Below are 144,179 nucleotides of genomic sequence, written 5' to 3'. Positions count from 1 at the left end.
ATGGGATAGCTTGTTAGTTTTCTGTGTCAGAGAAGTCAGTCATGATTCTGCTTTTCTCAGTATCTGCTCTGTCAGTCCAGTCTTCTGAGTTTTAAGACGTATTTATCTCCTTCAAACCTCATAAAAATAATATATTCTTTTATTTACTGATAATATTTTTGTCTGGATACTAGGTAGCTCCATACCTGACAAATGGTTTGTGCTTTCCAGTAGCAGGACTCATCATCTCTGAAGCTCATTCTTTTTACTGTATCTTATCTGGAGTCTGACTAAAAATGTGTTTGCTCCTGCTACATATTTGTGAATCCTATTCATAGAAATGGAAGTTTGGGGATTTTTTTTCTCTGAGATACTTTGTGCTTATATTTCACATCACTGACCAAGTGACCCCTAGCCTTGCTTCTGTGTTATTATTTTGGCTCGGGTTTAATGAGTTACTACAGTGAGATTGCTATAATTTCCCGTATCAGCACCAGAAAGTTACTGAAGCTAGTATGTCCCAAAGCCATGATGACAGCTTTTCCACACCAACATGCCTCCATTTACAGAGTCAAGTTCATACAAATAATTTATATGTCTAGGGGGATATTGCCGCTTACTTTAAAGTACGAACTTCAACCTCTGCTATCTTACAGGGAAAAAATTAATAGGAAGAGCAATTCAGGAGTGCTAGGCAGGTATATCATGCTACCAAAAGGCTGATTCAGGGAGTGAAGATATTCCACCAGAGAAATGGTGTTTACGCTGGCACTTCATGACAGTAACCACACAGGCATGTACATCAAGAGAAAAATATCAAGCTGCCCAGTCTGGTTTCTCACTATGCACAATGAATCATATTCATTGCAGTCTCATACAGTATTGATCTGCCACCCTGCACCTGTCTCCTCACCCTCATCTTCTTTCCCAGTGTGGGGCAAATATCCATGGGCGATTCCTTTATTGCACTTTTGTCTTCCCCTAAACTGGTTCCTTCACTCTACACTGTGTTTTGCCTTTTTTTTACTGTATTGCCACCTCTCTTCCTCCAAGTGCCAAAGCTCTTGGAGCTGCCATTTTCTCCTCCTTTCACATAACAGAAGGCTTGATTTAAACTTTGTAGAAAACCCAGTCATCAGGTTGCTTGTTTGAAGGCTCATCTCCACAAACACAAAGGAACACAGAAGTGCAATGCCAAGCAGGGAAACACCAAAAACTTGATAAGAGAAGGGGAGCTTCCTGCCCTGGCTCCTCCCAGGAGGACCAATCAACCCCAGTGTCCAGGTGAGAAGCCCATCAATATGAGTCGACAGGAGCAGCTCCTCAGATTATTTTACAGATTGAGGGAGGGGCAGTTACTGCATAAAGGGGTACAGGATTCATTATGGGATACAGGGGAAGAGCATCTTGGGATTGCACAACATTTGTTATAGGAAGTTTAGAGAAGAAACCAAAGATGGGGAAAAGGATAGATCAAGGTAGTCTGACCCAGGAAAGTTGCCTGAAGCAAGGCTGATCCACGTAGAAAGCCTACAGATGAAATGTAATTCTGATACCAAGCATAAAGAAAGTTTTATGTTCTCCCTGATATTTGTTGTTTCTTGTATTTACTGAAGAACATTGGAGGACAAAAAATGAAATGTGTAATATCTGGTATGTGCCTTCTGGTCATCTTTGTCAGCAGGCTTAATAAGGTAATTTGAAGACTCAACATGCAAACTGAAATTGTTTCATAGTTTCTAGTGAATATGGTTTAGCCACATCTCCATTTCATTTCCTGCCTTCCAGCTTCAGTAAAATTCCTTCAGTCCAATCTATGTATTTAAAATTCAGAAGCCTTGCTGGCCATGATTCTTCACGGTTCCAAATGCCCACATTGTGAGCCGAACCAGAAAATAAAATAAAAACTTTTTTCAAAGGGAAGGTCACTGTTCGAGAGCTCGGAGTTATGGTGTGATATCGTTTGAAGTTGCCTACTGAACTCACTCGTTCCCGGCGCTTCAGACACAGGGCTTATGTAGGATCTTAAACAAAAAAAAACAAACCCCAAAAAACCTCCACTGTTCAGAAGCTTTTTCTGGCTTTGATGACAGCTCCTCTGAAATTGCTTATTTTTCAGATCAGTGGAGAGTGATACAGAAGGTCTTGGATCATTACAGAACATGAAGATACTTACACATCTGAGCATATTGCAAGTGACAGCAGAGAACAGAGTGAGCCCCCAACAACACTGTCTGCAGCCAGAGTTAAGAAAATAACATTCACTGGAATTTTCCTTACTTAAAGATATTTTCTGACTTTTTTATTGACCTAACACCATTGTAAGTTTAAAGCAGTCAGCAATGCGTTACATCAGCCCTGATGCTTGATGCAGAAACCCAGGGAAAAGGAACCACATTGGTGATCAGGTCAACAATTCAGCCTGCATACAGATTTACATGGCACCTATCTTAACAGCAGCACTTTCCCAATCCCTCCATCCAGGAGTCTTCTGTAGGCTCAGGAGTTTGCAGTCAAGAAAAGGATAGGAAAGAGAAAGAAGAGACATTGCAGCTCCAGCACAGCAGACATTAAAGAGCAAAATGGCCATTCTGGAGCCAGTTCAGAGGTAGAGCCCCCATAGGCATGCCACTGGTGTACTCTGTAGGTCAGCGGATCAGCAGCAAATTTATGTGCTAAGGGTACACAGCAGCAAGCACAAAACAAACCTCAGTGTTTGTTTCTTTAAAACTCCTGGCTCCCACGTTCACAGGCTCACATGTGAATAATTTTGTCTTCTTTAGAGAGAGTCTCTGCAAGTTATCACCTAGAATTTGAAATTCTAGCCCCCAAAGGGATAAGAAAACTTTCCTCTTTCTCTTAAATGCAATGCTTTAAATGTATTCTCTTCATTTTTACGACATTTGGGACGTGATTTCTGACTGCAGGATTCACATGTCACTGAAGTTTCCATGCTAAGCAGTTGTGCACAGTGCCTGCCCAAAATACTTTTCTTGCAGGATAAGGTGAACTGCCTCACTGGAAGCCAGTGACCCTGAGATATCAATTACCAGATGAGCTGTATCTATTGTCAACTGTCACTGACACACTTCACACCCAAGCAAGTGAGCGCAAGTTGCTACATCTGCTACTACAGGCTGCAAGCCCATGTATAATACCTTCCCAGATCCTTAAGCAAAAGTTTGCTCTTCCATTCTTGAAATGTCAAGCTGAAAAACTCACCACAGGGCACATCTAAAATAAGGCCATTCATAGCACAGATGCATTGTTTCTCATCCAGTGTTTCCCTCAGAGCAGAACACAGAGCACACAATCTGCAAAAGGGCATGTAGATATAGATGTGTGGTACCCTTATTTGTGCAAGCATCTCCAGCCTTCAGCAGACAGCTGTGAGCTGGGGGGAGAAAGGGACCACCTATGAGAATGATATGAAATGGCAATAACTATTTAATAGAAGTGATCAGATAATTAAAAACTCAGAGGGTTACACATAACTAAGGTACAAATCCTGAGAGCCAATGGAGATATCCCTAAAAAAGTATGAATACATTTTGTTGCTATGAAAGACTTCCATTGACTGTTATGATCATCTGGTCTGACCTCAAGATGCCATCTTAAATTCCAGTTCCTTTTCACAGTATCCTCCCATTTTGTTACTTTCCTAATGATTTTGTTTCCACTTTAGAAGTTCAACTAGCAGCTGCAGAACGGGTCATTTTCACACCATCATTTTTTCTACTTCTTCAAGTTTCAAAAAGAAATTTCTGTTAAAGTCTAGAGCACCCTGCAGCTTCTGGGTTTTCTTTTCCAGAAAAAGAGGGCTGTTGACCCACTCCAATCCACCTTCACAAAGGGAGAGAGATTTGTTTTTATTTTCTTTACACCTGTAATCTTCCCATCCTCAAATTACTTTCTGGGAAGATGATCAACAGAGAAGAAAGAACTGTGGCACCTTGTGATTGATTATAGCTTTTCTCCCAGGTTGCTCTCCTCATCTATTTCATATGACATTTGCAAAAGCTAACATGATGTTAAATTCATCAGTTTCTAGAGGAAGAAAATGTCTAGCGATGAGAGATCAATTTGTTTCATCAAAAATAATAGTATTCCTTCTCAGGCTATCTTGGGAAATGTAATGAATACTTTAAAACACATTTCAAAATATTTCTCAGACATATTTCTTATGTTATATCACATAAGGATTACTTCATTCTGCTTAGTTATCAGTTGGTACTCTTTCTCCGCTTTTATAAGTCTGGGTTATTTTCCAAAACCTTCCTTTAACTGACTCCACAGAAACCTCTATAGCACACCCGCATTCTCATTTACTGCACAAAGCCATGGAAAAGGTGACCAAAACAATTTGTATTTACCTGGTTTAGGTCTGTGTTGCATCCTTAACAAAAGAGTACAGTTCTGAGCTGCTCCCGAGGCATCACAGGAGGGAACCGCACTGCAAGCTGGTGGTTGTTTACTGTAAACATAAGTGTAAGCTAGCAGCAAATAACTACTCTGATGCTAAAGTCAATAAGGATCAACTGTGCTGGCCCAAACACTTTTCCCAGAGAGTGCCTTGCACCCCCACAGGAAAAGAGAGAGCAAGGACACACTGGTTTTACTTCAGTGTCCTGGATAAGTGTGGAAGAAAGCATGTACCAGGAAGCCCCAGCCTTGCCAAACAGCATTTCTCCATGCACAGCTCCTGAAGAACACTTGGGGATTCAGTGAGTCAGCCACAGGCAGTGTCACCACTGAGGCCAGGCAGACCTGCTTAAGAGTCCCATCTTCCTCCAAGTACAGAATCTCAGGACCACGGCAGAGAGAGGCGTGTTGGTGTTGGCAGTGAGATATCCTCTAGTCTTGCAGTGACCTGTGAGCCAGGCAGAACAACAAAGCACTAAGGCGAGCAGCAAGTGTGTGAGTGCCCTTCAATGCATAGACAGACATCAGCTTTTCGTCTGTAACATCCTACCCCAGTTGCCGTAAAACCGGTCTGTACATTCTCTAAAAGGTCAACAGTTGAGCTAGTCAGGGAATATGGCCTTGTGTCTCAGTGAAAGCCACATTAAAGTACAGTGTAGGAATGGCCACTGAGCCTACTGCATTTAATTCAACAGGAAAGGTCCTTATTAATTTCATCTCTTTATTGCTAGTACTAAGAATTAGAAGCTGCTCATTAACACAGGAATCTGCTAATATTTAGTTTCTATTTAGCAGTTTACAAGACGGGCTCTGTCATGTGGAAGCACACTATTTCAGCCCAGTATATGAAAGGAATATTCACTCTTAAGGATGTGAGTTGGCAAATAGCAGTCAGGGCCATATTCGGCAGCAGGATGTACGAGTAAAAAGCAAGCTGGCTAATATCAAGGGCTTGGGAGGCAGACACATTTTACTTGCTTTCCATTCCAAAGTGCTGTCTAATTAACATTTCAGTCCACCCTGAAAGAATGAACAGAGGGTTGTACACAGCCCCCTCATTAGCCAGAGCCTCCCATGTGGGCAGGAAAAATGTCTGCAGATTCAAGATAGATCAGTCCAGACAGGAAGGTATGTTAGCTGGCAGATCAAAAACTCCTTTCTTCGGCTAAAACCATGGAAAACTTACAGCCATGAGACACAGGAATTCTGAAGAACAGATGAAGTCCAAAGACAAGACTTTCAAAACCGGTGCCTACTCCCAGCCTCTAAAATCCACCTTGCAAGTAACTTCATCTGGTTTTCCTGCCAAGCCTCATTACTTTCCTTCTTCCTGCTATAATTGTTTTACTTGTCATTTTACTCACTTTTTTGGGGTCTGCTCACTTGTGCCCTCTATTTCTGTACTGGTGACGTGGAATGCTCTCCTAAGTTTTTCTCCTTTTCATTGGCAAGCATCTTTTTTTCCACTAGGTAGCTTCCTTGTGGTTTTCCTGCAGTCAGCGAGCCTGCCGCTCTGCTCAAGACCAGGAATACAGATGCAGATTTGTTACCAGTGGCTGCCAGCACCCACTTTTGAATGAATGAAGGATACACAGGCAAGCCCTCAGTGACTGGATTTCACAGAGCCAGCCACAGCTTTCCAGGATGACAAACTATCTGGCTGATAACAGAAGATACAGTAATAAACACAGCTCTGAGCCTCTCATGGCAGCTGGGCTTCAGTGGCCTCTTGTAGAAAGTACAGACAAAGGCCACGATCAAGCAGACCACCTGTAGCCGTTCTGCTGGGTATCAGAGCACCAGTATTCAAGGGACAATAAAAGCAGGACAGATAAGTATATTAAAATAAAACTTTAAAAAAAAAAGCAACCTGCCCAACTAAAAGACAGAAAACCATGTGTGTTTGTGCTGCCAGGCAGCTCACAAAAAAACACTCTGTATCACTCACACTGCAGTCCTAGCCCAACACCGTAAGCTTAAAGCACCTCAGCACTAAAACCATGAGGTTGGCAGGTCCTTGCCATCCACAAAGACAGGGCAGTCAGCCATCACTGATGCTGAGCATCTGAACAGCCACAATCACCCGTGATGCAGCTGCTGCTGGACAAGCATGGGCCAGCACAAAATAGAGTGAACACTTTAAAGACAGTGATTACAGTCTTTAGCCACATTAATGCAGTTGCTCACACCCATGCAGCAGCAGCCTGACCTCAACAAGTCATGAAGTGCAGTTACCAGATGTTACCCAAGATGATCAGTGATGCTAAAGCACAGGACATTGCCCTGACGTCCTCCTTCAGGATGCCATTTTGTCCAAGATTTTAGGAACAGGACACAAAACTGTCACACTCTCAGTCTGTGACATCACACTGCAGAATCAGCTCCAGGCTGAACATCCCCCATATACTTTTGTGTCTCACTCACTTCTAATAGAAAGTGGTTAGAAAGAACATGCTGCTATTTCATTTCCAGTAGGTACAAGCTCAATATTTGTTTTTCTTTGCACAAGGAAAAAAAATAAAATAAAAATGAACATACCCTTTACTCTGTTCTTTTCCTGGATCTATGCCCAGAAATCAGAAATGGAAATACACACCAGTTCCAATGATTTACAGGAAAAATATAAACCCACATTTTCCCTTTGCACTGCTTCCTGTGTCTCCACCACATTCAGCTATCAAAACTTTCAGGTGCAGGCTGCGGTACATTGGTTCTCCAGGACTGCTTCCCTATGTTAACAGAAAGCAGAGTACAGCACAGCAAGAAGCATGCTCCTGGACTGACTCCAAAGCTGGAGACATCAAGAGAAAGATTCTCCCTGACTTCAGAGAGATTAGGCAAGGGTCTAGAAGATGTATATAGAAATAAATGTCAATAGAAAATAAATAAATAAATCTAGTATCAGTAATACTGAAAGAAAACAAAGCCTCACAAAAGCACTATGCAGCCCACTGAATACTGTCAGCCTAATCGAAGACTGGAGAGCAAGGTGCAGGGCAACCCACAGGTCACAATATACACAGTATAGAGCGAAAGTCACAAAACACACCACCCAAATCCACATAAGTTGCTTTTTCAGTAGTTGTGCTACATGTCAACCTGAACATCTGTGAGAAGCACATGTAAAACACTGAAAAACTAACTGCTAACCACTGGTATCCATACTGTGCTCAGATGAAAGGGCAGCAAAGCGATTGGGCACTACAGAACCCAGCCATTTTCTGCACTTTGTACAGTGGCTACCAGAGCTGCTGCAGTTCCTTGGTCTGGGGGAGCCAGGCTATGGTCCTCCTCAAAGGTGAGGACCTGGTCTGCTCCATCACAGAAGAGTGGCTGTACTTGATCATACTAGGCCATAACCTGCATTCAGCAGGTGCTATAATTAGAGAAGATCAACTAGCATATAACCAGAGCATCCTTAATACTGTCCCAGCTTCCAGTTGTTTTAGCTCAGGGATTTGACTGCTGTGGTTTCTGTATAGGTAGGAACCCCCGACTTTCTCTTTCCTGAACTTATCCAGTTTCCCTCAAACTAACATAAATGTGTTCATAACACACTTTAACAAAAAATTCCAAGTGTCCACTACCCTTTAGATAAGGAATCAATTTTTTTTTGTCTTTAAGGCTTTCTCCTACTAGTTTCCATTGAATGTCAACCAGTTACTGAATTGGAACACACAGCCAATATTCAACAAAGTGAATATTCAACCCTCTACGTGCCACTTCTTACAGATTTGCATCACAGTCTCCTCACCTGTCTCCTTCCAAACTGGAGTCCCAGCTCACTTTGTCATAGCCTCCTACAAAAGATTTTTGTGCCTTTGATCATTCTTGCTGTCCTCCAACCCTTTCTAGCTCTACTGCATATTTTTTTAAATACAGAGATCAGATCTTCACACATTATTCAAGATGCAGACAACATATCTATATTTAACATCATGTTTTGTTCTGTATACCTCTCCTTTTAAGTCCCAACATTTGATTTGCCTTTTTGACCACTACTGATTAAATTGGCCTTTTCACAGAATTATCTACTAATAATAGCTAGATAATTCTCACTTCACTTCCTGGTAGGAGCTCAAATCACTACTCATCTTTTATGAGAACAGGACTGTTTATTCCCCACATAGTTCACTTTATCACTATGTACACTGAAGTTCATCAGACATTTTATTAACCAGTCATTCAGTATTATGAGGTCCTTCTGCAGTTCTCCAGCCAGCCTTCCCCCTTGCCAAACCTACTATGATAGCTTAGCATCATCAGCAGCTTCTCTCCAATCCATTTGTGAAACTGTAAGAACTAAACATTGACCTTTTTGTACAACTTTTAGCCAAATTATCTACCTGTACCAGAACTGTCCTAGTGTCATAGCTGCTTAGCTTCCCAAAAATCCTCTAATGAGGAAACTACTTTTTATGAAGGCTTCTGACAAAGTAGGCTATACCACACAGATCATCTTTATCTACAAACCTATTGAGTCCTACAGAGAACAGTAATACATCTGCAAGGCAGACATGCATTCTAACTCATCTCAAGTACAAGATACCTATCCAGACATCCTCTAATTCTACTTTTTATTATAGTTTCTGCACTGTACCAAGTACTTATACCAGACTTACAGGCTTAGGACTTCCTAAACCACCTTGGATACCTCTTGAAGCTGGTCATCATATTTGTCACTTCCCACTTCTAAAGTACAAAGGCAGCTCTACGCCAGAGGTCACACATCACTGTGCTCCAGCTTGGGTTCCTCTGGAGCTTTTGAACGAGCACAGTCTAGTCTTGGTGATTTGTTGCTGTTCATTTTGACATCTTTTTATATAACAATCTATAATTACTTCAGTTTCAGAAAGACTTTCTCAAGAGTACTCCACAGGAAAGATTCTGGCATGGGAAATCTCCCCAGGTTATCCCACAGAGAACAACAATTCAAAGAATTAATGAATTTTTATTTCATTGGCCATAACAAGTTTAAGTACTCCTATCTCCATCATCTATTACTCCTACACATATTCTAGCAGTCTTCATGCTCAGGATGCATTTGAAGAAACACATGTTCATTATTATAAAAGTTTGGATCCCTACTGGTAGTTGACAAAACCAAAAATGTAAGTACCTTACTGAGCTTTATATATAACCTGCCAGGTAGGATGGTTTGGTTTATTTTTCTTTCTTCAAACATAACTTCAGCTTCTTGACAGATTCTTCTTACTTCTGATAATCTCTATTTAGGGCAAAAGAAATCATGACTTCTAAAAGGTGGAGTGTCCCTAAATAGTCTTCATGCCAGCTTGGTGGTAACATGCTCCCTGATTTTGACACAGGTACCCTTCTCCACATTGAGGACTGCTGTGATGGATATTTTGGCTTCCTTTGCTCTAATAAGGATGCTAAACCAAAGTACATTGTAGTCCTCATCACAGAGTTTCTCTTTCCTCACCACGTACCACACATAATTTGGCACAATGCCAAACATACCCACACCTCTTGCATGTTTCCTAATCAATTGCTTCATGAACCAGCTATAGATGGTTTCAACACCTGGTTTCTACATTATATGTTACCTTCACTGTGTCAACATGAGGGAAACCAAACTCTCCCATTACACTTGTTTTTCTTGTCCCTCATAGGCTTTCTGTTTTTCCAAACACGCTGTGTTGACTGCCACGTCCTCCACTAGAGTTCTCACACACACAAAATTCCTCTTCCTTGGAGGTATTAGCAGCCACAGCACATTTCTTCTAAGAAGCTGACCAGTACCCCAGAGCATTTACTGTGTTACTAACACATGTCATGCTTGACAATGTAATGATGGATATCTATTCACATTGTAAACAAAAACAAAGGTAATGGGACTTTATGTTAACAGTGGAGAGGCTGTTAACTAAAATGAAGGCTTTCGAGTAGAAGACGTGTATAATACCAGACAAAATAGATAAAATAAGTAAAGAGGGTGGGGAAGAAGAGTAAAACTGGGTGAAACTAATCCAGGACTATATTTGTCCTATTACTCTAGTTTCTTCATATGGGCTCAGTGTGCTCACTCTTCCAGTCAGTGGACGGACAATAATATTAGGTAGAAAAATCCAGGAATTCACATGAATATTTCCCAATAAAGGTCAGAGAAAAACCATTCCCTACAGTCTGTTTTGTTGTAAAGAACAACATCAAGAAAAAACATAGAAGCTTGTTGATAGGAAAAAGCTCACAATCTCACACACCAAGCTCTGATGCCATGGGACACCAGCAAGCTTGAGTTATAGCTCCCCTTCTCTGTTAAGACATTCTCAGGGCTTTTTTGCTGGACCAGGGCTTTAGTGTGGACTCTGTTAGGACTATTACCATTTCATGAAAAATACACTTGCCAGGGATACATAAAGATGATACTGCAAGGCTGCTTCATGCACTGTGTAATCTGCATCTCATGTCTGTGTGGTGCCATGCTGTTTGAACCTGCTGCCTGTTTTGCCATGCCAGTGGTAGTGCAGCTTCACCATTCAACTAGAACAAAATCGAGCTTCAAGTCAGCGGGAGTAGGATTACCTCTCAGATTGGTACTTTTAGCAACACCACTAAAAAGTATCAAGTTATTATATTGAATTATACAATTAAACAAACTTTTTCCTGGTGCACTGAGAGGTGCTGCATAACTACTTCCCTTTGTACTTTGAAAGCAAGGGTTACCTTCAAGCAGGTAGTCTACATTTAGGAATGAACATATCAGAGAGACCTCTAGTTCAACCATGCTGCATCCCATCATCATCAAAGTCTGCAGGGTAAGGTTGTAGAAGCCTCACAGCAGGCAAATATGGGATAATGAGCACCTCATGCTTCTGATGTCTTAAAAGTAAATTACGTCTACCAGCTCTTTATGATGTGCTTCAAAATTCTGTTTGAATAGATAGGTACACTTTTCATCAACAGAAACCAATTCAGTGAGGTTGTAACATGCATTCAGTAAGGTGTACATGTGTCCTGGGTTTAGCAGTGGCAGTCATTTATCTCCTTCTTGGTAGCTGGTGCAGTGCTGTGTTTTGACTTTCAGCTGGGAACAGAGCTGAAAAACAATGATGTTTTGGTTTGGCCAAGGACTTTGTGGGCCTCATGCTCTGCCAGGGAGGAGGGAAGCTGGGAGGAAGCAGAGACAGGACACCTGACCCAAACTGACCAAAGAGGTATTCCATACCACAGCACGTCATGCCCAGGTTGTAACGGGGAGTTAGCCGGAAGGACAGAGGGGACTGCAGGGTTTGGAAGAGGTATCGGTCGGTGCTTGATCGGACTGGGGGGCAAGTTATCGGTCGGCTGGTGATGGGGTGTTGTATTCTCTTCCCTTGTTATTTCATTTATCATTACTATTATTGGTGGCAGCAGTAGTGATTTGTGTTATACCTTAGTTACTAAAACTGTTCTTATCTCAACCCGTGGGAGTTGCATTCTTTCTGATTCTCCTCTCCGTCCCTCCAGGAGTAAGGGGAGGGCAAGAAAGGGGGGGAGTGGGTAAAAAGGCTGTCTGGCATTGGTTAAACCACGACAACATGCATTCCCTTACTCCATAAAGATTTTTTAAAAGTAGATCTTCTAAAACTATTTCTTAGAGTGTCACTCGCTGAACAACAGTTGCTCAATAGTCTCTTGCACAAGAATTGCAGAAAAAAAAAAGAATGTGCTTTTATGTAAGTTCCTACTGATGACAAGTTTGGGTGTATTTGCTTTGTTTTACTGCTTTTTGAGCCCTGCTGAACAATTCACTCTCCATGTATCCATAAAGTATAACATCCCTAACAGCCATGCTACATTAATTTCAGATTGCCTTATGCTGAGGGAAAAACTGAAGGAAGGAAAACTATCTCAGCAGGTAATCTTTAAATAATATTATTTGGATGCCCCATGGTTTCAATAATGTAAAACTTCCTCTGAAAGAGGAGCTAACTTGTAGACAAAAAATACCTGACTCCCAAGTGACCAAGACTAAGGCATGCTGAGTTTCCCTACAATCTTCACCAGAATCCATGGTGTTTTTTCCAGCTCAGACTGAAGCAGGCTTCATTTTATTCCATCAACAGCCTTACTAGAATGGCCATGAATAAAAGGCTGTGATATTACCATATAAAATGCCTGTCCCCAGGTCATAGCACGTGCACTCTTTCAGAATATGTTTCTTTTATTACCTGAAAGAATTGCTAGTACCCAACAGATCTTGAGTTATGTCAGCTTGGCTGACAGGGTTTAAGTTACTTTACTGCAGAAAATGCAGTATAAACAAAAACATATCCTCCAACAATTACAATGCCAAATTCAAGGCCATTCTACAACATTTTCATTTGTCTCTTTCAGACTGTGATCTCCAACTTTACTTACAAATAAAATTAGATTGGACTTACAACATAAAAGAGGACCTTGTTGATGGACAGATGCAGGTTAATTGTCAATGCCTTGACCTCCACAGGGGTCTGCAGTCAGTGTGGTACCTAGAGAGCTATTACAGTTAATGGGTTAGTTCTAATTGCACCTTCTTTCCCCAAACCCCACACTAAAAAAATACCCTGTGAAGACATAATGTGCTGCTTGGTCATTCACAGAAGACTCAGGCACTCAGGGAAACTTACAAAGTGCTTATAGTAGCAACTAAAGCACAAAACTGTAACACGATCTGTTAAAACTAACAGATAGAAAATACACTGAAGGAAGCACATTACAGACAAGCTGACTTAGCTTCTTCCTCTAAACTTTTGCCTTCACAGGTTTTTTGATGGAATTCACCTCCAAACAGATGATCAGTTTCCTGTCATTTCTTTGCTCCTGTAGAATGTTAATTTCCAGAAACACTGCATCAAGAAAGTAACCTATTCATAAGAATATTTGAAACGTCAACATGCCTACTTACGTCTCTTCCTACTGAAGTCAATCACAAAACAGAGCATGAATTAAGCAGTAACCACACAGGAAATGAAAAACACTGTCCTTCCCATCACACTAGTTGTCACTCTAAGTTGCGCTAATCTTTCCCTGGATCATAAGGTACCAATCAGTGTCAGAAAGAGGATTTCACAGGATGAATCACTAGGTTCATCTTGAGAAGGACTCGTTTACTCTGCTAGGAGTAAAGGAGGTGGAGATGAAGGCTCACAGGAGTAGAATCAAGACTGCAGATGTATCCCTAATGTAATAGGGCCACATCTCATAAAATTTGCAGCCTGACCAGAGTACCAGCCTCTTTGCAGGCTGCAAAGCAAAGTTATTTCTGTTGTGACTTTTTCTTATGCAACTTTACTTTAAAAGAACAAGAACACAGACCACATTTCTAACAGCTGTATCAATCCTACAATAACTATCAGAAACCAGAGAGCAGAATGATGTCAAACACTAGGTATTCATTAACTTGGAGGTAGGAACAAGATTTAGCCTCCAAAATTAAAATTTTCAGGTTATTGGTGATATACTAAAGCACTTTGAACAGATTTTCGGTGCTGTAGGAATATCCTATGGCAACAAAGCAAGATAAGCAGCTAGCAATCCAGTAACTATCAAAAATGAAAATATCTAGAAACAAAGAATTTTTGTTACACCAAGTACACCTTTTCACCTTTAGAAGGTGCATACAAGCTAGCCGAATTAGTTAGTAGGGCTGAGAGGGAGGTTATGAGATTAAAATAGACTAGCTTCCTCAATTTGAACAAAAAATACTCAGGGTGGGGTAGCAAGATTTGGAGCTTGCCTCTAATCTTTTGCTGAAGCTAAAATACCAGAGAACACAACTTTCCCTGAAATTATTTTAGCATTCAGACTGTGCTATAAGTCCTGTTGTTTCTATACACAGTAACCAGATCTTTCTGCAGACTTGTTTAGGCAAAGAGACGAGCACATCTATCTCAAACACCTCTTTATATATTTCTTTTCAGCAGGAAAAAAGCCATATTTCCCTACAACCACAATTTTGCATTTTAAGCTAAAACCTGTTGTAAACAGCTCAAACCCAGAGGCAGCAACTAATACCAAATTAGGAATTTGGTAGCTAAACTCTTGCCATAAGCCCATCCATCTTTCATGTTAAAGAGACACTTCTTACCAATTTCTCAGTGGCTGGCTGCGAGACAGTATAGAATAGTGACAAAAATGCTACTGGTTTTCCTCAGGCTTATTTCTCCCATGGTTTCAAAGGCAGAAAGAAATCATTCTGTAGGACTCTTCATTAGAAGAAAGCTGACATCTATGTCACATTGAAAATGTTACAGGGCTTTCCCCTCTGTCTACAACAAAAATAAGGATTCCATGAAATTCTGTAAAATTAAGATAGAACCTTTTTTCTCCCCATGGCAATTTTAAATCAGTAAATTGCCTTTAATGAAAATAACAGGCGAGCTATAGACATATTCCTTTGCGGTTTAACCATCAAAGGCTCCCTGTATTTCATGGGAAGTCCAGGTTTAAAACTCAGGGCTGAAGAGCCTATTAAGTGTCTGAGCACCTAAAAGTGACAAAGAGCCATTCAGTGAAGTCCCTGTGAGTTTCAGCAGTTTGTTCCATAAGAAACATCAATTCCTACAGTGATACTGCACCAGGGAAATACCAGGACTCTGACAAAACCCTGTTACTACCCTAAAATGGCAAAGCTCATGGTCCTTTGCCAGCATCTCGAAGGGAGCAGGGACTAATTCCAAAACCAAGCACCACACTTGGACATAGCACAGGCAAATGTTTCATCACTACCAGCCAGGTTCAGTTTGGAGGGAAAGGTCCTAAAGAGACAATCTTCCCCAGCAACACCATAACACATAACTTAGCTGACATTCAAAATACCCAAGTTCAACCCCTATCTAAACCAGATCCTACCACAGCAGGGTCTGGACTTTGCTTGCAGCCTTCCCACAGCTCTGTGTCCCCCTTTGTCCCACCACAGCACCAGGCTTGTGCTGCTCTAGACACCCACTCAGCTTTTGCTCACGTCTGTGATGCTCCCTACACAGACATGGAAAGTCAGGTTACTCTATTCAACAGCTTTATGATGAGGCTAAGAGTCTTACTTGGCCAAACCATTTTATACAGTATCTTCAGAAGCCAAAATAACCTCTTGTTAACTTTGCAGGATTTGCTGATTCCAGGCTTAGGCTCAGCATTTAAAGAACTTAAAGCTTAAAAAATTAGCAGTGCTCTGTCACTTTATAACTCCAGAGCCAGCTTAACAGATCAGAATCATTTTATATTAAAAAGGATCACACATTTAGCCTGAAAACCTAGATATTAAGTTTCATTGTGGCAGGATTTCAAATGACTGAACGTAAATCTGCCAAATCAGGCAATGCAGAAGTTGATGGGCCCCATCACAGCCAAGCATTTAACAGCTCCAATTCCTTGCTGAAGTATCAGAAGGACAATGAAAGATGGCATGGTCATTGAACAGTGCACTTACTTGCACAGCATGCATGGTTAACTCTTAACAGGTAAAAAATTATGCAGAATGAAAATCAGCATAGCATCTTGCTTTTTAAAATATATAAATGTATAATAGCACTGGAAGACCGGTGGCAAATCCTCATACAAAGTCTTTAATTGAACTTCAGTACTAGGCAGCCACCTTGCCTAATGATCTGTTTCATACAAACTATAGTTCTTGTCAAGAATGTTCTATTTTGTTTATTTGTTTAAAACATAAATCAGACAAAGAGTGACTGAGATGATGGTAGATCTGCAGAAAATATTTTGGCCTCTTACTCCAGCTTCTCTCCTATCGCCACCTTGGAATAAAAAAGACCAGTACAATAACTTGAGGTTTAAATATCAACTGCTATTAGTCAAGATGATGTTCTGGGAGCTTGACACAATACAAGTGAAAAAGTTGCCTCTTTTTCATTTATTTCCTGCCTGTAGTTCCTGGGTAAGAGCCATGCATATCAAACAGATGGGCTCCTGAATAGATTTCACTAACATGAAAGATCCAGGGTTTTAAATTATCGTGCAGTCCAAAAGCTTCCTTACAGGTGAGCTGGTGTTAACACAGTTAGTGAGTAGGTATCTCTTGTTTAGAAAAGATTGCATGCAAACAGAACATATTCAGATATGCAGATACACACAAGATCATCCTATATATTTAGGAACAAATTCCTAGCATAGTTTAGCCATATCAAGGCTAAATTTGTTCCAGATTCTCTGCATTCAGTGCTGAATCTTTCTTCCACTAGTAGTTCCTTCAAAACTTCCAAGGCTTTATTTTACTGCTGGTATTCAGCATTTTAAATCAGTCCAGAATAAATCTTGTAGGTGGGGAGAAGTAATCAATACAAGCAAAACACTGATCTTGTCTTCAGAGCTACCTGGAGAAGGAATGGGTTATTGCTGGCCATGAAGGTGTTTCATTGAGCAGAAGAAACCCTCTGTGAGCCTCTGTCTTAACCACCTTTCTCACCTTGCAGTTTCAAAGGAACTAGTTTGGCACACCATAAAATGTTAATTTTCCAGGTGTTTCCTTGGAGGGAAAACATGACTCTTCTCTTAATTAAAAAAAAAATAATAAAATGTCAGACTCCAAATCTTAATCTTTCTTTTTCATTTTTAAAGCAGGCCAGAGGGAAAGAGGGTGTCACTTACAATTAGGCAGCAAAGGCAAAGTCAAAGACAGGTGACCTCCAATGTACTAAAACCCTAATATTCACACCAAGCAATAAATGATAGGAGCCTTATGAACTCAGGACACAGTAATGAAACTGAAGCACAACACTCTTTTTCTCATAGCCTCAAGGGTTACAGTGGATTCCTCACAAATCTGGTATTTCAGACTCCTTGTTCTCTCACAAAGGCATGACAGACTCAAGAAAGGCACAATGCATGGTAGAGCCTCCTCTGTACAGCCCTGCTCAGAAGCAAAGGCCAGTGTATGCCCCTGCTTCGTCCTGAGCAGGAAAAGCTGCAGGCTAGCAGGGGTTAGCCAGCTGTGGGACAGCCTGAGCTTCAGCCTCCATCCCATCTCCCTGCCCAGCTTGAAAAAGCACACACTTCAAAAGGTCCTTCAAAATAAATACAGGCTTCAAACAAACCTCTTCCAAGTGTACTTTAGTTGCCACAATCTCCTACCCCACTAGCATGCGTCATGTCAAATTCCTCCCAAGGGAGAAGTGTCTGCAGAAGTAGCCTGGGTACGCTTTAAAGCTGGAGATAGGAATTCAGCAGTATGTCCTTGGCATGTGTAAGTCAGTATTGCTCCTTTGGGTCTGTGACATTTGCCTCAGAAAACAGTAAGCTATGTCCAGTCTTTACTGTCTGTTACTTCCTCTCTTTAAAGAAAATCTCCCCTCAAAAGACTGGTCTTTAGCTTTCAAGACTGATGCACAGAAGGAAACACACATAAAAATGAGATTGGAAGGACAGAAAAATATGCAAAAGGGAAGGAAAGATGAGTGAAAGAGCATGAGAATTTGTTACTTGATTACACTTCTGGAGAAACTGCCCTAGTAAGCACAACTCAATGCTGCCTATTTGTACCTTATCACATCCATGTCAGCATTGCCTAACTTATTATATACTTAAATAGCCATATTTGCGTTAGTCTCCACTACACACTATCAACATTGCTTGCAAAACACAGGCTACAGCATTTCCCCCATACATCAGCAGCACCAATAGCCAGAAAAAGAGAAACAAATTCTGGTTCTGGAGCATATGGGAGGGCTTAAAATTTGTATACAGCAGAACAAAGGAGGATAGAGTTCATTTCTATTACCTTTCAAGACACAATTGCAGACTCGGATCTGTTATTCATCTGCACAAGGTGGCAGGGATGTCACTGAGGAAACATGCTGAGAACACTAAGAGATGCTGTCTTATCCTGTTGAGATTTTCCAAGAGGAAACAAAATTAATGGTACTTGCAAAGAGCACAATCACTTCAATCTGTGCAAAAAGCTTTGTAGCCAGAGGACTCAGTCCCATGGCTTCTGTGCAGCATGGTCAACAGGCACTACAGACACCACAGCAAAGCAGAATCAGGCCCTGAAAGAAATACCAGCACTGTTGAAAGTGAGAGACCAGTGAAGAGGGAGGAAAGAAGGAAGTTAAACTCGTTACCACAACAGGCTTCTTGGTATTAAAGCATGGCTCAAATACCATGCTTAACATCACTGCTCAGCTGGTTGCTGAGCAGTGGAGGCTGCGGGGAATCAAACCCACATGAGTTGACAGTCCTCCATCAAAAACGGACACCAACAAATAAGACCACAACTGAAGTCCTCTATTTGTCCTTAAAAGAGCTGGAGTAGTCTTCAAGTCATTCCTTTTCTGTTCTGCTTAATTACTAGACAGGGATCCTTGAATCACTAATCCAACATTTAAACTCCATTTTAAATGGTTCACTTATGGATGTAAGCCATTCCCTTAGCCTCTACACAGAAACAGTCTCTGGTTTGATACAGCACTGCTAGATCGAGGATCCAAGAGGCACTTAACAAATACTAACACTGGTTGTCTGTGACAGGAAAAGTTGCAAGTGGTCCAGGTTTGGAGACCTGTTCCAGCAGGGCAAGAATTTCAGAGAGAAGTAGATTTTTTTAAGTGAGCAAAGCTAAGCTAAGAAGAAACAGGAATGTAAATTACTTCCCCTACATTCAATAGAAATGAACAGCAGACTAGTATCTTACTCAAAGAAATCCCAGGCCAGCCATTACTGTACTGTAAAATCTTGATCCAATAATCAGTCATCTTCTTCCTCTCAAGGCCTTACAGAAGTGCCTGGGCCCTCTCTACCTCCTGGGCTTCCAAGCACTCTTCACTTTTAGATGTGCAAAGAGGGAGAGCCTTCAAATCCAGCCCTGTATTTCTTAGGCACTCAATAGTCTCCATAAAACTCAGGCACCAGTTCCACACCACCTACCTGTCTTGAAGAACATTAAAGGGATGATTTTTTTTCCTACTGAGCTTAAAAAACTGTTTGGTATAATCCCTCTCCAGAGGCTCACTTGCTGCTGGTCATTATCAGCTTTTAACATTCAGCTTTGTGATGTCCCCAGGCAACTGCAGTCACATTACCTTCGTTTTCTAGATGGAGAGCAGAGGCCAAGATGCTTACCTCAACGGGAGCAGGGAGTCTGGCTAAAACAGCAAAAGCACAACACAAATCTCTTGACACCTACCAATATGCTGCTCCTTTCCCATGATCACAACTTACTGCCTTTTTATTACAGAGCCACAGAGAAAACAAAATGCCACAACACATTTAAGCCTCTATAGAGGTAAAGGACAAAGACCCCTATGGCTTACTGTGCAACAGTAATCAGTACTACTTTCCATGGTCCACTTGCAAAAAAACACTTCAGCAACTAATTTAATGCCTCAAATTTGCCTTTGCATTTAATCAATCACAGAAATCCAGTTCATGCTGGGACAATCAGATGATATCAATTTCACTGCTAATGAGCACTGAGGAACAGAACAATGTTTTCAGTAGGTACAAATGAAAGTGTTAGGCACTTAACAGTGAAGAACAATTGTGTATCCTTCTCTCAGATGTAGACATCTGTGTCCAGGAATGACAACACAGGTATCAGCAGGTCCTCTGAACATCACGATTTCCTGGAGCCACTTCAGCCATCCCTCCTAATCAGGAGAATCACCACTGTTGCCAGGGCAGGTTCACTGTTGTAAAAACGACATAGCAAGATCCAAATGTGAGTACTAGGTCTACCCCAGAATAAAAGCTCTGTGAGGTGAGAATTATGTTTCTAAGTGAAGTCAACTACCTTGGGGCGTTTGACTGAGCAATGTGCAAGAGCAAGATAAAAGTAAGACTTTAAGAACATGTTGGTTTCCTGCTTTTGAAGTGTATTTGTGCATTCAGCTGGCAAAGGCAATCATAGGTGATTTTAGAAGGTTGCATTTGAATTCCTACTCATGTTTCAAATGCAATTTGTTAAAAAAAAAAGAATTTTTAACAGACTCAAAATACTGGATCCTAGTCCCAGTGATGTCTAGGCAAATTTTGCCAATCTTGTCACAGGAACAGATCAACTGGAGAGGGGAAGACAGAAGTTAGATCTGTAATCTGCCACCTTCAAATTCAACACTGTCAAAGGGGCACATGCTCTGCAACAATTAAGAGGATAGCATGACACAGAATCCCCTTCACTAGGAACACGTCTGCAACCATTGGAGTAGCCCGAAAGCCATCACCGATCTGCCTTCACTTGTCAGTTAGTGGCTATAATTTAAATGGAGTCACTCCCCAACTAGAAAACCCAAAAAAGCTGAATGCATCCTGGGATAACCATGTCCCCCCATGGGAGCCAGTCTGTAAGAGGCCTTCCAACAGAAAGGGGTCATCTTCACAACAGAAAGCAGGAGCTGTGGTCCTTCATCTACCCAAAAGGAAACCAAGACATTGAGGTAAAGCAATCCATCTCGTCACACACCAAGCCTAAGGGAGATGACAAACCTGAAAAGATGTTTCTTCTGTCCCTTCTAATACCTTAATTTAAAAGCAGCTGAGCAGCAGTTTTTAAGGAGGGAAAAAAGAAAAAAAAAAAAAAAGACCTAACATTTGTGTCAATTAATGCCCATTACTTTTCTTTCTGAAGGAAAAACATGCTTATAAGGATCTTCACTATCTACATTCTTCCCAGTGTAAAAGGCTATGCTCTTTCTTACTCAAAACAGGAAAATGTTCTCTATCCTCATATGAAGATATGCTCAGACTGAGAGGAAATGCACCATTTGATGTAAATCTTCAGAAGGAAAAGCAAAGAGTCCCTGTGGAGAGATAACCCCTTCTTCTATCTGCATCTGTCAAGTTTGACTCATGACAGAATTATGACCCCAAAATAACATTTTAATAAGTGTTTACATGCTACCACTCCCCAAAGACTAGGCTGATAAAATTCTCCTTCAGAACTAATTATGCTTCAAGACAAGGCTACCCTCGGCGGATGCAGCAGTGAAAAACAGGACAGCGCTAGACCCTTCTCTGGCAGGCGCGGAGCTCCTCCTTGTGGATTGTCGTTGCAGAATTGCGTCTGTTGCACGAGTTCCCACGAAAAGACAAAAGAAACTGATGTGTCAACATGCCTGGAATATTGACTTCCTACATTAGTTACATTAAAAATATGTGGACATATCAACATGTCTCCCTTTCTTCTTCCATTCTTCTCCCTAATGGGACAAGGAAGGATAGATCAGTGAGACAATCACTGTGATTTTTCCTTACTGCGGGTTCAGGATCAGAGCATTGCAAAGATAATGCTGCTTGGTATTATCATCTTGTATTATACAGGCTGCAAAGTGGACAAGACCAGACATTACCTTTTCAGGTGTACAGATGGGAAGAGAAAACACGTGGAGACACGTACCTCAAGATCTGAGGAAGATAAAATGTCTTGGCATTCTACATTCCAACCTATGCATTTCAAACCAATTTCTACCTGTCCCAGACCATGGGAGCAGCAATGAAGTAGCATGAAAGTGAATGGAGATTTCAAATATTGTCCTTTTCATCTTAGTGTCCAAAACCAAAACAAAAAAAAAGTTTCTACCACTGGCAGAAGCTCTACAACTTGGCAGAGACAATTCCAGTACCAGTAGAGGTGCAGTTCAGGTTTTGAAATCCCCATATCAAGCCTCAGACTACCGCTACTAGTAAATATTCCCACAGTAATCCTGAAAATGGTGGGCATCTCAAGCACACCTTTCTGAGCTATCTAGCACACAACCCTTCCCAAAGCAGTGGTTTACAGACACAGAATAGTCTATTGTTGCATGATTATTCACTGAAGCATCAAACACTTCAGGGGCGTGTGTGTGTTTTCAAGGAATGAAAATTGCTGAAGAGATCAGTCCTCCCACAGTCAATCAAACCATATAATACGTTCAAGAAAAGCACCAGTTAGGTTTCTCTGGCCTGCACTGTGCCTATCAAAAGTTCTTTTAGACCTTCCTGTTCTGATGGCAAAACATTCTTTCCAGCTAAAATGTATGCATAATGTACTTGCTCTTTCACTGGCATGGTTCTTCAGCTTTTCCCTCTGCTTCTTCCCTTGTCATTGTCACCCCTAAGCACTCAGTCTCCCAGCCTTCATTCTGCTGGTTAAACAAGAATAGTTTTTGTAGTCTTCTCTTGTGCCTTACATCTCCAGAGACCTGTGGCTGTGCTAACACCTGTCCTGGCCTGAGGTTATCTTCCTTGAACATGGAGTGATCAGAACTATCAGAGAAATATATATCAGGATCAGAAATTAATTTCAAGAGGGTTAATTCCTCACTGTCTTCAGTGGGAATACCTTATCAGAAACTTCCTATACTGGCTTTTGATACCAGGATGTAATGACTATATATAAACTGATAAGCCTGCAATTTCCAATTTGCAAGATAAATTCTTGTGCAATATGGTGAACCTGAACAAACAGCTTCATGTCTCTGAAGCCTCTGTCCTTATGAAAGTTTCTGAATTACTATTTTACAATGTTCATCTGCTACTAGATCAACAGAATCATAGAATAGTTAGGGTTGGAAAATTGTTTTTCTTCATGCATAGGTGAGTTTTTCTATTCTGGTTAGCTTTCAACATTCATACTGTATTTAAAGGAATATATTTCTTTAACCCACAAATGATTGATCTCATTTTGATCTGTTATAATTAAAAAATAATATTCCCTGATTTCACTGGCAGTTTCTGAAATCTACACCTCTAAGAGTATATTTATGCACTCCAAAGAGATTCTAAGTCTTCATTTATAGATTAACTGCCTTAGCAAGAGCTGAATAAACCCCAGGGACAGACTTTTGGCCCCAGCATGTTCCCTTTTGGTATAACCTGTGATGTTCACCAGAACCTCTGACCAAAAGCACCCAGAACTTCATGACAAAGAAAGCTCAATGCACACCTGGTCTCTCATTCCTCCAGCTCACACCTTTCAGGGAATCCATACTGCCTGCTTTCAGCACAAGGCCTGTGCTATAAGGTAAACATTCACTGGCACATACAATATGAGATCACATTATCAGAGTTCGAGGATCAGTCAAAAGTGTATGCTGTTCATGTTTGCTTACTTGTACAGAACATAGACAGCACTTCTCTCTAAAAAACAAAGTCATGTGAAAAATCATACATCAACCACAGAGCAGACAAACCTGCATCTGTGCACGAGGTCACTATCTCAAACTAAGCTTAGGGTTGTCAGAGATCATTACAACTTTAAAAGCATATCTTCATCAATAAAAAAGAAAAAAAAGCAGTAATAGTGCTTCTTTCGTTTTCTCTTTGGTAAGGGATCTTTATCCAAAATTTGAGCCATTACTCTAAGGAGCATTAAATATAGCAGTTCTTCACTGGGGCAGAATGGCCTATCTTTAGACTACCCGAGAATGACTAACAAGAGCTCTCTAAATAGTTATTTAATTTCTCAGATGGCTGCGTAATTTACAGTGTTATCTTCTTTATCCTGCAGGCTCATGGAAATCTTTCACCCTGGCTAAATAACCTGAGTGGAAAAGACCATTTCACCTGCTGATTGTAACAAACAAATACAAAGCTTGCAATAGGAAGACGAGATCAGCCTTTCAGCTGTGTAACGTTGCCATCTAGTGATCGTCTCTCGATGTTACGCACGAGAGGACCCACCCGGCTGTATTTACATCTCCAGCCGTTACCCTCAATCACTGGAAACCTCACATCTGCAGCTCGTCCTGGTTGACAGAAGTCGGTCAAACCAATTTGTAAGTGCTGGAGAGGCATCTTTTCAGCTTCTGCAGCATATATATATATCTTCAGGGCAAACTGATATAGACCAAATGTCGGTTGCTACTCCATTGACCAAAACAGAATTTGTTTACCCTACTTCTGGCTGTAAATTGATGCTGATCTGTAAAGTGAGAGATAATAGAAGAAATTGCCTGTAAGTCAACACTACCAGAAAAGAGGAAAATTTTCAACAAACACTTATTTCATGTGCAGATTTTAAAACTCAGCAGATAATCATTCACTCTGATTAACCTTGACTGAAGGGCAGTTTTCTGCAACAGGAATACAGACGGCCAAGGGGAGGGGGAAACTGTGAACAACAATAAAAACAATCAAGTGGGAAAAAAACAACCAGGGGAAAGTCTTTAAGAATGATAACATCAAAATACCTCAAGTGGAGACCTTTGAAGTATCTGGAAATGCCAGCACTGAGTAGCCTAATAGGTAATATTTGTGTGGTAGTGGCTGTACCCGCATCACAGGATATTTGGGGAGGTAGATAATAATGATGATTTTTACCCTCCAGTCTGCCTATGCCTAATTCAGATGGTGGCCAACAGAAAAGATCACTGGAGTTTGGGAGAGTCCAGACAGGCCACTTTAAAAATTTACAGCTTATCTAAACCTCTGCCGTGCCTGTGCAAGCAGCAGGTCTAAATAGCTTCACAGGGAGAAAACAGAAGTAATCACTGACTTACGTACTTGCCCACTGCCAAACCCTGGGATGCTGGCACGTAGTGCTTTCCTTCACTTAAAAATAAATAAATAAAGTAATTTAAAAACTGGAGCGAGAGAAAGTTGGGCAGTAAGGTTTTATTTTTGAGCATTAGGCATAGTTAATATAGGCTAAATTCAGAACTAGAAAGGCCAAACTAGAAAAGCCAAATCATCAAAAGAACCAAATTAGTGGCAAGCCCAAGTCATCAATATGAAAATTCTCAGAAAGAAAAGCAGCAAGTGAGCACAATAGTGCAATGATAAAAAAAAAACCAAAAAGTTGTTTACCTGATGTCTTGTTATTCTTCACTATTTGACAAGTACTGTCAACATTTAGCACTTTCCTGCATCTTCCAAAAGACAAGGTCTAATTTTCAATCCTTTTGAGGATACTCATCACACCAAAACGCCAGGAATAACTAATGAGTTTTTTGTTAACACTTGGCAGAAAATTCATTTGTAGGGTTGGTTGCATGTGCATACAGCTCCTTCTATGCAGGCTTTGCTATCCTCCCCCATAATTCGAGCACTTAACAGTGAGAGCATAAGTGTTCTTCAGAATTAAATAAATACAAACCAGAAGCAAAAGAACCTGTAGAAGAAAAATTATCATCTGTCTGCCTTTTTAACAGATGTACTGAAGAGATCTATCATCATCACCTAAGAAGATGGACACTGCCTGCAAAAGCCGAGCACTGAAGAAGACAGCACAGCAGCAGATATTTATGTTTCTCTCTCCCTTCATTCTAAGTATAAATTTCTCATGAAAAATTTTACCCAAACACAGATCATAAGCTGATCAAAGTGCATTGTCTATTTCCCCGACCTGGGGAAAGAAGTTAATTTAGAACTGACTTCATGAGTTACCTTCCCTTCATTCTCTTGTGTACTCCTCTGAATCCTCTTCTGTTGCTGGTATTTTGAGTTCAACTTGTTGATGCATTTTGATGCTGTAAGAGAAAGATTCAAAAAACTATCAAGGATTATTTGCTGAGGGCCTTATCCAAAATATACAACAAAGACTGACTATGCTGTTTCTTACAGCTTGCTGTTTCTTACAGCTTACTCTTTCTGAGCACAGAGCAAAGTAAAACTGTTTTTCAATTGCATGTTAATCATTATCAACTTCCTTTTTAATTCTTCTAGCTGAGTGGGCTCTTTCATTTAAGCTGACATTTTTCAGACAAACCAAGTTGATATTTTGGATTCAGTGCTGAATATAATGAAACCAGAAAATAAAGACCAGAACCTAAGTCTGCCTCCTCCCAGCTATATATCCTAGCCACAAACACACACTCTTGGGACAGAACTTTAAAGCTAGCATACCATGCTAGACAGCAACATTACCCCTTCCCTAAGTGGGATTAAAAAGAAATCGGTTACAGGAAGCTGTATTTTGTAGAGGGTCTCTGACCACAGACCAACTCCATAAGCACTTGCAGAATCAAGCAGCCCATGAGCCAGGGGCAGAACACCACTTTCATTTCTGTGGCTTCAGAGGTTTCAGGCATCACTTAATACCTGAGCTGCTTCACTAGTCAAGACAAGGATAATCCTTAACATGTACAGAGGGACAGTGCAAACACTTGGAGAACCTCAGTCAAGCCTAAATCCAATCTCAAGCATATAAATTCCAGCTTGCACTTGGCCTTGTCCCTACCATCTCTCCATACAATAAGCCTTGAGCTGTAAAGGGAGGTTCCTAAACCCTGTGGTACCACTAACATAGTAACCACAGTAAAAAAATTGTTGTAGGAACACTCCGAGTGAGATGAAACTGGCATAACCCTGCAGTAACAAGAAAACAAAACCATTCACATGCAAATGATATCAATCTACAGCTAAGTCTGTAAAACTGCATGCTTCAAAATTGCTTCTCTTGCTCTAACATGCCTGCTATGGAGACAGGTTGATAGAGAACCTCTGAGCCATCTTATTCTGTATCTGTGGTAGTGCTTTACAGACTTTATGGCCATCCAACAGTACCCTTTTCTTTTTGTAATTGGCTCTTCTCAGTACTTCACAACCATTTTTATTCTCTGTCTCTCCAGAGAGTTAAAGGGATTTAAACTTTAACTCAGAAGAGAAATTAAACCTCTAATTAGACCAGGTGTGTCTAAGATTACATTCCCCAGGAAACCTACATAATTCCACTTTCATTTTACAAATTTATAAATCATTAGAATGCAAAACCTGTAAATAAGAATTAGTCAGAAGCTTAAAACCATACTGAAATACCAGGAATTACTTCAAGCTTTCCACACTGAAAACATACCGTGAAGCATTATATTCGTGATCCAAAGCTCAGTGGAATTAGTGAAAAGAGACCCACAGGGGTTTGGATCAAACCTGAAACCCTGCAGGCATACAGTGTTTAACCAGATGGAGCTGCCCTGGCTTGACAGAAACAGCTCAGAAGCTGCAGATTAGCTTACCCAATGAGCTCCCCAAGGCCCATGTAGAGGCTTTGCCTAAAGGATGAGAGCATGAAGAAGACTGGACCTGTGGTGCTAAGTGCTTCTGAACAAGAAAGTCTGCCCACAGCACAGAGAAAATTAAAGTGCAAAAGAAGAAACAATTTACTTAAGGTCACATAGAAGAATCAGAATTACTATACATGTCATCTGAATCCGGTTCTTGTGGCTCATCTCCTAACCTCAAGCTTTGCCTGATACACTGGAACGTTCTACACTTCACCCAGCTTCTCCAGCTAACACTACCTGTGCAGGGAAAAGCAGGTCTTTGCGAGATAAACAGACATCAAACTCACACTTTGCAAGGAAGAAAAGGTTATCCTGATAGCTCTCCTGAGCAGAGAGATCTGTGGAGAAAGGTTACTATGTGCAAATCAGAAGACCCTCAAAGGGCAGGGCGGCTCATATCTCAAAGGGTATTTCTGTGCTATTAGACAGATTGCTTGACTGTCCAAGAAAAAACACCTGTGGAAATCAAGCAAATGGCATTTCTGGTTTATGACATTTACGGTTTATCCATGTTAATTTATGAAGATGAAACCTGTCCATGTTGGTCAGTTAAGCAACCACTGATTTTCTCAATCATGGAAAAAAACTGGCATGTCAGTAATTAAAATAAACTGTAAGTCTTTCGAGGTATTCATCAACCTGAATATCTGCCAGGGAATTCAGAAAAGCAATGGCCCGTATTAAGATTATTACACAAAAGGTTTAAAAGGGATACTGTCTCTGCCTTATACTGGATCTATTAAAATGGAAAATAATTACAAGCAATATAAACCTTTAAAAGGGACTGAGCTTTTCTAACTTTGGTTCAGAGTGTAGACAATTTTCCCTAGGACCTGTCTCTACTCAGTCATAAATCTCCACAGACAAAGCAGCCATAACAGCCAGCAGCATCACAAAACATCAAAGCAAAGAAATACTGAAGACAGATGACTTTGAGAATCATGTGGCAGGTAAGGACAAAAGCAAATATGACTTACAATAATCAAACAAATCAAATTGAGTAAAATGAGATATTTTGACATACACAAGGAAGAAAATACTGTTAAGAGACAGTTTTCAGAGTCTATTTCATATTTTGCTACCAATTCAAACAGGGAATCCCATTAAAGATAGATTCCACATGTTAAGTCTGCAGTAGCCCTTAGCTCTTCTTTATGCAGTGGCTTTAGCTAGTGATAATACACTACATCAATATACCTACTTTTTATTAAATGATGCTCAGCAGAGTCCGGGGCTGTTGCCATGCTGCAATTCTAAATTTTCTTTCCTAGAAAAGAGTAACAACTGGAAATTGATGAAGGGGTATTTATCTGGTTCAATTTTAGAAACAACTCAAAGCAGATATTTTCATTACTATCCATCATCTTCTGTATTAGCCACTAAGATTAGTGCAGATGAAGTATAGCCTTTCTAGTTTATTACTCACAGGAGGGAATCTCTTTATCTGAAAATAACAAATTTTTAAACTTTTCATAAGATAAAAGTAAGACACAGAGCTATCTGTGAAAACATGATTGGTTTTCCTCTTCAGATTACAAGTTAAAATTCTATAATTCAGTTCTATCAAACAGATGGGAGGGTGAGGGGGCTCTATAACACTGCGTGAGTCTTTTCATGATCTTTCTATACATGAATATCAGATTCCCCACAGAAGCTGTTAAGATATTTCATACACAGATACATACATACACACACACACATATATATATGAAGATTTTGCTTTCTAGCAAGAGTCTAGTTAGAATATTCCACTCCAATTTGAGGTACACACATTTGCAAATTTGATGCAGATTTTGGGCTGTCCTGTCCCCCTGTGTCAGAGGACCACAAGTGTGGGGAGCAAAAACTTTCCATTTGTGGACACTGAAATTGTAAGGAACCAGCTGTATCAGCTGAATGTTCCAAGTCCTTGGGGCCTGAGGGGATTCATCCCAGAGTATTGAAGGAGTGAGTGGATGTTATGCAGGACCCCTCTCAATCGTCTGCCAAAGGCCTTGGGAGTCTGTAGAGGTCCCTGCTGACCTGAAACTCCTCAGTATTATTCCAGCCTACAAGGAGGGTGTGATGCCACTAACAGTGTTACCCCCAACTTGTTAGTCAAATCTCAGAAACTGGAAAAAAATTATGGAGACGATTATAAAGGGTACTGTTGAAAGGTATTTAAAGAAACACTTCCATTGCAGGACAGTATTACCAAGAACTTGGTGTGATCTAAACTGAAAGTGTTTCCAATACCAGAGTTACTTAAAGTTTCTAAAAAAAACAAATAAATAAAATAAATAAAAAATTATTCATATGAAAACAAATCATATGAAAAAAATAGAGAAAAGGCTAGAAGGTCTCTAAGTGCCTTTTCTGATGTGGGCATCTTAAAATGTTATTATTGAAGCTCAAACCCATTTGAAGGTTTCCATAAATATTTAAGATAGAGATCTCATTCCATGAGAGGCAACTGCAGTGACACAAATACAAAAACCCCCTCAAGAATTGACTAGGCATAACTTCCAACTGCTCATGTAGTGCATGTGCTCTTCTTGCATACCACACAAAGCCTTTGAAGAGTATCACAAACACAGTGCAGCCATGAAGAACTTCACATGGATAAATGCACTGAGGCTGCCTGGGTGTACATCTCTTCAGTGCTACCCAAAAATATTTCATGTTAGCATATAACATGCTGCCTACTTTCCTCTTGCTGGGGGATCTTAAACAGTGACCCACTCTTGTTCAGAGAAGCCACATAGCAATGCTTCAAGGAGTGCCCGTAAACCAGCAGCACAGCTGAGCAGGGCAGCCACTGGTTTTATGGCCTCTGGCAGCATGCAGTATGGTGGCTTTTTCACAAAAGGCTGGCAGAGAGTGAATGTGTCCTCAAGGTATGTTCAAGAAAACATACAGAAAAAGTGTTACAACCTACTTGGATCAGGAATACAGCTTGACAAAGTCGTGACGACAGCAACTTAACGAGGGTCCAGTCGTAGTCTGTGGCTCTTCATGTCAGGGCACTTTAAAAGAACCAAAAATCTCCTTTTACTTTCACAGACCACTGTGAACTGCCTAGGAATACTGGACTTTAACACAGATTGCTAATTCTTGAATAACCGTAGAAATTTGAGAAGAAAAATACTCCAAATTCAACCTCCTACACCTTTTCCCTGCATCACAAACAGAGGTGTCAACATTTTGAGGGTCAGACATCTCTGAGGGCTCAGCCATGTAATGCACTGATATAGAAGACACCACTCATTTCATCTTGCTTAGCACAGTACATACAAGGAAATGATTCTGAACCTCACAGCCTTCTTTCAGGCAGTCCTGTACTGCCATGCCTTCAAATTACAGTCCACACCAGAGGCAAACAGAGGGAGTGAAGGAAAGGACTGACCCTGCTATCAAAATGAAGTTTTCAGCCTGGCATTAGCACTCCCTGAGAGTTCAATCTCACAGAATCCACAGAAGTACATGTTCTTATGTTCCCCATTCTGTAAAGATATTTTTTAATGCATAACCAAACTACTTTCGAGTGCTCAATATTTCACATGGTGCCAGAAGGCAGGAGTATTTCACAAAGCACTTTGGGGTATTTAGAAGATTTTTGTGCAGTTCAATAAATACTGGAGGTCAATTACACTTAATTTCAAAAGGTCACGAAGGCTTTTACACTGCTCCAGAAAATGAACTATCTTGGGATCTTTATCTTGTTAACAAAAAGATACATCATTCTATGCATGTGATGAAACAAAGTCTGTGTAATCCTTGACCTTTGCCAGTACACCTGAAGGCTATGTCAAAACTACATCTGAGCCCTAAGCAATAGCTGACCCTTTAAACCACAGGAATGGCAAACACTCTTATAAAACTTACAAAGCAATTGCATAGGCAATCTGAAGAACCACATGTACTTAGACTTAAGGAGGGACAATTAGAATTATATTAGCTTCAGAAATAAATGTAACACTATCTGAACTGTTTCAGTACCTTATATCTGATCTTTAGCTCAGGAAACTGAGGTTAGGCTGAAACTTTTATCAGGATGAATGCTGTCCTGCAGATCTTATAAATTCCCCAAAACCTAAAGTAGCCTGATCCCAGGTGGAACCATGTAAGGGCAATTCTTATTTTTCTGAAGGACAGCAAAAGAAAAGGTGTTTTAGAAAGATAAACAAAAATACTAGTTTCTGTTGCCATGACCATTAAGTCTCATACAGTATTAGATCTTAAGCAACAGCAAAAGCCAATTCCTTGATTAGATCTGCAGTGAAAAGGTAGTTTGGTCCTAAATTTCAGCCTGAAATATACTGCACTTTGTGTCTTTGCTACACAAGGCCTTCAGTAAAAAAACCCTAACAAGAGAAGTCAAACTCATGAGTAGTTAATGCAGACATGACAATGTAGGGCATAAATTTTTGTTTCCTACCGCAGTACATACATAAGCATGAAAAACCTCACAGAAGGTGGATGTTGGCATTTTGTATAGCAGTCTGGAGGGAAATGCTCTATAATAATACAGTTGAAGAAGGAGGAAAGAACAAACTCTTTGGTCCTTTTTAGTTACATTGTAGTTTCACCTCAAAGTCTGAGAACTGACGGCTGCTATACCAAGCACTCTGCCGTTGCAGCTGCAACTCAGCCTGTGAAACTGGGGTTTATTCCATTCTATTCAATCCCATTAATATCCTATGATGCTCCGTATGAAAGATGTTTATATAAAAATACATATTATTTTACTAAACATCTTCCTGTTTATCAGGTAAGAGGAATTATCAGCCTAGCAATGCCCTGCACTGGCAGAGTGGCATTTGATGAACTGGGGTTCACACTCAAATCCTAACTACAAACATACTTTCTTTGAGTGAGCAAGGTTAAAACTCTGAATTCACGTTTCTCAGCTGGTCACATTATTTAAAACAGTACAGACCAATCCCAGAGATAAATATACCCATGTTTTAAGAAATTAAACATTTGGACACTTTTCCTAATTAGGGTTCCAAGGCATTATAATTCAGGTAATATTAAATTATGAATTAAGAATATGCTTTTGAAAACTAATGTTACGACTTTGTTTCAAGAATTTGGCAACGCCCTGAATGCAGAATGTACACCATTTTAATAGGATATTACAAGGAACAAGAGGCATTCCTTGGCAACAAACCCATGGCCACCTTCTTGTTGTGGAAAGCCATCAATGGAGCAGGAGCAGCAGGGACCACCTCCATCCTGAGCCTGCCAGAACAGCTGCAGCCCTGTGGGACAAAGGAGCCCAGAGCAAAGGTGAGAGAAGAAAAGGCAATCTCAGCTTTACGGAGTGCCCATAGTCTGTGTGAAAATCTCCTGGAGGACTTCGAGGTTCACCCATCTTAGAACCAAACATTTATCTGGAGGTAATACTTCATCAGCATTTGAGATCAAGGAGAGTGTTGGATGAAGGATGAATGAGACCGTAACTAATGAACTTAACCCAAGCAGGCCCAAAATACAAACACCTTTACTATGCAGGGAGAACTCCCATGTGATCTACAGAGACATTAAACTAAGCCTGTTCTCATATGCTTTTCTGAATAGGGGTTGTTTTAAACAAGTGCTTTTTCTTAAAGCAGGGGCTTAAGCAGTAGAGAAATTAACAGAAGAATTTATCAGGAAAAAGTAAAAATCAGTTACTTTTGACTCAAAATGAACACTGGGAGCAAACTAGGTTCAAAGTACATCTTGCTATGCAAACAGAACTAGAATTTGTAGTGGAAGGTGCTAATTCTTAGCACCAGTATTTCAACACCAACCTAAAATCTCCCTACAACTAAAATGCTGTCAAATTTAGTTAGCAGTAAAACCAGAAAAAAAAAATCAGTAAACTCAGTGCTGGAGGTAGACTGTTATTTAGCTGGTCAATAAACAGCAAGTACAGCAGTTTCAGACTTTGCTTGGGGAATAGCAGGGCTGATAATGAGACATTTACAAGACTAATAATCCTGCACAAATTGTTTCTTAATGTACTTTCATGCAAAAATAACAGTAACTACATGAGTACATAGATATGCCATGAATACATATGCAGAGTCTTGGAACAACATGCAGCTTAGGGTGAGAGGAAGTCTTCTGTGGTATGAATAAACTGGATATAAAATGTTTACACCCTTTTTTGCTATATTTGTAACTCACAGCTACCAACACCTCCCATTTTGTTCTCTTACCTGCTGTCTCCCTTTCCTCCTTTCTATCTTGCTACTCCCTTTAAGTATTCTTTCTGAAGCAGCTGGCTTACAGTGATTAACAAATCCTTGACAACTGCAGGTTGCAGCATTTAGGCTCACTTTTTCAGTGGGCCTTCCCTAGAGAATCAGAGGTGAGTGGGGCTTGTGCTGTTAAATACAGTCCCTGGAAACAACAGTGGGAACAAAAAGACACTTTAGAAGCTGAGAATTGTGACAGCAATGTTCCCAGGGCTGTTACATGCCAAGATTTCCATGCATTGCTGTCGCATCTTAGAGCTCTTTAATCAGTTCTCTCCAGAAGAGCTGCAGAGACAGCACAGGCTAATTACAACACTGCAAGCTAAAGATTACCCACTCAATCTCCTTCTACATACCAGTGGCAAAGTGCCATCAAAAGCAAACAAACCATCTCTTTTCCTATATTTTCTGTGCCACTTTAGGTGTGTCCAAGCTGACACAGAGCATGTGTGACAAGGGAGCAGTAAAGACATCCTGTGATGTCTTACACATGCCAGAATGGGTATCTTTAGACAAGAGTTAGGATACAGCATGAGCAAGTCACACTAGAGGTTGAAAACTATAGAGGACAGTTGGATAAGAAGGTACAAGCAGAACAGTGGTTGTACAGAATTTTAGTAACCCTCAGCTACCTTTTCCCACCACGGATCTGCCAGAAACTTTTCTTTTTCAAACTGCTCCAACCTCTCTTCCTCACCATTTATTTCTCAGCAGTCCTGTTGCTTGTCCTGAGAAATACGGAGGTGATGGGGAGAAGGTACTGCTCTCATATCCAGTGAGTGCAGGACAGACAAGCAGAGGAGTTTGCCCAGATGAATGTTACTCTGAGAGCAGACATTTCCATTTGACCTGAGGATCATTCTGTTTTCATGCCCATATGTCTATGTATTTTCATTCTCCCATGTCTAAACCTGCCAGAATCAGCAGATGGACATTCCCCAGCCTCCCTGAGGACCTCCGACCTCACGTGCCTGCCTGACATGCACCCATAGGATTGCTCTCCACACTGGGCACAGCACCAGCAGCCATTTCCGTTCAAGCAATACTGCACATTCAGCAATTAATGTACCATTGCAGAATACAGGAGACCAGTAATTTCCTTCCCTCCTCAAGTTTCAGACCCTCCACTATCCACCAATAGCATATACACTGCTTCAGTCAATGTCATGTTCCCTCTGTCTTGCCTGATTATTTTGATTGTTTTAAGCTAAATTCAAAAGGAGAGTGGCAGAAGTCCCCTTATGTATCACAGGAGTCTACAACTTGGCACTTTGATTCTATCTGGGATCTGTAGGTTTGATCCCTCCAGCTGCAGAAGGAATTAAACTTAGGAATATGATCTCACCATAAGATCATCCCAAAAAGACAAGAAAGGCACACTGGCATCATCACGTGTGGGAAGAGGGAGGCAGGGAAGAGGAGGAATCAATGTCTGACCTCAGGGCACTAAGACTTCAAAATCTCCTGGGGATCTACCTGAAGGAACCCCAGCTGATATTCTAGTAAAAGCAGTACAAAGAACAAATGAGAAGTCCAGTATGTTCCTTGTATCCTGTAGCCACTGACAGTACTAGATGCTGATGGCTTCATTCCCAGGACTACTGCCTTGAGAGCAGAAGTGACAAAATTAACTAAAATTAAAGAGACTTCACTGTCCCTCAGGATTTCCCCTGTAATTCTGCATCGCTTTTCTGTACCAGTGTGAAAATAATTTGTGCTTTTTGTTTTTACTCTGCACAGAGAAACGAGTTATCACAATGCAAACAGTGTAATCTACGGGCAGGATCATGCCATGTTTTGCTGAAGGGCATTTTGATAGGTCTTTTCATACATTACTTTTGACTGAACCAGGTAATCAAACAGATAGAACAAAACTAATAGTTACTGACTAAACCAGCCCATCAGCAACCCAACTGTGTTCCCATGGCATAACACAAGAGCACAGTATGAATTCCCTTCTCTTCCCCTCAATAGAAAGGGACTTGGAGCATTTTCCAGTACCCAGGTGAGAGCAATCACGGTCAAACTCATCCCCAACAGACTGATGCCAATGCCATGACAGCAGCAGTTTCTAAGGAGAGCATTTACCCAAGACCAGAATGTGGCACTGCTCTTCTATTTAATTTCAGGTAACATCTATAGGCCAAATAAGCAAAAAATAAAGTGTTGGGTTTTTTTTCTGTAACAATCCCCACTATCCAGCTACACTCTTCAAAAGTAAATATAGTTCTAAACTTTCTCTCCATCCCCAAATTTGCTACTAATTAGGGAATTAATTGTACGATATTCTGATGCAAAAAACTTTTTAGGATAAACCAGAAAAAGATGGCTACAAAGACATCAAGCACATATCCCCCTGTAAAATGGTTCACTCACATTTAAGGGGCCAAAATACCAAATTAATTTTATTGAATATATGGCCAATTATTCGCAGCATTAGATTAATGCAATTTAAATTATAATGGATTTCTTCAAAAGGGGGCTGCTGTAGTAATTACATAAGGCATTCTAAACAGGAAACAAAGCCAACTGCAAATTTCAGATGTTGTTTTATGCAAATACTGTAGCTGTAGTGTTCTGAAGAATTCCATTGTGAGCTGAATTGTCCATTTCCAATGCTATGAATAATTGCTTACCCATTTGTTTGTAATAACCTATAATTTATGTGCCATTTCTTTTGTCCTCCTAAATGGTATGAAGCCATTTAGAGAAACCACCTACATGACAACTTACCAATTATCTGACAAAACCTTGTAATGCTTTGGATTAGCTACTCACATAATTAAATGCCAACTAACTATTATGTTCATATAAGTTAGCAAAAGTCTGTGAACCCCAACAATACAATATTTAATTCTAAACAACTACTTCTAAAAGGAAGTAATTTATACATAATCACCCCAGAACACAACCAAATTTATACTCACTTAAAAACATTAGTGAGTGCCTATATCAATATTTAAATATTTAAATAACAGCCACCATTTTCCAGACCATCCCCAAAATCAGTTCATTCTCCGCTTTACTCTTTCAGTGCACTGATCCACTTATGCATGTGCCAAGAAGTACGCCCATGAGCAGCCCCAAGGCACCACATGTGTACCCCCCGTGTTCACTTCGAGATATACAGACATTCCATTTGCCCACTGGGCCACAGCTCAGAGCTGGCAAACTGGATTACTCAAGCCTGTTGTACCCATGCTGCAAGACTTGGCTTTCCTCTTGGTCACACAGCTGAGCACCAGTGTTGCTCAGAGAGGCTGCACTTGCGTTCTCAGCCAGCACAGGCCTGAGTCCCACCATGTTCGGCAGCAGTGGGGAATACAGTGCCATATCCCTACCACCTGGGCAGTGAGGCAGCCCACCGTTGCCAGCGGCATAGCAGAAGCACATGACCACACAAAAAACTTTAAATGTGTTTCTATTCAGGCTTCTTTCTTCTCTTTAAACTCACCAAAAACTTGCTGTAGCATCCCAGTAGCTCCCACGCCGAGGTCACCATGTCTGGGGCCTGCCTCAGGGGATGGCAGCATGGCTGTCAGGTGCAGCGGTTACCTGAAGGGAAGAGACTTGCTGCCAAAGTTACATGGGCAAGTTACAGAGGCAGCAAGCAGGACTTAGTCCTAGAAGCCTCTAAAAGTATCTTAAAACAGGGCTTCATATACATCATTGTATAAGTGTAAGCATAATCTGGGGGCTGGTAGGCAGGGGGAGCTCAGTTTGCCTGAAGGGATCTCAGCCTAACTTTTTGTTTCTTTAGCTTCAATTTTTCTGTATTTATGTTCATTCTTTTGCAATGAGATGCTGCATTTGGTTTGAGTTCCCTCTTTTTCCAATTGCACTGCTCCTTAGCCAATTAACATGATTTGCCATATTGACTCCTTTGATGCACTTTCCTTGCATCAGCATCCACCTCTGTTTCTGTGCTTCTGAAAGGCTGCAGCACTGCTGTATCTGAGCTAATGCTGTCTTGTTTTTCCTTTTACCCTCAGTGATTTTGACTTAACTTTAGACTTTCAACAGCTTTCCTTGTGAAATTTCTGTTACTGTTATTCTGGAGAGTCTGACATGCTGGCGAAGAATTTTGTATTTACAGCAGTTTATCATGATACTTATTCTACTTTATTACATAGTTGTCTCTGATATTAATGTATTTTTCATCTCTTTCTGTGTCCTCAGGCTTTCAGTACAGAACTCATTTGTTGACAAAGCACTTGTATGGCCCTATATCGTAAACCATTCCAAGCACTGGCAGTAAAAAATGCAACACGGGAGAGCCCTAGAGGGCTTGTCCTCTACGGCATGGAAACTTTGCAATCAGCCACGTATAAAATACACACTATGTCTCTTGTGCTTCAGATTGCTTATTTAAAACGGCAACAGGCAGGGCCAGACAAAGGGGCCAGAGAGGCATAAAATGGCCTGCAAAGGCAATTAAAGTGCCACAAAGACATTCACCTTTGATAACCTCAGAGGATTGTTTATTGCCGTGTTTACTCCTCCATCACGAATACTGTGCTCCAGGGTACAACAACAGGAGGCCTGAGCAAACCCCAGCACTCGAACACATCTGTTGTTGGACACCCCTGAGGGTCTCCAGCACATGCACACTTCCCACCAGCATCCCTGAGCAAGGGTCTTTCCCAAGGCTTTTCTCTCCAAATTATGATCTCCAGCCGTATGGGAACACACTCATCAAACCTCATCGGCTTCAGAGCCGCTCTCCTTTCCAGGGTTGCTTGTTTTGTGTGTTGCCGTTCCTCCACATGCTCCCACACCATGTTTGCTCCCTCTGGTAAGACCACAGCCAGGCTTTACTGCTAGAAAATCCTCAGGAGGCCAGGATTTAGAGCACAGAGGGGACCACGTTTACCACTATGCAACCACTGCTTGCCCCAGGCCTGCTGGCACACAAGGTCTGTCAGTCACCAGGACGGGAACTGACTCCCCACTGCATTTGCCTCTGAGAGTGAACCGTATTTTTCAGACACAAGAGGACAGCTCCTTTCACCTTTAAAAGTAGTGCAGCACATGCAGGGGAGACGACTCTTGGCAGGAGAGCCCCAGGCCACTGAGCTGTGGCAGCCATGGAAGACCCTGCTTTTCTACTGCTCCTGAGGTGAGATAAGAGTGGTTTTTCCTCCACAACCTCCCCTCAGCGTGGCGAGGGCCCTGGGCCCATGTCTGACATGACGCTGTCACCTGATTTCGGAGGGACTGAGGTACAGGGAACCCCAGCCTCCACCGCTGCTCCTTGTCCTACTCCAGTTAACATCCCATCCTCCTGGGACAGGGCCATCCTGTTTAACGGGAAGACTGTTTAATGGCACCTTGGCAGAAACCATGCTCCAGCTCACGCAGGCACGGGCAGACTGGCTCCCAGGGTCCCCCTCACCCACTGGCATGAAGTCTCACCACCTCCATGCATGAAGTTCCTCTTTATATTCCCTCAGCACCACAACATTAAGGTAACTTTTCTCCAGTGATGCACAAGTGCCTGACCATGCCTCTGGTACCACAGCAGCAAGAAAGGTGGTCATTCAGATGCAAGTGAAAACAAACATAGTGGCTTGTCAGGAGAAAAAAAGAAGAAAGAAACAGAAAGAAGAAAAATAAACAGTTTTTTAAATAAATAACAGTCGGGGAAAAAGATTCCATGTAATTTGGGAAAAACAGGGTGGATTGTGCTGGGAGACTGGAAAAGAAATGAAAACTGTAGTCAGCATAAATACTAGCCCAAGGAATGAAAGAGACCTGCTCACTCATGTGCAGAAGTTATTCCAATCACTCTTCTATGCCTGCAGAAGAGAAATGAAGAAGAGGGAAGATCAGAAGGTTTCTGGGTTTGCTTGGTGTTGGGTTGTTTGGTTTTTCTTATTTTGGGCGACATATGTCTAATGCCTAAGATTATATTGTATTTTTTTTTTCCTCTGTAATCTACATTGCCTATGGATAGATCAGAAATACACAGTAATGAACCTATGACTCATTTTCCTGCTAGGGGAACACTAATGAGTGTTCTAGTAATGAAAAGCAAATTCACTGGCTTGTAAAATGCGAAACAGCAAGGAACTCACTGGAGACCCCCCAAGCATATGCCAATAAACTTCCATTATTCACAAGTACAGAGGCCTCCCAAGACAGCAGTTCCCCAGCCTCCTTTTACTTCCTGACTGCTCCTGACTGCCTCACATTTTGAGCAAAGACTTTCTATCTTCCTCAAGCCTCCAAAGTTTTTTGCAGAAGCAAATTGATCCTATGAAAAACTCTCAACTCAGATGCAAACTGAATCGTTTAGCAGCTAACACTTCCTATTATCTGATCTACAAGTGTCACAAAGTGTGATAGCAATACGGGACAATTGTATCCATGACTATAAACATATGAACATCAATAACATTTTACCAGAGTGCTCTAGCAATGCACTCAGCCACAGCACTGATACAGTATGCTCTCATTTATAATGCTGTTGTTCTCTGTTTCTCCTGACAATATTATTGTGCAGAACGAACACTGACCAGTCTCATTTCAACACTTCCAGTGTACATTGCCAAGCTCTGCAGTGTGTTCAGAGTAAAAAGGGAGTGCTAATCCCTACCAAAAGTGATCATTCAGCCAAAATTCAGAACAAAGTGTGAGGATTTTAACAAATAAAACACAACATTAGAATATGAGTCCAGGCATCTGCTGCCATAGAATTATTTCAGTGACTGTATTTCATGTCCCCCTTCATTATAAATCCATTTTGCATCCATTCTAACAGCCGTGCTACCTTCAGAAAAAAAAATCATTTGATATTCCTGTGGATGTCGTATGTGCCCTGCACTTTTACAGCTATTCTATTGTAATTCAACATTATCTTTCCAATTAAGGTACTGCAATATTAAATGCTTGCATTTTGTAAATGAGAAAATTGAGCTCAGTTCTGGCTGCTTTGATCCCATTTTAGTTTTATTATAATTCAGAACAGAATTCTCTTCCTTTTTGGTTGGGTTATTGACACCCTGAACACACACAAGGGAGCCATCTCTTGCATACGAAAGATACGTTTATGCTTCTCTTTTCGAGAAGACCTCCAATTTATCTTTTTCAATATGATTTTAATATACTTTCCTGCCTTATGATTATTACTGAACCACCCATAAGGGAAATAGATGTGACAGAAGTACTAATAGAGCAACAATTACCAGTTACGATAAATGCAGACAACCTAAAATACCTACATCTAATGAAAAATGGTAAGTGTGAAGCAGATCACAAATACAGAAAAAATAAAAACAAGACTATGGTCAGGGAGTGAAAAAAACTCTTCTTTAGAAGCGGAATGATCCAACATATTCCTTAAATGTTGTGTGCAAAAATTTCATTTAAAGTTTTACTGCTGATTACCATAATGAAGAGTATAAAAGCAAAAATACATACAAAGTATATAAAATATAGAAATGGAAAATATATATCCAAAATTGTTCCCTGTATGGACGGATGAAATAATTTATGAGTGGTGATTTTCCACAATGAGTTTTTCTGTTGGGTCTGAATCTTCTGTTTAGTTTGTCTGCAGTCATGGTGGGCTACTGGATTTGACCTTAAATGCCACCATCTCAAAGCACTTCACAGGTTTTTTTCATCCGGCATGGCTGAAGTGCTTGAGAAAGCTACACATCCTGTCTCTGGTGACATTAGTCTAGCTGCTTTCCCTGTTAACCCCCCCATCACCACCATTTTTAACATAACCAAAAGTACAACACACAGAAAGCTGCAAAAAAAGAATCAGTCACCCCTCACACTCACTAGTCTTACACACTTAATACTTGTCATTTGCTGGCAATTACTGAGTATGTGCTCAGAAGAATGTGCAGATCAAACTAAAGGAATTTAATGATGTCACCTATAAAATGTTCTCTGAGATAGCTAAACCACCTCAGACAGCTTAAATAACCTTGCTGGTCAAAAGGTGTAAAAATCTTAAGAGTAGCCTGTTTAGCATCTTGAGATAGGATTTCCTCTTGAACTGCCCTGGAATACTTCATCATAATCTTAAACTGAGAAATACAGTGGTTTAAGTGGACAGGCTGGCTATCACTAATCTATCAGTAATTCAGGCAACCTACTTTCACAGGAAGTAACGTTTCTGTTTCAACATCATCCTCAAACAAAGCCTTTTGAACATCCTTTTATTAATTGCTTAGCTATGATATTGACCTACTGCTGCAGCAAGGTACAGCTGAGGCAAATTGACAAGGAATGCTGCTGTTTTTTATAGTGCATACATATGTAAAGCTTACAGGGAACCTCAGATTTGATTGAGATAGCTTAAGTGACCTGAAAATTCCATTTGTTTGGTATTAACCCACTTCATTCTGATATGGTTTGGGTTTGTTTGTTCTGTTTTGTTCTTCAATCCTCACTGGTACCCCATTTCTGGTGTTCTTATTTTAAATGGCTATTATTACAGCTGTTAATCTTGAAAGCAAATTCACATCTGCCTTGATCCTTTTCTACAAAATTACAAGACATTCCTAACTATGCACTGAAGTTAACCTGTGGTTTTCCAGTCAAATCAGAGTAGAATAATGAGAAATAAATGAGAAATAAAACTAAATCTTAAAAACTCCTTCCCCTCACCCCTTCCTTCTTTCCAGACTGAACTTTACTCCCAAGTTTCTCTGTTTCTACCCAGCAGCAGTGCATGGGGATGGGCAATGGGGGTTCTGGTCAGTTCATCATATATTGTCTCTGCCGTGCCTCCCTCCTGAGGGCAAGGCACCTCACACTCTTCCCCTGCTTCAGTGTAGGGTACCTTCCACAGAAGACAGTCCTCCGCCAACTTCTTCAACCTGGGTCCTTCCCACAGGCTGCAGTTCTTCACAAACTACTCCAGCATGGGTCCCTTACATGGGGTGCAGTCTTTCAGGAACAGATTGTTCCAGTGTGGGTCCCTTCCATGCAGCCTTTCAGGAACAGACTACTCCACCGTGTGTCCCCTACAGGGTCACAAATCCTGCAGCAAACCTGCTCCAGTGAGAGCTCCTCTATCCCACAGGTCAGGAGTCCCAACAATCAAGTGGACAAAACCTGGTGTTCTCAACATGTTTTCAATTTCCCACGAGTAACCCTGTGTTGAGGTGAAGCAACAAAGCAAGCCACCACCAGGAGGGGGACTCCAACCTCCATGAGCAAGTTCTACCCAAGGCAATTCCTTCAGCTGCTCAGGATGAGATCTCACACCATCAAAGGAAAAAAATACATTATTGCCAAAAGGGGAAGAAAATTTCCACCGAGTTCCTTTACTTTTTTGGCACAGTCATCAGCACACAGAAAGTAGCAAAAGACACAACTATAACATGACCTTTTGAAATTTCATTTTATACTTTGAACCTCATAAATTAACATTGTAAATTAATACTTTGAACGTAGAAATTAAGAATTAAAATTATGACACTTTATGATTGCTTTAAAAAAATCTCTTGGAAAATCACTTCCAATGTACCAAATATATTTCCAGTGATTTCAGTAGGTTTAACTACTGCATATATATATTCCACATAGGATTCTACCAGGTAACATAACATTAATTATTACCTAAAAATCAGTGTTAAAAACCAAGTGAGGCCAAAAAACTACAGATCATTTAAGAAAAGCCAGTGAAGTCAATGATACTAACTGCACAAGCAAAGGTTGCTTGAGTAAGTTAAGCCAGCAGAAACAGGTTTGCAAACGGCATGCATTTTCAATTTTTTTTTAATCAGATATTGTCCTGGTTTCTGTTTATTTCATAAAAGTGAATAAAAAGCAGCCTGAACATGAGGTTTTTTCCATAAAGGAGGTTCAGCCCTTGCAGTATACATCATATTTTAACTTTGCTCCCAGATTAGTTCCTTCTAAGCACACTTTGAATTTGGCATCCATTTCCTGGTTCTGAGCTTCAGTGAAAAGATTTTTCCAGTCTCCAACAACACCTGTTATATAAAGAAAAGTAAAATATTACCCTTGACTGTAAGTACAAAGGAGTATGATTTAAAACATACAGGGTTATCTTATTTTTTTTTCTGCAAGAAAAATGACCTCTGACCCAAGAAAGAAACTCCTATGTTTTCCTTCTGCTTGGTGTCCTCAATAGAATGTGAACATAAAGTGAACATAGGAAGCTACCGGTCTGCCTTCATAGCTTTGGCATGTACCTTACACAGCTGCAGAAGACTGGAAGATGACCAGCAGTTGTGAAAACAATACAGAAAGTTCAGAGATATGGCTTTTAACAGCAAGAGCTTTGTGCGCTCCCCTAAGGTACAGTTTATATTGAATCTAGATTTTGGAGAGCCCACAGTCTGAGGTTGTCTGAGTCTACAGCCCTCGCTTGATCCATGGGCAAAAGACACAGGTCAGTCTGTGCAGTGTCTGGATTCCACGTGCTGACTGAGGCTCCTAGGCAATGACACAGGCTATTTAGAAGAAAAATCAGCAGAGGCATCCTGCAGACCCAATGCCAGGCCATCCCCAGCACTCACAGAAACCAAATTAAAGGTCTTCTTTCTTTTAATAGATGCTTACTGCATACCACGACTGAAGGTGTCCTACATGTAGGGCACTTCTGCTTATCATATTATATACTGCTTTAATGAATGGTACTGGCCCTTGTGAAGAAATCAAGAGACAGTGTCCTGAAGCACAACCAAGTGTTTCTTAAAGAACTCCCAACCTTGAAAACTGTATGTAAAGATTAACCATCTACCGACCCAAACTCCTGTCTGCTCAAGATTCAGTACTACCATTCACCAGCATTCACCCTGACAATATACAAACAAATTTGCCTTTGCGGAAAATAAATGAGCCAACAGCACCATGAATCTCCTGAGCTTTATCCTTCACTGCCTGGAAAGTGGCCCTACCTGCAATGGACTGGATCTGCTCTGCCGCTGGGGAGAATCCAAAGAACTCAGCTATCTGTTTTACACTGGCAGTCAGGTTCTAAAAGCAATACAGTGAAAAGAAAACATGGAATATGCTTACTCTAATAAAGGAGTTACTCACTTGGGATGTGCATTGCTATCATCTGTTAACAATACATTTTCCTTCCCCATGTTTTCTGCATTACACTGGAGCTCAGCTCCAGTCTCTCAATTTGATTTTTGCCTTTCAGAAATGCAGGTTTCTGAAATTTTCCTGTTAATTTCAGCAAATTTCAAGTAATGGGCTCGGATGTGCTTTGCCTGTCAGTTCATAGCAACTGTTTTACCTCTTTGAGGTCTTCATATATTACAATCATAGTATTCTCATCCTCAATGTGTTTATTCCAGGTGACTGTATGACCAAAACAGGATCCCCAGATGACTGTAAAGAAGAAAATAAAAGCATCAGCGTGATATTCTTTTCTTACTGGGTACTTATTTCTCATCCACGCAAAGGAACAGAACAGCCTGCTCTTTCTGTGCTACCATACAATAGAATGACAGAGGCTTCCTCTGGACTTTTTATAGGTAAACAGTTTCCACACAGAAATATGAATTTAACTAAGTGCTTCCCCTCTGTTATTTATTGCCATTTAAACATCTCTTAAAAGCCAAAGCCACACATCGGTCTAAACCTAAAACTTGGGTTACTAATGAGGTGTTTGGCCTCATGTTCAGCACTAAAGTCATCAAACTGTCATTTTATTAACACTTCAGATCTTTAGCATTTCCTTCATCACTAAGTGGCAGAATGTTGACCCAATGCTATTGCCCACCTGCCATGCAACTCCCTCACCCTTGCTTGGAAGAGCAAAATACCCAGAAGCAAAGAATCTTTTGGACATTCTCCCCATTCTGGCATTCAGCTGCCTCCTTTATCATGACATATGGCCATCAGTAAACTAATTATGACACAGCTGTTTTCCCAAAGGCCCCGTTTAGTTGTTTTTAATTTTATTCTATTTTTCCTGATGCTTCTTCAGCTACATTCAGTAACTGCAACAATACCTTTCCCATTCATGAACTCTGAGAAGAACTCATCCCAAGAGCAGTAACTGGGGATGCCTAGCACATTGTTGTGGAAATGGAAAAATGAAACAGCTGTATCTTTAGGGTTTCGAAACAACACTAGTATCTGGAGTGGGAAAAAGAAGCCAACAAGTTTAGATCACTTATTTCCCATGGCAACCAAAATGAGAATATAACCAAACATTCTGCAATCAATAACATACTGGGGGCTACAAAATATTTTATTAGTTAAGGCATGGAGAACAAACTTACAGCATGAACACAATAAAGACCTTCTTACAACTTCCAAGATTTGCTTATGTCATGAAGCAACTGTAGAAAGAAGCAACTGGGAAAACTAATACTGTGATTGAATACTATCCCATAAGATTTGGGATAAGTTGTAAGCAACCATTTGCCAACCCTCTGCTAGGAAAATCTCTGTTCGACTCTCCTTGAGGAAACTGCAGCTGTTACAAACATCTCCCATTTTTCAAAGCATGGCAATAACGTTCTTGAAATCCTAAGAGACTGTAATCCTCAGAGAAGCATGAACACTTCTGAAAACACCTTATACATATTTAAATTTTTTGCTATACACATTATATTTTTTCCTGTCTCTTACAGGACAGTGAAATACCAGTAAAACATAGAACAAATCCTCATCCCTTAACCAGCTGTTTCCTTCATCTGTGATACATCTTGTGAGTGCTATGTATCCTGCACTGATCAGTGACCAAGTATCAGAAATAATGAAGTTTTAACAGTGTGACTCTTTGCAAGGAGACAGACAATATCCCAGAGATACTGCTGCCACACTGATTCCCACTATGTCTGTGCATAGAAGAGTAATTTAAAAAAGGAAAGCGTGACACTACAGCCATTTCTGAGCACTGCAACAACCTCTAGATCTGTTCTTATTTATGTCAACTACAGCAGCCCTAAAGCTACTATAAATCACAGCTAGCCTAGGCATCGTAAGACTCCCATTGTCTCCAAGCTGCTTTTCCCCACTGCGACCTGCTTGGGTGCAAGAAAAGGATGTGGTCCCAAAATCACTTTTGCACGCTGGCACTGTCAGAGAGATGAGGCTTGCTCTTGGTAAAAGGAAAAAGCCCACCTTGGCTTTGTTCTTGAAAACAGACTTGGGGAGGCAGTCGTAATTCAGATGTGTTGCCAAAATCCTTGGAGATGGAATCTGCTTCATCTCTTTAGAAGTAAACAGAACCATAAGTGAGAACAGGTTTATTAAATGGGTGCAGCAATGATTTGTGAGAGTCGCTTGTGTGAAACAGCCCCTAATCAAAAGACATTAGTCATCCCAGATTATCGTTTTTTCCCTCTCAGGAGAAATATCTTTACTTGCTGCATGACTTCATTTTAATAACTTTTCTGCGGGGGTGCAGGAGAGAGAAAACGACAGACTTTAAGTAGTTCAATAGCTTCTTTTCACTAACCTGGTATTTACCTGGATCTCCACATTCAATAAATGGTAGTTCTGTGCTCACAGTTTTACTCTGGATAGTTGTAAATATCAAATCACTTAAAATCTCGATGAGCCAGTTCACACCTGCACTAAGAAACCCAGAGAACAAAATGAAACATAGCAGAAGTTTATATAAAATCCCAGAGCCTTCTCATTACATGACTAATTCAGCATAATAGACAGTCATCAGATGACAAATAGCATTGAAGTTCTCAAATGATTATAAATAAAATAATGCCTTTCATTAATGGGATCCTCAGCAGCTTCTTAACTGTGACCAAGGGCTCACTTGTAACTGGTATGTGGTATGAGGGCAAAACTGGGTCAACAATGCACTTAACATCATTTTACTATATTCATTAAACAGTGCCAGGCAATAACAGGAGCTTTCCTGTCTTTTGCAGAAGCACCTGGGAAGGTTCTAGATAGGAGAGGGAAGGAGCGAGCAAGCAGCTTCACTCATTTTGCCAAGGGCAGCACCTGCCTCTCTCTACTGCCCTAGGTCAAGGACAGAATACAGTCACCTATTCAATATCACTGCTAGCACTTGTCCTCTGTGCCTATTGCTGTCTCTATAAAGTGCACGCCAGAACAAGTGCTAGAAGAGCTGTTACCCACTGGACACCTGCATTCTCCCCACCTCTGACCCTTTGGAAGAGATCTTGCAGCAAAGCCTCCCCCCCATACCAGATCCTCTTCCAGTGTGAGCTTGTGGCCAGCTCCTGGAGCTGTGCCATGGTGCCTGCTTTCCCGAGGTTTCCAGGAATCACATTTGCTCCTCTGATACTCTGCCGATTGCCGGCAGGACAAAGCAAGGGAACAGTGTGTTCACCTTGGCCCACAGCACCACTCCCTGCATCCTTGTGGGGAGGTGCTTTGGAAGGCTTCCCACCAGGCCCACAGAGATGGAGCTGCAGAGCTGCCGCCTCCTGCATGCTAAAACTCACAGTATCACGGTATGTTAGAGATTGGAAGGGACCTCAAAAGATCATCTAGTCCAATCCCCCTGCCGGAGCAGGAACACCTAGATAAGGTTACACAGGAACGTGTCCAGTTTGCACCCATTGCCCCTTGTCCTATCATTGTTTGCCACTGAGAAGAGCCTGGCTCCATCCTCGTGACACTCCCCCTTTATATATTTATATGCACTAATAAGGTCACCCCTCAATCTCCTCTTCTCCAAACTATAGAGACCCAGCTCCCTCAGTCTTTCCTCATAAGGGAGATGCTCCACTCCCTTAATCATCTTAGTTGCCCTGCGCTGGACTCTCTCCAGCAGGTCCTTGTCCTTCTTGAACTGAGGGGCCCAGAACTGGACACAATATTCCAGATGCGGTCTCACCAGGGCAGAGTAGAGGGGAAGGAGGACCTCTCTCGACCTACTAACCACCCCCCTTCTAATACAACCCAGGATGCCATTGGCCTTCTTGGCCACAAGGGCACAGTGTCGGCTCATGGTCATCCTGTCGTCCACCAGGACCCCCAGGTCCCTCTCCCCTACACTGCTCTCTAAGAGGTCGTTCCCCAATCTATACTGGAACCTGGGGTTGTTCCTGCCCAGATGCAGGACTCTACACTTTCCCTTGTTATATTTCATTAAGTTACTCCCTGCCCAACTCTCCAGCCTGTCCAGGTCTCTCTGGATGGCAGCACAGCCTTCTGGTGTGTCGGCCCCTCCTCCCAGCTTAGTGTCATCAGCAAACTTGCTGATAGTACACTCAATTCCCTCATCTAAATCATTGATGAATATATTAAATAATACTGGTCCCAGTACCGACCCTTGAGGCACTCCACTAGATACAGGCCTCCAACTAGACTCCGCCCCATAGACTACAACTCTCTGGCTTCTCTCCTTCAGCCAGTTCACAGTCCACCTCACTACCCGATCATCCAGACCACACTTCCTCAATTTAACTGTGAGGATGCTGTGGGAGACCGTGTCATTTGCTGAAGTCAAGGTAGACCACATCCACCGCTCTGCCATCATCCATCCACCGTGTTATTTCCTCATAAAAGGCTATGAGATTGGTCAAGCATGACTTCCCCTTGGTGAAGCCATGTTGACTGCCCCTCATAACCCTCTTATCCTTGATATGCCTTAGGATGACGCCAAGGATAAGGTGTTCCATCACTTTCCCAGGAATGGAGGTGAGGCTGACTGGTCTATAGTTACCCAGGTCCTCCTTCTTGCCCTTTTTGAAGACAGGAGTGACATTTGCTTTCCTCCAGTCCTCAGGCACCTCTCCTGTTTCCCAAGACTTGGTAAAGATGATGGAGAGCGGTCTAGCAATGACCTCAGCCAGTTCCCTCAGCACCCGCGGGTGCATCCCATCTGGACCCATGGATTTATGGATGTCCAGATTGCTCAACTGGTCTCTAACCCATTCCTCATCGACTAAGGCAGACCGCTCCGTTGACCTATCTTCATCCGGGGTCTCAGCGGTACAGGGCTCTTCAGGACTGCCTCCGGCAGAGTAGACAGAGACAAAGAAGTCATTCAGTAACTCTGCCATCTCTGTATCTTCTGTCACCAGGGCACCCGTCCCGTTCATCAGCGGGCCTACATTGCCTCTGGTGTTAGTTTTATCTGCCATGTATTTGAAAAAGCTCTTTCTGATGTCCTTGACCCTTCTCGCCAGCTTTAATTCCAAGGAGGCCTTAGTCATCCTAGCTGCTTTCCTACATCCTCTAGCAGCAGCCTTATATTCTTCCCAAGTGGCCAGCCCTTCCTTCCATGACCTGTAAACTCTTCTCTTCCACTTCAGCATACCCAGCAATTCCCTATTTAGCCACGCAGGTCTCCTGACCCTCTTCCTTGACTTCCTACATGTCGGGATGCTCTGATCTTGAGCTCGGAAAAAGCAGTCCTTGAACGTCAACCAACTATCTTGGGCCCCTTTCCCTTCAAGCAGCCTTGCCCATGGGATTTCCCCTAGCAATTGCTTGAAGAGGCCAAAGTTTGCCCTGCTAAAGTCCAGGGTTGCAATTCTACTTGCTATTCTACTGGCCCTACCACACAAGATCTTGAATTCCACCATCTCGTGGTCGCTGCAACCAAGGCAGCCCTCAACCTTCACTGCTTCGATCAGACCCTCCTTGTTAGTGAGGATGAGATCCAGCAGCGCTCCTCTCCTGGTTGGCTCATCCACCATTTGCATGAGGAAGTTATCATCCATACACTGGAGGAACCTCCTGGACTGCGGCTGGGTTGCCGAGTAGTCCTTCCAGCAAACATCAGGGAAGTTAAAATCCCCCACGACGACCACGGCCTGTGACTGTGAGGCTGCTCTCAGCTGCCTATAGAAGGCCTCATCAACTTCCTCACCCTGATCTGGTGGCCTGTAACAGGCCCCCACAACAGTATCGCCCCTGCCAGCCTGTCCCTTAATTCTCACCCACAGACTCTCAACTCGCTCATCATCTGTCCCCGGACAGAACTCAACGCATTGTAGCTGCTCTCGCACATAAAGAGCAACCCCACCACCCCGCCTGGCTGGCCTGTCTTTCCTGAAAAGGACATAGCCCTCCATGACTATATTCCAGTCATGTGAGCTGTCCCACCACGTCTCTGTAATTGCCACCAGGTCATAATCTCCTGACTTAACACAGGTTTCTAGCTCCTCCTGCTTATTTCCCATGCTGCGCGCATTGGTGTACAGACATTTCAGGGAGCGAGCCGAGCACACCGATTTCACCCTAGGATTACAGGAGGCCTCCCAGTCATCATCAATTCCGGAGCGCTGTCCCACTGAGGCAAGCCCAGCTACAACCCCATCCCCCTTCGAATCTAGTTTAAAGCTCTCCAAATGAGCCCTGCTAATTCGTGCCCCAGCATCCTTTTGCCTCTGTGCGATAAACCTTTCCCACATGCCAATGTCCAGACTGGTGCCCTATAAAACCAGCCGTTATCAAAGAATCCAAAGCCCTGCCTGCAGCACCAGCCTCGAAGCCAATCGTTTATGGACTGAATTTTCCCATTCAGTCCCACATCATCAACAGAAGATGGAAGGAGCGAAGAGAAGATCACCTGAGCCCCAGAGTCTTTCACCATCCGCCCCAAGGCCCTGTAGTCTTTCTTCATCTCCCTCAGAGTGCGGGAAGCAAGTTCCCCTTCACCCGTCTGGAAGACCAGCAGCGGGTAGTAGTCTGTCGGGCACACCAGGTTGGGGAGCACCCTGGTGATATCCCTGATCCGGGCTCCAGGCAGACTACACACTTCCCTATGATGAGGGTCAACTCTGCATATCGGGCCCTCTGTTCCTTTCAGAATGGAATCACCTACTACAATGACCCTTCTTTCTTTCTTATCAGAGGCAGTCTTGAGGTGTGAAGTCGACCGCCTTTTCCTATGTGGCCTTGTAGGCGGGCCTTGCACCACATCCTCACCTACCTCTCCTTCAAGATCCAGGGCCTCAAACCTATTACGGAGGGACACCTGGGGAAGCAGGGCAGGAAGGGAGGAGGGCTGCCCACGATGCCGAACCGGAACTCGCTTCCAACCCTCATCAACTTTTTGGTCCCCTACCTCCGGGCGACAGCTACAGGGCAGGGGCTGTCTCAGGCCATCCCCCTCTGTCTGAGAGGGCAGGGGGTCCATCCCCTTTTGGGGGGTATCTCCCTGGAGCCGTTCCAACTGGCCAGCCAGGGAGTTACTCCACCAGTCGATCTCCCTTTCACACTCCCTGATGCTCCTCAGCATCTCAACCTCCTCCTTAAGTTTAGCCACCAAGCTAAGCAGATCTTCCACCTGCTCACACCTCACACAGGTGGAATGCTGTCCTCCCTCCCCCGGCAGTAGCAGGCTCTGGCACTCCCTGCATCCAGAGACCTGAACAGCCACAGTTAGGGTCGGGGTCTGTATCTGAGTTGCTACAGCCCTCTTACTGCTAGCTCTCTTTCTGGAGGCGACCATATTGGTCAGCAAAACGACCTCCCTGTTCTTCCCTGGGCCTGGTGCGCAGCGACACCGCTGCCCTCTCAAAGGCTCTTTCAAGTCAAGGGGCGGGGGGTGGTCGCCGTCACCGTGGGAACACCCCCCGCCACGTCAGCCGCTCTCTCACAAGGGCTGCTGGGACTTCGGGAATCAGGAAATGTCGGGAAATGTCGGGAATCGCGATGCCTCTGCGCTATCCCCTCTGATTTTCCTAATCTCGGTAGAACCTCGCGGTCTCTGTAGTGTGCCGGCTGCGGCTCTAGCTGGGCTAGCTCCAATCAGCTGACTGAATGAAAAGTCCCCTGTGAACACAGCTGCCAGAGACACTAGCAAGGAACACACAATGTTCAGCTTTAACTTCATGCTTTCAGTGGAAAGTTATTCCCAGAACAGAGTAACTTCCACCCCATGCTACACAAAGTGCCTCAGGATGCTTGAATGGAAGCAGCTGGTATGTCAGTATAGTACAGTAATGTTTATACAATGTGTACACATCGCACAATGTCTTAGAATATTATATTTATATACCACCCAATCATAAGACACTGTATGATTCTATGATTTATATCATTCTCCCATTTATACACAGATCAGAGCCAAAAGCATTAAGAGTTCCTAATCCATGTCCTCATCTGCCCAATATTAATTGCATGTGCACAAATTTTAACAAAAACCTTCAGTTGATACAGCTAAAATCCCTAGTCTCTAAACCTACTGGCTTAAACCATGACACTGACCTACCATAAACTGCCCAGTATTAGCAGTGTGAGATCTTTATCTACTGATCCTTTTCCCAAAGCAGGAGAGGTTTACTGAGTTACTAAACCTCAGAAGCAATCAGCATCACAGCTCCATGTCTGAACTCTTCCAAACTCGGATGAGAAATCAAAGCTAAGCTTTGACAGTGACTTTTTAGGCCTTTGTAGTGTCCAGAAAAACGCTGGACCCAAACCCAAAGGAATTATGGGATCCTTAAAATAAAGATGCACATTTAATATTTTGTACTAGCTCTCTTTTGTATTTTCCCTCTCTTTCTGTTGGTTCGGTATTCTGTCTCCCAGCTGCTATAAATTCAGCCTAAACATTACAAGCATGCTCTCTACAACCCTAAACATACGAAAGTCTCTTTCCAGATCAGAACTCACTAGCCAACATGGATTCTGTGTGAATGAGACCTTGATCTAGGACTTCCTGGTTAGAGACCAACTTGAATGCATCCACCACCATGTTCATGAAATGAAATCCTTCTCTGGACCCACATTTTCTCCAACAACCTTCTTCAACAACCCAAGAAGCTTCTGCTTCTTAGGTTTTAAATAAGAAACATACTCGTGGGAGAGGATTTCCTAGATTAGCAAAACCCATCTGTTTGTCGTAAGCAACTATGTCACACTTGACATTTACTAAAACTGGTCAAAATCAAGTAGTGGGTTGTTTGGGTTTTTTTCACTGCTCCTGTTGCACCTTTCCTCCTTTCTGCAAGCCTCTGACTCAATACCATTTTGCAGTCACAAAACAAAACACAAAAAACAATGCTGATACTGAATAATGCCAAGAAACAGCTTATGATTTTGCAAGCAAAGGTGTTGTCCTGACACCTTCTACGCATTAAAAAGTCTAATGCATAACTTTATTGCTTTTGAACACTACGCTAAATTACATTACTAACAAGCTTTCCAGAAAACACTTTAACATACTGGCAAAGTTGTCTTGTGTCACTGCTATATATATAAAAAATATACTTTAGTCCTACTTCTTCAGTCGAAACAGTTTCAAAACTTCCTTCCAGACATAAACCGTATAAAAAAGCAGTACGACAGCCTGCTTGAGTAACATAAGGCTGGACAAAACCCTGCTGCCTCCAGCTGCAGTAGCAATGCCCAATGTCCTCACACAATATAAACCCACATTCAGTTGGTTTTCCTTCTTATTGTGTCAGCTCATTAGTTACAGTATCGTAGCTCACAGAAAGCAATTTATAACTTACCACATTTGGGGTAGGACACCAGCACCATATCATCTCTTCTAGCTTCCAGGTCATCCAGAGCTTGGAACATTTCTGCACTGCACACTGTGACAGGATACGGGGTCCCCTGGTAGGAGAACAGCAGATCCTTCAAGGTAAGTCCTTCACACTTTGCCAACACTTATCTTGCCAACAAAGATTGTTTATCCTCAGCCATGTTTGCCACCTGTGGGGTGTGAAACTGTCAGTCTAATGCAGTAAGGGCCTTTAACTAGACATTATTAAGGGGTGAATCAGAAATCCTTCTACGCTCCCCTAAATTTGATATGTTTCTTTCTCTCCTCCCTTCCCTCCTTTCTGGAAATGGAACCTCAGTTGATCCTGTCCACTGACAATCTACAGAGAAGGAATTATTTTAGCAAGAAATCCCACTGAGAGCAAGTAATTCTTGCAAGCTCAGCCACCGGGGAAACAGAATTGGATAATTAATCACCCTGTGGGAATGAACAGCAAAATATTAGATCTAATCTTCCATAACATTAATGGGAATAAATAGCATCTCACTAAGAAAAGAAAATCCCTATTAAGAAAAATCCCAAGAGGTTTTATTTCTGCAATAAAGCCAGCCCCACTCTATGAGTCAACAGAAATAGATAGTGAATGACATAAAACACCGAAATCAAAACTACAGAACAGGAAGAACACTACTGGCAAGGAAAGGATGCTGCCATTCTTGTTTCTAAATACTCCTATATGGAAGCTAGTCTGCACTAACACCCTTTTTCACATCAAAAAGACAAATACTGAGGTAGAATTATAGAACCATAGAATGGTTGGGGTTCCAAAGGACCTTAAGATCCTCTAGTTCTAATCCACGGGCAGGGACACCTCCCACTAGACCATGTCACCCAAGGCTCTGTCCAACCTGGCCTTGAACACCACCAGGGATGGAGCATTCACAACTTCAGTGGGCAACCCATTCCAGTGCCTCACCACCCTTACAGTAAAGAACTTCTTCCTTATGTCCAATCTAAACTTCCTCTGTTTAAGTTTGAACCTGTTACTCCTTCTCCTGTCACTACGGTTTCTGATGATCTTGCATGGCACAGTTTTTGTCAACATCCCCATGGAAGAACTAGGATCCCTTTTCAACAGCTGTGAACCTTATGTACCTAACTGTGTAGTCCCCTAGCAGGAAACAGACAGATCAGTGCTGACACCCAGGAGGCACAGCACTGCTCCTCCACCAGCTGAAGCAGCAGGAACACAGCACTGGTCAGTGGGCCTGCTCCCTTGCTTACTGGGGGGCACCTGCTCATAACCCTCAGCATGGTACAAGAAGACCTGCCCCGGCCTCTTCACTGTGGCAGCACACATGCCAACAGCTCCCAGCTGAAAGAGAGGGCAGGACAGTGGGTGTCCCTGGGCAGCAGAAACAGGCAGTGCCACATCGGAACAGCTGCCCGCAGCCAGAGGTGACCAGCGAGGGTCACGGACTGCCACCAGCACACACCACCACCACCACTGTGCCAGGCAACCGCCCCGGCTGGGCCTGCCCGGGCAGCGACGGGACTGAGGCAGCTCCTGCCACCTCCTACAGCCGCAGCCCCAGGGCATCACCTCAGCAGGACCTCAGCCACAAACGTGCCCACCACACCGACCAGGACACTATCAGACAGACACAGGGTGACGCATGCGCATGCGCAGCCCGCTGCGCGGAAACGGCGCATGTGCGGCCGGTACCGTCGGTAACGGAAGGACGCTGTGGCCCTGCGGCAGCGATGGCTCGGCGTGTCGTGAAAGGGCTGCTGGTGCTGGAGGCGGCGGGGCTGCTCGGCGCTCTCCTGCTCTACCGCGCCATGGACCGCAGCCAAGGTGCGGCGGGACGGCCGGGGGACGGGGTGGCAGCCGGGGCAGGGCGAGCTTCTCCCCGCCTGAGGCGCCTTCGGAGCACCTCACGCTGCTTGCGCGGGGGTTTGTAAATTGGGGTCTACTGACCTGGCTCGGCTTGTGTCAGTGTAGGTACACACAGAGCGTTGCTTGTTGCACGAAACCTCGGGTACAGCTGTTAAAGACAAGCTGCTGTTTTAGTTTTGCAAAGACAAAACCATGGAGACACTCTTGAAAGGGAGCACACGGCCCCCAGGGACAAAGCTGGGTTTGTGTGTTTGGATAGTAACAGCATCAGTTCAAACAGGCATTTAAAAATGAGAGGCTGTCTGCAATGAGACAGTTATCAATCCTCCTACAGGCGCCTGATGCTCAGCCCTGAAGGGGTGCCCTTTCTCGGATATAGGTCTCACAGGCACTGTGATTTGACATTTCCCAGGTAGACAACAGACCCGGCTGGCACGAGGTACCCAGCATCATCTTCCCTCTGATTCAGCTTCAGTCCCTCAAGTCTCTCAGACTTAGGACTCTGCCTCAGCAACACAAAAATAAGCCAAGCACCAACTCAGTACTGCAAGATGTGCTTTACACAGCAGTGGTCTTACTTTGTATTCAGGGCTCTGCAAGTTGCAGTGCTGGTTTGCCAGAGCTGTGGGAGAAGGTAGTCCTGCTACCAGCACGGCCAGTGCCACCCAAAAGTGCAGCTGCTGCGGTGGCTTGGAAGGCACAAGCAGTAGCTCAAGCCTAACTTCACCTACACTATGTCAGTTGGCATTTCTTACCAGAAAGCCATGAAACAGACACTTCAGCTGTCCTTCTTTGCATTTTTATAAAAATATATATAATCAAAATCTGCATGACATGTGTACGGGCCTGTCTTGCTAGCTTGGTGCTGTGCATTCATGGTTTCTCATTTCTCCTTTTCAGTTCTAGGTCCTAGTTCTTCTATGACTTTGCAGAAGATAAGCTGTAGTTGATGTAGTTCTGGAAGGTGCAGCGAGCTCTTTTAACAACTCAGTATGCTTTCTTTGTGTTTGTACTAGCATTGGAAAGATCGTTCTGTGAGCTGCTGTAACTCATTAAACTAGCACAAAGCTAGCTGTCATTACATGATTTTCTGTTGGGTTGCCAGAGCACCCCTCATGAGGATTCAGCGAACACCTAAAGCTGCGTAAGGAAGCAGAGCAGTCTTCCCAGTTTTCATTTGCACATCAGTCTGCTAGAGGCATTCAGCTTCCTGTGAATCTGTAGCTTGTATCTGGTTATCACAATTGTGAGGAAGCTTAGAAAACAGTGCGATGATAGGGCTGCACATATAAATAAACTGAATACAGTCTGTAATACAATGTAAAAAAAGTAAATTCAGATCACATTGTTTAATGATGGCTGTAACCAAGGAACTCAAACTTACGTAAAACTAATCTAGTTATAAAAATAGTGCATTTAATTATTTGCCCTAAACATGGCTGATAAAGTAACTGTGACTTATCTTTTTTGCCAGATTTCAGATACACAATGCAGAAGAAGTTCCCATCAATTCTGGAAGGTAGGTTTGCAGCTGTTGGCTTCAGAAGGAGGCTGAAGCTTCTGCTGTATCTTTCATACAAACCCAATTCTATTATTGCTTAAAACTTATCCCAGGAGACACTGCAGAAGTGTTTATTGTTATGCAGAGGTATGGTTGGAGTGTCAGTGTTGGATAGACTCCTTGGAACTGACAGACTGTACGTCCAACAAAAACAGCCACAAAGTGGCTCACCTTTGGACATGCCTCACTTGGAGCTTACACGGATTTTCCTGTTTTTCAGTGTATTACAAATCCAATGAGTGGTCTGGAATTCACGGCATAAGGGAGAATGACCAAATGGCATGGTTAAGCAGCAAGAATTAAAGTAAGAAAGGCGTCTGATTGACTGAAAAATTATTTTAGAATAATTATTGTAAAAAATGTCCACATTAAAATGTCCAGTTCATCTTTTTGATTTCTTGCCTTTGTACTTGTTTTTCAGCCCTTTGTGCCTGAACTGTTTCTTTCTTTTTATGATGCTTTTCACATCCCGGTCATGAAGCCACTTGTCCCGCTCTATTTCCCACTGGATCTGTTTAATATCTGTAAGAGGAAAGGTGATGAGGAGTGAACAGCTATCTCTGATAATGACATAAAATACAGATAAAACATGTAACAGTTAAAACGCGGCTGCTGTATTTATAAATGTTAATAAAGTGCAAGCTGCCTTTTTGGTTTTGACACCAGAGAAAGTTTTGGGGTTTTCATTTCACAGAACATACCCCACCTTCTCAGCACCTCAAAGTTTAAGACCACTCTTGCCATTGCTTTGTATTTTACTAATTCTAGATATGCTTGTGTTAGGAGTACACAGTGTTTGAGCTCTGCTGTTCACATTTTTCAGGTGACACCAGCAAGACTTGTAAAAGCTCTAGACAGGACTGATTATTCACTCAGTATATGCACATTTAATTCATTGGAATTATTTCTGGGGAACTACTTTTGCTTCACTGATACTGCAAGGAAATACCCCAGTAGGTATATAAATGGGCATGTCATATGCCTTCCTTTTACAAGAATCCAGAACACTTTATCAGAGCAAAATTCACACAAATGCTTGACAGACAGCATGCTGCCCATCCTTGTTTACAGTGTGAAAGGGCCACATGATAGCCTCTTTGTCTTTTCTGAAGCCTTGTTCTCTCCAGTAGACACAGTTAACATTAGCACTGGGCTAGTAACTGACTAAGTCATGTCTTATTGACAGTGACCCACTGTCCCTATGTGTGACTTCGGACCACATGTGAATTTCAGTTAGAGAAGGTACATCTCGTTAACTACAGAACCCGAAGAGAGAGAAGTGAAACAGCATTATACCTTTCTGCTGTTTGTACCATGTACTTACTTGCATTATCTCTGTTGGCCATGGCGTTCATTCCAATATTATCAAACTTAGACCCAACATTTTCATCCAGCAGAGAGCCAAACTTTAAAGAGAGAAAATTTAGTATTTTATTACAAAGAACCAGGTAAAATGCTTGATCACTTTTTGCTAAGTACTGATCAAACTCACCTCCTCTGCAGATGCCAGTATCTTGGCATCTTGGAGTTTTCTCTTCTTTCCTCGGTTGGCTCCTTCAAACAAAAAACATTATTCTTATAAGACAGAATTTCAACTTCAGAAAGACACTAAACCAAAGTGTTATGATGAGGTTGGGTTTTGGTGAAGTTTTTAGCATTTTATTGAGACCATCTAGAATAGCTGTTAGAAATGTTTATTCTTCACCTCCCCCCCCCGCCCCCCCCAAAATTAAAAAAATGGAATGAGCACTTTCCAACCAAGAACTAATAGCACAAATCTGTGTATCAGACATTAGGAACAGATGCACAAACCACGAGTACAACTCCATCCTTCCTTTGAAAGTTCCTTCTTTTGGGTCCCAGTTCCTGCTTTGAGTCCCAACAGCAGATTGTTACTCTGAATTAGGCAATGGTGGTTGAAGGACAATCTCCTTTGGTTTGGATGAATAATGGTTTATTCATCCAAAGGTATAGATAATCTGCTGTACCAAAACCCAAAGTTCTTCAGACTGTATCTGTATTAAGCTTTCTCACATGGAAATCATGGCAGTGTTCCCTTACCTTCAAGTGATCCCACAAAATTTGTATCTTTCTTTCTCTTGCCCTTTTTATTGACAGACTTCAATCGTTTGTTACTGTTCGGGTCTGACAGAAAAGAAGAAGATACATCAACCCTTCATTCTCACACCATGTACATATATTTAAAGCACAGCAGATACTAAAATTTCATTTTAGGCATTATTTTGGTTTATAATGGTCCAAGACATTACTTTAAAAAAAGTTTAAAACACAGCACAAACAACCAAATCTGGGATTTCTTCAACCCAGACAATTAAAAATGGGTCAGTGGTGTGACATTCTTTATGCTTTTTTCCACAGCACCAAAAAGGAATGAAATACAAATCTAAGAAACATAAAATACGAAGGCTAAAAGCAGGTGTTACATATGCCTTGAATGTCTGCTTGTTAAGTTGGTGAAATAATAATATGAACGACTACTATGTTAACAGCTCTATGAATAATTTACCTCCTCTACCCTCAATCATCTCCCCGTGACCTTCAGTTGTTAGCTGAAATACCTCTGATCTGTGCTTTTCCAGCCACGTAAAGCGTGCACAGTGTAAGCTGGGCTTCTCAGTTGAAAAGATAATAAAATCATGGAGGTGCAACAACCAGTTATTATTACAATGGTAATAAAAATTTGGGTGCACAGCTGTATTAGAAGAGCAGCTGTTACTTATGAGACAGCAATTAAAATAACAGTTACCTCATTAAAAAAAAAAAAACACACCAAAACCCGAACTAGGTCTAAAGAAATAAAAACCAAATAAAATCACCAAGTAGCAACACTTCCTTTTTATTTTTCTCTTGGATATCTTTTAATATTTCTGCCTACTGTAGCCAGTTATTTGTGTATAAAGCTACTTTTGTTACTGTCAATGTTTTCAGAATGAAAGAAACAAGTCTTCCTTGCAAATTTTTATCCCCAGATGCCAAATTCCCACTCGCACTTGGGAGACTGTTCCAAGCAGTGTCTCTCCCAAGACTTCATTGTCCAGAGAAGAACTTGTCACTTCTCCGCTTAAAAGCCAAACTTCCCACTTAGGTAACTGAATCTGAATTTATATATGTAATTACATACTAGATAACCTAGTTTTAAAGTTCTTTTTTTGTAAGAAATGGTATTTTACCTAGGCTGTTATCATCATCAGACACATCCATAAATACACCTCCCTCTTCATCCATATCCTCTTCAAAGTCTTCCTCCATACTTCCTAAGGAGACTTCCTCATCATCCAGATCACTGAATTCATCTTCATCATCAGAATCCTCCCCATCAGCACTGGATCCTTCGCTTCTTTGGCCTTTCCTACTGCCTTTGGTTTTCTTCTTTATATTACTAAAAAAAATACGAAACAAGCTTAGCACTTTACCTGGCAAAATACTGTTTACACCCAGATGACATCTACTGGCAAACACTATGTTAGAAAAGTTCAAGATCCCTGCAAACCACTACACATGTAGGCCGAGAACAAAGATACATGCGTTATGCACTTGGGGGTGTTTTCAACATCAACATGTGGAAGTGTATTATAAAAGTCAACCATTTTAAGAAGTTCTAAAGAGAATCCTATTATGAAACTAGCAGAAATGTCAGCTTCAGTATTTTATCTGCTATGTGCCTTTGCTCCTTTACAGATGGCCTTTTCTGCAAGAAACACATTGCTGCTATCCCTAGCAACTCTACTAAATGAAGAAACAATACTTTTTTGTCCTTTAAGTAAGGAAATATGGATCTTCATTGTACCAGATGGTTACTTGGCTTTTGTCTCCTTTCTACTATTTTTTACTCACACCAGTCTAGTTCACAAAAATGTTCAGGTTTCAAAAACAGTTTAAGCTTTAATTCTCTTTTCACCCCAAGGAAAGAAAGTTTCTGTGCTGATTAAAAGAGGCTACTTAATCTTTAAAGGTCTTTTTAAATTTTAAAGGTCTTTCTAACCTAAATTAGTCTATGACTCATGAAGCTGCTGACTTCCTGAGAACTTAGCTCTGTGATTCTGGATTTCACAAAGTTTACTTACTGCAGTAGGTCCAGTTCAACCAGTCCTTATTGCAGCAGTACCGTTATGCCCCATTCTACCTACTCTTGTACTTGGTAATTCTCAAACAGAAACCTGAGACCACGAAAAACCAAGATTTTTACCTTGCTTACTGAGTCACTGCATTGTCTAAACAAAATGCTTCATCCCTGGCAGCGTTCAAGGCCAGGCTGGACGAGGCCTTGGGTAATATGGTTTAGAGTGAGCTGTCCTTGCCCATGTCAGGGGGGGTTGGAACTTGATGATCTTAAGGTCCTTTCCAACCTTAACTATTCTGTGATTCTATGAAATACTACAGGGCTCATGTGCCAATCCAGCAAACTGTAAGAACCACAGGATCACAATGCTCCATTATGGGACATACAGAAAAGCAGCATTACCCAGCATTCAGCTGCTATTGTCCTTTTTGCAAGGTGATAACTCCGAGTGGGTCTGAAAAAGGTCTGTGCAATTTTGCAAAGTAAAACTCTACATAGCTATGAAAAGAAGAGATGGAAGAATCAATTTCAAGTCTTACCCAGCAAAATCAAGGTCATCCTGGCCAACATCAATGGCATTATCAGCAGCTTCAAATGCATCTGGGGGGGAAAAATCGTTTATTACTACAAAGTCAAACAAAGAAATATGAAGTAATTGTAAAATAGATTACTTCTAGGTATCATTTTTCTGAGCAGTTTATATAATCTGCATCAGTAACAAAGGGCCCTGATAACAGAGGGTTCATACTCCTATAGAAAAATACTCTACAGAACAGTTACCTAAAGCTAACTGGACTTTTTTTCTGAGAAAAATCTTTTTCTGTGAAAAATAATGAAAGTTTTCTTTATCCAGGATGTCATTTCTGGCCAGAACTAGATGTTGTGGAAGCAGGCACAAACAGTTTGAAACACTGGACACACAACTGCACAGTGATTCAAACTTAACTGGCAGGTGGGATATCGCAAGGGATGCCAGATAGAACAAAGTCTCAATTAAGAAATCCCAAGCAAGTGTCATGCCAACTGATCTGCATGTTAATTTTCAGGTAAGACGTATTCACTATAATTTTTCACAGAAAAGCAAGCAGGCTAAAGGATGAGAGCTCCTATCATCAGATTAATTTAAGAACAAATTGCTATACAAAATAGCAGATAGAAACAAAATCTGAAAAATTACAACTTGTTTCAAAGGGCAAACACTATCATTAGAGGGTACTTAATTTAAGCTGCTGAATATATGAATCAAATCCTCAGTCAACTTAGAGGTACTAACAATAAAACGACAAACACAATTGTTAACAGATTCTTGCCCATGCTACTTGAGTCACTAAGGAAGAATCCTGCTATGGGAGTTCAGAATTCTCTAAAAATACTGCACAAATCATTTATGGAGAGCTAGCTGGGTTTTGTGGGGTTAGTTCGGGTGGGGTTTTGTTGTGTTTCTTTTTTTAAATATATGTACTATTCTAAAAATATGAAATCATAAAATAATAGACATTTTATGGTACACTAACAAATTTGTATTCTGGAACCAATCATACACTAATTCGAATGCAAGCAAAGTACATAATACAGGAAGAGCTAAGACTACTGCAGAAGTTTGCCACAGACCTAACTGAACAAATAACCTCATGAAAGATGTAAGGAAGACTAAGGAAGATTGAAAAAGGCCAAGCAGGAAAGAAAGAACAGAAGCAAATGTTACATGCTGGTAGAAAAAGTTATTTAACTCTCAGACTACATATGGGAAAGAACAAAAAGGTATGAACTGCCACCCACAAGCTTATGTTCAAAATCAGACAATTTCTACCCATTTGAATAAACAGCTACTGGAATAGTGAGAGCAAGACCTCTGTTACAAGATGGCCATCCAGTTGGCTTGTGTGATGGACAGGATAAAATGCTGGCTGTAGTAGAGAAATGGAATAGGAATTGGAAAGCCATTTTTTCCCAGTTCCATATTCCTGTATCTGGCCCTTTTATACAATATAAACTATGGAAAGGATAAATTAATGATCTGCAAAAGCAGGAACTACTGGCATAGTTACTACAAGGAAAAAAAAAACAACCTTACCCAAGGCTCTTTCAAATTCATCGTCATCTACATCTTCCACACTTTCTTCATCATCCTGACGCCTCTGTTTCTCTCTCCTCTTATCAAACTTAGAATAAAATCTGAAATAGTACATTGCTCTTAGACATAGGACTACAGGTAATGATCTTTATGATTAGTTTGTTTAAAAAAAAAAAACCCAAAACAATCTGCAAGTTGTTCCATGTGTGTGTTGCCAGTTAAGTAATGGTTTCAAACGCATCTCAAATCGGAGATGTATATATTTTGTGTTTCAAAGAACCATATAAACCATTACTGTAAGATTTTAAACAAAGAAGTTTCGCAGCCAAAGGTGCCAGAAATTATTCTGAACATAGTGAATTTATAAAAGGGTATAAGAAAGATGTGAACATCTGCCTTATACTGATAAGAAAGGATCAAGTTCAACATGAATCTAACTGGGGGGGGGGGGGGGGAAATTCACCCATTAAGTTCTATTAAATTTTCCCTTGTAGCCCTCTTCTTCTGCATGCTTACTTCTACCTTCTGTCAGCCATTTTAAACCACTTTCTCTCCTTCATTTCATATTAAAGAAACACCAACCACAGAAGGCAATTTTGGGCAGATACAAGAGCAAAGGAGTACAGCACTTTGTATGGAAGATTTTAAATGTGTGATCACAGTTAACAACTGTTAACTTTCCATAGGGGGCATGCTTTTAAGGTGCTTTTCTTTAATCTCAAAATTAATACCATTTTTAAATTTCTTTTTTATATGACATTCCTCAATATTGTATCAATTGATTTAAAATAGTAAGTTCCATTAACCCAATACTTCACAAAAGCAATGACTATATTAATAAAACAAAACAAAACCAAACAAAGTGAATTCAACAAAGTAAATGAAGTTAATTCAAACACTGATTTCCTAAGGAGACACTAACCAGTATTTTGAGCTAAGAAGAATAAATGTTTGCCGTACGTGTATCACTTCAATTTTAATGTTACAGTTACATTTTTATATCATGAACTATGACTATAATAAAAAAGACAGAAAAAACTAGCTCCTCTTTTTTTGCATTGTTCCGTTCTAATAAGCTTTGATGCTAAAAAATAAACAAGACATATTCCGTTACTTTTTTTTTTAATATACGTCTAATGCATAAGAATTACAACCCACAAGCCATTCATCACTACCCATTGTTTAAGGCTCCCTTATTACAATGTCAACTTACTTAATTTTGGACTACAAGCACTGGTTGCTTACATTCATAAGTGATAACTCTTTTCTAAGCACTTTTGACAGATGTTGAAATTACATTCTAAGGAAAGTACTATCATCAGAAGTCACTCAAATTAATCAAATTTTGAAAACACTTGGAATACCACAGAATATTTAGCAAAATGCAATAGGTTTTGATGGCACTGCATTAAAAAAGCAACACTTCAAATGAATGTTCACAAGTATTTCATTACCTGTGAAAAAACACTTCATCCACTGGGATTTTGCTTTCGTCTTTGGCACGGAATTCCCTACTGTTGACTGCAAAAAGAAAAATAGAACTGATTTTACCTCAGGTTGAAATGACTATTATTCTTTTACAAGGTTAAACACCATGCACAGACAGAGTATGTAGATACCCAGTGTCATCCATTAAAAAAGTGGAGCTCATCTCAAAACCTCTTCAAACAGACAGTGAGTTACACGGGGAGGTTTGCAACCACCTAGAGCAGGAATGCATTAAAAAATATAAATAAAAGGGGAAAAAAAAGTAGTAGGAAACCAGATAAACCTGCTGTCATGCACTAAAACACTGGAACCACTTCTGCCCAGCACTCCTGGCAGTAGAAATGCACATCAGCAGCTGCAAGGCACGATCATACACCAGCTGAACATGCTGAAGAAGAGACTGAGCCTCACCCTGTCTTCAGGGCCACCCCACCACCTCTTCTTCTTTGCCTATCTTTTCTGAAAGCTTCGCAGCCACCCATTGCAGCACTCCATGTTTCTGTGATGGCAGCTATGTCATAGCTTTCCTGTTGCATGATGGCTACTGGCTACTGCTGCCCATGTTGTGTGCATTAATGCAGATACTTTTCAGTTGGGCTACTGATCCTGCCACCTTTCTGGGGGGGAGAAACCCTAATTCCTATGTGACCATTCGCAGGTGTTTCCATGGTTTCTAACACATCAATAACCCCTGATGTCTTTGCTGCCTTCACTGAAACAGCAGCGCGAAGGACCTGACTGGCACATTGTCCCTCAAACATTAGCATGCTGCCCCCAGGCTTGTCTCTAGCAAAGGTTTATCCCTTCCATCCTTCTTATGTAATTTCAGATATTTTTATGAACTCCAACAAATATGATTCATAAAACTAGGATGCAAGACAAAGAATGACATGTTTGTGAGGAGAATATTTAGCATTTATAAACTCATGTCTCCCTAAGATTAGTACCCTAACAATTTGCTCTTCTTAAACCACAACAGAAGAACCCAGGACATCTTCTAACCAGAAATATTACCTCAAATAAATTGCAAGGCTTTTTTAGCTCTTTCCCCCACTCCCCTAAGTGGTCATATTGCCAGATACAAACAAATATGAAACTATGTTCTATACTACTCAAGAGGCTAACAGCTGAAGTAACTGACTTTATGTCATTTGTTCTTAAAATGATTCAAAGGATACAAAGTTGAAGCTGTGGAGATTTCACACACCCTCAACGAGAAGATTAGACCTGATCCTGAACATCAGGCACCACCACTGCACTCCTGATAGGCAGGACTTTCTTTTATTGCTAACAGAAATAGCACAGATGGTGCAGATGACACATGTCTACAGTAACTAAACAAAATCTTTTAGCCATCCTAATCTTAACTGAAAAGAATCTTACCTGCAAGATTCTGCATATCCTTCATAAACTGCTTCTTCTTTGGCTGCATTACCACACTGCTGGTGTTTTCTGTAGAAAAAACATAAATCAGAAACAAATTACTACTGATACAAAACTGTGAGGAGTGACTGATAGAGCAGAGGGTTTTGCTGCCAACCATAAGGACCACAGGAGGCTGGAGAAATGGGTTGACAGGAACCTCATGCAGCCCAACAGAGGGAACTGCAAAGTCCTGCACCTGGGGATGAAGAAACCCATGCACCAGTACATGCTGGTGGCTGCACAGCTGGAAAGCAGCAATTTCTGCACTGTGGATGTGAGAGGTAGCAGTATGTGACTGTCAGCTAGTTGTGAGTTGCAGACATCTCCTGAATACTGATCCCACTCCTGTTGCATGACATGCACCCAAATACTGAACAAACACCAAGGGCTACTTGGCAATCTGGGAGCAAAAGAGTTTGGTCACCATCAATGGACAAGATCATACACTAATATGTACAGAGAAGTTCGTACCTTTGCCTTTATGGAGTTTGGGTTTTCTGTACACAAAGCGATCCAAGAATCTCATTAATGTGAAATCCTGCAAAGGGTCACCCGAGTACTGAATGTGATTTCCCTGAAAGAAGAAAAAAGCCAAATATCGAGGTCTTCATTTTAGAAAGACAGCAACTAAACACAGAAGACTCAGACAAAGAACAACATTAAAATACATTCTAAATCAAAGACAAGGACCTGGGGATACTTCACCACATACACCTGAAAAGTTAATACACTCCTGTACAGGCTCCTTTTTTTGGAATTCCAGTATTTTCTTAACTAAAAATCACCTCCCTCACTTTGTTTCGGTGATGAAGTGACTTGCAGTGTAGTGTGCTAACAGCAGTTCATCTTCAGCACTGCTTGTATACCATATATTCAACTGAAAATATTCCAAATACATTAATTATGTAAGTTTGAGTATTTTTGACACAATACCATAACAGTATCAAAAAAGAATTTGTTCTAACAGTAGGGTTCCCCACATAAAAACTCATGTTAAATAAAGAGATAGACCAAAACTCTAAAAAAGGATCATGTAACACTCACATTTCTAGCAACTCAATTACTTCTGTGAGCAGTCTCCTCTATACAGTACACTTTAATTCCCTGAAAAGCTTTGCATTTCAGTGTACATTACAGTGCTGTAGCATGCAAGGAGGCTTTATAATGTATTTTTCGAATGCCAAAGGACAGTTTACATAAATCAACCTTCCAAGCTCCAGATTAGAAGAAGCACTTACTTCTAGAATTGTTCTTGCAAATAGGGCCACAGATGGATGAAAATGTTCAGAAAGCTGAAAAACATTAACAGCTTATTTATTTCTACTCCAAAAAGAAATGCAATCATTACTCAGGTTGACTTGACTTCTGACAATACCACTATGTCATAAGACTGCTCTGTAACTCAATAAATATTGTAGACACATGCAGTAGTGCAAGGCTGATGTACTCTGCCCTTGAACAGCTGAAGAACTTCAACTACTAATCTTTTGTTTGCATGAACTAAATACATTCCAACTTACATAAAAAGCTTTAGTGATACAAAGCTAAGATCTGAAAGTCAAAACAGATTCTTACTGTCCAAATTAGAAACTGCTAACCTCTAATCCAGAATATCAGCATCACATGTAACATATACAAGCTCACAGCTGAAAAGCTTATCAGCTTTCACCTTTCTGTTGTTTCCCAGGTAGCTACCCCAAGAATAAGCAGGTTCATTTTCTCCTCTACAAATCCAAAGGCCACGCTAATAAACACACTAATCTGCAACATATGACTGCCTTACCTTCTTCAGTTCCCAAAGGCTTGTACTTTCAGCACCACAGTATAAGGGACTCCGGTGCATAGGATCATAGGAAGCTCCACTCTTCCTGCCTGAGGGGCAGAGGAGAGGAAAACAAATTTCCTCAGGCAACTTTATGACAGCATTATTTTCATTTCACCATGACAGTAATGCTGCCCATCATTCTGAGCTGGACAGGTCACAGATGCACTCAGTAGCAAGTGAGGATATTCAGCTGCCCTTCCCCACTGTATGAGCAGCTGTTGAAAACACCTGCTCTGTTCCAAAAAGTCCTTAAGAAAGAGTGAAGCTAGAAGCAGATTTGTCCTGGGTTCAGCAGTAGCAGTCATTTTTCTCCTTCTTAGTAGCTGGTGCAGTGCTGTGGTTTTGGCTTTCACCCTGGGAACAGTACTGATAACACCAATGTGTTTAGTTGCTGCTAAGTAATGTTTACTCTGACCATTGGCCTGAGTCTCATGCTCTGCCAGTGAGGAGGGGAAGCCAGGAGGAAGCAGACAGGACACGTGACCCAAACTAGCCAAAGAGGTATTCCATACCACAGCATATCATGCTCAGGATGTAGAACTGGGGGCAGTTACCCGGAAGGACAAGATCACTGCTCGGTCAGACTGGGTATTGGTTGGTGGGTGGTGAGCAGTTGATGAGCGGTTGTATTCTCTTCCCTTATCGTTATTATTATTGGTGGCAGCAGCAGTGATTTGTGTTATACCTTAGTTACTGGACTGCTCTTATCTCAACCTGTGGGAGTTACATTCTTTCAATCCTCCTCCCCATCCCTCTGGGAGCCAGGGGAGGAATAAGGGAAGGAAGTGAGCAAGCGGCTGCGTGGTTCTGAGTTACCGGCTGGGCTTAAACCATGACAGTTCTTTGTAGCGCCCAATGCGGGGCACAAAGGGTTGAGATAATGACAGATCTGACCAGAGTCCGCCTAATTGTATTTGTGATAAGCATTTATTGGTTTGGATTAATAGTCACTCGTCACAATGCTGATTTATTGGCTCTCAAAGTTGTTGCTCTTGATCTCGGAGTTTCAGCATGTGGTACCTTACTTACAGCCGGTATTTGCTGTGTTAGTGTTTATCGGCTGGAGGCCTGGGCTAAGGTTCTAGTTTCACTCTACTTTATGGTAATGAAACTGATCTGGCTTGTGTTCCCAGTGTGGTCACCACCTCTCTATTCCTAGAGTGACAGGAAGATCCCAAGAGTTGACTGTACTGGAGGCTGAAATCAGCCTGACTGGGAGGAAATGGCAAATCACCCCATTGTGACTGGTCCAGAGGCTCCATGCATCCTCAGCGCAGACTACCTCAGGAGAGGGTACTTCAAAGACCCAAAAGGCTTTTGGTATTGCTGCTTTGGAGACTGAGGAAATTGAGCAGCTGTCCACCTTGCCTGGTCTCTCAGAGGATCCTTCTGTTGTGGGGCTGCTGAAAGTCGAAGAACAACAAGTGCCAATTGCGACCACACCAGTGCACCAGTGGCAATATCGCACCAACCGAGACTCCCTGATTCCTATCCATCAGCTGATCCATAGACTGGAGAGTCAGGGAGTGATCAGCAGGACCCGCTCACCCTTTAATAGCCCCATATGGCCAGTGCGAAAGTCTAACGGAGAGTGGAGACTATTAACAGTAGACTATCGTGGCCTGAATGAAGTCACACCACCCTTGAGTGCTGCCGTACCAGACATGCTAGAACTTCAGTATGAACTGGAGTCAAAGGCAGCCAAGTGGTATGGCACAACTGATATTGCCAATGCATTTTTCTCAATTCCTTTAGCAGCAGAGTGCAGGCCACAGTTTGCTTTTACTTAGAGGGGCGCCCAGTACACTTGGAACTGGCTGCCCCAGGAGTGGAAACACAGCCCTACCATTTGCCATGGACTGATCCAGACTGCACAGCGGAAGAAGTCTTTGAAAAAGGGAGGAAAATAATCCCAATCCTGTTGAAAGCTGGTTTTGCCATAAAATGGAGTAAGGTCAAGGGACCTGCACAGAAGATTCAATTTTGGGAAACAATATGGCAAGATGGACATAGACAGATCCCCACAGATGTGATCAATAAGATAACAGCGATGTCTCCACCAACTAATAAGAAAGAAATGCAAGCTTTCTTGGGTGTTGTGGGGTTCTGGAGAATGCACATCCCAAATTACAGTTTGATTGTAAGCCCTCTCTATCATGTGACCTGGAAGAAGAATGATTTTAAAGGGGGCCCTGAGCAACAACAAGCCTTTGAGCAAATTAGATGCGAGATAGTTAATGCAGTGGCCCTTGGATCAGTTCAGATAGGGCAGATGTAAAAAATGTATTGTACACCGCAGCCAGGGAGGATGGTCCTATGTGGAGCCTCTGGCAGAAAGCTCCATGGGAGACTCGAGGTCGACCCCGTGGCTTTTGGAGTTGGGGATGCAGAGGTTCAAAGCTAGCAAGATTCACAAGTGAATGAGCAGTTAGACGTCTTAACCTTGGCTACATTACTTCAATTTGGAAAATTAAAATAATGTTTTAATCTCTTAATATTACAAGCCTTTATCAGCGTGCCACTGTTACAGAATGTTAGAAGTTAAATTATTATATTTTCTAGCTAATTTACCTCCCAAATTCAGATGATGCACCCATGAGGCTGTTGAATTTGAATCATTTGTCTTAGCAGAGTTTTTCGTTGTGCTCCTCTCTTCACCTTCTGCTTCTTTATCTGCATCCACAAATTTTTCCTCATCCTCTTCAGGCTCTTCTTGATCCTTAAAGCACTCTTCATCATCTGACTCCTAAACAACAGCAAATGTTAGCAAACAGCTTTTATTTTCCGCTTCTGTTCTGATTTATTAGAAACATGCACCTGTAATTCTGAAGAAGCTTCTTACAAAACTACAAACAAATGATGGCCGATGTTTAAGCAATACAAATTTCTGGCCTTGATACAGGACTTAAAATTGATGTAAACTTTACAGCTTACATCACACACGTGTAATGGTCCCTCACTGCCTAACAGAGGAGAAAAAAAAAACCAGTCCTGCCTAACACTAGTTCAGAGACAGCAGACAGAAGAAACAAACAGGCCATGTCTTGACAAAGCTTTTGGGTGAAGAATGCTCACCTCCTGATTTACACAGCATTTAGCAAATTAGTCCTCTCTCCATGAATGAAGTCCATAAACCCACCGGCATTCTTAAATCACCTTCATCTATGCAGATTTTTAACGTAGTTATAATTGTTCAAGGCCTTTCTCCCATGACATAACATACCAGCAAACTCTCAAATCACTATTAAGCAGGTTAGAGAAAGGTGCTTAGAAAAACAGCTCTTATTGAAAAAACAATGAGATAATGAAATCATCTTATACCACATGATCCTGCAACTGGACCCTTAACTCCGGTTTTACTTTCAGAAGCTCAGACAGAAGGTACAGGGTTCCACAAATGAAGGGTGGCATTTGTCCACAAGTGACTTGAAGTAACCTCTTCACAAAGGCCTTCACCCGTCGTAACACTACATCTGCCTTCAGGGATTTATAGATAAGATTAAGAAACATGGATGGCTTTGACCACGTTGCTAAAGCAGGATCTAGCAGCTTCCTGTAGAACACACAGGAGAAAATATTGTCACAATGCACATAGGAGAATAATTGCTAGTAACAACAATCATCTACATTTTTCAGAGTGCCACGTAAAAGACCAGTGACAGCTTGCTCCCCAACACTCAAAATCATGATCAACCCTGAACTGTCAACAGCTGTGTACTTCTAGATATATATATGGGAATCTGAAGGTTAAAAAAACTTGTATCAGTAAAGAAAAAAAGTAAGAAAACATAAAGAAACAGAGTTCAACTAAAACTAGTTTCAAAACCTGAGCTACTCAAAGTAATAAATCTGATTTACTTAGATGTTACACAAAACAGAAAGAAAATAGGTAGCAAGCACCATGCTTCAAATCAAACCTAACATACATATTAGCAAGTTAATTTTCTACTCCATGTTTTTTCCAGGCTGCCCAGCACAGTAAGGCTTTTAAATGCATTGCACATTCTGGGGGAACTCGAGTTTCCCTTTATAAAAAAATGGGCAATTTCTCTCTGGTCAACTAAACAGCAGCCTGCAAGGACCTTACAAAGAGTCCAAATAATCAGTTGGGGCAAAAGAAGAGGTAATTTTTACAACACAAGGCTTTCCAACTACACAAATTAAATGATATAAAGAAAGCAAACCGTATCCCGGGCTGCATCAAAAGGAGTGTGACCAGCAGGTTGAAGGAGGTGATCCTGCCCCTTTATTCTGCTCTCGTGAGACCTCACTTGGAGTATTGTGCGCAGTTCTGGTGTCCTCAACATAAAAAGGACATGGAACTGTTGGAACAAGTCCAGAGGAGGGCCACAAGGATGATCAGGGGACTGGAGCACCTCCCATATGAAGATCGGCTGAGAAAGTTGGGACTGTTCAGCCTGGAGAAGAGAAGGCTGCGTGGAGACCTCATAGCAGCCTTCCAGTATCTGAAGGGGGCCTATAAGGATGCTGGGGACAGACTCTTCATTAGGGACTGTAGTGATAGGACAAGGGGTAATGGGTTAAAACTTAAACAAGGGAAGTTTAGATTGGATATAAAGAGGAAATTCTTTCCTGTGAGGGTGGTGAGGCACTGGAATGGGTTGTCCAGGGAGGTTGTGAATGCTCCATCCCTGGCAGTGTTCAAGGCCAGGTTGGATGAGGCCTTGGGTAATATGGTTTAGAGCGAGGTGTCCCTGCCCATGGCAGGGGGGTTGGAACTTGATGATCTTGAGGTCCTTTCCGACCCTAACTATTCTATGATTCTATTAATATGTTAAAGTAGTATTCACCCTTCCCCATATAAAAAAAAAAGGAAACAGAAACAATATTTTAGGCTATCACATGACTAAATCACAGTATCAGTAAAAATTATTTCAGAAGTCACCACTAAGTTTCAAATAACATCTGGAATTACAACATGCCACCAGGAAACAGCTGCAATTGATGCAATGTGTATGGTGTGTTCTCAGGACCTATCATTACCATTTATTTTATCCTTACATTAAATCAACCACATGCACTTTTTTCTAACTCACACAAACCACCAGAAATTTTTAGCTAGTGAGACACAGAACTCACAAAACCCTAAAAGCAAAACAAGTGTTTCTACAACTTGACATCAATGATGACTACTTCATAAAATGAAATTTCTATACAAAGGCCAAACCTGTCACTTACTTGTACAGTGCTGCATAGTACCTATCTGACACAGTCTGCTGAGAGTCCATCACCTGGAACAGTAACATCAGGGCCTGGATGCTGGTACTGAAATTCACAAGGTGTAGAACTTTAAACAACGTGTCCATTTGCTCTTTCACCTTCTCATCACCAGTCTCAGCATACGGGTAAGCTCTGTTCACTCCGCAGAGAAGAGCACTGAGCATTTTGGATTCAACATCTTTTTTCTTAATGCAGTTCCGAAAAAAGCCGAAATACAAAGTTATGAGCTTGTTGGCCAGGGCACTTTCTTCGTGACTGAGGACTATCTGATTTAGAAAGCAGAGGGCGTAATACTGAGTTTTCACGTTAATGTTTGACCGGTACAAAAGCCTCTCCACCTCACTGCACACTACTCCCTTCATATTTGGATGCTTGTGAAGTAATGTCTCTAAAAGGTAAGAGGCTTTGGTGGCAACTTTGTTCTGAGGGTCTCCCAGTTTATTTACCAGTTGAACAAGCAGAGCTTTCTCCTGCTCAGGCTTGTTACAGAGAAGCTCATGGGCAACTGCCAGTGCTCGGGATTTCACTGCTGTCAGAGAATCATGACTGAGTGTTTCTAACGCTTGCACAAACTCTGCTACCTGCAGTTTCAGATGATGCTCAAAGTACCACAGTATCAACCGCCTGTCCCTGGAATCCCTGTTGCCACTCGACAGCTTCTCTATGTTGTTAAAAGGTCGCTGTGAGAAAGACCATAATTTTCGATTGTCTGGCAAGAGGTCTGAAAGGAGAAGCTCCTTGAAAGTATCCAAAGCCATGAGGCTCTGATGCCTGCTGCCCTTCTTCTTTATGAGGCTTACCAAGTTCTCAACAAACTGGATACTGTGGACAGCACTGTCCTGAATGAGCAGGGTCATCGCTGCCATCCTATCAGCCAAGGTACCTGATGACACAACAGTCTTCATCCAGGCTGAGGAGGCCCTCTTCTGATACTCTGTTTTATTCTTATACAGGTCCGTCTCATGTTCGTACAGCTTTTGAGCCAAGGCCTTATACTTGGAGAGAAGTGTCTGATTTTGTGGCTCTGGAGAGAACTCACTGGTGTATTCCTGATCATACCATTTGCCCCCTGGTTTGATCAGTATCCCTTGCCTAGCATGAAATTCAAAATCTTCCAGCCTCTCTTTCTTTGCTGAAAGGTGCTGACCCTGCTCACCAGAAAAAGCAGCCTGCTTCTTCTTGCTGTCTTTCATGCTGCTTGCCTTTTCCTTGGCATTTTTATCTTTTTTCTCTTCTAACGAAGGAAGATTAGTTTCTTTCTTGCTCTTCTCTTTCTTTGGGGGTTTCTCTTTCTCCTGGCTGCCGTTGCCGCTGTCATCTTCCTCCACCACCAGGCAGCTTTTCGCGTACTTGCTGATTCCCAGTGAGTTGACAAACGCCTCCAGCTCTCCTTCCTTTAGGTCGTCGATCGCGTCCTTCCTGCCGCCGTCCACCATCTCCTCCGCCTCGTCCACGGCGCACAGCATCACGTAGTCTTGCTGCGGGCGGCAGCACATGGCAGTGACATGGGGGGACGCTCCCCACAGTCGTACCCACCACCACCCCCGCCCCATTGTCACCCCAAACAGGCCTGTCCCGGGTGTGTGGGGGCCCACCAGCCACGTGCTCCCGCTCCCTCCCGCCACCCCACCTCCCTTACCTTGGTGCCGCCGAGGCGCAGCACCTCGTCCAGCGTGAACCCTTCTCCATCTTCTCCTGTTTCTTCTCCTTCATCTCCCGCCTCGTCGCCGCTGTCGTCGCCCGCCTCCTTCGGGCCCCTCACGCCGAAGTCCCACAAAGCCGCCATTGCTGCCCGGCGGAAGCACCTGCGGCACACTTCCTGCCGAGGGCCACCACGGGAGCACGGGTCCTGTAAGGGGTGTGTGTGGCGCGGGAGCAGCTCTCCAGAGGAGGAGGGGAACGAGAACAAGCTGGGGCGGAGAGGGGGAATGGATGTCTCAGACAAACTGAGCCGGATCTTGTCTTTCACTCGCCCCAGCTGCGCTTAGCCCGCGGCCCGTTCTCACCCAGGCGGTGGTATGCGGCGCGCCTAGCAAGCAGCCAGGACCCGGGAAGGGGCAGCAAGCGGCTGCAGCGCGCCCTGGTCGCCGCCGGCGCTGCCATGGTCCTGCTGCCCGCACGCCGCGCTCTTTTCGCCGCCGGCCGCCGCTGGCTCCCTCCTCACTATGGTAACCGCCGCCTTTCCTCCCTTCTCCTCCCCGGAGCCGGGAGCGCCCCGTTGAGCCGTCCTCTGCTCTCCCCACAGCTCCGGCGGCGGCGCGGCCCTCCTCGGGCGCTGGGGGCGAGCCCGAGAGCGAGGGGCCCGGCCGGGACACGGCGCTGCTGCGGCACCTGCTCCTGAAGCTGCGGGCCACCGGGCCCGTGACAGTGGCCGAGTACATGAGGGAGGCGCTCACCAACCCCGGACAGGTGCGGGCGGGGATGGGTCGGGGGCTCCGCGCCTCCGGGGCTGCCGTGCCGCTCACCGTGCCCCCGGCCCCTCTCTATCTGCTCCCTGCAGGGCTATTACACACGCCGCGGCGGCATCGGCGAGAGCGGGGACTTCATCACCTCACCTGAACTAACTCAGGTGTTTGGAGAGGTAACGCGCAGCGCCTGACGCATGGAGTAACTCGCTTTCACTCCTGAGCTGCGCGGGGCCAGCTGTGGTTTCCAGGCCTGCGTCTGGGTGTGTTACCAATGTCAGAATACTTGAGTAGCAATTATGAGCTTCCAGTTATTGTCCAGGAGAAAAACGGGGTTTGGAGGAGCGAGGGTAGTTTCTGTAAGATCGGGTGAGGCCTTTCATGTGTTACAGTCAGGGATGCCATCTGTGCTTGGCAGCACTTGTTTTCATATTAAAGAGAGTTAACAGTAGTTTCCCAATGTGAAAACTCAAGAATTATTTTCAGGCTTTGGTGTGGTTTGTGTGTCACTCCCAGCAGTGGAGACTGGCTAAACACTGTGCTTCCTTTTGGTCAAATACATGGTCATGAGGAGCAGTTGTTCAGGGGCAGCTGGGCAGTGACCTGCATTTGAGCCTGGAATAGAAGTTCTTGCTACAGCCAAGAAAGTTTACTGATGGAGAGTTGCTTCTCCTGGTCTGACAGCAGCCACTCATTCATATTTAAAGAGATGGGGGGAAGTTACATATCATAATGATTTTTCTAAACTTTAAAATATGGTGAGAGAATACTGCCATAGTATCTTAGCTATTGCACTTGCCACCAAGCCTTGGAGTGATTACTGTAACTCTTTGTGCTGTTTCTCTCTCAGTTGATAGGAATATGGTTTGTCAGTGAATGGATAGCCACAGGCAAGCCAAAAGCATTCCAGCTGGTGGAGCTGGGCCCCGGGAGGGGCACTCTCACTGATGACATGTTACGGGTAGGTGAAAACTGTTACTAATATTCTTTATTCCTGGTTTTATTCCATGGCTGCTCTGAAATCTGAAGGAATGATGTTTTGCTGTCAGGGTTTAACTTTTCCCTGTAACCAAATAATTTCACTCGGGAGATTTGCAGTTTAGATTCTAATTGAAATACGTGCATATTTCAGAGACCAGTTGTCTGAGTTGAAAGCAGAATACAGGCCAGCATGTACACATTGCACAGACACACATACAGGCTTTCAGAAAGGGAAGGGCAGGAGTATGCCATTACAAATTATTTGTGCATAGGAAAGCATTGTCCAAACTGGAAACCATTTAGGAGGGTGCTGCTGTGTGTAACTGGGAAGGATGCCTCAGTGCAAGTAATAGGAGGAAGAGCGTGAGGACAATCATACAGAAGTTGAGTTGTGCCAGTTTCTCTGGGGATTTCAGGGGCACATTCCTTCTGAGTTAGAATCAGAATCACACAGTAGTTAGGGTTGGAAAGGACCTTAAGATCATCTAGTTCCAACCCCCCTGCTATGGGCAGGGACACCTCACACTAAACCATGTCACCCAAGCCTCTGTCCAACCTGGCCTTGAACATCACCAGGGATGGAGCATTCACAACCTCCCTGGGCAATCCATTCCAGTGCCTCACCACCCTTACAGGAAATAACTTATATCCAATTCCTTATATCCAATCTAAACTTCCCCTGTTTAAGTTTTTACCCATTACCACTTGTCCTATCACTACAGTCCCTAGTGAAGAGTGAAAAGTTAACCCTTTGTTCAGTCATGCTTGTATGGCTGTCACTTAAAATACTACTGATTTTAAAACAGATTGCTGGTGGGATTTAGAACCTCAGAGGTACTTTTATTCTATTACGTATGTTAATGAAAAACTCTAATAAGCAAAATGAAATGTAGGATATTGAACATTTTTTGTTCATGGTCCTTGGGATAACAGAACCATTCTCCTAATGCTAAACTGTCTGCAGGTTTTACTAAACTGCAGGCTATTACTAAGTTGCTAAATTAGGGTTTCATGTTGTTGTCCTTACAGCTGTGTAATGCATGCTGTATTTTGCCAAATTTGTTAAAAGCATCATAGTTTTTATCAAAGTTGATGAAGAAATTCCCACTTTCTTCCGGAAAATCAAAGTGCAGACTCTTTCACTGAAATTACTTTGTCAAATGCAAGCCAAATAAATCTTTTCTCTTACATAGAAATAGTGAGATTAAAAGTTAATTCTTAAACCTTTAACATATGCAGCATGTGACTGTGCCTAATAGAATTCATCTGCCTTTATAGGTCTTCAAACAGCTTGCCTCTTTACTTAGTAAATGTGATGTCTCTATTCATCTGGTAGAAGTGAGTCCCAAACTCAGCGAGATCCAAGCACTGCGGCTGACAGGAGGGAAGGTGCAGTCAAACCCTGAGGACAATTCTGCCTACATGAAAGGCATTAGCAAGACTGGAATTCCCATTTCCTGGTACAGAGACATTCAGGATGTGCCCCCAGGTAAGGAACTTGAATTATCTCGCTACAGGGATGACATCCTTCCTCCATTTGCAGCTTTTGATAATGAGGACATCTCTTCTAACCTTCACAATGGATAGAAAAGTAGTTAGTATATGTATTTCTTCATGTATGCGTCTGAGGCAGGATATTAACCCATTTTCATGACAATTCTGACTACCTGCATTTTGGGATAGTTACCCAATTGCACATATTCTGACTTTTTCTTCTCATGGGAAACCATTTGCTGGCTTTATCTGAGCCTCCTTTTGTGAGACACTGATCTAACATTCACGGACTGGAAGCTAAAGCCAGCTACAGAAATGCTGTCTTTGATGTATCTAAGCAGGAAGTAATGATAGATATTTCACAACCATATTAACTAGCTTAATTCATTAGAAGTCATACAAGCATTTACATTTTCAACGGGAAGCTGCTATGGAACCATTAGTAATTTAACACATTCTCTTTTTACCTTCCCACAGGTTACAGCTTTTACCTTGCACATGAGTTTTTTGATGCTCTGCCAATACATAAGTTTCAGGTACAGCAAGATGACTGTTGTAATTGGGACCATCTACTTAAATGCCTTCTCTCTTTGAGGAAGAGTAGAATTAGGGTGCCAAACTAGACAGGTGTTGTCTCTGATGTTGAAATGTTCTTCCTGACTGAATTTGGACAAAAAAGGCTTAATTCAGTTGATAATTGTAAAATTAATAACTGTTCTTGAATGGAAATTTTGTAGAAAACCTTTACTCTGAGAGAAGTCTCTAGCTTTTTAATTCCCATGTTATTTTATCTGTGACTGCTAAGAAAGCCTGAAGGGCTTCCATTTGAATGGTAATGACAGTGGCAAAATAGAGGCTAGTTAGGATTCAGAAGTGTCTTTCAACTTCAGTTTAATTCATTAAAACCACTGGTAGAATCAAATATTTTGGTTAGTTAAATATTGTATTGTCAATAGAAAAGGATATTTTTTTTTAACAGCATCATTAATTCTTTTGAATAAAATTAAACCTGTATTTGTTGACTCTGCAGCTGAGTCTTCTCTGGAAGAACAAGCTTCTTCCAAAGCAGTTACTGGAATTAAATAGGAATAAATAATTGTTGTTAATAGTGTATTGTGTTCTTAAAATGTTTATGAAAATGCTTGATATGTTAGTGCAATCAAAGAAACAAGCTACTGTGGTAGCCACTGAAGTATAAAACAAGTGCTTTGGGCTCATCAAACAGAGAACAGAGAAGGGCTGGCGTGAGGTGTTGGTTGATATAGACCCAGAAGTTCCTGACCAGCTGCGATTTGTCCTGTCACCATCCCGTACCCCTGCGACGGAAATCTTTCTCCAGGTGAGGCTGTGCCTACCAGAGCTCATCCTTTCACCTTCACTGACTCTATCACGTTCATTCACTGCTGCTCAGTTCCTCTGACAGCAGGAGGAAGGCTCTCAGGCTGCAGACTCGTAAATACACCTCACCGTTTCCATTCTGAGAAACTTCCACCAATATCTAACTTTGTATGCTTGAAAATATGCACAAACACATCAAGCTTTGCAACGTCAGAGCTTAAACAGGCAAAACAATCCAGAGAACAGACAGAGGCAGCAAGGGGCAGGGAGGGTTCTGCATTGTATGTGTCACATCAGTGGCAGCAGCCTTGCCTGAGCCAGGCTCTCAGCACAATGCTGGGTGCTTCTGTGCTACACTGGCCTTTAATGGAGAGGGTCTAAGATTACTTTTTTTTCCTGAAGTTCACTGGATTCTTAAAGTTGTGAAATGAAGTAGCTGAGACTAAAACCAGCTGCAAAGTGTCACACAGAAAAAGGCCTTTTTGAAGGGTACACACAGCCAAAGAGCTGTTTTCTTTCTTTCAGTACCACAGTAATGCAGTTTCACCTGATGCAGGTATTATTACTTGTTAGAACAATTTGTATTTCAGTCAACTATAGGTTACAGAAGAGATGACTGAAATCCAGCACTCAGAAACCACTAATTGAAAATGACTGTTAGCAAAGGCTCAAGCTCTAGGTAGCATAGAACACAACCCTGCACCTCTGTGCCCCATTGAAGCACTGACAATTCCAAGACATCGGGTGTGAAGAACTCTTGTTCCGTGCTTGTTTGCTAACACAAGTGTTTTGATCTTTGAACTCTGCACTAGCCTGAGGAAACAAGAGATCATGTGGAAGTGTGTCCTGAGGCTGGTGTCATCATTCAAAGGCTTGCCACTCGGATAGAGGAGGATGGTGGGGCTGCACTGGTTGCTGACTATGGTCATGATGGAACCAAAACTGACACTTTCCGGGTAAGTCCTTTACCCTGAAATAATAAAAGGTTACAGAGTATTTTGCCTTGTCATTTGGAGCATTAGGCTCTTGTAACAAAAGTATCTTGGGTGGACATAACAGCAAAAATTGCCTTATGCTGTAATGGTAAAACTGAGTAATAAAGTCCTTAATTAATCAGTATGCGTAAGAGTTTGTCAGACAGAAAGGATTATCTAAACCCTCCCTACACTTACCGAGATCTTCCAAGTATAACCTGCTGTTCTTACTCCTCACAGGCACAACTTAGCTTTGGCTAGACCCGGCTGTGGGAGCAAGGGCTACAGCCGAGTGTGATCTTTCAACCTACTTACATTTCTCAGGGTTTCCGGGATCACAAGCTCCACGATGTGCTGACAGCCCCGGGGACTGCAGACCTGACAGCAGATGTTGATTTCAGCTATCTTCGAAAGATGGCACAGGGAAGAACAGCCACACTGGGCCCCATAAAACAGCGGGAATTTCTGAAAAACATGGGCATTGATGTCCGGCTGCAGGTACGATTTGTGTTACAGGCGCATAAACTCTCCTAATCCACATGCAACAACCTTAGCCAGCAAGAGAGCTATTATAAAACCTGATTTCAAAGGGAAGTTGTTCAAAATGACATATACAGGTGAGATCAAGGGTTGCTTCTCCTAGACGTGGGTTACTCTGGATCCTTCAAAGTAAACTTACATCCTGCGTTTAGGAGTATTTAATGCAAGACTTCACTACATACAGCAATGTATGAGTTCCATCGGGGATCTCACCACTTCCACTGGACAGTACTGCTAAGTTAGTTTAAGTGAAAGGGATGCAGCGAGGGACCACAAGTATGAGGGCATTTATAGGAAAGCAGGAAGGGCTTTAACTGACTTTCTTTTTTCAGGTGCTGTTGCAGAATTCACGTGACACAGCGACTCGGAAGCAGTTACTTCACAGCTATGATATGCTGATGAACCCCGAGAAGATGGGGGACTGTTTTAACTTTTTTGCCCTGCTGCCTCATCAGAGACTTGTACATCCCGACAAGAAACATAAACAAGAATCGAAGTCTCCCTTACCACCTGTGGCTGGATTTAGTGAACTCTTAATGAAGTAATTTCAGCTACTACAGTAGGAGCTTGCAATAGCAACTTACTGAATAAATTACACAAATAAAAAGGAATAGAGTCCTGCATTTTACGGTTTCATGTACTAAATGTTTTGCAGTAACATGATTGGTGTATAACTACCTGTGCAGTAAGGTGAGAACCAAGTATTTTACCCTTGAGCTGAAAGCATATGAAACATCACATTACTTCTCCAGACTCTTTTCTCACCCCACTTTATGCTTCAGGGCTCTGTTTTGGTAGGGAGTGTTATTTCAGAGTAAAGGTAGTGCTTGTGTTTTAATGATACTTTTGAATGGAGACAGGAACCGTGCAAGAAGAGTTATTACAGTTCAAAGCACCAGCTAACAGAATTCCCACGGCAGGGCACATCTAGTGACAAATCCAGAAACAAGGAAGTATAAATAACCATACATTCCCAAGAACATGTGATAGGAGAGTTAATTCACGTAAATAAAAAGAACAAGTCTGATAGGGAAATAAATTTTATTTTCAAGCTTATCAGAGGATATTTACAAACAATGGGATGTATAAAAATATAAAAGTACTTGACAGTGTCCTTTTGAGGCTATAAATTTTACATGAGCTTTTTTCTAGCATCATCATAGCACTATTTCTTATGAACGCAACTTAAATGGCCTAGGGGTAGGGATATTAAACACTGTAACCTACTGCTGTCAAAGGCTGCAGTAAAGGTAGAAAAAAGGGGAATAGAAAACCTCAGCTATTTTTACTATGCTGAAGAAAGTTTACTCAATGTATGTCTGATTTTCTTTTGGTTCCTTGACTTCTAGCTGCTTGCAGCTTCTATTGTCTGGCCCAGTAAGTCTACATACACATTCAGGTAATGTCCTCCAACTGCCAACAGCATTATTTATTTAATACAACTTGAAGAATAAACAGCTCATACAATATTCTAGAGCACAGCAGACTTCATGGGGAGAGACATCAGCCAGGCCTTCTACTTCATTGTTGTCCCCTCCTTCCTCTATTCCTGTTGTGCTTTTTGGAGTGACTGAACTGGCTTTACTTCCTCCCTTAGAACACCACCAAAAAAACCCCAAACCCACAGGAAAACCTGAAGTGGCAGCTCAAGCATAAATGCTGAAGTTTATACCAAACTGAAGCTGCATTATTACAGTTAGGATGGAAAACAGCAACAGTTTTACTGAAATTTGGGCACTTGCACAATGGAAGCTGGAAAAAAGCCCTGCTTCACTTGCCAAGGCAGGGTAAATGCCAGACTGCTGACTTCATGGGTGACTGCTCTGGTTCCATAGATGAAAAACAGTGCCTTGCTGCAGGATTGGTCCTGAACACCTGCCTGAACAGGATGGCATGGTTCCACTCAAGAGTTCCTCTGCTCTCACTGCCCTGAGAGCACACGATGAGGAAGGTGACCCCCAGTGTAGGAGTGGCAGTGACAGGACAGCCATCAGGCAGCTCCCCTGCACAAACCTGAGAGAAACATGTGCTAGGAGAGAGGACTCTGGTGGCTGGAAGGGCTGGTGGGCACTGCCATGCACTAGCTTCTCGTGCAAGGGTTGGTATGCCCTAACAGGGAAGCCAGAGTGCAGCCTTTACCAGCCTGGATACCTGCAGAATGTAGTGGCAGCCAGATCAAAGGCAACAGGAAAAGAAAAGGCAGGTTAAACATCCAAACCTACCTGTGGTTATGTATTCCTGCAGCTGCTGCTGATGTTTTTATCACCAGGTCACTGTCACTGCAAGGAGCTGCCAGCCCTGAAATAACCGTGCCAAACTTTATGTATATCTAACATAGAAGAAGTCTGTTCACCTGCTTCCTTACCTGAATAACAACAGTAGAAAAGATACTTATCTAGAAACACACATACAAAAAGTCTTTACAGGAGAGAGAGGAAATACCCCAAAGCCTCTCGCTGACTTTGCAGTTCAAGCCTGTATTAGCTCTTTAAAAAGTATTTAAAATCAAGCTGCAGTTGAGCAGCTTGGCAGATTAGGGATATGTGAGGCCGTTCAGCACCTTCTAGCATCACAATGCTGTTATCCCACACAGAAAGGAAGACTTCACTTTTTCCATTTCCCAAAATTAGACAAAAAAACAAAACCAAACCCAACTTTCTTCTCTTTGCATTTAGCATTCATGGCCTCAAACATCTTTGAAATACCATGAACTCTGACTGCTACGCTGTCCTCCGAGGGCATCATTTCAAAGAACACTGCTGCTTACTCTCTATTGTGCCACAAGTCCATAAATGGTTGGAAATCCACCAGCTGAGGCATCTGCATAGAAACTGCATTAGTAGTTGGTCTGGGACTCTTCATTCAGCTCAAACAACACAGTAAAGAGGACAAGGAGGGGCTGCAGGTTAAGGTCAGAAGGCAAAGCCCCTTCTATGGTCCAGCTGCCCTGTCAGATGCAACAGGTGACCTGATACCCAGTGTTGCTCCCAGGTTTTGAGCCGTTAAGACACAAGCTCACAGGCTACAAAGTGCTCCTCATGTAAGTCCCGAGAATCTTAAAAATACTAAAAAAGTATTAGAAAAAATTAAAAAATCTAATTACTCAGAACAATAGAAGGAAATTGCATATGCTCGTCCCTATTTTTCCATATCCTTCTGCTAGAAGCTGGTTTTCCACAGTGAAAAGGTAAGCTACATCAAGTCTTGTGTGCTCTCTATTACTTGGGTAATGCCTTTGGTGTGTAACAACAGCATGTGCACCAGCCTTGTGCAGCAACATACTGTTGTGGCTTACTGCTCTGTTTTAACAGACAACAGAAAGGACCAGCATAGCTTTGATTGTCGTCTCTTTGGATTGTCAGCCAGCATTTCAAGAGGAATGTGAGAAGTTAGGGGGGGGTTCTCTGAGGGTAGCTGGAAAAAGTTCAGATAGGGCAAAGACACACATATTTAACTGTCTTATCAGCAGCAAGTTATTCCTTCATCTGTGAAGCAGTATTTTACCTAAACCACCATGTTTTGCTATGAGCCAAGGTATTCTGCACTGATTTCTTTTTACAGTCTCTTTTCACCATGCAGAGCTTAGGAAATGGGAGATGTATCCAAGTAACAGAAAACAGTCCTCTATGGCCTAGTAAATAGGGATTAGAAAACCATTACAAAATTCTTATTGTGTAGGTTATGAAAAAAACCCAAAACAACAAAATCAACAAACCAAAACCAGTCCAAACCTTGAAACCACACAGACCATTCAATGTGTGCACATTACACCTCAGTAATGGCTTTGCAGACACACAACTTGGTGACATTCTACCCAGTGGGGCCTGTGCCATTGTCCAGTAACTACTCATAGTTTAAGCAGAGATGGGGAGAAGCTTGTCAGATGACAGTCTATTCCCAAGTCAATGCAGGATCCTCTGGGGCGTTGCACACTGAACAGCATACAGCATTCAGAAAGAGAAACAGTTGTGCCAAAACTTATCTTCAGTTTTTTTCAGAGTATCTTTCCTTGCTGCAATTTAGCATAATGAATAGATCAAGGGTCTTCTTCCATATCATCTGGGTTGGGAGCCATAATAAAATGCTGGGGGTACTCAAGGTTGTGCTCATAAGCATGTTCTTTCCAGCGTGCATCATCGCTCTCGTGGGTAATGTAACGCTCTCCAATGCGTGTTTCAAATTCTCTGAGGTCAAGCCAAGTCTGATAATCCTAAGGAGTAAATGAGATTTAAGGCAGCAGTGTAAGAAACAGCAGTACTACACTCCCACAGGCAAATTCTGCAGTTTGCCTCTACTTTTAGTATAATGTTAAAAAACCCAAAACAAACACCTCTCCCCAAAATACCCCAACACTGTCCACAAAGAATGGTTCAAAATTAAGTAGGCTGGTATCTAAGGTTGTAATACTGTAAATCCTCAAAACTTTTATAACAAGACAGCTATGTCAGCTTCATTATAAGATTAATTGTACACATACCCATATAAGAAACTATACTCATTCCAATATTGATTTTGTAATTGAATTTTCCCCATAACATCTTTTAGGTTATTTGGGTGCACGGATACATCATACAGTGTTGTGAAACCCACTGCCAAAGGAACCCACCCCAAAGTGGTGGACAAATTCGTGGCACACACCAGCCTGCGCCTCTCTTTCAGCACTGAACTAACAATGTTTGTCTCTAACACTCATTGCAGTGTGGCTTCATGCACGCATCACTGCCCACATTCAGGAGATGCCAAAAGAGTAAAACTCTATGTTGGTGTCAAACAAAAAGGGCATAGTGACAGTAAGATAAAGTTTCCCTTGAGGAAAGAAGCCATTAACGGATGGACAGAACACTGGAGCACATAAAATGTAAAGCTAACCCCAGAAATACGCAGCCCTCTGTGAGTGCTTCTTAACAGACTTTGATAGCAGATTTAATAAGCCTCTGAAGGATTTAATAGAAAGAAAAAGCAAACAAAAAACCCCATTATTCACCCATTATAAACATAGAAAAAGGCAGATGGGTTTACCTGTAGCCACGGGTGACTAAGGGATTTGTCAACACTGAAACGCTTTCTCATCTTCACTTGAAGCAAATTGTTTATTAAATCAATGGCTGACAAAGAACAGGGTAAAAATGATATGCTTAAATATTCACCACCTCTATCATTCACATGCTGCACTGAAAGTCAATTTTTTTTACAAGTGTTTGTACAGAATGCTTTCAATCAAACTCTTGAATTTTGTATTTAGCTTTGTTTATGTTAAATGAGGCTACCAAACAGGTACAGGGTGAACTTCCCCCTAGCTTTAATGGAAATACTAGAAGATTTACTACGCTACTTGTTAATCTTCTCCCCTCCTGATTTAACTGGTTTTCAGAAATGCCTAAATAACTTGAGCATAATCCTGTGTTCCAAAATGATGCAGCTACTTCCACTATTGGAGAACCTTCTACACCTACACGTGTTACTTGTATATACACAGCTGGCACTGGACAGCAGCAGAGACCAACCCTGTAAGTTTCTACATTGTTCAAGACCTGACATTCAGATCCAGGTTTTGTTTCACTTGCTAATGTACAAAACTAAAATTCCAGAATCAACTTAGAACTGTTTCTGTAATATGAGTTTAGATTAAGCATGTTCTGAGATCAGCATTCAGCAAGTACTCACACATAATTTAACTTTTCATTGGGAATTTGGGGAAGTTTCAGGTTATTTACCCTACTCCTCATGCATGCAATTAGTTTTTCTTGCTAAATCTATTAGCCCATAGTGTATTAGACACTGTATCTTTCATAAATATATCCCAGCTCGTGTTTATCCATTTTGGCATAGTCGACTAAACTCAAGCTATCGGTAATTCTCACACTACTATCTATCTGAATTAACCTCAAAGTTTAAGCATTTCAATGCACTAATCTACGTATAAAGGCATTCTAAAAGCAAACATTAATTTCCTTACCTTCACTAGAAATTTCCTTCCAAGGATTTGGTGGGTACATAAATGCTGCATTTTGAATCTGATCATTGATATCCTCATCTTCATTGAATGGGAATGTACCACTAAGGCTCACATAGACAATAACTCCTACTGACCACATGTCTAGGGAGCGGTTGTAACCTTTACTCCTGAGCACTTCAGGGGCAAGATAAGCAGGTGTCCCCACCACAGAGCGCCGGAAAGATTTTTCACCAATGATGCGTGCAAAGCCAAAATCACACAGCTTCACCTGCAAAAGAAACACATTTTGAACTGAGAAATCTCTGCTCGATCTCCAAAGCATGCAGCTGCCCAAGACCAGAGTGGTACTTGGTACACTTTCTATCCTCATTACACATGGCATGCACTAAATCAGAGACAAACATGATGTAAGCCAGTCAGTTAAGGTTTTAGGTTGCTGGTTTTGCAGACTGCAAACCTAAACTGGCCTTGCACAGACTCAGGTCTGAGGCAATTTGTCTATTACATGGCCATCAGTGTGCAAATAAGGACAAAACACTTGATTCCCAACTCAGCACATTTTCAGAGGCAAATCCACACCCTCACAGGGCACAGAACCAAAACTTTAAGAGCATATGAATCCCAGCCAGATCACATTCCTCTTCCAGATTCCTGAAGCTAGTGACTTCAGCTACACAGAAATCAAACAGTGAGGTTTAGCTAGAACTCAGACCCAGCTTCTGAGTGGAAAGAAACTGAAACAGACCACTGAGCATAAAGCTAGGCTAAGAGTTGGAAGGAAAAAAAAGACAACTGTAATACATCTAATTCAAGTAATTCTAGACTAAGTCAGTTGATCAATCCCATAAGAGGTAACTTTTTAAGCAGCAAATTCTATATTTCTTAAAAAAAAAAAAAAAAAAAACCAAAACCAAAATAATCCCACAACAGTGAAAAGTGATGAAAAGTATTTTTTAATCTTCACTCACTTGAGGGAATGGCTCTGCTGATGCTAGTAGTACATTTTCTGGTTTTAAATCACAGTGCACAATGTTCTTGAAGTGTAAATTCCTCAAAGCAACAAGTATCTGCAAGAAGAAAGAACATTTTCAGAACTATTTAAGCAGATCACAAGTGTCAAAAGCCACACACACTAACCAAAAGCCATTTTTATCAACATAGTCTTCTAGAATTAACCCATGTAATATACTATGCAAGCCTGTCAGGAGTTGGTACTGATGGGGTTTATTTTGCTTTCCCAACCCTGTCTTTCTCAATGCTTACTGTTTTAACATGCATCTTTAGATGATCATAATGTTATGTGAAGGGAAAGAAGAACAAAGAATTTAACATAATTAACAGCCAAATTCTTTCCATGCTTATTCAACTTCCTGCAGATGTGCAGCCCTCTGTGCTCTTTTAAATAACAGTGCAGAAACCCCCTTCTCCAAACTCCATTCTCACCTAATTAGAAAAGACACATCTATTGAAGTAGAGAGACTGACTACCAACCTGAGTGACCATGAATTTAGTTATTCGTTCTGGAAGTCGACTTTTCTCACTGGAAAGAATCATCTCTAGCATATCCCCATGCAGCTTTTCCATCACAACAAAGACCCGTTCTGGTGTTTCAAACATACATTCCAGGTTCACAATCCCAGGGTGGTGCAAATTCTAAAATAGAGTAGTATAGGTATATCACTAAAACAAAACAGTATGAAATATGCCGGATTGCACAGAAATGTTGTACCCCAAATCAAAAAGCAGCTAAGTGGAGAGTTAGCAACAACAACAACAAAAAAAACCCCAAAATGTCTGAGGCAAGAAAGTAGCTTGAAACAAACATCAACCGCTGAAACATGCCAGTTAAGATTAATCTGATCCGAAATTATAAACTTACGGTTGATATACTCAGCAGCTTGAATACAGAACATATAAGATTAACACTCAGATTGAGGAGCCAGTAGTGGAAGACAGCAAAAAAGTAACACAGAATTCCTGTTACCCGAGTACACACCTTCAGTGGATCCCCTGTAGGGGATAGATACCACTCCCAAGTTATCAACTGTACCAAATACTCAGTAATTCCTGCTCTTCTAAGATTACCTCTTATAAAAAGACTCAGAAATCACATATGCAGATTAGACAAAGCAATTCAGAGCACATACACACATTACAAAATCTCATTAATGGCTTATCTGAGATAACTCCAATGTAATCCAAAAACACTTTTGTACCTGGAGAATGGCTACTTCATTACGAAGCTGACTTTCCTGTTTTGTTGGAAACCTCATCTTGTCAATGACTTTGATAGCCACATCTCTTCCAGTCTTCCTATGTTTTCCTAAACAGAAAATCAATGTCAGCCATCAAAAGGTTACCATTTTTAAACCATCAGTTAGCACTTTTTTTTTTCCTTTCTTTCCAGATTTATGGTCTGTGGTTTTTTCAACACTTGAAATTTGACACATGGGACCAAAAAATACAGGAAGAAAAAAAAGTGTGCTGATTCATGTCTAGCATTTATTCTTTTTGTGACTACACTAAACAAGCTATACATTGCAACAGATCTTTTTAATAACTGGAAGTGATAAAACTACATTTGAAACCCAAGTTGAGGTAAAGAATTTCTCCCTCTACTTTCTCCTGCTGACAGAAATGTGAAGCTAAACTGTTTGCATAAAATACGTCAATAATGCCTGCATAAACAGCCAAACCACAAATTAAAATATGTATTTTTCTAATTGCTTGTGGCCTCATTTCTCAGATGTCATTAAAAACCACGCATAACTGACAGCCTCCTTAAATGGATGACTTCTAAAACTCTGTAATACAGATAACAGTTAGAATTTGCAATTAAAAACAAACAAGCGAAAAACCAAAGGCCAAATGCAGACTAGAGACTGCTCTGTATTTAACTGTGGTCAAAATGCAATGCATATGCTCAAATGATTTTTATGCCAATGCAAAACTCTAAATGCAAAAAAAAACAAACATTAAGAACTGTAAGAAACACTACATAAAAACTGCACAGACAAGGTAACATGATCCAAACAAAACTTCTAACATGATAAACTTCACCTGGACAATCTAGGTACAGCTAAGTAAATAAGAAAAGACAAACTGTAGCAGACAGACATTCTAGCTCAGTAAATGGATAATGGAATCAAATGTACTTTACCTCCATATACAATACCAAACTGACCAGATCCCAGCACTTCATCAGCAAATATTTGGTACACAGAGCTGATATCCTACCGCATAAAAAAGAGAAATCACAAATACCAGTAGTCAAAATGTTCACAAGCTTATTAGTATATAGCACACAAGTACTGGTTAAGCTGTATTTACATTTGACATTAATCAAACTCTGTAAAGGGCACCACCATTACCCTTAATGGAGTGAAAAAACACAACAAACTTCCTGAAGAGGATGCACTTAGGTGCACTGTAAGTAGGGACAGTCAACTATCAGTTGTGCCAGGGAAGTAGATTACTTCCATATTTAACACAGACTTCGTTAGCTAGAATACCCTGGTGTTGATTTCTCATCCGGATGCTGTTACTACCAAGTACGTTGTAATACCCAGGTGTTACAAAGGTGACCCAGGCTAGAGCACCTCTCCTATGAAGACAGACTGAAGGAGCTGGCCTTGCTCAGCCTGGAGAAGAGAAACCTCAGGGGAGACCTTACAGCAGATTTCTGTATCCTACAAGAAATCTAGAGAGGGACTTTTTACAACGGCATGTAGGGGAGGACAAGAGGTAATGGCATTAAGCTGAGAGAGGGCAGATTTAGATTCATTATTGTAAGAAAATTCTTTAGTATGAGGACAGTGAGACACTGAACAGGTTGTCCAGAGAAGTTGTGTCTGCCCCATTCCTAGCAGTTTTCAAGGCCAGGCTGGATAGGGCTTTGAGCAACCTGCTCTAGTAGAAAGTGTCCCTGCCCATGGCAGAGGGGCTGAAACCAGATGATCTTTGAGGCCTCTTCCAACACAAACCATTCTGTGATTCTATGAAATAAACACATTATACAATGCACATACTCACCACATTCTCTTGGACCTGGCAATTTGAAACAGAGATGCTTAAAGATAACTCTTCTGCAATAAAGAAGACATAACTGAGTAAGTAAGTAGGAAGGGCAGGGGCTTTTTTTAGTAAAAAGGGGGAGAAAAAAACCCCAACTAAAACCAAACCAAAAATCCCCAACCATTTACTGACTTCTAACCCAGCCATGATGGAACAATTTTTATTGATGTTCTGCAGAAACATCATATCCTGGAACATGGATTTCATGGACTGATTAGATAAATAGCCTTAGGAGTTCTGCTGGAATTGTCTATTTTTTTGTCATGCCACCGATAACAGAATGGGTGTGTACACAATAGGGAACTGATGATCCAAAAGCAATAGTAATGTGGCAATTGTGCTGGAGTTCATTCAACTACTAAGGATTTCCAATAGTAATACAGAAAAATACAGGGAAGCAGACCAGGTATATACCTTATAGTCAAATGAACATGGTTACTGATTTCCTTTGGCATCATGAGATGCAGAATTAATGCATGAGAAAAGGAAACAAAGCAAGCAAGGCAAGAAGGCCTGATAATTAAAAAAGCAGTAAAACCCGTAATATAAACAATCTTTGTTTCATGGATTAACTACAGAAGTGTACGAGTCTTTGGAATATAAGAGCACATCTCGGAAGTGTAATTCGCAAGTAAAAGCACGAGATAGAGAACTTTTCAGCCTGCAGCAAATTTTGACAAGTTTTCATTACAGGAATAACATTAAGATGCACAGACAAGAAGAGATCTGTCAAGGCAGGCAGCAAACACCCCTTTCCTTTCACTTCCAAATATACCTACAAGGTGGAAAAAAGATAATACTACATATTTACTAGCCCTTTGAAAAAGTTTTCATTAGCCTTAGGAAGAACCATGAGATTTAAAAACCACAATTTCAGAGAACAAAGGAAATGTATCTGATTTTTGCCACCTGTGCTCCACCTCAGAGAAGGAATTTAAAGCCTCAAGATAGGAATAAATACTAGTTCTTAAAGACACCCTTCATTATCTGAAATATGAACTGGAATTACAGCCTTGCATATGTCTACTGATTATTGACTATAGCCAAGTCTGCACTGGAGTAACAGTACAGAACACAAGCAGAACCAAGAAAGGTGGTAGACAAAAAAGTTACTAAGGTCAACACAAGCAGTTTTTGGAAACTGTTTAAAGAGAACACACTGAACCCTTCTCCACAGATGGCTACAGCATACAAAATACCTGGTAGGTAGAGTATGAGTTACTACTTTCAAATAAATCGTCTGCAATGTTAAGAGCAATGGCTGAAAAAGACACTTCTGAAGAAGTCAGTAATGCCAGATTCAATATGTAATCTATACCAAGTAACATCTTACTGATCTTCTCTCATTTCAGCTCAGAAACATCCCACCTCAACCACCAAGCACAAGGTCAGAAAAGACTCCCTCCCTTGGGTCAGACTGGAAGAGCATCCTCCTTTCTAGCCACTTCTGGACAGATTGTGGTATAAAGTGGTAAGGTAGTGTCTTGCGGACACTTCAACACTATAAATTCCCTGATGCTGCTGCAAGCATTACAAGCAGGAGCAGGATCTCCCTCCTCTTTTGGTCTTGTCATTCAAAAGACTGTATTACAGGCTTCTGGGGCTTTTTTTTTTTAAATAGAAGTCTAGTTTTCTCAAAGACTCTTGGAAACTTTTGATGTCTTCTAATGTGTAGGAAGAAGAGGGATGAATGGGTATTTTGTGGGCTTTTTAGAGTTTAAAAAACAGCCTGAGTTGTAACACGATGTGTGAATGCGACTCCACAACTCATGGTAGTTACTTCTACTCCTAGAATCCTAAACACTTCTAAATACTTCAAGATACTCCATCACCACACCTACCCTTGAAGCTCTATTTCCTACAACTGCCAAGTTTTAATATAAAAATGTTATTATTTACACCTGAAAAACTACCGATTTTGGGAAAAGCAACTTTGCAAGTCTCAGCAACAGTAAGCCTTAGGTTCTAGAAAACAAAGTGAACTTTGGTGCATATATCTGGAACTAAGAATTTCATATTGAAAGTAGCATTTTACATATGTGTAAGGCCACTCGTGAGGTACCATCTTACAGGTATGTTTCTTCACTGTAATTGAATACAGATACCAGTACTGGCATTTCATAGTTAATGATTTCAGACCACGGTTGCACCATTTTCAGAAGGTGCCTTTACCTAACTCTAGTGGTTACATGCTCTTAACTGTTGTTGGTGCAGAGTAGCCAGACATCAGAGACAGAAACTAATCTCACATCTCCTGCAAAAAAAGAATTTCACTAAAAGAAGATTAAGGAGTAGCTGAAAGGTAAGAGGAAACTAAAGAATGAAAACATAAATCTCAGTACAGAATGTGAATTAATGTCATCACAAGGCACACGATGTTTGAAGAGAAAGAACACAAGATACAGTTTAGTGGAGTCTTGATAATGAATCTGATCCTATGTCAGAAAGAAACAGAGGGCAGGTGCATAAAAAGAATAGGGCACTTTTTATCACTACACACAGCTCAGCAAAAGTCCTTTCCAGCACTGGTGGTGTTTACATTTTATCACTTACTCCTTTCCTTCTCAGTTACTGACATCTCACAGCTTTAATATATATACAGGATAACATAAAAAAAATATCCAAATTTAGTTTTCAGAGTATATGATCTGAATATATTATTTAAGTATATTAAAAATATCTAAAGTAAGGTCCCTTTTTACATCCAGCAACTACATGCGAGATCTTACTGCTCCTACAATAAAGCTCTGCAATATGCATTCATATTGTAAATCTGATTCCTAACTACTACTTCCTGCTACAACAGATTGAAGGAGTTGCCCACCCTCCACAAACCTGAGTGTCACTTTTTAGAAACCTGTGGGAAATTATGGACACAATTCAGCAGAGGACAGATGGAAATACTTCACTCTAAATAAGACCTTTCCTGAAAGGAATCTTTACTATTAACAGCCTCAGAATATGAATGATAGTGCCTTGTCTGCCTGCTTACTGTGATCTTTTCCTTGTCCTGCAGCAGTGCAAACGCTAGCTTGAGGAGTGACTGGCATCAAAGCCTGACGAATGGCTTTCTCCCAGCCCTGAGCTACGTCAAGTCCAACTCCGGTGGCAGCAAGAACAGGACTGTGATGACTGCTGCCATTGTTTTCGCCAACAAAGTACACCATGGTGTCAGTGATGATCTCAAAACAGTAGGGGTTGCTGCCCTGTACCACGTTTGAAAAATCTCGAGGCTGAGTCACCTGAAGAATTTCTGAAAGTGGAATCTCCTGAAGAAAAATATTAAATGTTAAAAAAAAATGAAAATGCACATACTATTGTTATATACTGGTATTCAAAACTTAAAGTGCTTGCAAAGAAATAAAATACATAAAAATACCAAACACCAAGCCTCATAACTGATGTCATAAACTACACATGACCATTGCCCACCCACAGCTTTCTGAATTCCTCTCTACAAACCTAGAGAGACTTCCAGCCCCAGCACAGTTCTCTTGATACATGCATGAGACACCCCACCACCACACACAAATGATGCACAAGTACAGAATGACCATTTCCCCCTTGTGGTTTATGCAGCTTAGCTAGAGAAGATGACAGGGGAAAAGTGAAACAAGACAACATTAAGAAGATGATGCAGTTATATAAGCTAGTCAATAAAAACTGCTTCACTTATCTGAATCATTTTGGGTAAATAATCTCTTTCATACAGATATTAACAATTTCTGACTCCTCAGCCCTGTCAGTTTAAGATCATAGTGTAAGCAGTACTAGAGAACAGATCTGAAGGAAGAAATGGTTGCAAGTTCACACTAGCTGGAGGAGGACCACATACATAGGAAGGTGTACAGGTACATGTTACTTGCAAGAACAGTGAACAAGTAGGTGAACACAGGGCCGGCATTAGGGTGATAAGAGACAACAGGTGATTAAGATGAAGAACAAATAAATGTAAGGGCAAAAACCCGAATGATTCTAACAGCAAAGACAAATAACCTCAGATTTCAGCAGTTAGAAAGAGGACTGCAAACGGGCAAGTCAAAGGAATAGAAGCAATGACATAACAGAGCAACAAGCAAGGAACATATTTTACCAGCTGTGTTTTGAACGCACAGGGCAATACAAGTTATCAGAGAGGTCTGAGAAGAAGAGACTGCATTGGTCAAGATAGGGATGAAAAGGATCTGGGCAAGTTTAGCTGGGTGTACAGAGAAAAGGCTTGGTCTTATAAAGGAAGAAGCTGCAAGGTTTGGACCCCCACCTAAAGGTGTAAGACAAGAAAGGGAAAAATCCTGTTTATACATTCAAACACATTTTCTAAATATTCCACCAATGAACACACTGTTATACTAACAATACACTAAAATAACTGCTAAGCTTCGTGTATATAATGCCAGGCTGCACAGTAAATTTTCCTCTAAATCTTGCTTTCAAGTTTCAGTTGTACAGTTGGAATAATTTGAGATCAAATGAAATACGTAAGCATGCAAACTTCCAGTCACTACTCCTGTATAGAATGCAAAAACCCTAGCCTTCATTAGACTGGCAGCCAAACAGATTCTCTGGTTAATTGTAAAGAAGGTTTAATTTGCTAGGTAATTCAGAACAGTACATGTAAAATGTAAGGAGAGACGTAAGGAGAGCTGCAAGCAACTTTTCAGAATTGGTCCTGGTCCTTCTCACTTACAAGGTTTGGCCAACAATTAACCTGGTCAGTTTTGATTAAAAAAGATAAGGAAATTAAGAAAATACACTGCTCAGAAGTAGATTTTATATCAGAAAAACACTGTGCAATGTAATTATTACTCAGCATTCATTACCTTGTAATATTTTGTTCCTGATTCATTTTGAAACAGCGTGAGGCATTTGCTGTCCAGTCTCCAGTAATGTCTTTTTCTCTACAAAACACACAGTACGATAATGTAAGAAATAAATTGGTATGGCTTTGATTACCTGATTATTTAAATAAGAAATGCTTAAAATTACTAGCATCATCAATTAACATAAATCTACATGACTAGATACATGAAAAAGAAGCTCAAAAGTTATTCCCAGAAACCAGAAGAAAGTATCACTTACCTAACAGTAATAGCAGTGACAACAGCAGCTATCTCACACAGAAAAAACACTCACCTACATGGGTTTCACTCTAGGTAATATGCTCCCTGAATCTGAAGCATTTTAATTTAGTAACAATTGTTGGGAGTCATGCTTCCTCCCTGTGAGCCCTCACACCAACATCATAAGGGTTCAAAGGACTGAACAAGCCTAACAAGTCCTTAATTCTTTTGTCAACACAGTTCAAGAATGTCAAGAGGCGACAAGCAAGACAGACAGATTGCGAGATTCAAGTGGACAAAGTATCTTGGGGGGGAAAAAAGAAAAATATAACCCAAGACAGACTGAACATCCATTTTCTGAAAGTCTCCACCAATAAGAAACATCTGCATCAAAACGAGAGGCCACGAGGATGATGAGGGGACTGGAGCACCTCCCATATGAAGATAGCCTGAGAAAGTTGGGACTGTTCAGCCTGGAGAAGAGAAGGCTGTGTGGAGACCTCATAGCAGCCTTCCAGTATCTGAAGGGGGCATATAGGGATGCTGGGGATGGACTCTTCATTAGGGATTGTAGTGATAGGACAAGGGGTAATGGGTTAAAACTTAAACAGGGGAAGTTTAGGTTGGATATAAGGAGGAAATTCTTTCCTGTTAGGGTGGTGAGACACTGGAATAGGTTGTCCAGGGAGGTTGTGAATGCTCCATCCTTGGCAGTGTTCAAGTCCAGGTTGGACGAGGCCTTGGGTGATATGGTTTAGAGCGAGGTGTCCCTGCGGGGTTGGAACTTGATGGTCTTAAGGTCCTTTCCAACCCTAAGTATTCTATGATTCTATGAATTGCACATAACTGTCTTGTAATTTTAAGCAGAAGAAACAAAGAAGCTTTTAGTATGTATGACTGTATGAGTCTAACTTACTTTGCTTGCCCCATGCTCACTTATTAAACCCATTTGTATGTTTCTGTGACAAAAACCCAAGACCCTCATTCTGGCTTAGGATGCAAAAGTTTAAAACACAATACAGCAGAGCTTAAACACCTTCAATCATCGGGAAGCTAGGCCTACCTGTAGCAGTTAGACAAATCTACGCCATGAATGGATTTAATTAAATGGAATTCCCAGGCAGCACTGAATGGAAGATGGGTAAAGGATGAATTGTTCTCTTGGACATATATACTCTTTATAAAATCATGAATCAGGAAAGACTTTAGAGGAGGGAAAAATCAAGGAACATGTGGTAACTCCTCGGTGATTCAAAATCTGCCTATACCCTATTCTGAGAAAGGATGGGCTCAGGGTGAGGAAAACAATGTAGATGATACAGAAACTTCTCATTATAAAGGGTGGAGTATCTTGTTATCCATGATGAGCAAGAAGAATATAGATACTGCTGTTAACATGAACCTTTCTGGAACTGACAGAAAGCCCAACTTCTTCAGAAATAGGAAACAGTCTGACATTGCTGAGAACAGAGGGGTCAAGGGAAACAGCTGATATTGTAATGCCTAACATGGAAGTCTCCTCCCATTAGGGAGCAATATGAGATCTTGCTTGGCTGACAGTACGTTGCTTTGGGGCAGAATACTCCACTTTATTTGCATGGCCTTCTCGGTAGATGTCATCTAGGTAGCAGCCAGGCTGACAGCAGAATAAAAACAAACTAAGCTAAGGTGTACAATCTGACCACTGTTCCATGAAGAGTTTCAAAAACGTCCATGGAAGAAAGTACTGGCTGTACTGAAAGATTAAATCAGAGCTGAGTACCACACCTGCCATGAATACTTCAGAACTATTTGTCTTCGCCTGCTACCTGGCCTTTGTTTTTCATAGCCAGCTGGTAACTGTGTCTGTTAAGTAGCCTTGGCTGGAATGTCATCTGAAATGCGCTAGATACTTGTTTTTGTTTGTGATAAATACATCTAGGTATTACAAAACTGTACTTCAAAGATGTTTTTTAAGGCAGTTTCTGACAGACCACAGTGGTCTGTTTAGTTGATAATCACAAAAAGCAAAAATACTACAGTAGCCTGAGATGACTAGTGTCACTCCTCAGCTTGATTTTAGGATAACTTAAATTAACTTTGCTTCTATAAATTCTTGTAGTCCCCTTCAATTAGACTCCTGTGTAAACACAAAGAATGCAAAAGTATTCATGCTGCCTTTCATGAAGTCTCAATATAACACACTGCCGCATGAGATCTGGAAGTGTCTTGACTTCATCCTTTTCATTCATCTATGGCATCCTGGGGTGTATTAGAAGGGGGGTGGTTAGTAGGTCGAGAGAGGTCCTCCTTCCCCTCTACTCTGCCCTGGTGAGACCTCATCTGGAATATTGTGTCCAGTTCTGGGCCCCTCAGTTTAAGAAGGACAGGGACCTGCTGGAGAGAGTCCAGCGCAGGGCAACTAAGATGATTAGGGGAGTGGAGCATCTCCCTTATGAGGAAAGACTGAGGGAGCTGGGTCTCTATAGTCTGGAGGAGATTGAGGGGTGCCCTTATTAGTGCATATAAATATATAAAGGGGGAGTGTCACGAGGATGGAGCCAGGCTCTTCTCAGTGGCAAACAATGATAGGACAAGGGGCAATGGGTGCAAACTGGAACACAAGACGTTCCACTTAAACCTGAGAAGAAACTTCTTCTCAGTGAGGGTGGCAGAACACTGGAACAGGCTGCCCAGGGAGGTTGTGGAGTCTCCTTCTCTGGAGACGTTCAAAACCCGCCTGGACATGTTCCTGTGTAGCCTTATCTAGGTGTTCCTGCTCCGGCAGGGGGATTGGACTAGATGATCTTTTGAGGTCCCTTCCAATCTCTAACATCTGTGATACTGTGATCTACCAAAAAGATGAGAGGATCCATTCGCTCCAATCAGACAACTCTAAGGAACCCAGCTATTCTTCCTTATTTTCCTTCCCAATACATAAACCCAAGGAGTTTGCCTAAGAAGGTTCAATTAAGAGATGATTACTGGTAGTACTGGAAACAAACAATGTAGTCTTTTTGGAGGATGCTTGAACAGCTAAGGACAGAGTCAAGCCACAATTCTTCATACCAGTAACATCTGGAAAGCAGGGTGTGTTCAATAATGCTTATTTTTAGATACAGCAAATTGATGGGGGAATGAGGGGCCCTCATATGTACACATAAATATTTACAGACACCTAGATCATTAGAATAACAGTGTCAATAGTTAATAGTTCTTTCAAATGATACTGTAAACCAAAATATCTAATTAAGATAATTAAAATACACTGGTTTAGAAAAATAATCTAATTTAATTTAGGGAGAAATCAAAGCCACTGACCAGATTGTCTCTACTAGTATAGTGGACCATCCATCCTTCCTTCACCATTGTACTGCTCTTCCTCTTTGTGTGCTTGATCGACTGTACAACTCTCATGAGTGGAATATTATTGCTCGTTGAAGGACTAAAAAAAGAACAGTTAATATTTAATAAACGAAATACAACAGTACTGCAATTATACTGGTACTACACATTTAGACCATTATTTTCAGGAACAGGCACCATACAAATTTTATTCATAGCTGAAACTGGTAAGGTATCTGAGTTCCCACTATCTCTCCTAGTGCAAGTGTTGCAGTACATAAATTGATCTACAGAACACAGAAGAAACACACTGGAATGAGGACACCTACGGAAACCATCTTCTCTCAAAACAATTAGCTGAGACTGATGGTCTTAATCCAGCATAAAAATATAATGAACATCAGCATCACTATTATTTTCTCTTGTCTAAGCTGACTATGCTACTTCTTAATATTTTTATTACACCACTGAATGTCCCTAAGCATACTTTCTAGTTACAAAATTATTAACAGGGGTGTGTTAATTCAAATCCCAGCTGCACTAGAAAATTCTATCCTGCTCAGGGATGGTAACTGTTCTGCAGACAAAGAATTGACAATCTCTAATATTCTGACAGTCACTACTTAAACCTACATTTTTTAAAAGCACTGAAGATGGAGTCAACCACTAAGTTACCTGCTTTACACCAGAGCTCCTACATGTGGCACTAACAGAAACGTTTGTAAATGAAATCCCAAATTAGATTCAAAACAAAAAACGTAAGGATGCTTTAACACAGCATTCTGTGTAATTCTAGTATACAGAATGTATATTATATAATATAATTCTACAGTATAACTGTAGATGCCACAGGATGCTCTACTTGCTAAAAAAATTAACTGCTTCAAATCTAATTAGAAATAAATGGAAAAATCCTACCTAGAGGTGCAACACAAAAAAGCTGCTACTTCCAACTCAGGAAGTCCTTGACCTATAAATCACTGGAAGTTGGGAAGGTATCACTATATGTTCTTCCTCACATATTTGAATGTTAAGTCCAGAGCTACCATGACCTTTAATTTGACCTAATAGAACTGTTCTTATGTTAAGAATGACATAAGAAAATCAGGATGACGCTATTCAGAATACAGAAGTCAAAAGACCAAACCTGATTAAAGGAGCTATGTAACAGTGATTAAAGGAACCACATAACACCTTCGGATAGAGGACTTCAGAAAAAACACATTCAAGATAAAGCAAACTTCTGCCTAAATTAATATAATTATGATGTGAATATTAAAAAGTATCTCAAGTAATTCCTTTTAAATCAGCAGATGCATAATAGTAACTAAATTAGACTGAAGTCACAAAGATCTTAGTCATGTCATGCATGTTAAACTGTAAGTTTTACCATGTTTTGATAACACTGTTTTACCTCTTTGGTAACAGCCATTTCACAGCACCTTTCAATTAAAAGAGACTATATTATGGTAATTTTTAGGTTTCAATTTTCTTGAGACAGAATAACTTTCTGAAATGTTTAAGTATTGAAAAGAAAGAAGAGAGGAAAAAAAAACTCACTTTAAGCGGTGCAAGTTGGCTTATAAAAAAATCTTTTACTCACATTATTGAGGAAAGTACATCCAGAGCAAAGAAATCCACCTTATGACTTACCTGATGGTTTTGACAGCTTCTTCATCTTTGTCTGCATCGAGGTCAGATGGATCCATAAAGAAGATCTTGTCCTCTGGTGGAGAGGGCTCCTCAGCATCATCTAGACCTCGACTACCATCACTGTTCAATTCGCTGCTATCAACTTCCATTGGCATGTCCAAGTCCTGCCCTGGGCTAGCAGGTTCTGGAAACAACACAGAATTCAGGTATTCTTTCAAGTATACAGTTTAAAAGAAAACAAAACCACCATACCCAAATACCCACACCTCCCCACCCACCCCCCGATTTCTTCCTCAGTGTCTTCAGTTCATATTTATGCAAGTAAACATAAAAGTAAAATCAGAATATAAAAAGTCCTCTAGTTCTCACTATATGAGGGAAGTGCAAAACAGGCTACTGAACGTTACCAATTTGGTTTTGCTAAATGCCAAGGCAAGAGAGACCCAACTAGAACAAGAAACATGTTGAAAAAAACAGAGTAAAAAGCTTAAGGTCTAAACCTGTATCTCATTAAGTAATTCTGTTCCACAAGTAATCAGTACAAAGTAACCTTTCACTGGCTAGAGATTACCCAGAGGATTATTCCTGTGAGAATGAAATTCTCCATCAACAGAAACCAAAATCTGTTCTTGCTTTTGTAGCCCATAATAGCAAATGTAAGAGAGAAAAGAGGGGCTGTGGTATTACAGAAAAAGAGAAAAGCAGAACAGATCTTATTCACATCTTTCTGCTGGCAGAAGTTTAATGTTTCCAAAAGCTTTATGACTTGCACTGTGCAAAATTACGAATTAAGATATAGCATTAAGAATTAAGAAATACCTTAATCTATAGCCTTTTTTTAGCCTTTTTTATTATTATTATTTTTTAGGCCTGAAGACAGCTCAATTGAAGGTGGGAGAAAGAACAATCAATCAATCAATCAATCAATGATAATAAAAAGATTCCTTATGTCCACAGAAGAATTATATGAAATCATAGTTCCCAAACTACATGCGCTAGCACCATCACAAGGGTGCTGAATGCAGGCTGAAGCAACAACATGGTGGCCAACAACCAAAAACCTAGGCAAGAGCCTTGGAGCTGGAAAATGGAGGCATGAATGGATGGAACATGTTGTGCAATGGCAACAGACCCAGTGTTTTTTCCTTTCTCTTTTATCTTGGGAACTGCTGGGCCAACTCTGGTCACTACAGATCATGGATATGGGAAAGTCATAAAAATGGTACTAGTCTTCAGATAATAACATTTACAAATACATTTCATGGTGAACAATGAGCAGACTGATCACAACAGATGATTATTTTTTCAACGCTGAGAAAGCTTCTTGATCTTTTTATTTCCTTTGAGCAATCTCAGGCAAAGCACACTGCGCCCTTGCCAAGGCTGATGAAGTAAAGCTGAAGTCACCAGAGTGTAAGTTTTACAATGCATCTTTTTAACTGTTTTTAATAAAACCAGATCAGTGATCTCAGGAGAAGAAACTGGGAAGATAAAACAAAAAGACATGAAATATTCAAAGATGAGAGAGAAAAAAGGTAATGCATCGCTAGACCTCCAAAGATCTGTTAGTATTTGAAACCATGTTTCTCATCTTACCTCCGTTAAAAATCACCTCTCCAAGACAGTCTTTTGGCACTTTAGATGCACAGCGTTTGTGACAGTTGAATCTGCAATCTAAAATAGAAGATAAATAAGTTTATGATAACAGAACCTCACTCCTACTCAGCCACTAACATTCTATCTTTCACTACTTCCATCATAAACTTCAGCTCAGTTTTATACATTTGGATGTAACTGAAGACAGCACCAATGAGGTCGCCTCCAGAAGGAAATTAACATTCTTGTCCTGATGTCATATGTTGATTTGCACCACCACTATTCATTGTGTCAGCACTTCCCCTTCCAGTACAAAAGTTTTCTACTTTTCCAGCTTTCTCTGCGGTTATTTTTGCCATTATGATGTAATTTTTCCCACCCTCTCATTTGTTCCACATCCTTTTTTCCACTGCTGTGATTTAAATGTCTCATCTCTACCATGTTTCCCCACCTGCCACCTTAGACTTGCAGCTGTCAGAGCCTCTAGGATCACACACCTGTATCGCAGAGCAAATATGCTGTGCAGTAAATCCCCTATCATTCAGACAGGCTGAACATTAAAGCTCCATTTCTGCCTGCTGACATAAAGACAGACAGAATAACGTTGTGTCCAGATCTGGCCTGATGTGAAGATGGAATTTAACCTGGATGTGTGCCATTTCTGCATCTGAGGCATCAGATGCAGCCTACTGAACAAAGTCCAGCATACAACATTAGTTGTATTTAACAAGAATTTCCTCTATTAGCAGTATCATCACAACTTTCAGCTCAGTGTGAACATCACGAATCTCAAAACTCCCTACTGCTCCCACAACTGTTTTCAATCTGACAATTTAGCCCCTTTCTGCTATCCAAGGAAAGCTCACCGTGCTTTCCTTTTCAGCCCAGACAAGAGAAATATCAGTATCTCCCCAGACTAAGGGCAAGTCAATCCTAATAAATTAAACTACACCTAGAAACATTCTTAGGTATTGCAAGTAGTCTAGTAAACAGTTAGAAACATTCCCTAGCATACTTTTAGTCCCCAGCATTAGCACAGTCCCAAACAGTTCCCAGGTCTAGTTCTGATTTATAGCAGAGCATCCCATGAAATTTTTCCAACAGGCAGTCTGCATACAACCACCCAGCCTGGGATACTAAGAAAACTTGTTCATGACCATGGGCCATATTGTCCCGTTGACCTCAGTGTCCAGGTCCAGGAATGGTGCTGGGCCCATTTTAATTTATTACCACAAATACAGCCTTAGCATCCCAGAAAGTCCAAGCAGATGCTTGGATGAATTCAAGAAATCCAGGGTTGTTACGGGTACTCAGGAACACAGTACTTATGAAAGACCCATGATGCTACAAGATTTGTCAATGTGCACAAAGAAGTTGGTGTGAAACCTTAAGAATCTGCATGAGAAAGTGGTATGAAAATATTTTGATTGTTTAATACCTATCCCTGATACACTGAAAATACATATAGGATCATACTGCACAGACCAAGGCCTATTAGTATTTCTGTCCTCTGTGTATATATAACATTTCTCTCAGCTTGTTTTCCATACATAAATGTTATTTTTACCCAAGGTCATTTGCTTCCTTGAAACTGATGTGGTAGCCCCATTTGTCTGGCTGGATATACAGTCACAACTGCATATGGTCAGTAGCATCTATGCGTGAACTATGTTCTAAAACTGCAAAACACCTTTTTTCAGGCTTCATTATTTATGTATTGCATGTAACCAAGAGACACAGTGACGGGGGGAGGGAACAGTTCAGGATGCTGCCTTCAAACAGACTACAAAGACTGCAAATTAATAAAACCAGAAATGAAAGATAAAACTACTTCTTTACTTGAGACAGCAGTATTTTTAGTAAAAAGAAGCACAGCCGTAAGCTTACAATTTTTGCTCTCCTCTACTTAAGGAAACTGAAAATGTATTCAGTTATCTCTTTTAAAATGTCGACTTTTAGTACTCACATGTGACTAATTCACATGAGAGAAATGGAAAGTCCTTTCTATATTGTTTATGATTCATCACTACAGTTTTCTTTCCTAAACCAAAGCTGATAAGATTTGCACTACCCAGCAACAAACAGCTGGAAGAATGTCACAATGTCATACTTATGCCCTGGGAACTGCATGGAAGTCTGAGAACTGAAGTCATGCATCTTAACATATGCTAAATAAACCCCATGCAGCTGATGAAGCCTAAGCTAGCTCAGGAAAGGCACCTGAAAAAAAAAAAATTTGGAAAATTTTTCCAAACAATAATAACCAGTATTCTGTACCAAAGTAACATAATGAAAATTTACAAATTTTTCAGTGATGAGCCTGGAAGATACTGAACAAAGGGAGGTACTTCCCATTTTTATTAATTTAGGATTATCCTTTTACAATTAAGGTATTCCCAATCTGTTTGTGATTAAATCTTCTTTTTCAGAAAACTGTCCAATGCACAGGCTACTGGACTGAGATGAGGGCTGCTGTCATCCTCTCAAAAATACAGTTTTTCCAAAAACTATACTGCCCTCTTTCACAGTGTGCATCCTTCTGGCAATGAAAACAGAAGCTGAAATCAATTTTAAATACAAGACCTTTACTGAAACTTGTTGCAGCAGCAGAAAAACAGATTTACCTTTACACTGCATTCCTTGGCGGAAAAGACCCTTGAGCAGCCGTTTGCAATACTGGCATATGGTTGGACGAGTGTAAGAGTGAACAGCAAAGGTGTGTGGAACCTTTACTCTGCAAAGCACCATCTTTTCCATCCAGATGGGACGGCCACTCCAGGAGGGAATCCTCTTACTAGGTTCTGGGCAGCAGCGCTGGAATAAAGAAGGTATACATGATTTGCACCAAAACTGTTCTACTGTCATGACTTTGAAAAGTCATGGCAGTCAGGTAAAGTCCCTGGTGCCTGGAAAAAGGCAAACATGGCACCCATTTTTAAAAAGAGTAGAAAGGAGGACCCCTGGAACTACTGACCTGTCAGTCTCATCTCTGTGCCTGGGGAGATCATGGAAAAGATTTTCCTAGGAGCTACGCTACACATCTAGAGAACAGTGGAGTGATTTAAGACAGCCAGCATGGCTTTACCGAGGGCAAGTCCTGCCTCACCAACCTAACAGCCTTCTATGATGGCGTCAGTACATGAGCAGACAAGGGAAGAGATACTGACCTAAAGTATTTTAAGACTGATGAAAGATGAACCACAAACAGGATAATATATTACTGACCATCCAAGACTAGTATTCAAAATCAGGTAAGAAAGAAGAGGTGTCAAAGAGCTACTAAACATACATGTAGAAATCAGAAACTCTGGGACAGAAGGTTACAATTCTACGATCACCGAGTAAATCTTACCAGCAGTTACAAAATTCAGAATTCAGTATTTTTCATGACTCAAGACTACACTTCATAGGCTCTAACTAAAAATATATGTTCTTGAACTAGACAATCTATACAATTTATATTTTAAACTGTGGTAAGAATTGTTCTACTATAAAGCAATAGAATTAGGTAAGTAGGAAAGACTAAGTGACTAAAGCACTGCTTTTACCCCACCATAAAAGCAGAAATGAAACAAATGGATCTTACCACTGCCTGTCCTGTCTTACAATCCAAATATAATTGCAGCATAATCAATAACCTCTCAGCAACCATCATAACCATTATAACGAAGAGCTATTATGGATGACTTTATACTGTAAGCCCTTCATTCCCTACACCCTCCTTGGTAGGGCTTTGAGTTTTTTAGACTAACTCTCTGAAAAGCATAACAGCATATCAGGAACTCACTCTCGTCTCCCAGCATAAAAGCTTACAATTTGTACTGCTTTAGACAAGTACCTATTCTGTACTGATACCATAATTACAGAATCAATCTGTATTACAAAGAAGGCAGGATGTTTTATCATTCCTGAAACTAAATTTCTCAGAGCTCATGTAACTATGAGTGACAGACTAATAACAAAATTATACATAAAAGTTATAACTTACTTTCCATTTCATTTCTCACAGTAATAATAGTTATCAGTAAGTGTCACAGGCTAAGACTCCACAGGTTTAAAAAGCAAACTAAACCAAATCATAATGGTTAAGCTCAACTCCCTGGTACCCATTAATGAGACACTTGCAACACTATCTAGTTCCCCAGAGTTTTAAGGGTTTAAAACCAGAAACTGTTTCCCGTTTCACATTACATACTTCTTCAGAGGCAGAGGATGTGTATTCAGCTTGTGCTGGTCTTGGAACTGAAAGCCCTGCTCCTGGTAAGGACACGTTAGACAGACGCCTCTTTCTCACTCCACTGCAGTTATTTGGAATCTTGAAGGCACATCGCTTATGGTAGTTTAACCCACAACCTAAAAGATAAGTTATTTTAGACAAAAAAAAAACCCTCTCAGCATTCAAAGTAACAAAATTAGTATTGATATTTTGATAAAGCAGTTAAAAAGATGATCCAGAAAAATGGTAAAGGCAGAAATAGACTGGTCTGTTAAACTCTCTTTAGTGTTCTTGTGCTTCACAGAAACAGTTTTTTCTGCACCACTTGCTGTAACACTGGTCCTCAGTAAGCCCAGCTACAGAAACAGATCTAAGACTCCAAAGCAGCTTCCCCCTCCACCATGCAGCTTTCATCAGCTTTTCACTTCAGAGCACAAGGCCAAGGAGAAGCCAGTGAGCAGGCAGCATCAGTACCTGTCAGCAGGCTGCAGAGTGCTCCACACAACCAGCTAAATGAAGGCTATACAGAAAGGAATTCCCCTTCAGGAGTCTCTCCAAAGTACGTGTTCCTTGTGCAAAGAACACACTCATAAGCTAGCTATTTCTTTCAAAGTAGGAAACATGAACACTTCTTAAGTCTTTTGCTCAGGGTCACACAAGGCTTGCACTAATGCCAGGATCAGAACTCAGTATTCTGATGTATGACCCCTCCAGACTCTAAAATACCACATTTATCAGGTGCTAACATATCAAACATGACACACTTGCTTTTTCCTCATCCTATATAGACACACATACACAAAAATACACTAAAAATCACAGACTTACCTTCACATTTTAAGCCTTGTCGTACCAAACCCCAAAGCATCTCTCCACAGTAGTCACAAAAAGTAGGAGCCTTGTAGGAATGCACATAAAGTGCATGAGGACGAATCTGGAAATCTTCAACTGTAGCCAAAGCTTTTAAAAAATTGCAGTAAGTTATGGTTCTTGCCACAGGATCAACAAGGATTTATGGAAAGAATATGTTGTTTTAAAAATGGCACATTCTAAGAACACTAACGAGCTGTTTAGACAATAGCATTTTACTATACACCACTTAAATATGCTTTCAGAAGATACCATAGTTTTCAGTAAGCTTTATTGAGGAAAAAATCTGTTGGGGTCAGTAGGTTAATGGCCACAACTAATCAACAGTATGAGTCACAATGCTGAAAACCTCACTAACTTGAGAAGGTGAATACATCAGACATTGCTAAAATCAACAATGTTTGAAAAAGCAACTTAATTTTCAAGCTGTTTTGTAACCCACAAAACTTTCAAATAAAGGACAGTTCTACAGATTATTAGATTTTTATCTTCTAAAGGACCTTTTCAGTAAAAGCTAGTTACACTGATCTTTGTATATCAAAACAGAACTGTATAGTTTCCATGTAACACTGGAAGTTTCATTAGTAATGTTCTTTTTCTTAAGCATAGATGTATTTAAATGAATTTTTTCCTGTTTCTTTGGAATGTAAATTAAAGAGAAAAAAAAAAGTGCTGTATTTTACATTAACGTTACCTTGCCCTGATGGCAAGGTAACTATTGCCATCTATGACCAAATGCTATGCTTTGATCAAATATGTACTAACATTTCAGATTCAGATTCCCATGTCTCAGTTTTAAAACCCTACTGAAAGAGACTTATATCTTCAAAACAGCTTATTTTCTGGTGGTCTGTTTATAAGGAAACAGTCAGACTGTCGAGGCACACACAAAAATTTTCCAAATACGCCGTTCACCAGAAGCAATGAAAAGCTCAAACCAAGATGATCAACTTGGTCAATCATCCCTGACATGCCTAGAAAAGTAGGTGCTGAAATGAAGAGAAGGATCTCAGCCTCACAACTCTGGAAATCACACATTAGTGATCCAATTTTCAAATCTAATCCCACAACAGCCAAGAGATGTCCCTTTCTAAAACATAACTTCTGTTTGGCACTTCATCCTCAAAGTCTGAAAGAACAGCTTGATGCTAGTTCAGCTTTTATTCTCAGCTGGCTTTTGGTTGAATTTGACACAGTACTGATGAAACACCACTCATATCAGCTAGGATTTGGGGGGAGGAGGGGTGTCCTCATTAGCGAGGAGTACTACAGGTTAATAATACCCCTCTAAGGACTTTATTGTTCAGAAGAAACTGTTTTCAAGTACTACAGTAACCCTTAAGAGTCTGTCCTTACAGGTATGATTCAGCGACTACATTTCCATCAAGCCTTTTAGCAGTATAAACCGTGAATGGCAAAAGCTACAGAATAAAGATAGATCTGAGCAAAAGAAAGCAAATGACAGGGTCGAAATACCAAATTCTGAATCCTACCTGCATTTCAGCTTCAACAATTACAATAATAAACTTATATAATTATAAATCTAATAATTCAGATTTATTTATAATAATAAATCTGAAGATTAAAACATGACAAAGAAACTAACAAAACTCAGTACTGAAACATCAGTACCACTTGTGTTTTCTTGGAAACCTTTAACCCAAAACAGTCATCCAGCAAGAGATTCAAGTCAAAGACCTCAAGGCATGATGATCGTGTTCCATAAAGTCCTGTTTCATATTACCTGTTGAATAAAGTACTGTTCACTATTACAACAATACCTACCAGAGAGCACAACCTCAACAAGATCTCCCTCGTGTATCTCTTCTGCTGATGTAATTCGTTGCAAAATATTATCAGAGTTCAGGTCATGGCGGAAAAGGAGAATTTTGTCATACATGCCAAAGAAACCACACTCTGGGAACTGCAACAGAAAGCAAACTCTAAATTAACACATGCTGTCCGATAATCCTATCCATAAATGCTTCTAGTAACAGCTACAGAACTTGAGATCTTTAAGTGTTCCATGAAAACAAAACTGATCTGCTTATTTTTGAGGAACTGAAACATTTTCTGCGCTGAAATGCAGCATAAAGAAAACAAACAAAAACTGAAAAATAACCCATGCCAAAACAAAACCTGTAAACCAAATCAACACCAACTTCTTCTTCCCCTTTCCCCCCAACCAAAAGTGACACTTTTTTCAAAGCTGAAAAGAATAAATGTTAGAGTTTCTGTTTCTTTGGGTTTTCAGTCTCTCAGACCTGCATAATCAGTCTGGCACGTGAAAGTCAATGCAGACCTAACTCACACACCAGCACCTGTAAGGTTTACTTCAGAGATTCTGGTCAGGCAGGTATTTAGCTTGAGACATCCCACTAGCACCTGCCACACTATTCTTGAGAGACAAGCCAAAAGAAGCTCAATGTCATTGTTCTACAGCAGTTTACATCCACAGATGCAAGAAAAGGAAAACTCGATTCCATGCATGGACAGAAAATAATTCTGCAAATCCACGTAGGGAATAGATAGGCTAAGTAACATACCATTTCCCTGTATACTTCACTGAGAATAGCTTTCTCAGACTGTATTTTCCCCACTCTTCAAAATACTGTCAAGTGTGAGTAAAACGTCATAAAATAAAAAGTTTAAAGCAAACAGTTCATAGAGGAAAAAAAGAGCAGGAATAGACTCTCAGAAGAGTGAGTAGGAATCAAACAGCTCCTTTGGCCTTTTTGCTTAAAATAACTTATAGTGGGAACACATACAGGAAGAATATGGGGAAAAATATGGAAAAGCAAACCACAAATTTTCATTTAATTAGGTACCAAACTACACTTTGGTAATTTAGATCTTACACAGTCAGTAAGTAGCAGGGTCTAAACTGCATGAAGCTTGTGGTATATTAATTGTCAGTTAGACTTGTTTCTACCAAATCAAAGACATAACGAAGGTATCAGTCACACCCATTGTTTTCACACTCCCTTCCCATTCAGAGAGAAAACAATTTCCTCTTTCCGGTAGCAATTTTGTCCAAAATACTAAGTTGGCTTTCTCTGTTCTGGTGTGCACACCCTACACATTTACATTACACATAATGCTGAAGAATCCCCATGCTCTGGAAAGCATAAAATCTGCATGGACAGTCACGAAGAGAGGCAGAACTTGTGCCATTTAAGCCGTGCAAAAGGAAAAGACAGACCTGATGAAATTATACTGACACCAGTAGATATTTTATCCACAGCAGAAAGAAACTGATTCACTGGGCTGATGCCAAAGCAGCAGGCTGCTTCCTCTGTCTCCCAGCTCACGCTTAGGTTCCCTACTTAAATCTGACACTCTCATATACTCTGTACAGTAGCCATGACAGTACAGATATGACAGCATCATTATAGTCCCCTAAACCAGATGTTTTTTAAACCTTTATACAATAAAATCCTATTGCTTAAAATTCCTTGGGTCACCTGGAATTACCTGTAAAAACTCTTATCATATTATGTTCCAGTATACTCATCCGCTGTATCAAGTTTACAGAACCACTTACCACAGATTTTAAGGAACCTCTAAGGTATTTCACAGGTTTAAGTCTCTAAGTCTCTCTCACTGGATGTGTCTTTGTTTCTCTTTTTTCCAGTCTCTGAGACCATAAACCTATCACACAGCTGCCAGAACATCCCTACACATAATCCCTCATCCCAGTAACCAGAGGTCACATAATCACATACCAAGAAGTACTTACTTTAAATACCATGACCATGTGCATTTATCCATTCTAATGTAAAAATCTTGGACTTATTAAAATGTCTGAAACATACCATTAATTTTGGTGACTAAAAAGCATTAGCTAATATACAAAACTTACAGATAGATACTCAAATCCCCTTTGTGATATCAAGTGTAATAATTTAAAATATGAGACATTACATTCCCTAGAAAGCAGCATCAAAATTAATTCCAAAATTTGTAAATAACAGTATAATGGCTATAATTAAGATTTGGTTTTCCAGACAAAGGCTAAATGAATTGTTACAGAATAAAAGTATTGTTAAAAATAAAATAATAAAAAAAAACAAAAACAAAAACAAAAACAAACCAAACAAAATCATCTATTATAGACCATTAGAAGTGTTGGCATCAACATCCTCCTTTGGTTCCATGTTAATTAAATTGACCTTTTAAGCTGCGTGCCATGAACACATATTGATACCGTAGTGACATGTTTTACTGCCCTCTTCTCTCACAAGTAGTATACATACACATGGATGAAATGACTGTGAAATGTTGCCTGTTTTTTTAACTGTAATGTAATGGTTAACCTCCTGAAAGACTGTTCTCATCAGAACAATTGTCTGGTCATGCCCTGTGCCTGATCATCACCATCTGTCCTATCTTTTCATTAAATTCCATTTCTAAGTATTTTCCTGGAGGATGGGTTCTCATTCTGAGCACATGTGCATGTACCGAGGGGGATGTGAGTTCCAGCAAACTGGAGTCAGACCACAAGACCCATGTGGTGTCAATGGTGCCAGCAATTGGAGAGACTAGAGTAAAATCAAGAGTGTGAATATCCAGGTGCCAACTGGATATTCAACCAAGGTGCAACTAGAAAGATCAAGATTAAGCAGCACCTACTGGGCCTGAGAGTACCTGAGCCCAGCTGCTGGAGGCATCCACTTTTTCGGTGGTGGTGTTGTTCTGTTGGGGGTTTTGTTTCTGTGTCTTTCCACTAACCAACCTTTAACCTGAACCACCAGAGGAAGGTACAGTATGAGACCATTTGCGCTGTCTGTGTTAATGGGAGTGCTGTGTGTCTGCCTGTGTTGACCTTTGTGTCCATATGTGTGTGTTGCAGACCTGTATCCAAGTTGTACACCGGTATCCAAGTGCCTGTGCCTGCTAGGAATAGATGGTCAGTCTTGCTGCTGACTGGACCTGGGTATGGAGCTGTTGCAGCCTTGTCTCTGCCAGGAGGCTGTTGAATTCAGTCGTCCCCAGCTAAACTTTTCAAGTTTGATGAACAAGTCCCACCCTTACACACACACTTCACCCCAAGATTCCCCTGTGATTAAAGCACAGACCCCAACAGCAAGATGCCTGTCTGACCACTCCTTTCCACACACTTCAGCTCAGACTCTGCTCTGCCCCCACTGGAGTCCTGTGCCCCGGGCACTGGAAGCACTGGCTGGCTGCTCTCCACACGGCCGGCCCTGATGAGCTGCAGGTGGCCCGTCACAGCCTGCGTCTAAGGCACTTGGCCAGGCTTCCATGGGGGAGCTGTGCAGGCAGCTTGGCTCCTCACACACTGCAGCGCCCTGCTCACTCTTCCGCTCCTCAGCACATACGGGAATACAGCATTCCTTGCTAGCACCTTAGCCAGAAGGCTATGTGCGGACTGCTGGCCAACAATAACCTCATCGATTAACAAGGGGTTTATGTCAAGTGGTATCTTTTAACAGAATTTTTACGCAAAGCTTAAACTATGTTCAAGTTGTACACTACCAAATTTTTCTCTCTTGTACTGCAGCGAAGTACAGCTTTTAGAGCCTTCCTTATGCTCAGTTACATGAAGCTGTTAAGGAAGAACACTGTCCAGCTCCTCTGAAGTGTTAAGAGCTCATAACGTAACTTGAAAACAAAACTTGACGCAGAATTTTTTTAAGACTGTTTCATTTTATGGGATTATACAGCCATTACTTTCCTGCATAAAAACCCAAAGTATGTGCACAGTGACTCAGAACACATAAATGGCTAATCCCAGTGTTACTATATTTCCTAAAAGCAAAACGGAGATTGTTCCCAGTGTTAACAGCTCCAAAAGAGCATCTAACTACAGGAAATCACTTGCGGGAAGTCTACTTATGTAACAGACTGTGCCAAAATGAATCTCTGGTACACCAGTATCAACTACTTAGGTAAAGAATGTAGGCAACCCCTAGCACTTGCACAAGTAAAACTACTAGAGCATTACTGCAGTTACACTGAGGAAAACCAATTGGTGTTACCTAGACTGCTTATACTGTAAGTATTACAGCATGTCTAGTTTTAATGGATAGTGCAGTACACCGTTCTTTTTACCCAGAACTCAATATACAGCAGCCAGTATTGCTGGAGCAAAATACAACTGAGGCTTCTTTCTATCTTGGCAGAAAGTGCAAAATCCTTCAAGTTCCAGGACTTACTTTACAAAGTTCTGGACCAGTGGCCAAAAACTCACACTAGGGAAAAGCGTAGGAGGATATTGTTTCAAGGTCCAATATCTCATGACCCATCCTAACTCAAAACAAATGCTTCAAACCACCAAAAGCTAATTCCAGAGTCTAATGGTGCAAAACACCCATTACCATGGAAAGTCTCTTCATCCACTGAAATCACTCCAATCTATTACCCTGCATCCCTACCCAGCTATTCACTCCCACTCTTTAGAATAATACGCCAAATCACATTATCACACAGAGAAATTAGCTTCAAACACACTACATGAGATCTTTCCCTCACCAAATGCTTCAGTACAGACATACCTGGACTACTGCTTCGCTAGTGTTATTCCAGCATACAAACCTAATACCCCGCTGAAAATGCTAACCTGCCCAACATATACCACATCCATGCCCCCTTGTACTCCCCAGCCCCCACCTTCTCACAGGCACGTTTGCTTTTTGTGCCTCAACATTCCATTACTCTGCTAGCTTACTTAGCCCGTAAGAAGAAAGCAGATGAAAAACCAAGAAGGCAGACCAACAAAAGGAAAAACAGATTTTAGTGCAGCTGATGAACACAAAACAGTTTTAGACACATTCAAAAGTAAGTACAGTGAACTACAAGCTTAACCTAGAGAAAAACCCCAAAGGAGAGCTGCACTACTGTTACCTATTAATTACACCAAATTAAGCTGCTACTGCAAGAGTTGTAGAGATCTATTTGTAATATGGCCAGACTGTAACATGAACTTTGTAATATGACTCTCTTCTCAGTATTTTATTAGTAAAACATCTGCTAACACTTGAGAAATCATATGAAGCTTCACGTCAACACCTTTGCCACAATTTAGACAGCCATTATCATGACAGTGCCCAAACTTTTGGAAGACAGCTCATACTCACTTCACATGTTTTCAGTCTTTGCACAATGTGACACTTTAAAGTACTTTAAAATAAATTTGTCCCCCTTCTAGCTAGCTATCCAAACTACTTCAATTCAGCCACATTAAAACTTGAGTTCTTAGGTATACAAATAATACAGTTAATTGTCACTTGGTTAGAAAATTCTACAGATGTATTTGCATGTTCTTCTTTTCAGGCTTTTTTCCCCTGATTATCAAAGCAAAATATTTGATCACATATAATCTTCCTTCCCCCTCTGCCCCAGTGTATTCAATTTTTAAGGGAAACTGGCTGGTTTATCAAATAATCCAAGGATCTCAGTCATATTCCAACTACAGAAAATGAAATCGCACCTTGTCTAATTAAAATAATAGGGCAGTACTATCAAAAAAGTGCACACATATTGACAAGATCACATTCAATTCAGATTATTCAAATTCTTGACCAGGGAACACAATGTACCAGAACTACACCATTTGTAAAAAAGTGATGAATATATGAAACTACAGAAACAGTAGAAAGATGCACAAGCAGGTGTAATATGCAAAATTTAACCCTTTTTAAACACAGCTATACTTAAGTGACTGTGTTCCGAACAACCTACACAGAGTCATAAAGAAATAAATATGTGTGTACATGTTCAGTATCCGTGTAAGTGACTATCGACAGATTAAGGCCTGAATTCAGGAAATCAAAACAGCATAATGTGGGGGGAAACAACCAGGGAATTAAGACTACTAAGAAAGCATAAGTACTGTTGAGAGAGAAGAAAATATTTAAAGTAAAAAATGACACCTTAAAGACATTCATTGCCTACAGAAAGACAGACAACCCAAAAAAACCCCAACATGACAAAAACAGCCAAAAAATAAGATGAAAGAACAGAGAAGCATAAAGCAAGCCAGTAATCAAGCAGAAATTTTACAATTATGAATTTGGTGTTGATAGCCAATTATGTGTGCAGTTGAGAGTGATCATATTAGGATGAAGAAAAAACAACAAAAATATTACTGCTAGTAAAAGCAAAGACACCAAACACACTAGAGTTACCAGAACTCAAATCAAGAGTTGCTAGATAAGCGTTTCACGCCTGCACATAAGCAACACAATTTTGAGACTACTTTGAAGAAAGAAATTAAAAACCAACATATGACATATGGAAGAGTTCAGCAATAGCAGAATTGTAAAGTGTTTCTGAAGAAGGTTTAAGAGCAAACCTGAAACTGGTAGGCCACAGAAGGCAGAGTATCTGTTGGAAATGAACTAAACAAGACACAAAATAGACTACAAAATACCATGTTGGATCAAGTTTGACGAGATAAAAGATAAACAGAGTGGAAACAAGTGCATCAAACAGGAATGAAAACTAGAAATATATAAGGGCAGAGAAAGAAGAGGAAGAGAGTGAGAAAATAATTTTGGCTTGTGTTTTTTTTTTCTTCCTTTAAATTTAAAATATACGAGAGGAATATGTATGAAAATACAGAAGAAAAATCTGAGAAAGGCTTATTAATCAGTAAGACTTAAGAAATATCCCTTTGACTTTGCTAAGTGGTGATCCTTTGGTTGAGTTCAGTGAAGTATTAAAAGGAAAACGAGCTTGGGAGATTAAGAAACAGACTGTACAGGTAAACAGCATGTCAGTACTCAAGTCAAAGAGAAGACAATGGTTAGAATGGATTGCAAGGATTTCAAGCAAGCATCCTAAGGTAGGAAAGCAAAATGCAGAAAAGCACTGGAGAAAAAGCCAAAAAGAAGGATGCCAAGTATGACTGAAAATGAAAAGGATGAAAGACAGGTTTGTAGATGAAAAAGGCAGACAAGGGTAGTTTCAGAATAATGAAAGTAAATTTTCAGACAAAGTTACAGCAAGTCTTGCAGGTACTGATACTATACAAGTAATAGCACTGAACAACCACAAGTTTTTAATTTATAGCTATTAGTTTAGCTAGAACAAAATAAATAAGCTAGAGTAAAGCATTTATAGTACCGTGTGCTATAGAATTCTCAGTCTGCAGCCAGTGGAGCATCACCACACACAAGTTTCTAGTTTTGAGCCAGTAAACCCTATGTTCTACTTCATGTCCTCTCATGTGAGGAATGAAGAAACAGCATTTAAACATGAAACAGGATTATGAACTTGCCTCTGAAATATCTGATCACTGTGCAAGGCCACACACTGTCTGCAACTTATGCTATGTATTTTTCTGCTTCTGAACACACTCCCTCTATTCCAGCAGCAGTCATTTCTGTTCATGCTTTAGCTCATCTTCAGACTCCCCCTGAGAACTGTGTGTGTGGTACTGTAATAATCAGGATAAGGAATGAACAGAGAAGATAGATGCTTCAGAAGATTCATAGTTATAGTCTCAATCTAAAACTTGTGTTTCCTGAGGACTTCTATTAAGCATATCAATACACAATGCTCCCAACATAGCTCCCCAAATTTAAACACGAAAAAAGGTTTTGCTCCTCTGCTCACATTTAGAAGGTTTTAGCAGAGCTAAAAGACACATCAAATATTTGCATTACTCATCTTGCTCTCCTTGCAGACACATGCCTCTTTAGTTTCAGTTCTTCTGATGCTACTTTTAATTACGCTTTTGCAAAACCTGAACAAACTACATGCAACAGCAGTGTCTGAATCAGGAAGCACAACTGACCATCGACAGTACAGCAAGACTACCAATAGAGAAAGATCTGTGAAAACACATTAGGTAAACACAGTACTTATTTATGACACAGGACTCATTTATTACACAGTACTAAACTGCTCCCAAACACAAGTTTTTGCTAGATTGTTTTCCCCCAGCTGATTAATTTCCCTGGGCGGGGGGAAGGCTACAGATAAAGTTATTTTTCTGGAAAAAGAAGTTCAGGCAGGACTTACTGCTGCTGTCAAATAGAGGGTGGAGGGAAGATACTGCCATTTGTGCACTGGCTGCAAAACTACTTATGAAAGATAAATCCACCACACATAAGGTTGTTTCCTGATCAGTTTGCTGCCTGCAAACATGTTCTCACTGAGCAGTCATTTACTGGTAGCATCAGGCGCAGGTCAGCATACACTGAATCAAAGCCAGACAAAAGAGGACAACTGATCCTGAAAACCTCATTAATTTTGCAGCACATTAAGGCTCAGCATATAAGGTATTTCTTGAGCTATAACAGGCACTGAAGTTAAACTGAGCCTGCCAAAAGAACAGAAAGGAAAAAGAAAAATAAGCGTGAATGTTTTCATCTTTCTTTAAGAAGACAGGAAATATGCAGATGCAAAGAGAAGTTGATGCAGAAAGAAAAAGCTGTCCCTAAGATGGCTGCAAAACAGTTCACCTAACATGCATGGTACAGAAAGAAGAAAATAAAAAACTTGATCCAAATAACTTGTCTTTTCTGAAACTAACATGCTGAATTACGGTTTGGTAGCCCACAAAGTTATTATGAAATCAGCCTTCTTAACAGCTAGTTTGTAAAATAAACTAAAGATGCAGTAAGTCCTGAGGTGGTGGAAAAAATACACAAGCATATGCAAATGAGAGCTCACATAACGTTTGCTTTTATGCTCTTTCAAGCCATTATGTAAAAAAGAATCATCTAATAAAACTGATCAACTATAAACAGCAATCATAACAACAAAAGACATGGAGAAAACAATTCCCTACAAAATAAAACTACCTTTCACTCCCTCCCTCTCATCCACCCCTGGCCTTGAGGGAAAAGAGTAACTATTTCTTAATTAGGTTACGAAATAATGTTAACTGCTTTTCAGGTTGCTTAGTAAGATCTAAAATACCTAACCTAACAAAAGATAAAACTTGGATGCAAAAACCGCAAGACCAGTGTTATTTCCTTCCTAAGGAGTCAGAACCTGCAACAGCTCAACAAAGATACATCTGAAAAGCATGCTACCAGGTTTTTTTATTTCTTGGTCAACTCCCTCTTAATAGAAACTATGTCAATAACAACCCGCTCATGAAAGAGTAATGCATGCATTCCTTATATGGAAAAAAATTACAGCATTAGCTGTTTGGTGGAGGTTTTAATTATTAACTAGAAACAAAAAGAAAAGCCAGGATCTTGCAGCATGTTTCTGTAGCCACAACTGGTCCTTTCTGCCTATAGGGTTCCAAGCATACTCCTTAATAACAGTAAGTAAAAACCTAAGATGCAGTGACAATCACTGAAGGGAAAAAAAACATGTTCTTCATATTGTGAAAACTAATTCTTGCAAAAAATTCACTACTACATCTTTTACTAGCTACCACAAGCAAAAAAGTAACAGGAAGGTCTTCTTTTACGTATCTTGGGAGTCAGAAAATGTATTTGTGCATAACTGCAAGCATCTAACATGGATCTTTGTCACTGTACCAAACTTCTTGGCATATTCCAGTCACACACTTATTACTAAGCAGTCTGTTACAAAACAACTGTTGCCTTCAGCAGAACATGGCAGTGTTATACCATACCTTCTGGTAAACTATAGAGCACACAAGGTCTTTAACAGCAGAGAGGGACAGGTCCTGAGCTTCAATGGTGACAGTCTCTCGAGTGAGACCAATCTGCAGAAGGAAGGAGACCCCATGCATAGAGCCTCGGGAGTTGGTGAGGCTCTGGGTACTGAAACTGCCATTGGAGAGTCGACTGGAGAGCCCCGACTGGGGACTTGAAGACAAAGTTGGGGTCTGTGGTGCAGCAGCATGACACGTTGGTGGGGAAAACTTCTGTAAGGATGGGGGAGAAGAGTCGTTTGCTGACATCTGACTTGCTTTACTCTGCCGAGATCTCCCTAGTAGTCAAATTCTAAGAAAAATATGTTGTCAGTTCTTGGTTTGAAATGTAGAACAAGGGTAATGTAGTTTTCCCTTTCTTAATTCAGTAAAACACTGACCAGTAAAACTTAATTTTCCCTTTCATTCGGTGCAAGCCAAAGCATAAAATAATTTCAGCTGCAAGTTACGTTAAATTAAAGGTTATCTTTTTGCAGTTACAATCAGCTGATCAAAAGCAGATTGCCTGTCCTTTAGCACCACATCCAGACAACAGAGGCTTACATAAAGGCCTCGCAGAAATACATCAGCTCTGCTGCTTTATATTTGTCCTTCATTTTTATGTATTAAAAAAAAAAAAGCTGGAAACACAGATGGAAATAAATGTTGGCAGCTCATTAAAAGTATTCTCCTTCACCTAATTCCATAGATAACATCTTAAATGCAGACTCATCTTCATGTAGACAGCCTTTCAAAATAAAATAAAGAAAAAAGTGCAACAACAGAAGTCCACGTATGTGATGCACCTGCTTCTCCTTCAGAGAATCTTCTCTGACTTCACAGGACACAGTTAACTTGGAGATTCATGAAGGTATCCGGTTTCATTTTTATAAAATACTTTAGCTCATGAAACGCAGACGCAGAATGTCTGAAGACACAATCACATTCAATGTAATCTCTAGCTTCACCCAGATAATCTCCAGCATTTTGAAACGTTGTACTCTGCCTGTAGGGGAAAAGATGAAGCTGTTATTTCACACGAGTAACATGTGCATAAAATTGTACAGCAATGTCATAACCACTCTACTTCGAGTCAGCGGCATCACCAATTCCTTGTACTCAAGTATGTTGTGCTAGTAACAGTTTGCACTTGTAACTTGAATTTCAGTGTTTTCCCACCGTATGATACACAAGCCAAGTCAGACTAACACTGCCCAACGTATTATCACGTCTTTTAATTAGCAGTGATTTAGCAGCGCAAAGCACTTAACAGTTAAATGGAAAAAAAAAAGGGGGGGAGGGAGTAGACCACAGCTCTGCTCTGCAGGTGTAAACTGAGAAGCTGGTGGGAAGGGAGAGAAATTTATTAAAGGCATTGAAACGTCCAAAAATCGTAACATCAAACCTCAAAAAAACTCTATGCAGCATGTCTTCAGTGTACCATTTTAACGCTTTTATTCAAGACAACTGAAGAACGTATGGACAAGCTCTAACTGCAGCAAGATATGCATAGCATACAACTGAGCACTGGTTCTGGGGAGGGAGGAAGGGGGAGAGATGAAATAATTTAATGTTCAGATGTCTGATTAAAAGAATAAATCTGCCTACAACCTTTTAAAATAAAGCATTCCATAAGTATGGGTTCAAAATACTTGTGACAAGATGCTGTACTACCTGATTTCAAGCTTTGCATGAGTAACTGAAATGCTTGAAAATAATCATTTTTAGATTCCCCGTGTAAGTTCTGCACAGAAAAAGTTACCCATGAAAGCAAAAGAAGTTCAAGGCTGTAGATACTATGATTCACTAATAGGTTTTAAAGGAGCATAGATCCATAAATAGTACTTCATCAATAAATCAATAAGCTCACATAGTTTTTCCTTCTCTTACATGAAAATAAATAAAAATCTCAGAAAGATATTACTAAAATTAAGTGAAATGTTAGCAAAGAAATTACACAGTTTATCACACACAATATAAACCGTCCTTACTAGAAATAAAGCTGATAACTGGTAAAACAGTCCATTTAATAAATTATGCACTCCTGCTATTGACCAGTATAATAACTTGAAACTGCACTACCACTGCATTCTAAAAGTAGGTAAGGAAAGGGAGATACACAAACTGCAATACTAAGCTCCTGGTTCTGTGATAAAAATTCCTAACTCCAGAAGTGAGAATAAATTGACACCTTCTGGATTTTAAGCGCAGGTATCCACAAACAGTTGCCTTCAAATACTCAAGAGTTGATGGACATTTACCAAGGACAAATTCTGCCTCAAAGAACACACCATACAGATGAATGTCTTAAGTAGGAAGATTAAGGACAGCAACATTTAAGCACCTTTCTCGAGAGAACAGCTTCACAGCGCCTTCAGCTGTGCTTGAAGATGACTTATTTTTGCTTTCCACATACTGATCTTCTCTCCCTCACTTCTCACAGATACCAGAGACAGTAAACACAAACCCTTAGGCATCCTAATTAAAAAAACAGTAACACATAACTGACATAAAAGAAAACTGAAAAACTACATGATGTGAAAAAATTAATGGGTATACTAAGTAAGTTTAATTTAGCCAGTGAAAACATGCTGTGAAAGCTCACCTACAGCTGCCTAATGAGAATGTTAATCATATTTACCAAAAGCGTGATGCATTTGCATTTACAAAGCCTTTTATACCAAGAGTATTTGCATATAAGTCTTTTATGCAATTTACTTTTACTATGTGATAGGAAAGAATGGATCTTTCTAAGAGAGGAAAACCATACAAACTGCTCACTTTGTAGTCACAGAATCATAGAACAGTTAGGGTTGGAAAGGACCTTAAGATCACCTAGTTCCAACCCCCCTGCCATGGGCAGAGCTACCTCCCACTAAACAAACTGATTTTGAACATCAAAGTTCATATTCAATCCTAAGACTCTGTACTCAGATACATATACATATATAATCCCTACACCTGGAAAAACAGAGGCATACGGGCTAGGAAGGGAGCCCACCTGACTCTCGCCCTGCGGCACCAATTCGCAGTTATGCTTCCCAGGCTGCTCTCGCCGCAGAAGTGCTGACTCTCCCCTTCCTTTTGGGGCTGCTCCCAAACCAAGCAGCTTTCAGGCAGCTTCTCCAACATCTGGCACTTCACTCGCCCTCCTTTCCCCGCGCTACACGAGGCACGGGCTCCGAGCCGCGCTTTCAGCGGCTCCTCTCGCTCTATTACCCTCCCGGGAACTGGCCCCTTCCCCGGTTCCCACCGGACCCCGGGACCGCCCGCAGGTGCCAGGCTGGGTCTGCGGGCCGCCTCCCCGCCACCACGGCGCGGGCGGGACCGATGGAGGAACCGCGGGGACGCGTCCTGCCTGCCGCGAGTCACGCAGCCCCGTCCCGTCCCTCCCAAGTTTAAATCCCCGCTGGGCGGCCAGCCCCGCCGGCACAGCTCCCCGCGGCGCCGCTCTCCGGAGATGATGTGGCCTCGGCCCGTCACCCCCACCCCGGAGCACCCCTGCGACAGGGCGGAGCTGCCGCCGCGACGGCGCTTCCCCCACGCAGGGGGCGGTGGCGGCAGCGGGTCTCCCCTCACAGCCCCCGGGGTAGGGCCCTCGCCGGGGGTCGGCGGCGCCGCCGCTCCCGCCGCGGCAGGAACTTTCCGAGCCCGCCTCCGCCCTTCCCCGCCGCGGCGGCCCCGGCCCCTACTCCCCCCGCACGGTGCGCAGACCCCCGGCCCCAGTGCCAGCGGCACTCGTGCCCCGCCGCCCTCACCTGCGGCCCCGCCAGACGCCCGCTGCCCCCGGGCCGGAGCTGCCCCGCGCACATCTCCCCCGCCGCGCAGCCCCGCAGCTGCCCACACACACCAGAGCCGCCCGGGACGGGCTGCCGCGCGGGGGCTGACGGGAGCTGTAGTCCCGCTGCCGCGCTCTCACCCGTGGAGTCCGCCCAGGCGAACTACGAGTCCCGGCACGCCCCGCCAGAGAGGGGGCTCATCTAGAGCGGCGGCGCATGCGCAGGACTGCCAGAGAGAGTTTCCGTTAGTTTTGTTGCCCGTGGCGGGGCTGCTCTGTGCCTCTAACGGGACGGCGGGGCGGCGCCGGCGGTGCCTCAGCGCTCTCAATTTTGCGCCGGCATCCCACCGCCGCCCGCGGGCTCCAGCCTTGCCGAAACTTGGGTCCGCGTCAGTTCGCATCCGCTGCTGTGCCTCGAGTTGCGACAGTTCCTCCGCCCTCCCTGCTGTACCTCAGGCAGAGCTCCTGGCCCCCCCAGGCGGCCGCAGCCATCGGGTCCATCCTGCGCCTCTTTCGGTTCACCTCCCCGGGGCGTGCGTGGCGCAGCGCGGCCCCGCGGGGATCCCCTCGGGGCCTTGGACGAGGCCCTTCATCCCTGCACAGGAAATACTTGACCTAGTGTGTCACAGCATCACGTTGGTCTTGTTCATGGCAGCTCTGACCTGGTGGCTGCGAGTGAGCAGCGTGCCCGCCAGCCCCGCCGATGAGCCTGGAGCTGCCCGCGGGAGTTCGGGCAGCGCTTGGGGCTGTCCCTATGTGCTGCTGTGGTTCAGCTCCCCGTTAGTGCTCTTCACCCGAACCCTGCCCTTCTCCGCGTTAACGATGCCACTCTTCCATCATCAGCGAATCTCCTCACACAAGATACTCTGCAAAAGTACTAAATAAAACCAGTCACAAGGCAAAGCTGCGGTTGTAACATCCGTCCAGCCAGAGAGCTCCCTGTTAAAAGACAGCCCATAATCCTCTTTAAATTTGGGTTCAGTGTCTGCACACGAGCCTCGAAATAATATCCACTGCCATGAGGAGTGAAGTTTAAGCATACACTAGACCTAAACCACGTGGAAAAGACAAACTGTCAACAGAAATTAAAAGGCTTCTAATTCTTAGTTCAGCAAGACGCAGGAGGAGCAGATTAGTGCTTTGTCATTTACAGCGCTGTTTGTAACGTACGCTATTCATTTCCTTCATCTTGTGCTCCTGAGGCCTGGCTTAAAACCCACTGAAGCTGAGTGGAGGCTTTTTGCCTGCTTGACCCTATTTTGCATCAAGCCTTCACACAGTGCAGCTGATACAGAATGTACCCGAGTTCTGACTGGAGCCAGTTTATTTGATAAATTTGATAAATAAAGCCTGCAACTTCTGATCGAAATCTGGAACTACTTTAAACTAAAACTGTAGCAGTTAATGGTCGATTCTGCCTTTAACTGGTTTTGAATGCTAAAAACACCCTGGGACTTTTTAATGAAGGCTATTCCATGAATAGAGGGTGTTCTTGCCAAAGCTCTGCACCAGATAACTGAGCAATCTTCGTTTCCTTTTCCCTCTAAAGTGGGACTCCCACACGCCACCACTGTAAACATTGAGCTTGCCTCCATAAACATGTTTTTTGATGTTTAGCACAGCAAGAAGTCATACTCCAGAGCATTTAAAGTGCAGCAAGCTTCTCACATTCTGAGCAACAGCCCTAAAACGTAGCTGTTTATGGATGACACCAGATGGGTATTAAGTATTACCACAGTCACTGGGCAACGATTATAGTTTGCAAAGAGCTCAGCTTTATACCATCCAATAGGGTTGGTGCCATTTAATTTGCTGCCCTAAGCCATCATAGCTGCTTTTTCAGAAATTAGAACAGGAGATGGATTAGTAAAAATCAATTTATTACAGAACACAGGAAAGCATCAGCAAAAACAAAGCAAGCTGCTATGAGCATTTGTGCAGCAGTACTTCTTACTAAAGAAATACTTCTGAAGCATCTGGACACTGCTGTGATTGTAAAGATCTCTGAGTAAAACACATCTGAAAGCAGCTCTGCACTTCAGTATCTATGTATAGAGCAGAACAAACATCTGTGCATCTGCACAACTGCCGCTGTGTGACTAGTGCAGCAGCATGGCAGCATTAGCCCTCCCTGCACCAACCAACAGAGTGAGCATTCTGGTGTATGTACTGTAAGTAGCGATTTCCTGTGGATTTCATCAAAGTTCTCCAGCTCCTTTCTGGGCCCACATCGTGCCCTCAGATGGTTAGCTTGTTTTCACAGCTCAGAGCTTGCTCTGCTGAAGCTGGCTGCACTTTAAAAGTTGCTCTCTGTCTTACAGTTACATGATACCAGGAAATAGGGGAAACTTTTATTGTATGTATTTGATTTCATAAAAAATGGGGCTTGTTCTGTATGGACCACTAAGTCTGTATAGACAAATTGCATTTGGAATGAGTGTTTTATAACTCTAAAAACACGTCAAGTTTTTCCAGGTTTAAAATCCATACCATCAAACTGGGTTACAAAGAAGGCAATGTCCTAGGAGATTTGACTGCTGCCTTTGTCTGAGAAACTCCCTAAGCACATGCTGCCATGATTATTTTTCACTGCTTTTGACACCAATGTTGCATAGCAAATGCCCCCATTCTGGACTTGCAACACCTGCAAGAAATGCTTGCAAAAATAAGAACTGGTATCTCTATGGACAAAATGTCAAAACAGTTTTTCTTTCCCTTTGTTTTTTGGTTTGGGCTTGTGGGCTTTTTATTGTTGTTAGGTGGGGTTTTCTTGGAGTTCATGGTCTCTTTTCTCCCCCCCAACCATAAGAGAACTGACAAAGAGTTAGGAGTTCAGGTTTGGATTGGATAAAGTCCTGAAATGCGAATGTGTCTCTGAATTACCTCATCGTCTCCGTTTGAGCCCTTAGCTGAACTTTATCCTAAAATCCACCTCCAACAAAACAGTGAAAAGTTTAGTATAGGCTTAAAAAACGTGGAATTGAAATTTACCTTGGTATAAATCCACTGAAAACAGAATAGATATTTATTATTAGTTATATGTAACTGACCTTTTGGAATTCACTTACTCCCCACAGTTTGAAGAATGATTCCACAGATCCTTTCGCTTGCTGCATGGGTAGCCTCATTCATACCATATAATCCTACTGTACCAACTCTGGAATAAACATAAAGTAATTTCCCTAAGTGTCTAGGGGTAACCTGCACATTTCACTTCTTAAAGCTTCATCTGTGAATACATCACCCCATGGAAACAGAATCTCTTAACCTTGAGTCACCAAACATGGTACTTCCACAGCCTGGTAAAGGCTCTGTTCCAAACCATACAGGGATCAGTGGTGAGTTGACAGGGATGGGCCCACAGAGCACACATGAGCATGAGGCACCTGCAGCCCTGCCACCCTTTCCCTCTGGGCTGTAAGAGCTGCTCATGGATTCATGAACATGCAGCAGCCCAAGCTGCCAAACACTGGAAGTCTCAGGCTGTGTATTCTAACCACTGCTGGCAGATCAGCCACAGCTCAGGCACAAAATTGCCTTGTATGAGGCAATTCGAAGCACAACAAACCACACTTACTCTCCTCTCCCTACCACAGGCCTGCCAGCTGGAAGATCTCAGCATCAAAACTGGGTTTGAAAGGATGGAAGGCCCAGGAGTCCCCTTTCTTGAGAAAACGGGCGTGCACTAAACCCGCAGCCTCTGGCAGAGTTTACAACGGAGGAAATGACAGAGCATGCAGCCTCGGCTTCCGAGGGGCGCTTTGGGATGAAACGCTGCTTTTACGGTACAGGGCCAGCAGAAGTAAAAGGTTTTGACAGGGCTGCTTCTAGTGTCTGTCCTTCGGGACTTCAGTAGGTGGCACTGTCACATTAGCTGGGTTACAGGAATGGAGCGATGTGCAGGTCGTATTTTCACAGATAATATATGCTTTTCTTTTCTCTCTCTAGATGATATCTGGTTACATCTATACAATCTGCTAACCACTGAGCAATCTTTTGATTGACTTTCAGTTTGGTAGTATGGAGTGGGACTAAACAGCACGGGTTTTGTTCATGAATCCGTGGTAAAACAAAACGTTCATTAACTTCTATATTTTTTTAACTTTGTGTATTATTTTTTAAAATAGTTACATAGTTCTTTTTTAAGCTGTGAAGTGCTCTGATTTCTGATACATTTCAATAGATGCTTTTTTTCCCCCCTCTGTCTTTATCTCATTCAACACAGAACTTTGTGGGCTGTTTCTGAGGAGGAGGGAAGGGAGGTCTCTGCTCCACATTTCCAAAGTAACACCTTTAAAAAGTGCTGTTCAATCTCTCTGAGCATCTGGTCCAGAACTGGTCCGTGTTTCCCATGTAGGTGAGATAACACTGCTCTAAGCTGACTTTACACTTGCCAAATTTGTAATCTATTAAAGAACTGTAGCTCTTGGTGGGACCACAGTCCCTCAGGGGAAAACAATGTTAGTTAGTCCTGAACCAAGCTTAGATTCTTGGCAAATTTCTCCTGGAGCTATTGTACTTATTTTAATTTTTTTTCCTGCTAAATTGTATGAGGACCTTGGCACATCAGCCAGAAATTTTGTCCAGCATCTGCATTATAGAGTCAGCCACAGGAAATCTGACAGAGGGCAACAGATTTTGTTCTGTTGTGTAGTCCTGCTGGGACCGCTTGTCATCTTCCTAGGTGGGTTTACACACATTTCCTGTGACTTGATCTCTGCTGACTTGCCAGGGCTTTTGCCTAAGAATCTGTAAACCCTGCTGGTTTTTCTTGCTAATCAAATGATTTTGCCCATTTCTCCCTATTCACTGGTGACTTGGCTTTGAATTTGGAACAATTTCCTAACAAAGAGAAGTGTGGACTTCTGGGAGGGGAGAGGGATTAAAACTCAAAGGCATTGATTTAAATTAACTCTTTGTTTCCCCATATCTGAAAACCTTGGATACAGCCACATCTGAGTATCAGCTTGGAGGATGCTGAATCTACAGTAAAACTGTTGCCTCCAGGGATCCCATCATTATGTTGGGCAGCAGATCCACCAGCTTTTCTAGGAAATCTGTGGAATCTGGGTCAAGAGTCTGCAAATCAACAAATTACTCCATTTCTCTAATATTACCCTCAAACAGACACTTTGAATACTCACAAAGCTAGTTTTCAGGATGGAGCTTTCCAGTGCAAGCTGAAGAGCTTGTTATTTCAGCTGCCTCCCTCCTTTCTTTTATTTCTTTTTTCTTTCTTTTCCATTCAATGTGTTTTAGCATTAATGAATGTCAAGACCAGAGACGTTAAATGGGACATCTGTGATGCAGAATGGTCAGATGCTCTCCACAACACCACAGAGCGAGGATGACGATGTCAAATGACCTGAAGAAGGGCTTGTGTGCTCAGATGCTTCTATCTCTGGTTTAATCGTTTTAATTGGCCTACTGCAAAATATCGCCTGACCACAGACTGTGCTTCATTGGTAGTTAATAGAGTAAGCACAGAATTTAAAATGCCTGAAGGCAGGACTGACATTTTAGCAAGCGTTGTCGGATTAGGCCTCAAAAAGGTCGCAAGAAGAGCTTTGTAAAACAGTAAATTCACCGCTTTGCAGTTCTGTAGGTCTTCGCCGTTCGGGCCCCCCCGGACCCTCAGTTCACGCTGTCCACAGCAACACGCGATGCCCGAGGCCGGGCCCCCACCCAGCGCAGGGGCTGCCCGCCCGCCTCCCGCGGAGCTGCTGACGTGGTGCCAGGGACCAGGCGCGTTTGGGAGCGGGGACGAGCCGGGGGAGGCTGGCAGAGCCGCGGCCGCAGCAGCCTCCTTCCCTCCCTCATTCCCTTCTTCCCTCCCTCCCCCGCCGGCCCCGGATCCCCCTTTCCCGCCCCTGCGCTTCGGCAAGGCGGAGGGAAGGGGGCCCGCGGGGACAGCCGTGAGGGGAGAGCAGACCAGAGGAGAGGGATGGCGGGGGGCGAGGGGCCGGCGGGCGCGCCCCGGCTGCTGCGGGCACTGTGCCTGGCCGCCGCCTGCCTGCCGCTGGTGCTCGGGAGGGCCGCCGGCGCGGCGTGGACCCTGGAGAAGGTGGGTCGCGGTCGCGTCTCTGGGGCTCTCCGCTGCGCTGGGTTGCGGTGGGGGGGACGCCTCGGCCAGCCCCGACGATCCGGCCCTGGGACAACGCAGGCTTCAGCTGCAGGTCACCGGTCACCGGTCACCGGTCATGGGCCGCCTGCAGGGAGCGCAGGTGGGGATGGATAACATGGCTTCCTGCCCACCCCGAGCTAATGGCCGCAGGACAAGGCTTCCTGACGGGTTTGTCACATCGGAGATGAGCTTTGTCTGGAGCAGTTAGTGGATTTAAGGGAAAACCCAGAAAGCACAAAAGGAATCAAAATCCCAAATTATATACCGTGTAGCATTCCGTTACACTCCAATTTTCAATGTGGTTATCTCTGTCAGCAGTGATGCGCATCTTGGTAGGAAAAACAAATAGGGATGGTGTTGATAGCTACTACAAAAGTGCTTTGAAAGAATATAATATTCTGGTATGTCATAGAGACATACTATACTGGTTTTAATTCAAAGCATTGTGTGAGTTAGTGAAAAAAGCAGTCTTGAGACAGTGTTTAATGAAACAGCAGTAAGCACTAAACTCCCCATTCCTATATGTAACAGCTCTCAATGGCCAGTATGAAACACTACATAGTTCTTCATGAAGAACTAAACTACAGGGAACATGGGAGAGTACGTAACTGCAAATTGCATTCAAGGGTTCAGGCATTTACAAATGGAAAATACACTTCTAGGGCCTATTCTCAGGTGTTTGTGGAAGAGTTGAACTCAAAGTTCAGCCACAACGAACTAAACTCTGCCAATCCAATGCACCGTCCTCTTCCCCAATAGACCAGAGTCCAGGGCAGACTAGCAAAATCAAGCTTTCTTCCTGCCTTTCCACTCGCTTGCCCTTAGTCCTTCCCTTTCTCCTTGATTTTATTCACACCCATTCAAATAAGTGTTGTGTTGTTTGGTTGTGGGTTTGGTTTTAACAGAAATTTTGTCATTATGTTCTGTTAATTGTATCTTACTGTATATATAGCTCATGTATAGACTACATATCCATAACACATCTATAGTATGCATAATAAATATATATGCACATATATAAGGATAGGGAAGGCTAAATACTTAGTCATACTAGTCAATGTACAAGTGTGTAGCCTCAGTGCTCCTTTTGTCAGCCCCCTTAAGCCACACCAATACACCCTTTAGCTCATTCCATTCCCACTAGTCAATCTACTTGTCAGTGACAGAAGTAGCATCATCTAACCGCAGAACCATAGCATCCGTTCTCCTCTGCCGTGCAGACACTAACCAAGAACCACTTCCTCTCTCTCATCAAATTCTTGTCCCTTGACAACTATTGTTCCTTCTCCCTAAAGGATATGTGAGCCAGAAGTTGAAAGCCTTGCACTGTACAGACCTTCCCGTCTTTCTGTCATTGAGGAGGGTCCTAAGCCTAAGAGCTCTTAGAAGCTAACTTCCATTGGCACCAAGCTGAAATACACCAAAATTGACAGGAAGAATGGGCTACCTGCAGAAGTTGAAGTCTTGCTGGTTTATGCAGCTTGGTACAACAGGTTATTCATAGCCCTATCATAAATGCATTGCTCTGCCTCCCTGCTGTGGCTATGGAGGAAACAGGGACTGACCAGCACTGTGAGGAGTGAGTCACCTACAGATCTCCTTCTGCTTCTCTTTTCTTTCATGACCACTTTCGTAATTCCTTTCACTTCCCAAATTTGAAAATGTCTCTGTTATTAGAAGTGGGAATTTATTCCTGTCATCTGAAGTGTTTTCATACATTTGTACTTTGATAATCATAATGTGTCTTTGCAAAGTGATTCAGTGGCCCCAATTACCAGGCACACTCTGTGGTTAGAAGAAAGACAATTCCACATTCTAACTGAGCCCTTCAATTGTTCAGCTGAAGGCATATTTTCTGAACTTCCTTAATTAAATTGTCCTCCTACATTCTTCTGAAGTACACAGCTTCAGCTTTTCTCTTCTCGTACAGCCTGTTCCTCCCAAACAGAACAGCTTCCTGACAACGTTTTCTCTTGCCTCTGCCTTTTCTACACTGGTGTAAATTCCACTGTTATTAAACTTGAGGTCTTTCAAATACACTTTATGCATCTTCTACAATACAGTTTCCAAACTTGTAGAAGTTCTTTATGTATCAGTCAAAATGCAGTTTTTCTTTAACCCATGTATAAATTCAGTAGCATTAAAAATGTTAACTGCACATCCTAAAATTTGGTGTCCTCAAAGTCTTAAAATACAGCTTGAAAGACTATCTTAAAATTAGCATCATAGAATTCAGTGTCTTTGTGTCTCCTCTCTACTTAATTTCACTAATAAAATGAAGTGGAATTGGAGAAAAGGTCCACTCATAAACAGGCATGAAAAGGGTAGAATGTAATGTTTACAGTGAAGCTTAGAAAATATTTGTGCTTGTGCCTGCTTTGCTCAGCACACACAAATTAAGTAGAAAAGACGCCAAATAGTGAGGCAGAAGCATTTGTTAACAATATTCATTAGGCAGGGTCATTAAGATAGCAGGTCATTCATTACACAGGGCCACAGAAGCTCTCAAGGTCAGTACACTTTCTGGCCAGGGAGTGAGTTCCAGCAGTCATTTCAGACAAATGTGAAATGAGGTACATGAGCAAGGGGGAATGATTGGGTTTTGTTAACATACACAGTAACGGAGCTAGAGTAAATACATCTGTGAAAATGTCAGCTTGATGCAGCAGAGCCCAAAAGCAAATCAGTTCTTCAACAGTCTGAAGAAAAAATAGTAAAATGGTAAGTACCATTATCCTACACTATAAACCATGGTGCACTCATGTTCCACTTTCCCTCCTCTTTGTCATCTCAAAGAGGATGAGGTAAACAGGGTACACTGAAGGACAGCAATCTGATCAATCATGTAAGGCAGTTCTGATCAAAGAACAAATAAACATTCTTCCAGTGGGAGAGAGGTGTAAAGGGAAGTCTCTATGATAGAAATGAGGAATGGATGGGACTGGAATACCCTATGACAGTGCCTGAAATAGGAATCTATAAAAACAAGAGTGTCTCAGGAAGGTCCTGAGGAGACAATTGCTAGAGATTGGGTAGATTCAAACTAGGTGCCCAAAGGAACATTTGTGATGTCCTTGATGTTCCCACCTGGCATTCAGCTACCACTCCAGAACAGCACAAGGCTCTCACAGGTCCAAGACGTGCACTTGCCAGCCCCAAGAGGAACTTTCAAGTATTCTGGGTCACCTGAAATAGCTCTAAAGGTCTGTGCTTAGGCAGCAGAAAAGAAGCCACTTGAGCGGTAGCCATCACTGGGAGATGCTGTCACAGGAGAAAGGCTGCCAGTTCTGAGGTTAACCCATGTGTCACAAAGCTGACATAGATCCCAGCTAGCCCCAGATGAGCCACACCATGCTGCGTAGTCACACTGAAACCACCACTGTGGGCAGGGACCACAATGACACAGCTTCACTGTCTCTGGACTGGGCCAGCTTATGCATTTCTTTGCATTACTGCACCTCATAATGTAGACACTCACTGCATAAAGCTAAATATTAGCACTACTAAAAACAGAGCTTCTGGTGCTTGTCTCAATGGAAACTTCATTTGAAGGTGTCATGGTTTCAGACACGACTGTACGTATGTAGAAGTAAGATACTGGAAAAGAAAAACCCCAGCCATGGGTTGTGTTTTTACAGCTAGCAGGTAGGTAAAAATGTCTCCCATGATTTTCTCCCAGTAAATCAAAGTAGCAGCATATACCACATTACCATCATTCTGGAGAATACTATGGTTAAAAGGGTCTAGTAATAGTTACAGCAATCTTGGCTTGTTCTCCCTCATACAGTATTCTCACCGACCAAGAATTTTACATGCTGATGCTATCAAAAAAGTTGCTGCAACCACAGATGTTTCTGAAATGTGGGAGAACGATTTGCGCCCTATGCTGATAGAAAGATACTCGGGATCACAAGGAAATTATATCGTACGACAGGTAAGGCAACATCTACTATTTATATTCTTTAGTGACAGCTAAAGGGACAGACACATTCCTTTCATTTGGCAGGACAAACCCTATCACTGCTCAACCCTAACTGTTCTATGATTCTACGTTCAGACTGTATAGAGCCTACATGACACAGCTTGCACTCCAGCTGACATTATTTCCCAGCACTGCATAGCATGATGATAAAAAACCCTACAGTCTGTTTTTAAACTTATAAATTAAATACCTGTCGTGGTTTAAGCCCAGCCAGCAACCCAGAACCACGCAGCCGCTCGCTCACTTCCCCCCTGCCCCTCCCCTCTCCCCCTGCTCCTGGAGGGATGGGGAGAAGAATCGAACTAATGTAACTCCCACAGGTTGAGATAAGTAACTAAGGTATAACACAAACCACTGCTGCTACCACTAATAATAATAATGGTAAGGGAAATAACAAGGGAAGAGAATACAACCGCTCACCACCCACCGACCGATACCCAGCCTGACTGAGCAGTGATCTAACCCTTCCAGGTAACTGCTCCCAGTTTATATAGTGGGCATGATGTGCTGTGGTATGGAATACCTCTTTGGTTAGTTTGGGTCAGGTGTCCTGTCTCTGCTTCCTCCTGGCTTCCCCTCCTCCCTGGCAGAGCATGAGGCTCAGAAAGACCTTGGTCAGAGTAAACATTACTGAGCAGCAACTAAAAACATCGGTGTTATCAGTGCTGTTCCCAGGGTGAAAGTCAAACCACAGCACTGCACCAGCTATTAAGAAGGAGAAAAATGACTGCTACTGCTGAACCCAGGACAATACCTTGCCTCAGGTTTGGTAACCAGAGCACAACACAACTGTTGCCCTTTCCCTCATATAAGCAGCTTTTTGGTCACCAGTCAAACCCTTTGGGACCATAAAAGGGGATGAAATAAATGACACCCAACCGCCCTTTCTCTGTAGAGGTGCACTGTTACACTGCCCTGCAGTGTTGCTTCAGATGTGTGGATCAACACAGAAAGGGACCAAATAGGCCCAAAAGGACACAGGTGAAACAATCAAAATGACAAAGTGCAGCAGTGGCCCAAGTACTATATCAGCTCTGCTGGCCCAAGCACACTAGTGAGTTTGTGCTGGGGTAAGATACCCAGATTGCCTTTAGCCCCAAGCTTTTACTCCAGTGCATTGTATTTGAGCCACAGGGAGTTACCATACAACCAGGTTGCTGCTCTGCGCTCATGGCAGAGGCATCTTCAGGACCATGTGCCATGCTGGCTCTGGATTATATTATCTAAGCAGGAGACTAACCAGTGGTACAGCTGAGTTTGCTAGAAGGCATTCACACCATCTCATTAGCCTTTATCTACCCTCCAGGCAGTGGCTCAACAGCTCCAAGGCAGCCATAACTACAAGAAGATTATTTGCCACTCTGCAATTGGTAGACTGGAAAAATGCAGCTTTTTTATGCTTTGTGTGTGTGTGCGTGCACGCATGTCTCTACAGTTTTGTGGTTTCTTTAGTGATACCCTGGGAGGCAGCCAAGTGAAAGGGGAAAGAGTAAGAAAAACAAAAAACTAGCTAAGCCTAGGCTAGAAAACGGCAAATCAAGTTCAAAATAGGATCATCCTGTTACAAGGTAACAGTGTGTACCAAAGTAGGGCCCCACCAGAGGAAAAAAGAAGAGTTCTCACTGTCAAAACACAACCGACTTTGAGAGGAATGACATTTCTTTGTTAAGACACAGAAGAAGGGAGAAGACTAGTACCAGTTATAGCTAGTGGACACTGGGGAATCCATTCAGGCTTCTATGTTCCCCATAAGCCATCACAGACATTCTTTGCTCTGCCTATAGATACAGATACAACACTGTAAGAGCTTTTAGAGGGTGACCACAAACAAAATGGCAGTTTGTTCTAGCACTAACATTTATGGCAATATTCCCCCTGACTTCACCAAGAGCAGGACAAGTCTTCAAAGTGAATTTTCTTTTTATCCCTTAGAGGCTTTTCCTAATGTTTATTTAAAGGGAGAGGAATCTGCCTTGAAGCAGCACTCTAGGGACACATAAAAATAAGTTGCTCAGCAGAGATAACCCTCTAATAAGAGTTAGCCAGAACTCTACTAAGTATAACTGAGGTTGTTATTAGAGGTATTCTCTTTAGGTAGAACGATACCTAAAATGAATGATCTCTTTTATGTAGTCCCTTATTCTTTATCTTTATGTAAGCTACGCATATAGGGTTTATTTTTTAAAACATTGTTCTGGAATGTTTAATTCTTTCTTCAATTTACAGGAATCAGACTGTCTTGTACAGCCCTGTAAGCAACTTATGTCACCTAAAAGGCAGATATCGCATAGAAGCTAAAAAGACCAAAAAAGTAAACACACACCCCCAGCCCCTACAGCAAACAAAAAAAACCCAGCATCTTTTTTATGCTGCTGTGACATCTATGTGTGGTAATTGTCAGATTAGCCACATCAAGTTGTCTGCAGCCCTTTTTGACACTTAATTTAAGGTCACAGCTGAGTTTGGATTTGAAGAAGTAAACATTAATACTGTCCTGGTGGCACCTCAAAAACCACCAGGCTGGAAACTTCAGAGATCAAGATCCAAATGTGTCATATTAACGGGCAAAGCACCTTCAGACTCCAGAACCAAGAGACAAAAGGGAGAAATGAAAAGTAGCTTAGCCAGCTGCAGGCTAAGGTAGCAAAGACGTTGCTCGTTTTGTGTAGTGACATTACAATTTTTGTTAAAAGATTTCTTTTAAAAATACCATAAGCTCACAGAAATAAGCCCAAGTGCCACTGATAACTGAGCCCAATTTATCTGCAGCATCTTTCTGAAGCAAGCAATATTAATGTGGTTGTTGATCCTTTTAACTGCAGCATATCAAGCACCGTCTCCAAAGATTACAGGCTGGCTGGGAAATTGAAGAAGACACGTTTCAGAAGTACACACCATATGGATATCAAACCTTTTCAAACATTATCAGCACTCTCAACCCCTCTGCAAAACGGCACCTGGTTCTAGCCTGCCACTACGACTCGAAGTTCTTTGGACAATGGCAGGAGAGAGCGTTTGTAGGAGCAACTGATTCAGCCGTGCCTTGTGCTATGATTTTGGAGCTGGCACGTGCCCTGGATAACCAGCTTCAGCTAATCAAGGTAGTTTGCTTGTTTCATTTTCATTTGGGTTTGTTACAGCAATAGGCCTCAAGGGCACTTCCATGTTCTCTCCCGTGTTCCATGTTCTCTACCACAGCCTGTGTGCCCAATTCTTTGATTGCTTTGCTGTAGGAAAACTCCCATTTGACTTCAATGAGTCAAATCATAGAGTGCATCATCATAATAAAACTTATTATGCAAAGGGTGGCTACCTAAAAATTACCTAATAAATATATAGGATATAAAAATAACAATTTATACATGAATACTACATGCTTCATAGACTTGGCAAGATAGAATCCTACTTTCTATCTAAAAGGCACAGAACCCTACACTCAGAAGCCCCTGTCATATCCAGTAACATCTAGGGTCACTGACAAGTATCTTTGCTTTCTTAATCTTGCATTTTTAAAATCTCTGGGTTGTATTCTGTTTTGGGAGACAGATGAACAGGAGAGTTAGACTCATCCCTCCATCCCATAATGATTTCAAGATTTTCTTCTTTTCCCTATCGATTTGAATAGTTTATTTATGTAACAATAGTAATAGTATATTGTCAGTCTGTGTTACCTTTGCTATGAAAATCTGCTTCAAAGTACTGCCGTTGGCAGGCAGAAGAATCTGATCCTCCTCGTTCTAAAAACTCGAGGATTACAGGTTCGTGAGTGCCATCTAGTGGTTCGGGGTTTGCTATTTCCAGAAGAATCCTTGTACTCCAATGGAGCTTTCACAGCGAAAGGTCTCTTAAAGGCTTTACAAAGTGTCGACACTCAGCTCAGGTATGAAGATTACTTGTCGGCAGATGTTTCCAGAAACTGATCTGGTGCCTTCTGACATCAGAACATTTACGAATTAGAAGATCAAGAACATACCAATGTTTTTAATCACAAAACAAAGCACTCCTGTAATACAGATGCTTTCATTCAGAAGCTTTATGCAGAATAAAATTGCCTGATGGCTATTTATGGAACAACCTGCACACTGACTTAAAGACTGGAATTTTTGCAAGTAATGTATCATTTTTGATTAAACTGTTTTATCATGTAAGATGACAGCATTTGAGAAAAAGGCAATCTAATTACTTTGCACAGGATACCATTTGAACAGTCTGTTAACAAAATATACTTTGGGATCCATCTGCTTAATACATTAACTATGACCTTTCTGCTCCGCTCATAGTAGCATAACAGACTTTGTTATGTTTTCAGCCAAATCTATTTATACTTTGACTTGAAGCTGTGATTTTTATCTTGATGTTTCTCCAGTTATATAGAGTAAGTTTAAAAGGGCAAAGACAGCCGTTATTCAGACCTGAGAATGTGTTAAACAGTAATACAAATACTACTTTCTAAAATTCAAATGGCATTAATACAGTTTCCTCCATAACGCAAAATGACTGCTATCAAAAGACCTCTGTCCTGTGCGAAGGACAAAGGGCAGCAAAGTATTGCCATTAGAGAAATCCATATATCACTATGAGCATACAATCAATACTATCTTGCCTGTGTGAGCAACATTTTATAGAAGTTTTCTACTACTGTTTATATTGGATTTGCTCCAGCTAGTTGGGAGTTGTAGCCCATACAGGACATGACTGTTGCCAGTGGCCCCACCTTATTAACCCCACCATGCAATTTCACTTGAAATAGCATTTAATTCATAATCAGTTAAAACATTTATAGCAACTGCCAAGACTACAGTTCCCCAGCCTGTTCATATAGTGGAACCAAACTGGGGTTAACCATGCTGTAGGTTATTAGGGAACACTGCCAGCGCAAAGAAAGCTTCAGTTACTAAACAGAGAGAGAAAAAAGGCTCCTTCTACATGGGGAATAAATTTCACACAATGTCTCCTTTGTGACCTTAAATACATAAATCACATATTCTCAGTTAGTTTTTACTGTTGTGATATTTTTGGTTGTTAAAAGGGAAAGGTGTATGCACTCCACTTTCTGTGCTTTGGTTTTAGGGTAGAGCTGCCTCAGTGGTTGCGAGTCCCCCTGAAGGAAAAGAAATGGTCATTCTTCTCATGACTGACTGCTCTTTGTCTCTCAAAAAAACATCATCTCTAAAATCCATAATTCACCTCCACTGATGCACAGCTGCAACAGAGATACTATTCCTTTGGGGCACTAGCAAGGAATAACACTAGCACTTGCATCAGGTGTTGCTGCATGCATGTCTCATTGCTATTTGAGGTGATATTCCTGCTTTTGCAGACCTGTCTCAACATACTCAGCGCATGTCTGCTGAAGTCAGAAATAAAGCCTCTAACCAAAATCCAAATGATACCAGACTGCAGAACGTGTCACTGCACTAGATAAATAGTGACTGGTCCCTATCACTCACTATACAGGCATAGGAGGGTTTGCATAGGGTACCTTGAAAATATACCCCTACTGATGTGGCTTATATGACTACAGTATTTGTCCTTTATTTAATGTTCTGGCCAGAGTCAGTTATGCTACTTTTACTTTCCTCCAACAGACCAGCTCAGCATCAAGACCAGACCTTTCACTTCAGCTCATTTTTTTTGATGGTGAAGAAGCCTTTGTCCACTGGTCCCCTTCTGATTCCCTCTATGGTTCTCAACACTTAGCTCAGAAAATGGTATCTACTCCACATCCACCTGGTTCAACCACCACAAATCAGCTGCAGGGCATAGTAAGTGGCTTTTCAATTCTTGATGGGCAGGAGTAAATTGCTTTTTTTTCCAATATTCAGTTAGCAAATGTCCAAATTACCAGGAAACCATGAATCTCACCAAAGTTAAAGGAAAAAGTAAGCTTGGGGCAATTTTATAAGGTGTGTAAAACAGACAGTTGGCAAGAGCTTTTTATGTGAACCTGCTTAGACCTTTTGCATGCAGGAGAAGTCAGAGAAAAATCAAAATACACAAATTTATTAGAATATAAATTAGGATACGTACCCTTTTAAAGAGATAATTCAAAGTGATTAGGAGAGAGCACATAGTATTCATCTGTGAACAAATCTCCCCTAGATAAGCGCTAAGCTACAGCAAGCTGTTTCCTTTTGATTCCTACTAGAATTCTGGTCATCTGCTCCCTTCTAGTTTCCCTACTCACTGCTGAGACACTTTTCTTCTGTCACTGTGTCTTATGACTCATAAAATGTCTTTCCCTTGACAGACTTTGTTGTTCTCCAGGGAAGAAGCAATTTCCTCTTCTTTCTCCCCACCTACTGTAGTTTTTCTTTTAAAGGGATATAACACAAACTGCAACCAAAGCAATGCAGTCTGCTTCAGCCTGAAGAACAGCAAAATAGCCAACTTTTTCTTCCTCTGAAAAACAGCAAAATGCATCCGATTGGAATCAGGTTCTGCTAACGAGTTCTTCTCAGGCATTAGGGTAGAAAAAACAGCTCTTTGGCCAGAGCTATCAAAGACCTAGTCATAATACAGGAACAAAAAGGTCTCATTGCTGAACTCTGTTAATGGTGGTATAGTAATACAAAGAATTTTGCTTTAAAGATTCTTTCTTCTGTAGGACCTGCTTGTACTACTGGATTTAATTGGTGCACCAAACCCTGTCTTTCCCAGTTATTTTCCAAACACCAGCCGATGGTTTCAGAGGCTTCAAGCAATTGGTAAGGATTAGGGTATGGGCTTTTGGTGAATTTGAAAGTTTAGTGTGTAGTTTCTGAATGCATTAAGTCCTGCAAATCAGATTTTTAGGTTACTTTTCTGGTTTACGGTTTTAATACTTACATTATGAAATGTTATATTTGGTGCATCTTAAACCTATACAAAGATTTTATTATTTAATTAATAAAATAAGAGTCCCAGACACCTGGAAACCATCAAACAGATCCTATAACTGATTGACACTCTGAACACCTAGAACTGCTTCGCTTCTCTGTTTTAGTTCCTTCTTCTGGAAAATTACAGTAATAGCACCAATGTTGAGGTCTTCTAAGTAATGAACAAATGCAAAAGAGAGTTACAAACTCCTTTTTCTTCTTTGGCGGAAAAAGCTTCCACATGAGGGGAAAAACAAATCAAATGTGCTAACATGCTTCATATTGTCCAGAGTTGTAAGTCACTCTCAATGTGAATTACAGAGCAAGAGCTACACAACATGAATCTACTGAAGAACCACTACACTGAAAGGCAGTATTTCCAGGCTACTTTCTATCGAGGCTTGGTTGAAGATGACCACATTCCATTTCTATTAAGAGGTACTGGAAGCTCTTATATTTTAAAGTACAAGTTCAGTAACAAATGCGTACTTTAATAAATGAGCAAGTTCATATGATCCTATTTTTCAAGCTTATTTGCCCCAAGTACTTCTCATGGCAGATATGTATGCCTTAGCCCCCAACTTTGTGTTCATTCTTTTCCTTCGGGATGCAAAGAAAGGGAAAGCAGTTGGATTACTGCTTCCACCTTGTCAAGCAACAGATCAGTAATTAAAGCACTTGTCCAAGTTCAAGAGCGGATTTGATGTCCTTCTCTGCTCAAGCACTCAGCAAAGCATCTTCACAACTAAGGTGTGCTGAAGAAGGGCAGTAGATACAGTAAAGTCTTCTGATTGAAGTTTTCTGCTGTACAAGAGTTGTATTGCCAGAGAAGAATTAACCAAAAAGGGAGGTTACACTAGTTCATTGAAAGGGTATCTACCTAGGACAGAAGGAAGGTATCTTCATATCCAGCCCCTAATTTTGCCATTCCTTATGCTCTGTTAACTACTTAGCAATGTAAAATTGGTGCATAGCTCTGGAAGCAGGCATAAGATCAGCTACACCTCTCTGCTTCTAACTGAGTGCTCCTTTCATTGAGCTATGGTCACTGTCTCCTGCTCAATGGTTTTTCAACTCTGTGAATCTTCTTTTGCATCAAGGCAGGGCTCAAGTCCAAAAAAATCAACACTTTTTGAGTAGTAACCGGATTCTTTTGTTAAATGGTGACATATTCATTGGCTTAACAGAACATCTCCAATATGTCTTCTCCAAATTTCACTTTCCTTTTATAGGGGTTCCAGTCCTACATCTGATTCCATCTCCTTTTCCTGCAGTATGGCATACCATGGAGGACACAGAAGAAAACCTTGACAAAACCACTATTGACAATCTCAGCAAAATCCTGCAAGTGTTTGTACTGGAATATCTAAACCTGTGAGAGACAAAATGGCAACAGGTCATTCTCCTATCTAAACACTTTGTCCATCTTCACATTTGCTATTTAATTGCATTGGAGAGACTAAAGTGAAGAAAAATATAATGATAGTTCTTGCTAGACAGATTATTGACTCAGCTGTTCCTGGCCCGATGTTCTATGTAGCCAAACAAGATAGCATTAAACAAGAATTAGTATCAGCCTGGAAAGAATTTGATCTTTCCATGTTTTACCTCTGAATAAAAAACCCGGAATTTTTCCAGATGGTTATCCCTGTTTTATGTCACATATTAAGATCCAGGAGGGAATGCCTCCTGACTTAAGTATTAGCTGCTTTTCACAAGCTGTGACCCAATTGGAAAGTGCTTAGCAATGGAAATTTATACTACATTATCAAAAGAGGCATAAATCACAGTACACCGAATTTCTACTGTGGGTTGAATTAAACCACCCCATCCTGAAATGAGCTGCTACAACTCCTGACACACAGAAGGGATTTTTAATCCTCTCTGCTCCCTCTCCTTCCCCCATAAGGAGGGCTGCAAGGGCTTCTTGTCTGTGGACAGGCAGCCACCAGCAAACAGAGAAATGACACAAATTCAGTTTTCTCCCTGTTTTTTGTTGGATACTTTTTTATGGTGAAGGGTGGTGGAGAGTGATGCTAAGGGAAGGTATGTGGGGGCTTCCCCCACACCATGCTTTCTTTGATTGCAACACAAGAGATACAAACAGAAGAGAAGGTGGTTCGTGGGAGCAACTTCCCAGAACACACCATTCATTCATGTATCATTCACAGTTTGATCTAAAATTAAAAAAAACAATAGCACAAATTTGCTGGTTTTAATACTAGAAGAGTGATCACTTTAAAATTGTATTTATATGAAACCACAGCTTGTAAAGGTAAAGTGCTATTTATCAAGAGTAAAACAAGTATGAGGCTCGGAAGCAAGAGGGCAGTTTAAGTAAGGACAAGCCACAGGCTGTATCAGAAAAAGATACTCACCAGTTTAACAACGCAGTGCTTCTACATTTCATACTGGAATTATTCAGTAAGTTTAGTACAACACTCTGCCAAAAACCTATCCTGGAAGACGAAACAATAGGAGAAGAGCAGTATTCCAAAGCTCCTACAGAATTATGGTTTCCACTGGTGAGGAAAGGGTGAGAGCAGCTGAAAAAGAAAGTTAAAATATCAAGCTGGTAGAGAACAAACTGAGGTAAAACAAGTAAATATTTGACTGCTCTCAACTTCTCCATTAGAAAGTTCTGTCCCAGGCAGAGAAATTTAGAAAGAAGTTACAGAGTTGTAGGCTTGTTAGATTTGGCCTCTGTATTACCATTTTCCTAAAGCAGCTATATCTGAACCTAAGATAATACCTATTTTAAAGCTGCAATCAAAATATGTATTACAGCAATGCAAAGCTGTAAAATTCTACTCTTACAGGACAGCCTGAAAATGAAACTCAGTCTGGTTCTGTTACTCGAGGTGAAAGTGAAGCATTCCATGTTTTCTCATCAGTTCAACATCATGAGAAGTGTTTCTATTCTGCACCATTTCTGAAATAGAATACAATGAAAATTCTAAAAACTGGAGAGATGTGTTTATTTTCAGGTATTGCTGTACCTCTGTGTAAATACATCAAAGCTATTTGAACTCTTTGCTACCACATTCTCCTCCACTTCAGCCCATGAGAAAACACTGTAAACAACTAAATGAAATCTGAAGTTGGAATACTTATACTCTGAGCAGTATAAGGTGCCTACTGCACCCACCTAACTGGTAAGAAAAGGTAACAAAACGGCTATATACAGAAACACTAATAATGAGTGTACGTGGCTAATTTCACTGCTACAGGTGAACTCTTGTTTTACTTCACACTTTTCAGGGCCTTTGAAAAATGCAGCATGCATTACAGTGTGCACTGCTAGTCTGCTTCTTCAAGAACTTGAAAGTCACCTTACAACAAGCTTCATTAAGACGTGTGGGATCAGAGGGTTGTTATAACTGGGAAAAGTCTCATTAAAAAAGTCTCTATTAGAGTCAGTTGAAACCCTAAGTCAATCATGTAGTACACCAAGTTTCCAGCATGCCAGTTTTGTCACCAACACCTCACTGCTTCAGCATGCAGTTCTCTCGAGTTTAGTTTACTCAGTTCACTAAGAAATGACACAGGTTGGTGTAACACACAATGGTTCTCAAAACATGAAGAGGCAAAGAGGCTTCCCTCCCTCCTCAGGTTTTGAAGGGGTTTATTTTGTACAGGAAAAGAAGGCTGTATCTTAACCAGATATGAGCCCTGGAAAGGGTGCCCCTGAAGGGAGGGTCATCATCTTAGCAATTTATATGATCCATCATTTGTTTAAAAAGTAACTGCTGGGAGGAAAGCTTGCATCAGCCCAATAACCATGTGAATCCAGGAATCTAAGCTCCCAAAAGCACAAGAACCTGAAGTAGTCAGTAAAGGAAAGACATGGTGCAAGGTGGGTTCTCACT

The 144,179-nt window shown here is 41.5% G+C and overlaps 6 protein-coding genes across 6 annotated transcripts; 3 read left to right on the top strand and 3 right to left on the bottom strand.

The window, feature by feature from the left end:
- Positions 1-43,023: 43,023 nt before the first annotated feature.
- Positions 43,024-54,663, bottom strand: SULT6B1 (sulfotransferase family 6B member 1). The gene is given in 7 exon segments (XM_061365833.1): positions 43,024-43,503; positions 44,356-44,512; positions 44,781-44,875; positions 45,502-45,628; positions 46,622-46,710; positions 46,955-47,071; positions 53,908-54,663. Coding segments are annotated over 7 exon segments (912 nt in total). The 5' UTR covers positions 54,104-54,663; the 3' UTR covers positions 43,024-43,372.
- Positions 54,664-55,579: 916 nt separating this feature from the next.
- Positions 55,580-57,749, top strand: CEBPZOS (CEBPZ opposite strand). Its single transcript, XM_061366009.1, has 3 exons — positions 55,580-55,904; positions 57,278-57,322; positions 57,585-57,749. The coding sequence occupies exons 1-3, from the start codon at positions 55,580-55,582 to the stop codon at positions 57,665-57,667; spliced, it is 453 nt and encodes a 150-aa protein (XP_061221993.1). The 3' UTR covers positions 57,668-57,749.
- CEBPZ (CCAAT enhancer binding protein zeta) lies at positions 57,138-75,322 on the bottom strand. The gene is made up of 16 exons (XM_061365832.1): positions 75,138-75,322; positions 73,457-74,976; positions 71,579-71,810; positions 70,829-71,003; positions 68,216-68,304; positions 67,671-67,724; positions 66,904-67,006; positions 66,391-66,459; positions 64,974-65,040; positions 63,520-63,620; positions 61,985-62,045; positions 60,556-60,764; positions 59,426-59,509; positions 58,857-58,918; positions 58,689-58,770; positions 57,138-57,886 (listed from the first exon to the last, which is right to left on the bottom strand). The coding sequence occupies exons 1-16, from the start codon at positions 75,282-75,284 to the stop codon at positions 57,747-57,749; spliced, it is 3,195 nt and encodes a 1,064-aa protein (XP_061221816.1). The 5' UTR covers positions 75,285-75,322; the 3' UTR covers positions 57,138-57,746.
- Positions 75,323-75,443: 121 nt separating this feature from the next.
- NDUFAF7 (NADH:ubiquinone oxidoreductase complex assembly factor 7) lies at positions 75,444-81,831 on the top strand (the record flags this gene model as incomplete). Its single annotated transcript, XM_061366008.1, has 10 exons — positions 75,444-75,666; positions 75,744-75,907; positions 75,999-76,079; positions 76,754-76,864; positions 78,163-78,373; positions 78,856-78,914; positions 79,604-79,717; positions 80,529-80,672; positions 81,015-81,188; positions 81,563-81,831. Coding segments are annotated over 10 exons (1,494 nt in total), but the record flags the coding sequence as incomplete, so codon positions are not given.
- A 426-nt stretch (positions 81,832-82,257) lies between these two features.
- PRKD3 (protein kinase D3) lies at positions 82,258-123,460 on the bottom strand. The gene is made up of 19 exons (XM_061365831.1): positions 123,325-123,460; positions 119,546-120,572; positions 109,765-109,903; positions 107,938-108,069; positions 107,089-107,246; positions 105,518-105,707; positions 102,894-102,971; positions 101,298-101,481; positions 99,621-99,744; positions 96,081-96,158; positions 94,253-94,529; positions 91,219-91,271; positions 90,347-90,419; positions 89,403-89,509; positions 88,678-88,839; positions 88,155-88,253; positions 87,187-87,454; positions 86,250-86,335; positions 82,258-85,440 (listed from the first exon to the last, which is right to left on the bottom strand). Exons 2-19 carry the CDS (start codon positions 119,834-119,836, stop codon positions 85,267-85,269), a joined length of 2,673 nt encoding a protein of 890 aa, XP_061221815.1. The 5' UTR covers positions 119,837-120,572; positions 123,325-123,460; the 3' UTR covers positions 82,258-85,266.
- Positions 123,461-129,051: 5,591 nt separating this feature from the next.
- On the top strand, positions 129,052-141,947 carry QPCT (glutaminyl-peptide cyclotransferase). Its single transcript, XM_061365830.1, has 7 exons — positions 129,052-129,408; positions 133,256-133,402; positions 136,273-136,551; positions 139,039-139,215; positions 140,058-140,157; positions 140,632-140,748; positions 141,543-141,947. Exons 1-7 carry the CDS (start codon positions 129,289-129,291, stop codon positions 141,686-141,688), a joined length of 1,086 nt encoding a protein of 361 aa, XP_061221814.1. The 5' UTR covers positions 129,052-129,288; the 3' UTR covers positions 141,689-141,947.
- Positions 141,948-144,179: the final 2,232 nt, after the last annotated feature.

This window comes from Neopsephotus bourkii, unplaced genomic scaffold, assembly GCF_033783945.1.
Source record: "Neopsephotus bourkii isolate Nb327-2 ecotype Australia unplaced genomic scaffold, CSIRO-AGI_Nbou_v1 NB_1292, whole genome shotgun sequence".
NCBI lineage: Eukaryota > Metazoa > Chordata > Aves > Psittaciformes > Psittacidae > Neopsephotus > Neopsephotus bourkii.
This window is presented reverse-complemented; position numbering and strand designations above follow the sequence as displayed.

What these genes read in the sequence shown, in the direction of transcription:
- CEBPZOS (XM_061366009.1), top strand. Translation starts at nt 55,580, where the DNA reads ATGCGCATGCGCAGCCCGCTGCGCGGAAACGGCGCATGTGCGGCCGGT. An exon ending in CTGGCTCGGCTTGTGTCAGT is followed by an intron (nt 55,905 to 57,277) that starts GTAGGTACACAC and finishes CTTTTTTGCCAG; the next exon opens with ATTTCAGATACACAATGCAG. An exon ending in GTTCCCATCAATTCTGGAAG is followed by an intron (nt 57,323 to 57,584) that starts GTAGGTTTGCAG and finishes CCTGTTTTTCAG; the next exon opens with TGTATTACAAATCCAATGAG.
- CEBPZ (XM_061365832.1), bottom strand. Translation starts at nt 75,284, where the DNA reads ATGGCGGCTTTGTGGGACTTCGGCGTGAGGGGCCCGAAGGAGGCGGGC. An exon ending in GCCTTTGGGAACTGAAGAAG is followed by an intron (nt 67,725 to 68,215) that starts GTAAGGCAGTCA and finishes AATGTTTTTCAG; the next exon opens with CTTTCTGAACATTTTCATCC. An exon ending in GATGACCTTGATTTTGCTGG is followed by an intron (nt 60,765 to 61,984) that starts GTAAGACTTGAA and finishes TATTTTTTTTAG; the next exon opens with TAATATAAAGAAGAAAACCA.
- PRKD3 (XM_061365831.1), bottom strand. Translation starts at nt 119,836, where the DNA reads ATGTCAGCAAACGACTCTTCTCCCCCATCCTTACAGAAGTTTTCCCCA. An exon ending in AGAGGTGATTTTTAACGGAG is followed by an intron (nt 101,482 to 102,893) that starts GTAAGATGAGAA and finishes TGTTGTTTCCAG; the next exon opens with AACCTGCTAGCCCAGGGCAG. An exon ending in GAAGCTGTCAAAACCATCAG is followed by an intron (nt 99,745 to 101,297) that starts GTAAGTCATAAG and finishes TTCTTTTTTTAG; the next exon opens with TCCTTCAACGAGCAATAATA.
- QPCT (XM_061365830.1), top strand. Translation starts at nt 129,289, where the DNA reads ATGGCGGGGGGCGAGGGGCCGGCGGGCGCGCCCCGGCTGCTGCGGGCA. An exon ending in GAAATTATATCGTACGACAG is followed by an intron (nt 133,403 to 136,272) that starts GTAAGGCAACAT and finishes TTTTAACTGCAG; the next exon opens with CATATCAAGCACCGTCTCCA. An exon ending in CAAATCAGCTGCAGGGCATA is followed by an intron (nt 139,216 to 140,057) that starts GTAAGTGGCTTT and finishes TTTCTTCTGTAG; the next exon opens with GACCTGCTTGTACTACTGGA.